This window comes from Onychomys torridus, chromosome 10 (assembly GCF_903995425.1).
Source record: "Onychomys torridus chromosome 10, mOncTor1.1, whole genome shotgun sequence".
Taxonomy (NCBI): Eukaryota; Metazoa; Chordata; class Mammalia; order Rodentia; family Cricetidae; genus Onychomys; species Onychomys torridus.
In genome coordinates, this window is record NC_050452.1 from 6,297,564 (window position 1) to 6,441,742 (window position 144,179).

The window sequence follows — 144,179 nt, forward strand, 5'->3', positions numbered from 1 at the left end:
AAGCATCTAATTTTCCTAAACTTTCTTTTCAGCTTCATGATCGGCCTTTTGTGCACTTTCACGGTAGCTTTACCCCCAGTGACTACAATGATAAGGAAGTGCTGATAATTGTTTTCAACAAACACTGTAGGATTTGCCAGTGAGCAAACCTTGAGTTGGATCAATTAGAGATAGGCCCTGTGAATAAAGCTTTTATGAAGAATTTCTAGAAAGTCAAATAATGAGACTATTCTGAGGGCATCTCTTTTGTGAATGCCTAGCACTATGCTGCCCTCTCCAGTGGATATTAGCTTGCCCATCATCACTGGTAACATGGCCAACAGGCTGCTGATTTCAGATTATCACAGACCTGGGGAGGGATGTAGCTGCAGTACTTGCTAAGCCATCTGAAAACTTGCTGTTCTTACTCAGATTCAGTTGTTTTTTCTCTTGAATGCATTGTCCTGGGTTTTGAAAAACAATGATTTTTTTTTTAACAGTCTTTCCCAGAATCTGCATAGCTTTATGAAGGAATGTACTCTACCATTCAGAAAATGCTTCCTAATATTTTGCACAGCATTAATTTTAATGTACAAACTCAATTGTTTTTACTTTATTATTATTTTGTGTGTTTACATGTACATGTTGTGCATATGCATAGATGTACATGCCATAGCATGTCTATTGAGTCCAGAGAGTTTGTGGTTTTCTCCTTCTATCTTTTACTTTAGCTCTAGGGATTGAGTTCATATTACCAGGCTTGAGCAGCAAGGCCTCTTAAGTCACTTAGCTACTGAGACACCTCAATGGCCAGAGATGCTCAGAGATGCACTAGCAAGCCCTCACACTTCAGCTTGTACTGTTCCTAATGCACTGAAGTGGCTATGCCAAAGGATTCTACATGCTCTGCCTGATTCTGATGTCTCAAGAAGTTCTGGCTATCCTCAAGTAATTTGGAGGCACAAGATCTCTATAAGATGATGCATTCACTAGCATGTAACAAGAAACATTTTTTCCCAGGCCCCTGAGATTCCACCTAATGGTCTTATCTCTCTCAAGGTTTGCAGCTCAGGGAGAGCTGCCATCACCACGATACTCTCTGTGTTCATCCAAACTTACCATGCACCCTTGAGTCCTCTTTATCTCCTTTAGAGCCTGGGACTTAAAAACAAACAAGAAAACAAGCAAAAGAACAAAATTAATAGAAACAAATTTTTATTTATCTGATGCTTATACTTTTGATTAGAGAGCTGAGTCAGAGACTGTATTTGAGAGGGAAAAAAACATGTTCAAATTTCCAATGTATTGCTCTACATGGCAAGAAGATGTACATTGTGGACAAGCTTCCTCCAACTTCTGTTTTACTTAAGTTAAAAGGATATGTCACACTATGTTCAAATTGGTTTGATCTGGTCATGTTAAACAAAGACTTCTGTCCATGCAGATAGTGGCATGTTCCTGACTGTGTGGGAGTGTAATCCCTCCTGAATGAGGTGGTGGCCTCTGTGGCTATTTCCATCTGTGGTAGAATTGTTATGGTTATTGAAGGGATAATGAGGTACATACTAGTGAGCATCCCACCAGGCCAAGAGGATCACTTCCTGTTCCACAGTAGTGTGGAGCTCTTGTTATCTCCCCCAAATGCTTGTGACTAGAAGGCTTTGTCCCCTGCTCATGGTATTGCTGGGAGGAGAACGGACCTTTGGATTTCTATTTACTAAGTGGTAGCCAGATCATTTGGTGATTCTGCTATAGGTAGAGATGTGACAGTAGGAAATCTGTAAGTGTTTTCTTGGCTTTAAACTTCAAAAGCCTTGAGGAAACAGAGGTAGGTATAGACCATCAGTCAAGTAGTAACTTTGGAAGAGAGGAGCCCAAATCCCCCCATCCTGAAACAATCTGCCTTCTGGGGACTGAGTTGAGGGTATGGTGGAAGTATATTTGATAAATACCAAATTACATAGAGTCACATGCTGTATTCCCTAGTTACACCCTGGAATCCCTAGATCAGTGTCACATGAAAGCATAGGAGGGTTTTTTTGTTTTTTTGGTTTTTGTTTTTTTTGCATTCAGTATGGTTGGCAAAAGGAAGACAAAATCACCAGACAGGAATGCCTACATGCTGGAAAGCAAGGAGTAAGTTGTATTTCTAGAGTTCTCCACATCTGGTGAGTATTACAACACTAAAATATCAGGAGCCACTGGAGTAGATGAGACTTATGGACAGAAGCCAAAGGGCACTGTGGCTGCAGGCTGCGAGGCATGACCACAAACACCAAATGAGGAAAAGATGTCCTAGTGTTAGAAATCATGCATGCACTTCATCTGTCACCCTAAACTCCTCCTCCACACAACTGGAGCACAGCACTACCAGGGATCCCTCTAATAGCATGGAGTTTCACCATACCAACCCAACAGATAAAAGCTCAGAAGAGTGGGGTGGTGGTGGTGCACGCCTTTAATCCCAGCACTCCACTCGGGAGGCAGAGCCAGGCAGATCTCTGTGAGTTTGAGGCCAGCCTGGTCTACAGAGAGAGATCCAGGACAGGCACCAAAACTACACAGAAAAATTCTGTCTCGAAAAAACAAAACAAAAAAGCTCAGAAGAAAAAATACATCTATCTTTCAAAGCCATTGTGAAATGACTGCTCACCGTGCATCATCACCATCACAGATCAATTACAAAACAAGAGACTCATTGTGATTTTGCATACATTGTGTATTAATTGTGTCTCTGCATTATTCTACCCTCACTGCCACTCAGATCCCCTTCCCATTCCCAAACAATTCCTTTTTTAACTTAAGGTCAACTTGGGTTTAAGTTTTACTATATGACAGAGGAAATCTGATACTTACCTATCTTTAGAAAAACATGATGCCCTCTAGTCCCATCAATTTGCTGCAAATGATAGGACTTAATCTTCTTATGGATAAATAATAGTCGTGTGTGTGTGTGTGTGTGTGTGTGTGTGTGTGTGTATCTATGTGTGTGTAGATACATAGATATATTTTTTTTTTGCATTTATCAGTTGACAAGTCCCTAGTACAGTTTTATCTCGGGTATTGTTAGTAGTATCTCTATAGCCACAGTGCTGACTTCATTTCTTTTGGATTATAACCCATGGGTGGGATAGCTGGATCCTATGGCACTTCTATTTTGAGGAAGCTTCATAATTTTTCCATAATGGCTGTCCTAATGTACAGTCCTACTTACAGTGCACAAACATTCTTTTTCCTCCAGATTTAGCTTTTTAATTTTTGGGTTTTCCTTTTACAGCATCTGTTAATAATACACACACACACACACACACACATACACACACAGATATATATATATATATATATATATATATATATATATATATATATATAATATACATATATATATATATATGTATATATTCTTTAAATATCCTGAATAATAATTCTATGTTGAATAAGTAGCTGGCTCATATTTTTTTTCTACTCTATAGATTTTCTTTCCCTTTTTTTTTTTAGTTTTAGTTTGTTGTAACAACATTTGTCAAGTCTTGATTTTGTTTTCTATATGTTAACAGTCCTATCTAGGAAATCATTGCCTGTACCAACTATCTTGACGAATTTACCCCTAGAACAAGGCCTTTGACCCATTTGAACTTGTTTTTGTACATAATGAGAATTTGGAGTCAACTTTCAGTCTTCTGTGTCTGGATATCTATATTCGAATGATGGTTGAAGAAGCTATCATTTCTGCAGTATGTTTTGGCTACTTTATTAAGAGCCCACTAGCGATAGATATGTGGGTGTTCTGGTTTCCCTTCTGCTGCCGGGACAAACACTGTGACAAAAAACAACTTCAGAGAATAACAGGTTTATTCCACTTACAATTCCCAAGTTACGGCACATCACTGAGAGGTCAAAACAGGAACTTGAGGCAGAAACAATGGAGCACTACCACTTGCTACCTTGTTCTCTGACTCTTTCGCTTACAGGCTAGAGATCAGCTAGCACTCTGAGATATCTCAGGGCTATATGCCTAGGGATGATGCCACCCACAGTACTCTGGGAATCAGTTAATCAAGATAACCCCACACAGACATGCCCATAGGCCACTCTGGTCTAGGAAATTCCTCAATCTAGAATTTTACCTCATTTGACTCTAGGCTGCTTAGTTGAAAAGTAAAGCTAACTGGGACAACAGGTGTCTTCTGGAATCCTTAATCTGTCCCCTATCTATGTGTCTATTTTTATATTAATGCCATGCTGACTTTTTTATGATGGTTCTGTGCTGTGTCATAAATTCAGATAACATAATTATTCCAGTTTTGATGTGTTTTCTTTTCCTCGAGAATATTTTCAACTTTTGAAGCTTCTATGTAAATTTTAGGAATTTTTTCTACTTCTGGGATGAGTATTATTGATATTTTGGTGGAGATTGCATTGAATCTGCAAATTGATTGTGATAGTATGGGCATTTTATAAATATTAAGTCTATTAAAACATTCACATAGAAACCTTACAAGCTTGGTGTCCCTGATTTCTTTCACCAGTGGCTTCTAATTTTCACTGCAGGAAAGTTAAACTTATTTTTACATATTTGTGTAAACACTAATTATTATCTACATATGAAGAATATACTATCAGCTCAACTTTTCCATAAAGAGCCACACAGGCAGAAAACTACAAAATGAGTTATTTGGAAGCAGCAAAGGTGTTTGGGATTTAGAGAGTTACCACCTTGGAAGGAGAAAGCCCACAGTAGGGGCACTGGCACTGCCCTCTGCTTTGGACTCCAGGCCACAGGAAGCACAGAGACTGTAGTCAGAGCCCCAGTGCCTGGGGTACACAAGGGATAAGACATGACTTGACACAGCGGCGGCTCCATACCGGGAAAACACAGGCACAGACGTCAATCACTGTGTTCTCTCCCTAAAGTCTTTATCAATTAGAAACTTGAAATGGCAAGAGTCAGGGAAGTCGGGTAGTAGATAATTGATTAACAAAGCTACTGACAATTGCATGGTGCTTGCAGGACTAAAACAAAAGGCCAGAGTAACCCAATGGTTAAAATATAGGGCTTCCACTTGAGAGCCCTGAAGAGGTACAGAACAGCCCTTCTAAAGAACAAAAATTCCCCCAAGACAATCTGTGATTTCAAAGAAATCTAGCCACATGCTGACAAATGCAGAGGACAATTACGTAAGGACCCCTGTGATTTTCTTTGCACCCACATTGCTGGGTAAAAACAACTAGGCATACCAAGTGAGATGATCCAATGATTAAAAACTAGAAGAGGTAAAAGTGAAACCTGAATATAGACACAGAAGTGATTCAAATATTACAGTTAAAGGCTTTATTCAGAATAATCCAAGGAAATATTTTTTCAAACACATTAGTAGATGGCTTTCTAAAACAATAAAGTATAAATTATACTGTTTAGACTTGTGATGAAATGAAATGAATAAGTGATTCTCTGTCCAGGGCCACAGCAGCTGAAGACAGGCAAGAACTCAGGATGTTAAGGCATGGGGTTGTAAAAATACTAAAACATTCCTGATATAAGCAATAGAAAACATTCAACACATGTCAAAATTAAGGGGAAAATCGAGCAACAGAAACAAATAAAATATTACTCAAGTGTACGGCAAATTTACAGAAACATACACCTAGCACAACATAGTGAAACTCTTTATAGTAAAGAAAAAGCAGAGTGCAGCTGGAGAGATGGCTCAGAGGTTAAGAGCACTGGCTGCTCTTCCAGAGGTCCTGAGTTCAATTCCCAGCAACCACATGGTGGCTCACAACCATCTATAATGAGATTCGGTGTCCTTTTCTGGCTTGCAGACATATATGTAGGCAGATAGAACACTGGATACATAATAAATAAATAAATATTTTTTAAAAAGAAAGAAAAGAGGTGAGTATTTACGAAACAAAAAAGACAGACACTGTGGTTTATAGACAATTAACATCAAAGGAGCAATAAGCAAATTTACAGCTGTCTTCTGAAGAGACATGATAAAGTCAGAGAGAAATAGACTGCAATCTGCAGGTGCTAAACGGAAACAGGAATATACTGTTCTAAGTCCACCGCATCAGACAGGGTTCTCAAGATCAGGATCAGTTCCCAGAATCCCAGAGAAGTAGGTTCCAATGCCAGGGAAGGAATGGACTTGCCAGTGAGAGTGAGGGCAAGCTGGCAAGAACAAAAGCTGCCTTCTTCCATGTCCTTAGGAGAGGCTGCCACCAGAAGGGGTGTTCCAGATTCGAGATGAGTCTTCCACCTCGAAAGATTGAGAATAAAAGTGGGTCTTTCCACTTCAAATGATTTGGTCAAGAAAAAAATCCCTCACAGGTGTTCCCAGCTGCCTACGTGTTAGTTACTCCTAGAAGTGGTCAGGTAGACCACCAAGAATAGCCATCATATCTATCAAGTATTTCTTTTAAATATCAATAATCTGACATGTTTTCAGATTCTCAGAACCTGGAAGAAACCAGTGCTCATTGAGTATAAGAAAAGGATTACTAACACTTAGAGGTGCTGGGAAGATGGGCTTGGGGAATGTGTGTAGAGACCTGGGCAAGCACACAGAAATCCTAAACAAACAGCACTTTAAGATGCTTTGGTGGGGTTTAGGCTGTGGACAGAATGAAAAGCCACAGTACCATGTATTTTAGGAGAAGAATAGCATTAAGCTAACCCATGCACTGGGAAGAACTGGGACACCACCTTTGATTTCCTGCATACCTCTTGCTTTCCCTTTCCTTCATTCCGGAAAGATGCAATGGTAACATGGATTCTTCCCATACCAGCCTTGCAAGTACTGAGATTATGGGTATGTGCTATAATTTCTGGCTAAAAATATTGATTTCTAATAAATAATTATCAAGAATTCATACTGTGATATCCAGATTAACTCTAGAAATAATAATAAAGGTGGGCCAGAGGGATAGTCAAGATCCCAAGTTCAGCTCCCAGCCCCTACATTAGGTGGCTACTCCAGCCCCAGTCCACAGGCATCCCATAAAATTCTCTCTCTCTCTCTCTCTCTCTCTCTCTCTCTCTCTCTCTCTCTCTCCCTCCCTCTCTCTCCTCTCTCTCTTTCTCTCTCCCTTTTTCTTTCATGCATGTACAAGCAAAACACACAATTATATGCACTATATGCATACACACACAAAAATTTAATCTTTAAAAATGGTAATAACTGGGTGTTTAAATTGGAATGTAATAGAAAAAGTGGGTGAATATTGAAATAATTTCCAAGGAGTTGGAACAAAATGAAGTTGAGAAATATCTAATTAAGATAAAATATGCTTTACCTTTGATTTGGCAAATTTGCCCTCACTAGAAATGTATACATCTGCAAAACTATGCACAGAAGAATTATGCTTAACAATAAACAATAACTTAAAAATGAAATTATTTAAACATTCCTCCATAAAGATTGAGATGAACAAGAATGAACAAATATCAGACATATTCAACCAGTAAACAAATTTACTATCATTATATCATAAAAGAATATTTACCACAGCAAACTTAACATGAACCTTTAACTACATTAGTTCCAACCCAGGTGGAACTGGGAGGAAGTTTATGGGGATAGGGGTCAGGGTATTGATCTGAGGGGTGGCCTCATGGATGTATCTCCTGGATGTATCGCTTAGTCAGAAGATTTTCTGTTGTACACTTAAAATTTACATAGTTTTGCCTAGGTCTAATCCAAGGCTAATACTTCAAAAGAACAGATTACAGGACTTTCATTAAGTATCCCAGAATTAAGCAAGATTTGGTGGATAAAATACAGGACTCGTTACTTAAGTAACTTACCTCAAATCTAGGAATTCAACATATAAAAACCCCAAATAAAGGAGTGCCTGGGGTTATAGTTAGAGAGGCAATGCCCCTGGGTCCCAACGCTGGACACAGGCCATACCAGGAGGAACTGCTCAACTTGGCCCCAGGTTCCGGCCAATCGGTGGGCCCTGCAGGAAGGCTTGACTTTTCCAAGACTGCAGGCAGACACTGCAGTCTCCACACCCTGGCCCCACACCCACTTGCCCAAGACCCCAGCCACTTTCTGAGACTCAGAAACCAACCCCCAGCTCCTATCAGGCCCGGAACTCCCATGTGGACCAGAGGTGAGTACCTGGGGTTATAGTCAGAGAGGCAACTGCCCCTGGGTCCCACTGCTGGACACAGGCCATCCCGGGAGGACCTGACAAACATAGCCCCAGTTTCCAGCCAATCGGCAGGCCCTGAGGGAAGGCTCCCCTTTTCCAAGACTGCAGGCAGACCCTGCAGTCTTCACACCCTGCCCCCACACCCATTTGCCTGAGACCCCAGCCACTTCCTGAGACTCAGAGACCAGCCCCAGCTCCCATCTGGACCAGAGGTGAGTGCCTGGGGTTATAGTCAGAGAGGCGACTGCCTCTGGGTACCACGGCTGGACACAGGCCATCCCAGGAGGAACTGCCCAACTTGGCCCCAGTTTCCAGCCAATACGTGGGCCCTGCAGGAAGGCTCCCCCTTTCCAAGACTGCAGGCAGACACTGCAGTCTCCACACCCTGCCAAAACACCCATCTGCAGGAGACCCCAGCCACTTCCTAGGAATCAGAGACCAGCCCCCAGCTTCCATCCTGCCCTGGAACTCCCATCTGGACCAGAGACCAGAATAACTCCGATCTGGACAAGACACCAGAGGAACTCCCATCTGGAAAAGAGGAGCTACCATCTGGACAAAATAAGGAGAACCCAGGGACTTCCCGAGACTCAGAGTCCAGTCCCCCAGCTCCTATCCCGCCAGCATTCTTATCTGGACCAGCGCTCCCATCTGGCCCAGAGCTTCCATCTGGACCAGAGAGAGGCTCCCTAAATCTGTCAGCTCTCTCTGGACTAAGTACACTGATAAGACCAAGAAAGAACCCAAGAGGAGATGGGCAGACATCAAGGCAGAAGTACATAAAACAAAATAAAGAGTAATACAGCATCACCAGAACCTAGCACTTCTAGAACAGCTAGACCTGAACATCATGGAGTGGAAGAAGAAGAAAACAACCTTATAAATAACATCATGAGGCTAGAGCCTTATATAGAAGAAATCAAAAATAAAGTAGAGGAACAGACATACAAAAAAATAGGAAGAACGCTATGAAAAAAAAAAAAAAAAAACTAGAGGAAAGGACAATTAAAGCAGAAGAAAACAACAAGTCCTTGAAAGAAAATCATGAAAAAGCAAGGGAGACAATCCAAGACCTGAAGAGGGAAATAGAAAAAAATGAAGAAGACACTAGCAGAAGGAATGCTGGAAATAGAAAATCTGAGTAAACAAACAGGAACTTCAGAGGCAAGTATAACAAACAGAATGCAAGAGATGGAAGAGAGGATCTCTGGTGTTGAAGATACATTAGAAGAAATAGATTCATCAGTCAAAGAAAACACTAAAACCAACAAAGTCATGAGCCAAAATGTCCAAGAAATTAGGGACACCATGAAAAGAACAAACCTATGAATAATAAGGATAGAGGAAGGAGAAGAATACCAACTCAAAGGCACAGAAAATATATTTAACAAGATCATAGAAGAAAACTTTCCCAACTTAAAGAAGGAAATACCTATGAAGATACAAGAAGCCTATAGAACACCAAACAGAATAGACCCCCCAAAAAAGTCCCCTCACCACATAATAATTAACAACTAAATGTACAGAATAAAGAAAGAATATTAAAGGCAGCAAAGGAAAAAGGCCAAGTGACTTATAAAGGCAAACCCATCACAATAACACCTGATTTCTCAATGGAGATTTTGAAAGCCAGAAGGACCTGGACAGATATAATGCAGACACTAAGAGACCATGGATGCCAGCCTAGACTAATATAGCCAGCAAAACTTTCAATCATCATAGATGGAGTGAACAAGACCTTCCAAGAAAAAACCAGATTTAAACAATACTTATCCACAAACCAAGCCTTACAGAAAGCACTAGAAGGAAAATTCCAACCTAGGGAAGCAGATACACCCATGAAAACACAGGCAATAGATAACATCACAGCAGTAAAGCCCAAAGAAGAGAAGTACACACACACTACCACCAAAAAAATAAAAATAACAACAGGAACGAACAATCACTGGTCATTAATATCCCTTAATATCAATGGACTTAATTCACCTACAAAAAGACACAGACTAACAGAATGGATACAAAAACAGGACCCATCTTTCTGCTGCATACAAGAAACACACCTCAAATTCAAAGACAGACACCTCCTAAGAATAAAAGGCTGGGAAAAGACTTTCCAATCAGATAGTCTTAAGAAGCAAGCTGGTGTAGCCATCCTAATATCCAACAAAATAGACTTCGAACTAAAATCAATCAAAAGAGATGATGAAGGACATTACACACTCATCGCAGGAAAGATCCACCAAGATGAAGTCTCAATTCTGAACATTTATGCCCTCAACACAAGGGCACCCACATATGTAAAAGAAACATTACTAAAGCTTAAATCACATATAAAACCCCACACATTAATAGTGGGAGACTTCAACACCCCAATTTCACCTCAGGACAGATCAGCCAAATTGAAACTTAACAGAGACATAATGGACTTAACTGATGTTATGGCTCAAATGGACTTAATCGATATCTACAGAACATTCCACCCAAACAAAAAAGAATATACCTTCTTCTCAGCACCCCATGGAACCTTCTCTAAAATCGACCACATACTTGGCCACAAAGCAAATCTCACAAAACAATTGGACTAACCTCCTGTGTTCTATCAGACCACCATAGTTTAAAGTTAGATTTCAACAATGGAAAAAACTACAGAAATCCTACAATCTCATGGAATCTGAATAATGCTCAACTGAATCACCAATGGGTTAAGGAAGAAATAAAGAAAGAAATTAAAGACATCCTAGAGATCAATGAAAATGAATACACCACATACCCAAACTTATGGGATACTATGAAAGCAGTGCAGAGGGAAATTCATAGCACTGAATGCCCACATAAAGAAGCTGGAGAAATCTCACGCTAGTGACTTGACAGCACACCTGAAAGCCCTTGAACAGGAAGAAGCAAAGTCTCCCAGGAGGAACAGACCCCAGGAAATTATCAAATTGAGAGCTGAAATCAATAAAATAGAAATAAAGAGAACAATGCAAAGGATTAATGAAACAAAGACTTGGTTCTTTGAGAAGATCAACAAGATAGACAAGCCCTTATCCAAACTAACCAAAACACAGAGAGAGAGCATCCAAATTAACAAAATCAGAAATGAAAAGGGGGACCTAACAACAGACAATGAGGAAATCCAGAGAATCATCAGGTCATACTTCAAAAACCTCTACTCCACAAAACTGGAAAATCTAAAAGAAATGGATACTTTTCTGGGTAGGTACCACATACCTAAGTTAAATCAAGACCAGATAAACCATTTAAATAGTCCAATAACCCCTAAGGGAATAGAACCAGTCATTAAAAGTCTCCCAACCAAAAAAAGCCCAGGACCAGATGGTTTCAGTGAATAATTCTACCAGATCTTCAAAGAAGACTTAACACCAATACTCTTTAAATTGTTCCACACAATAGAAGCAGAAGGAATATTACCAAACTCCTTCTATGAGGCTACAATTACTCTGATTCCTAAAGCAAACAAAGATGCAACAAATAAAGAGAACTACAGACCGATCTCCCTCATGAATATTGATGCAAAAATACTGGAAGCACATGAATTATGAACCAAAGGCTGTGGAGCCCCTAGCTGGATCAGGCCCTCTGGATAAGTGAAACCATTGAATAGCTTGATCTGTTTGGGAGGCTCCCAGGCTATGGGACCAGGACCTGTCCTTGGTGCATGAGCTGGCTATTTGGAACCTTGGGTTTACACAGGGACACATGCTCAGCCTGGAAGGAGGGCACTGGACCTGCTTGTACTGAATCCACCAGGTTTAAATGAGTCCCCAGGGGTGTCTTGGTCCTGGAGGAGATGGGAATGGAGCAGAGGGACTGGGGGGAAGGTGGGTGTGGGGGCGGGAGGAGGGAGGACAGGGGAACCCATGGCTGATATATAAAATTAAAATACATAATAATAAATAAATAAAATAAATAAATAATTTTTAAAAACCCAAATAAAGAAGAGATTTGGTAAATTTGTGTGAATAAGTAAATTAAGTAGAATGAGCTATAATGATGGAACTTTAAGAAAATATGATAGTATCGAAGAAATGGGGGACTACAGGGAATTAGTGGGGGTTCAGATGGAGAATGTCCCAGGACATATGTCTTTAACTTAACCTGTGTGATTTATATCTGGTCATAGAAATCAAATGGGTGAAATTAGTTTGTCTAATTGTCTGCAGAGGGAAGTTCCTGAATGGCTTCATGTGAATTTCTTCTCAGTACACATGGCAGAGTTGATAGATTCAGGAACTCAAAAAAGACCACCAGTTTATGCTGAATGGTGTGAGTACTGACTGGGAGAACATCGCTTTACATCCTAGTTGTAACATACCTGTCTTCCTTGGGTGCCACAAAATGATGCACTTACTTCATTTTGAGGCAGTAAAGACTGAGAAGACACACTTACCAAGGGCCCATTAGAGCAGATTTGAAGGCTTGCTTCTAGGTATTTGTTTTCAAACTGTGTTGACTGGGGGAGTTAATCTCCCCTAACCCTTTGCACACCAGATGGGCCTGCATCTTCCAAGGACTCCTCTTCTTTAAAAGCACAATTGTTGTTCAGTTCCTCTCAGGTGCAGATTCATTAGCTCTTCACTGGCTTCCCTTGTTTGCTGACTACTTGTGGAAAAAGCCATTTACCCTGGTGAATGTCAAGGTTAGTGCAAGCTGTCCTTGTCATCAGCCTCTCTGGCAGAAGGTCAGGGATAAGCTTTCCTCAAATGGGCAGTGTCAAACAAAGCAGAGCTGGACTTAACTCACCCAAAGGAAGAAAGGAGGCCTGTGCAGGAGTTGATAAACATTCCTGTGGGCTTTGAGCACAGATTAACTCCTTCCTTGCCAGTTTGAGAAAGTGCTTGTTCTGAAAGATGCCTGGCAATGCCTGGACTTAGCAGATCTAAGAAACATGTATGTAAAACAGTGAGCTACATCAGTATCTATGCCTGTTGATACATCAGCATCTTTTTTCATAGTTCTCTTTTGTCATCTTGGCTGTTTAAACAAGTATTATATCTTTCTAAGGGTCCAGTTTGGAAACCAACTCCTTTATCCTATCTCTATCCTAGTCTTTGTGTTTATAACTCCTACCCTCGGTTTATACTGCAGAGAAGTTCCAAACCACATATAAAGACCTACTAGAGTCTGAAATAGTCATACTTTATTTTCATGGAGTGATCAACTTAGCACAGTGGCAGTTTGGGCAACCTCATCCAGTCCAACTTCATCAAGCTAAAGTGCTGTCTACACATGGACAAGCATTAGCCAAACACCAATGCTTATGGAAAGGTGACTTTTGTTTCAAGTTCTACTGTCCACTGTGATAATGAGGGCGGCCCCCCTTTTGAGTCCTTTGGGAGAGCAGTCATAGTTCATGTGCTCTGTGAGGTTAGTCAAAAGAGGTGTCTGTCAAACTAGGTGTTTTCCTTTGGGTTCCTTTGAACGAACAATTGTTTTCAATGTGTTCTTAAAATGTAGGGCACAGAAATATGAAGTACACTTCCTATGTTATTAGACCAAACTCTCATATATTTATAAATGTATACATCATATATATTGTATTTGTTACATAGCACATACTTTCTATTCCAATATTTCGGTATCCACATGGAATTATGGGAGCTTTAGTTGCTATGCCAAAGACTTTGCATAAGTCATAGCCAGGCAGCCAGGCAGATTAGTTTTGTCATGTAAATTTCAATCACATAACTCATATATGAAGCATATATTTCTAAATTGTTGTATTAATTTTAAATTAATTTTTATTAGTGTGTGCATGCATGCATGAGTGTGTGTGTGTGTGTGTGTGTGTGTGTGTGTGTGTGTATGTGTATGTGTATGTGTGTTGTATAAGTTAAGGAGAGCACACATAGCATGCATGTGGGAGTCAGAGGACAACTTTCAGGAGCCTATTCTGTCCTCTTACTGTGGGAGCCAAGAATCCAACTGGTTGCCTGGCAAGTGCTTCTAGCTGCTGAACCACACTAGTTCTGTGTCAACATTTTAGTTCATTTGTTTACTACCCATGATTCACCTGTTGTTTAACACATGAGAGCCCATAGTGTTCTTTGACAAAGTTCCCAAGAGCTTGTTGTGATCTATTTCTTTCAATACACCATTTTCTGAGTTCCCTTTAAGTAGCTACCCTCAGGGTTTTCTGGGAAGTTTTGTTTAGTTCATTCAGAGGTATCTTCAGGGGCTCATGATCAAATCACTGAAATGTCACTCCTGATGTAATTTTAGTGATGTAAATCCTTTTCCAGCATAATAAGTCCTGTTTTCTACCCTTCAATTCAAAAGTCACAGGAAATATTCCCGGCTACACTTATCCTAGAGGGCTCGCTGAGGGCCTTGCTGGGGTACTTCTTGTGTCATCTGCATTTTGTCTTTTTCCTGTAGCTCTTCTGAATCTTTTTCTAGAAGTAATCCTACAGATTTTCCTTCACATACCTCCAGAACTCCTTCATCATCATCATCATCATCATCATCATCATCATCATCATCATCCTTATCTATTTCCCTTCCTCTGGCAAGGAGATAAAGATATGTATAATTACATAATAGTTGAGTTCTTGAAAGGATAAAACTAACCTGGAACAAAACAGAATTTAGAATGATTGCAGCAGTGTCCGCACATCTGAGTATCTACAAGAATAGTTTCAGTTACCCAGTTATTTCAGTTACATGAGAAACTACAGAAATGAAAATGCAGAGATTTAAAATAATTTTAGCACAATATTTTGTTGTAATTATTGTGTTTTATCACTAACCTCTTATTGTCCTTAATTTTTAAATCAAACTATCAAATGAATCTATCTGTAGGAAAATGTATACTATCAATAGAGGTCAGGACTATCCACAGATTTTGGCACCTGTTAGGGCCTTGGTTCATATCCCATGTGGATAAATATGAAGAACTAAACTCTTTTGCATGCCATGTTCTAGAAATGGCCTTTGATATTTTTGTGGAAGACAGACTACCTGTCTTATGTAATAAATAGGGAAGATGTAGTTTGGGCTTTAGTTTTCAGTGTTTGTTTGTTTTGTTTGTAAGTAGGTCCTTTGACCTCATCCTCTGACATGAACTTCATCACTCCGCCTCCCATGGTCTCAGCAGCTGCTCTAGTTACCATAGGTATCAATCTTACTTTCTTAAACACTCTCAAACATCTGAAAATACCTGGCAGCAGCTCTAGACCCTTCTGCCAGGTCTACTCATCTTTTAGAACACTGCATTTTTCTGCCCCTGTCCCCACAACCAGACACTCATGCCAACATCAAGCAACTCAGAAACAGAAATCCGCCCTCAGTCACTACTCTGCCTCAAAAACCCAAATCCCAAACTCTTTTATATTCATGTGCAGACTTTCCTTTTGTACTTCTATCCAGACTCAAACTCTCTGAGTTTTACTGTGCGTAATGACTACAGCTTCCCCCTGTTTTTCATGGCTGTTGAACAGTTCCAACTATCTTAAGACCTCCTTTTATGTTTTAAAAAACATGTGACAATTATCATAAACACAATTCACTTTCTTAAGGAATCTGCTCCTACTACTCCTTTACCAAGAATGCTCTATTTAGAACCGCACAGAACACAGTCACTCTGCCATAGAAATCTCTTTGTTGTGATAATCCTGGAAAACGCACGCTGAACTCAGCTTACCCAGGATACAACAAGGACAAGATCAGTCTTGAATTGAGTACACTATCCCTCTTTTTTTTTTTTTAATTTAGTGTAGACCCACCACAGAAAAGCTTCATGGGAGGTAGCAAAGAGGAGGAAACTCTGATATCTTTGGCTGAGTTCCAGGGCTGTTCCTCCCCAGCCTTCCCCAATATCCATGGTGCCTTCCATGCAGGCCAGGAAGGGAGAGGATAATGCAGGTCCTGCACCTGCAAAAAGAAGGAAATTAATGCTCATCATCCAAAACTACAGAGCTACTGAAAACAAGCTAGCTCAAGCTCCCTGAAGTCCAGAGGGGGCTCCATAAAGAAACACAGACACTTGGAACAAAAATCAGTACTTTCTCCAAGTATTGTCATAGAATAAGGAAAGTAGTGAACAAAGAGGTAGAGAACAAGCACTGCTATGTTGATCCCCAGTTCTACAAAAATATCAGGTTTTGCACCTTGCTATTAGGAGATGATATTCCTGAGAGTAACTATATAATCTTTGATGCCTCAGCTATTCTAAAATTCCAAATTGAGCTTTAAAGGAGTAACCTGGCCACAACTGGGTTTCTGTTAGTCTGCTGTATATTACATGCCAGTATTATTCATTATTTTTACTTTTTCTGTTGGATGCTTCCTTAGTGCTGATATTTCTAGTGAGATTTCATAACTTAACAAAGCTGTAGAATTCTTACTCAAAAAAGATTCTTCAGGGGATGTTGGTAAGGAATAAACATGTATGTCCTGTTACAGGTGTCTGTGGTTGAATATTACCACCAGAAATGTACAAGCAAACAATGCACAGAAGTTTGGTTTTGTAGGGTGACATGATATGTACTAGAAGCAGTAAAGCAAAAATCTTACTTTACCTGTGTTTGCTCACACTCTTCTCCAGTCACCTGAGCCCTCTAAGTCAATCAGTTAAGTGCCCTACTGCCTTCATTCTGTATATAAGTTACAAATTCCTGTGTGCGGTAGGATAATCCTCTTGTATACCGTAAAGATTTATCACTCAAATTGGCTTAATAAAACACTAATTGGCCAGTAACCAAACAGGAAGTATAAATGGGGTGACCAAACCAAGAATGCTTGGAAGAGGAAGGGCAGAGTCAGGAGTCAGCAGCCAGATGCAGAGAAAGCAAGATGAGAATGCCATCCTGAGGAAAGGTACCAAGCCACGTAGCTAAACATACATTAGAATTATGGGTTAATTTAAGTGTCAGTGAAAAGCCTAAGCTACTGGCCAACATTTATAAGACATTTATAATTTATACTACTCCTCTGAGTCAATTATTTGTGAAGCAATTGCTGGGTATTGGGGAGTTGCTGGCAGGATAAAAAACTTCCATTTACATCATGTGTACTGAATATATTAAAGATTATTTACTTTTTCATAAATAATATTTAATATTATTTTATATTTTTCATTTAACTCTCCTGAAGAGTTTCCAAGTACTTGGAAATTTCATTCATGTCTACCTATTTTTTACTTTATGTAGTTGAAATATATTATCTCTTAGCATTGTTGTTTTCAATTATGCCACAGTGAGTATATTCTTACCTGTTTCTGTAACTACTCTGTCAAGATTACTCAATAATAAATGCTGAAAATGAGAATTTCTAGTAAAAAAATAAATGGGAATTTTGATTTTTATAGTAACAAGTCTGTGTTCTCAATAACCATGTCTGTGATTCTTATCTTTCTCACCATGTGTGCTAGCTACTGTTTTAGCATCGGTCTTTGCCCTCTTGCTTGCCTTGTGGATTGTCTTCATCCTCTTTGGGAATCAAATGAAACAAAGGTGTAGAATTCAATTCTTACTTGAAGAAGACTCTTCAGGGGATGCTCGTTGGGAATTCACACCTATGCCCTGTTATGGGTGTCTGTGGTTGGAATATTTCCACCAGAAATGAAGAAGCAGACAGAAGAAGCTAGGTTTTTAGGGTGAAATGATATGCACTAGAAGCACTGAGGCAGAAATTTCACTTCACCTGTGTAAAATGTTGAAAACACAAACTTGAAAATGTTTTCTTTATTTTTTTGTAGGTCCTGGGATACATTTATGATGTATTAATTCCTAGAAGATTAGAAAATGAATTAACTCTTTAAGCATTTTAAATACTGAGATTTTAGAAGCATACAAAATACACAGAACAGTTCAGGTCCAATCCACATTATACTGCAGACATGAGGAGGTCCTTCCTCCACCTGAAAACTACCCTCTCTTTCCTCTATAAGTAAATTAGTAACTTCATTTGGACTTCCTGCCTTTTTTTTTCCTCCGGTTTTTCAAGACAGAGTTTCTCTGTGTAGCTCTGGCTGTCCTGGATCTCACCCTGTAGACTAGGCTGGCCTTGAAATCACAAATATCTGCCTGGCTCTGCCTCCCGAGTGCTAGGATTAAAGGTGTGTGCCACCACTGCCCAGCTGGACTTCCTGCTTTGAAAACATAATGTTAAATCATATAGCCCAAATTTCCTTTCATATCCCATTTATTTTGCTCAACATTATGTGTGTAAATTCATGTTTCAGCAGATAGCAATAATATACATTTCAGTTGAATAATATCCATTGCATAGACTTACTACTTATTAATTTACATAATCTGATTTTGGCTGCAAGGAAGCATGCTTCCTTTGACATTCTTTGATTTTTTTTTTTTTTTTTGGTGGGGGTTGCCTAGATATTCTAATTAATAAAATCACCTTAGTGGACAATTCCAAATGATAGTATTATTTAGAGTGCAATATACTAGCAAGAGTGTAGGACAGTAGTAATCCCTCCCCCCATGCACCTTTTGTCAGCACAGGGTGTTGAACCCAGAACCTCATGCATGCTAGGGAACTGCTCTGCCCACTCCCTACATCCCTGGCCCTCCACCCCTAGTCCCAGCTTTTCCCTGTCAGTCTTTGTCATTTTAACTAAACTGAAGACTTCATTCTATTTTCTCACAGCAATTTTAATTTGCATTTTCCTTTCATTGCCCTTGGTGTGTTCACTAGTCGCTCAGGTATCCTGTTTGTGAAGAACTCATTCAAGACTAAAACCTTTTGTTGTTGCTGTGAGGTAGAGGTCAACAAGCCCCCATGGATATATCCAGGTGACAAAGAAAAGTTTGATAAAAAGATGATTTATTACTGCTCCTGCAGAAAACTGTCACAAACCAGCCTCCATAAATGTGTGTCTGTTTCTGAATATGCTTTATCTACGAATGCATGTTTCAGAACCACACCCATAGCTACTACAGCTTCATCTGTACATGATAAAACAAATTCCTGCAACTAGCCCTTGCTATTTTGGCCCTGTTGTATTCCATATCGCTTAAAAAGTCCTATCCAACATCCAGTACAATCATTTTGGGAAGTTGTTTGGGACTCTGTTGAATGTAAGTATCATGAAATTGTAAGTGTTTACACTCGAGTCTCTCAACACCTGAACATATTTCATTTCTTTATTTAAAAGTTTTATTTTCACTTAATATTATGGTTTTCTGCAAAGATCTCCTATACACTTTTTACTAAATCTACTCCAAGTAATTTTATTCTATTATAAATTTATTCTGCTGCATTTCCTTACCTTCTAAACCACAGAGGCTAATAAAAACGTAATTCAATGTTCTTTGACCTGCTGTACACAAACTATTGTTGTTGTTTTCCTGATGACTTATTTTGGGAAAAAAGTCAACCCAAAGTTGATCAGAGACCTTACTGTAAACCTTGAAACTTTGGTACTACAAAGGAAAACATAGGAGAAAGATTTCATGCCACAGACATACCCAAGGATTTCTGGATATGACTCATCATTTTCAGATTTGAGAAGAAAGTTGAGACATGGCGATGCACCAAATTTAAAAGTTTTTGCATAGTAAAGGAAACAACAAGATGTTTAAATTGGGAGACTGTATAAATTGGAAGAAAATCTTTCTTAGCTATTCATCCAACAGTGGATCAATACCAAAACTATATAAAGGGTTTTTAAAAAATTAAACAACAAACGAACAAATAATCTGGTCAAGAAATGACTAAATGAATTCAGAATGTGGCAGATGATAATGAAGCAGTAATTTTTTAACATCTTTAGCTATCAGATATAACTACATAGAAATTCCATCTAGACATAATCAGATTGGCTATCATCAAAACAATAAACATTGGTGAAGGACTGACTACGGGTGAAGGAGTCCTTCTATACCATTTGTGGGAGTGTAAACTGGTCCAGAGTCTATAGAAATCCATATAGAATTTGTCCACAGCTCTAAAAGTAGCACTACATGAACCAGCTACCATTCCTAGATCTGTTCCTGAAAGAATCTTAGGTAGCATACAGCTGAGACTCTGCCATGCTACCAGCACTACTCACAATGGCCAATCTGTAGTGTCATCCTTGATGCCTGTTAGTGGATGAATGGATGAAGAAAACATGAAGTCATGTAGCTTGCAGAAAAAGGAGACAGGAGATCATTCAGTTTAGAGAAATAAGCCAGAATCACTTATCTTATGTTATCCCTCCTAAGAGAAGTCTAAAACTCAAGGGCACCAAGTTATCACTAGGAAATCAGAAAGGAACTAGCAAGGAAGGGATGGGAATCAAGCATAATGCTATGGGTTAATATGACCACAATACCTTACATATATGTGTAAAAATGTCAGGATGAAACCATCTCTTTTGTACAAGTCCCTAATTCTAAGCAGAAAATCTTTTAGATTTTATGATACGGTCAAATTTCTGTTAATGAGACTTTTTCATTTATTAGTGCATTTATTTCTTTTTAGTATCTTACTTTGCTATTAACAACTCCAGCATGATTGAGGGTAGCATTAGCAGAACACAGCATCCCCAGTGCCAGATACCACTCAGCATCTCACCATTAAGTTTGATGATGGCTTCATGTTTATATATATATATTTACATTTTCTTTTATTCCTAGCTTGCTAAGATGTTTTATTTCAGTGCTTATTGTAATTATAAATAGTAAATATTTCCAAAATTTCTTTTTCTGAATTTACTGAAAACTACATCTCTGTTTTCTTTTCTCTGCTAATTTTGTGTATTGTATTCACTTTCAACATTAAGTAAGTTTTGAATTTTTGGAATGAGACCAAATTTGTCACATAGGTTAGCAGTTTTACTAAGCACTCTGCTCAGTGCGTTCTTATTTTGTTCAGGTTTGCATAGGTGTCTTTGAAGGATGTTGACCCAAATATTTCCTATTTGTGCTTTCCTGTGAGCTTTGGTATAGTGTCTCTACTTTTATTTTGTATTCCATAGAATGTGTAAAACAATTATCATTTTCTCACAGGAGTGGGGTAGACCTCATTTAAGATGCTGGTCAGAGCACCTCTCTCCATAAGAGACTTCTAATGAGAAAGTCCTTTTTGTCTGTCACTTTTATTTTGAATTTTCTATTCTTAATTTCCTTTTAGTGCAGGGATGTTGATCTAAGAATTGTTTCCTCACAAGGTGTATTTTCAAAAGTCTAGTTTGGTTACTTTGAATCCAACACTATTTCTTGTAAGACCTTTAACTGTGTGTTCTCGTTCTTGGCTTTGGCTGTTTAGTTGCATTGGTGAAGCTTTCATTTGTTGATTTTGCTAAACATTCCCAGTAAACATTAACAGTGGGCTCTGTTGCAAATCTGTTTTCTACTCTTGCATTTGTGCTGTATTTATATTTTTTCTTCCTTCTGCTTTCCTTGGTTATTTTACTTCTGATTTCTTTAGATCAATACCCACATCATTTTCATCTTTATCTTATATATTCAACTAACTCTGTAATTATCCCTCAAGACATCTTCAGCTGCAATCTGCATGTCCTGCTATTTTTGCTATCACTCATTTCAAGGAAATTTCTAATTTCCTCTATAATTTTTTGACTCAAAAAAATCTATTTAGAATATATACTTCTTCGTGTCCAAACATATTGGAATTTCCTAGTTATCTTTTGTTTTTGTTTTGTAGCTTTATTTGCTCTGTGGTCAGAGAACATACTCAGCCCTTTGAAATGTGTTTAGACTTTCTATATGAATCAGCAGATGATCTATTTTGGTGACTGTTTCATGTGTGCTTCATACAAATTCATACTCTGCAGATGTTGGACACATATTCTAGATCAATCATGTCTTGTTTGTGAATTGTGTTTTCAAATGGCCCATACTCTGCTGTTTTACTCTCTGCTTTGTTTTGTTAGTTAATGAGGGAAATATGCTAAAGTATACTACTATGTTTATAGATTTCATCTCAATTTTGTTAGTTACTTGAAGTTGTATTTGGATGACTATAGAAAATTAAAATGATGTTTTTCCTGCCTACTGACTAGAACCTTTTGCCATTGTGAAATCTCCTCTTTAATCACGTTGAATGAGTTTTGCCTGTACGTTTTTATCTGTCACACATCCTAGCTTGCTTTGGTTTCATAGTTTCTATTTCTTTGTTTTCTGTCTCACCCTCATATTTAAAGTCTGCTTTCACTGGCATTTAGATGGGCAATATTTATTTATTTTAGCCTCAAAGCTTTGTCTGGGGACATTTATTACAGTTATACATTAATGTGATAACTAATTCAATTTATTTCTAAAACCAAAATCATCACTTTCTATATTTCCTTACTTCTTTTTAAATTTGTCCTTTGGTCTGATATTTTTGATCAACTGAAGTATTTGTTTTTGTTTGTTTGACTATTTTGTTTTTTCCTTTTATTCCCTTGGCTCTTACTTTTTATAATTTTATTTTGCTAGTTACATTAGCTATTAGAATATATATTTTGACTCATAAAAAACTAACAAAAGATGATACTTTCACCTTTTCCCAGCATTTCAAGGACTAGAAAACACTTTAAGTCCACTTATCATTCCCACATCTGGCAAGCTTCTGTTATATTTTAATTGTATGGGTCTTGTCTGCTTATGAGTAAAACCCACAAAATATGTTATTCATTTTATTTATTTTTACAGTCAATATTTATTTAGATTCACCCATATGTTTAACTTTCAAAACTCATTTAGCTTTTTTCTTCAAACAATAGGCCATTTCATTTTTTTCTTAAGGAATACTCTTCAAATTTTCTTTTAATGAGCTACTCTTATAAATGAAGACTCTTTCTTTCTTCTTAAAATGTTTTCATTTCAGAAGGGCATTTCTACAATGCTAAGCATTGAGTTAATCTTTTCTTCCTTTATCTCTTTGAAAAGAAGACCTCTATGCTCTTCTATCACTTCTGTGGGAGTCTACAGTCAGCTGTGTTGTGGCTCCTTTGAAAGCAATTAGTCTTGGTGACTGAAAAGGTACAATATCTTCTTAGTCCTTGGCTCTTGAGAGTCTCAATGTAATAGACATCAGTTTCTCTCGCTTTACTTGAGACTTGTAATTTATGTTTTATTTTAGACCTGTGCCTCAACTCTTCCCCTGTGTGTCTTGTATGACCTATATGGCAGACCTTCTCATTTGGTTAGGTCTTCTAGTACTTCCTTCCATTTGTTCTATGTGCTACACCTAGGACTTTCCTTGGACTTGGTGGCTAATATCTTACTAACTCCAGCTGTGCTTTATAGGATAGGTGAAGGGTTTACCAGTGGCAACTCTCAGAATTCTCCTGTAGTTGAGACTATCCAAATTTCCCTTTTGTCTCGAAATAACATTAACTTCTAAGAATAATATCAATGGAAGTAGCAGAATAAAGAGCCCTGAAAACAACAACAACAACAACAACAACAAAAAAAAAAAAAAAAAAAAAAAAAAAAAAAAAAAAAAACTTAGCTAAGTTGTGATAAGAATTACGGCCTTACATATTTTCCATGCTCCCTTTTCTCTATATATTCTTTTTTTTTAAGACTTATTTATTTATTCTGTATACAGTGTTCTGCCTACACGTATGTCTGCATACCAGAAAAGGGCATTAGATCTCACTATAGATGGTCGTGAGCCACCATGTGGGTGCTGGAAATTGAACTCAGGATCCCTGGAAGAGCAGCCAGTGCTCTTAACCATTGAGCCATCTCTTCACCCTCTTCTCTATATATTACTATAACATTTGAAAACAAAAGGCTCATTATCAAGGAAGACAAAAAAAAAAAAAAAAGTAGCAGGTCCATGGCCAGGGGCAGATATGGGTAGATTCATGTTCCATGGCTAGAGAGTAGTCATTGCAGAAGGGTCTGGAAGGTCCCTGGGATCTCTACTCACATGACACTTGCTCTCTAGCCTAGGCAAAGAATGCATCCTCTAAAAGCAACCTTTCTTTTGTGGCAGTTGCTATAACAGTTTGTGTAACATTGGAGCTGTCAACCTGAGAACCAAGGTTGAGGCAATGCATTCTTGTTCTACTACCCAGCACAGTTCCATTGGAATATGCCTCAGAACCCTTTGACAGAGAGAGGGTCTTCCTGTCCAGACATACCTTTCGAAAGCATACATGTAATGTCCAGATTATACTCCAAACATACACCACCACAGATCCTTCTAATCTATGCTTTCTTCAGTGTCGAAGTTTTTGAGAATGTCCCGAATTCAGGAAGTATTGACTTTCTGGCTGTATTATGTTGTACTCAAGGGAAGAAGCCACTCAGCAAATGCTGAAATAAGGGAAATGAACCACGACATCTTAGATCCTTCCATGTTTAACTTGGCTTCCATGCTCTGGAGTTCCTTGAAGTCAGGAAGTTTTGTCCTGAGGCTAATGCCATAGGTGTGTCCAAAGAAAGAACATAAAATGAGGCTGTATCTGTGGATTTTCAACAGAGAAAATTGCCACATCAAATATTACAGTGAATGTGTTTACAAAGAGAATCTGGGAGGAATGCTTACCTCTAATTCTCTGATGAAGGTAGGCTATCCCAGGGCCTTCTTCCTTCAGTTTTGAGCCTTAATCTATTTCAGTCAGGGTAGTAGTATTCTCACAATGTATTGGTGAAATTATTAAGGCCACTCCACATAGTTAAAAGGGAGGTTTATTTTGTGGGTTAACTTACAAGTGAAGGGATAGTTTACAGGGTCTGGGAAAGATGTAGCACAGTTCAGCAGTGTTCTCTCGAGAACTCTGCTTGGTCTACCTCCAGCGTCCAGAGTACAAGAACCAAGAGAGCTCGCCCATCTGGATCCCGGGTCTTCAGCATCCTCTCTCGACCCCACCTTGTAGGCGTGATAGTTACCAAAGCCTCAGTGGGGGTTGTAACTTCCAGATCAAAGCTGGACCAGCTACCCACTACATCTCCCCCTTTTGTCTAAATAAGAAAGTTCTAACCTAATACAAGACTGTATACAAAGGAATGGTTATCAAATATTGTCCAGGAGTAATGAGGGATAATGACCTAGATAAGATGGAACTACAACCAATGCAAACACTACCAAGCAAGAAGCACATACTGAAATTCAGAGAAGTCTAGAGGGTAGGTAAACAGCATTCGGTTTTCACTCTGTCTTGAAGGAAGTACTTTGAATGTTTGCATGGAAACAAAAACTCTGATAGTTAGTGACAAATGGTCACACCCAACAGGTTGGCAAGAGTTTCCACTTAAAACCTGACAAAAAGATTCTAAAACGGAACTAAAAACAGCTTTCTAGTTGTCTCTCTCAAGTTAGCCACAGCCTGCAGGTTTTCAGCTACTATGGTGGGTTCCTGGCGTGTGCGTTTGACCAGCAGTAGGGCAGGAATGAGAAGACTACAAGCAGCACATTACACTGCTGCATGGTGGATTTTAGCCTTTACTAGTTAAAAAAAAAAAAAAAAAAAAAAAAAGTTTCTGGGCTATGTCCTGCTTTGATAGAACTGCTTCTGATAGTTGATGGTACACATGGCTCCAGACCCAGAGCTGGCAGTAAATGTATCAATGCCATGCATGTTGGGAAGCTGATGGGGGCGGAGCCATCAGCCACAGTGGCATTTCAGTCTTAGAATGCTGCAGTTTAAAGCAATAGGTTCACAATAAGACAGATTCAGATGAAATAGGTTACAATGTGTGTAAAAATGTACGTAGGCTTGAAAAAATATATATACAGTTATATACAGTTAAATAAACAGATAGTTTTAAAAAATAAAGTCTTTAAAGAGACAGTAAAGGTAATATTAAAAAATAAGCCATGCAAAGACAGATAGCAAACAGAGAATCTGCATTGTGTTGTCTTTGGGATTTTTTTTGTTTTGTTTTGTTTTTCGAGACAGGGTTTCTCTGTGTAGCTTTGCACCTTTCCTGGAACTCACTTGGTAGACCAGGCTGGCCTTGAACTCTCAGAGATCCGCCTGGCTCTGCCTCTCGAGTGTTGGGATTACAGGCATGCACCACGACCGCCTGGCAGGTCTTTGGGATTTTTAACTGCAGAAAAATATTTGATCATAAAAGCTGTTGAGTTAATCCAATATGTATATTTTAATGGTACCATGGCTTCAAAATTTGGATATAAGGATATGTTGCTTTGGAAAGGAGGTTCTGCTTTTGTTTTCACAGAAAGCCAAAGGCTATGGATTTGTTCCAGATTAAGATACATCAGATTTAACCAGCCAAGACCCCCTGAAAGGTCTCCAATGACACCATGGCCCAGATGATCCAACACCCAGAATGGTTTCAAGGCAGCTGGCTCAGACGATACACCCTCATGGACTACTCCATAATTCTAAAATTTTCTTTGTGTCCCCATAAGATACAGCGCCCCCCTCCAGCAGGAAGTATTAAGAGAAACTACACCCAACTTCCCAAATATACCAAGCTGGCTTTGGAAATGGAATTGGCTCACTCCTTCTCTGAACCCAAACATACTGCTTAAAAAAAAAAAAAAAAAAAAAGGTCTCAGATTCTTTTGTCCATTTGGTCCCATATCAGAAGAGCCCTCTGGACTGGGACAGAGAAAAACCAACATTTTTATTTAAAACAGGTTGATTATAAATGCAATCTCTTTCTAAAGAAAAAAAGGAGATATGATGTAGACATGATAGGATGAAAGGGTAGATTAATGAACTTATTTTAAAGAGCAACAACTTGAGGTGAGTGCCTGGGTTATAGTCAGAGAGGCAACTGCACCTGGGTCCCACTGCTGGACACAGGCCACCCCGGGAGGGCCTGACCAATTTGCCCCCAGTTTCCTGCCAATCAGTGGGACCTGCAGGAAGGCTCCCATTTTCCAAGACTGCAGGCAGACACTGCAGTCTCCACACCCTGCCCCCACACCCATCTGCTGGAGACCTCAGCCACTTCCTGAGAATCAGAGACCAGCCCCAAGCTTCCATCCTGCCCTGGAACTCCCATCTGGACAAGAGACCAGAGGAACTCACATCTGGACAAGAGGAGCTCCCATCTGGATAAAATAAGGAGACCCCAGGGACTTCCCAAGGCTCAGAGTCCAGTCCCCCAGCACCTATCTGGCCAGCATTCTCATTTGGACCAGTGCTCCCATCGAGCCCAGAGCTTCTATCTGGACCAGAGAGAGGCTCCCTAAATCTGTCAACTCTCTCTGGACTAAGTACACTGATAAGACCAAGAAAGAACCCAAGAGGAGATGGGCAGACATCAAGGCAGAAGTACACACAACAAAATAAAGAGCAATACAGCATCACCAGAACCTAGCCCTTCTCCAACAGCTAAACCTGAACATCATGGAATGGAAGAAGAAGAAGAAGAAGAAAACAACCTTAAAAATAACATCATGAAGAGGCTAGAGCCTTATATAGAAGAAATAAAAAATAAAGTAGAAGAACAGACAAACAAAAAATGGGAAGAACGCTATAAAAAAAAAAAAAAAACTAGAGGAAAGGACAATTAAAGCAGAAGAAAACAATAAGTCCCTGAAAGACAATCATGAAAAAGCAAGGGAGACAATCCAAGACCTGAAGAGGGAAATAGAAAAAATGAAGAAGACACTAGCAGAAGGAATGCTGGAAATAGAAAATCTGAGTAAACAAACAGGAACTTCAGAGGCAAGTATAACAAACAGAATGCAAGAGGTGGAAGAGAGGATCTCTGGTGTTGAAGATACATTAGAAGAAATAGATTCATCAGTCAAAGAAAACACTAAAACCAACAAAGTCATGAGCCAAAATGTCCAAGAAATTAGGGACACCATGAAAAGAACAAACCTATGAATAATAGGGATAGAGGAAGGAGAAGAATACCAACTCAAAGGCACAGAAAATATATTTAACAAGATCATAGAAGAAAACTTTCCCAACTTAAAGAAGGAAATACCTATGAAGATACAAGAAGCCTATAGAACACCAAACAGAATAGACCCCCCAAAAAAAGTCCCCTTGCCACATAATAATTAACAACTAAATGTACAGAATAAAGAAAGAATATTAAGGGCAGCAAAGGAAAAAGGTCAAGTGACTTATAAAGGCAAACCCATCACAATAACACCTGATTTCTCAATGGAGATTTTGAAAGCCAGAAGGACCTGGACAGATATAATGCAGACACTAAGAGACCATGGATGCCAGCCTAGACTAATATAGCCAGCAAAACTTTCAATCATCATAGATGGAGTGAACAAGACCTTCCAAGAAAAAACCAGATTTAAACAATACTTATCCACAAACCAAGCCTTACAGAAAGTACTAGAAGGAAAATTCCAACCTAGGGAAGCAGATACACCCATGAAAACACAGGCAATAGATAACATCACAGCAGTAAAGCCCAAAGAAGAGAAGTACACACACACTACCACCAAAAAAAAATAAAAATAACAACAGGAACGAACAATCACTGGTCATTAATATCCCTTAATATCAATGGACTTAATTCACCTACAAAAAGACACAGACTAACAGAATGGATACAAAAACAAGACCCATCTTTCTGCTGCATACAAGAAACACACCTCAAATTCAAAGACAGACACCTCCTAAGAATAAAAGGCTGGGAAAAGACTTTCCAATCAGATAGTCTTAAGAAGCAAGCTGGTGTAGCCATCCTAATATCCAACAAAATAGATTTCAAACTAAAATCAATCAAAAGAGATTATGAAGGACATTACATACTCATCACAGGAAAGATCCACCAAGACGAAGTCTCACTTCTGAACATTTATGCCCCAACACAAGGGCACCCACATATGTAAAAGAAACATTACTAAAGCTTAAATCACATATAAAACCCCACACATTAATAGTGGGAGACTTCAACACCCCAATTTCACCTCAGGACAGATCAGCCAAATTGAAACTTAACAGAGACATAATGGACTTAACTGATGTTATGGCTCAAATGGACTTAATCGATATCTACAGAACATTCCACCCAAACAAAAAAGAATATACCTTCTTCTCAGCACCCCATGGAACCTTCTCTAAAATCGACCACATACTTGGCCACAAAGCAAATCTCACAAAACAATTGGACTAACCTCCTGTGTTCTATCAGACCACCATAGTTTAAAGTTAGATTTCAACAATGGAAAAAACTACAGAAATCCTACAATCTCATGGAATCTGAATAATGCTCAACTGAATCACCAATGGGTTAAGGAAGAAATAAAGAAAGAAATTAAAGACATCCTAGAGATCAATGAAAATGAATACACCACATACCCAAACTTATGGGATACTATGAAAGCAGTGCAGAGGGAAATTCATAGCACTGAATGCCCACATAAAGAAGCTGGAGAAATCTCACGCTAGTGACTTGACAGCACACCTGAAAGCCCTTGAACAGGAAGAAGCAAAGTCTCCCAGGAGGAACAGACCCCAGGAAATTATCAAATTGAGAGCTGAAATCAATAAAATAGAAATAAAGAGAACAATGCAAAGGATTAATGAAACAAAGACTTGGTTCTTTGAGAAGATCAACAAGATAGACAAGCCCTTATCCAAACTAACCAAAACACAGAGAGAGAGCATCCAAATTAACAAAATCAGAAATGAAAAGGGGGACCTAACAACAGGCAATGAGGAAATCCAGAGAATCATCAGGTCATACTTCAAAAACCTCTACTCCACAAAACTGGAAAATCTAAAAGAAATGGATACTTTTCTGGGTAGGTACCACATACCTAAGTTAAATCAAGACCAGATAAACCATTTAAATAGTCCAATAACCCCTAAGGAAACAGAATCAGTCATTAAAAGTCTCCCAACCATAAAAAGTCCAGGAACAGATGGTTTCACTCCAGAATTCTAACAGATCTTCAAAGAAGACTTAATACCAATACTATTTAAATTGTTCCACACAATAGAAGCAGAAGGTATATTACCAAACTCCTTCAATGAGGCTACGATTACCCTGATTCCTAAAGCAAACAAAGATGCAACAAATAAAGAGAACTACAGACCGATCTCCCTCATGAACATTGATGCAAAAATAATCAATAAAATACTGGCAAACACACTCCAAGAACACATCAAAACAATTACCCACCATGATCAAGTAGGCTTCATCCCTGGGATGCAAGGGTGGTTCAACATATAAAAGTCCATCATGTAATACACCATATAAACAAACTCAAAGAAAAAAAAAAACACATGATCATCTCACTAGAAGCAGAAAAGGCATTTGACAAAATCCAACACCCATTCATGATAAAGGTCTTGGAGCGATCAGAAATCAGGGAACAGTCCTAAACATAATAAAGGCAATCTACAGCAAGCCAACAGCCAACATCAAATTAAATGGAGAGAAACTCAAAGCAATACCACTAAAATCAGGAACAAGGCAAGGCTGTCCCCTCTCCCCATACTTATTCAATATAGTACTTGAAGTTCTAGCCAGAGCTATAAGACAACATAAAGAGATTAAGGGGATACAAATTGGAAAGGAAGAAGTCAAGCTCTCCCTATTTGCAGATGACATGATAGTATACATGAGTGACCCCAAAAATTCAACCAAGGAACTGATAAAGCTAATAAAAACCTTCAGCAACATAGCAGGATACAAGATCAACTCAAAATAATCAGTAGCCCTCCTATATACAGTAGACAAACAGCTGAGAAGGAAATCAGAGATACATCACCCTTTACAATAGCCACAAATGATATAAAATACCATGGGGTTAATCTAACTAAGCATGTGAAGGACCTATATGACAAGAACTTTAAGTCCCTGAAAAAAGAAATTGAAGAAGATGTCAGAAAATGGAAAGATCTCCCATGCTCATGCATAGGCAGGATTAACATAGTAAAAATGGCGATCTTACCAAAAGCAATCTACAGATTCAATGCAATCCCCATCAAATTACCAACACAATTCTTCACAGATCTGGAAAGAATAATAATCAACTTCATATGGAAAAACAAAAAACCCAGGATTGCCAAAAGAATCCTGTACAATAAAACAACCTCTGGAGGCATCACAATCCCCGACCTCAAGCTCTACTATAGAGCTACCGTAATGAAAACAGCTTGGTACTGGCATAAAAACAGATATGTGGACCAATTGAATTGAATTGAAGACCCTGATATTAACCTGCACACCTTTGGACATATAATTTTTGACAAAGAAGCCAAAAATGTACAATGGAAAAAAGAAAGCATCTTCAACAAATGGTGCTGGCATAACTGGATGTCAACGTGTAGAAGGCTGCAAATAGATCCATATCTGTCACTATGCACAAAACTTAAGTCCAAATGGATCAAAGACCTCAACATAAATCCAGTTACTCTGAACCTGATAGAAGAGAACATAGGAAGTAGTCTTGAATGCATTGGCACCAGAGATCACTTTCTAAATATAATACCAGTAGCACAGACACTGAGAGAAACAATCAATCAATGGGACCTGTTGAAACTGAGAAGCTATTGTAGATCAAAGGACACTGTCAACAAGACAAAGCGACAGCCCACAGAATGGGAAAAGGTCTTCACCAACCCCACATCTGACAGAGGGCTGATATCCAGAATATATAAAGAACTCAAGAAATTAGACATCAAAATGCCCAACAGTCCAATTAAGAAATGGGCTATAGAACTAAACAGAGAATTCTCAACAGAGGAAGCTCAAATGGCTGAAAGACATTTAAGGAATTGCTCAACATCCCTAATTATCTGGGAAATGCAAATCAAAATGACTCTGAGATACCACCTTACACCTGTCAGAATGGCTGAGATCAAAAGCACAGAAGACAGCTTATGCTGGAGAGGATGTGGAACAAGGGGAACTCTCCTCCACTGCTGTTGGGAATGCAAGCTTATACAGTCACTTTGGAAATCAATATGGTGCTTTCTTAGAAAATTGGGAATCCATCTCCCCCAAGACCCAGCTATAGCACTCTTTGGCATATACCCAAGGAATGCTCAATCATACCACAAGTGCATTTGCTCAACTATGTTCGTATCAGCTTTGTTTGTAATAGCCAGAACCTGGAAACAACCTAGATGCCCTTCAACTGAAGAATCAATAAAGAAAATATGGTACAGAGAAAAACAATGATATCATGAGGTTTGTAGGCAAATGGATGGATCTAGACAAAATCATCCTGAGTGAGGTAACCCAGACTCAGAAGGACAAACATTATATACTCACCCATAGGAGGACACTAGATGTAAAACAATGATGACTAGACTGCTACACAACTCCAGGGAGACTACCTAGAAAACGGGACCCTAGGAAAGACCCAGGGATCACCCAATGACAGAGAAATGGATGAGATCTACATGAACAACCTAGACGACAGTGGGAGTAATGAAGGGCAAGATTTGAGGGAAAGAAAGCTTAGGGGAGCAGGAGATCCCAGCTGGATCAAGAACAGAATGGGAGAACAAGGAATAACAGACCATGATAAATGATGACCACATGAGAACAGGAATAGGCAGAGTGCTTTAGAGGTCCCCAGAAATCCACAATGATACATCCTCTATAGACTGCTGGCAATGGTCGAGAGACGGCCTGATCTTACCTAGTCTGGTGATCAGATGACTAAACACCCTAGCAGTCGTCTTAGAACTCTCATCCAATAACTGATGGAAGTGGATGCAGAGATCCTCAGCCAGACCCCAGGTGGAGCTCCAGGTGTCCAACTGTCAAGAAAGAGGAGGACCTACAAGACTGTGAATTGTTGAATCCAAGATTGCAAAAAGCACAGGGACAAATAGCCAAACAAGTGGAAGCACATGAATTATGAACCAAAGGCTGTGGAGCCACCAGCTGGATCAGGCCCTCTGGATAAGTCAGACAATTGAATAGCTTGATCTGCTTGGGAGGCACCCAGTCTGTGGGACCAGGATCTGTCCTTAGTGCATGAGCTGGCTGTTTGAAACCTTGGGCTTACACAGGGACACTTTGCTCAGTCTGGAAGGAGGTGACAGGACCTGCCTGTACTGAATCCACCAGGTTTAAATGAATTCCCAGGGGCGCCTTGATCCTGGAGGACATGGGAATGGAGGGGTGTGGGGGCGGGAGGGGGGAGGACAGGGGAACCTATGGCTGATGTATAAAATTTAAAAACACATAATAATAATAATAAAGAAAAAAATAAAGAGCAACAACTTGTTTGAAATGTTTTACATTGGTATAGATTTTAGTTTTTTGATACAAATTTAAAGTTAAGTTTGTTATACTGTGTATATATTTCTACTCTTGTTTAAGGTATTACAATTTTACAGTTCATTTAAAATTGTAATGGATAATTAAGAAATAGATTAATAATTAGTCATCTATGATAATTATACTTGTAGCTATGTTAGTTAAGTCTTCTAGGTATACATAGACATATTTCAGATAGATAAGTAATCTTCAAATACTTCAAAGACCTGCAGAATATGGTATTTCAAAGGTTTTAAAAATGTAGGCTTTCTGGATGGTGAGACATGTCTGCTCCTGGCAGCACTGGATTTATTTCAGAGAGGAAGATAGGCATTGAAGACTCTCTATATAGAGTTTATCTTTACCTTGGCAAAAATAACCATTTGGGCAAGAAACTGTTTTTGCCTGGACTGCTAGATTTACTGGACATGCAGGACCCATGGGAAGGTGACCACTAAACTTTGCTTGGCAAAATGGTCCTTCAGGTTCCTGCTTCAGAGAGGAAACTGCCAGACAGTCTTCAGGACACAGATAAAAGTGACTGAGAGACTCTAGTTCTATGGGCTGAAGACAGATGCCCCAACTTTACAAAAGAACTTTAGATGACTGTTCAGGCTGCCAGCTGTCTCTGTCTACTCTTGCAAGACTCCTGAAAGTTGCTTGCATCCCTCTCCCATTTCTCAGGTAATAGTATATCCTTCTGAGGTCTTTGATGTAGTTGAAGACTAGATAGTTATAATTTTCTTTAGTTATGATAAGAGATAAGTTAGATATGAAACCTTAGACTTATGTATATAGGATAGAATATTTTCTTTAATTTTGCCAAGTAGACTAGATATTGTAACTGTAATTCTTTCTTGATGATTATTTTGTTATATGTAAGTTTACTATGTAAAAGTTAAAATCTTCATTTAAAAAAAAAAGAAAAGGGGAAGTGCTGTGGATATCATTCTGTATAAATAAAATGCTGATTGACCAGTAGCCAGGAAGGAAGTAAAGGCTGGACAAGAGAGAAGAGAATTCTGGGAAGTGGAAGGCTAAGGCAGAGAGATGCTGCCAGCCACCGCCATGACAAGTAACATGTAAAGATACCAGTAAGCCACAAGACACATGGCAACTTATAGATTAATAGAAATGGGTTGATTTAAGATATACGAACAGTTAGCAAGAAGCCTGCCACGGCCATACAGTTTGTAAGCCATATAAGTCTCTGTGTGTTTACTCGGTTGGGTTTGAGCAGCTGCAGGACTGGCAGGTGAGAGAGATTTGTCCTGACCAGAAAACTCTAGCTTCAGGAATTTACTTCCACAGCCCCACTTCACCATTTCTCCTTCAATTTCCCTAATTTTCACATTCATTTTTCCAAGAATACCTTAAAACTAATTACTATGAAGTGAAACTTTTTTAAAATTTTTACACACATACACAAAAATATGATTTTAAGGTGATTCAGAAGCTATGAGGTTGAAAAGCCCTTCCAGTTGGTGTCTCAACAGGCTCAAGGCAAAGACAAAAATCCTGTGTTCTCTCTTCTACTCTAAGATAGGGCTTCACTGTAGGGGAGCAAAGGTGCTATTAGCTCATGTTTGTTATTGTTTTCCAAGACGGGGGGGGGGGGGGGAGGGGGGAGAGTAGGGGTGTGGGGAGGGGGGTCCTCTGTAGCCATCCTTGCTGTCCTGGAACTCACTCTGTAGACCAGGCTGGCCTCCAACTCAGAGATCTGCCTGCTTCTGTCTCCCCAGTGCTGGCATTATAGGTGTGCACCACCACCACCCAGCATTATTGGCTCATCTTAAATACTGTCCTGGATTATTGTTAACCTCTGTGTAACATACTCCAAATCTTTATGTCAGCTCCTAAGAAATGCCATCTATCATCACTTACATTTCAACTTCAATTTTAATTGATTTATAGTTATAATAACATATACAAACAGACAGAAAGAGACATGTATTTGTTGTGTGTGTGGTAGGTACAGAGCAGGATATAAAGCCTTGTGATTGTAGCTTTCTTGGCCCTAATTCATCATCTTGCTAATTGAAAATGGAGACAGGGGGAAAACAGAATACAGAATACAGAACCTCCAAGAGGCCTGCAAAGACACATGCACCCTGCCTCTCACAGACCAGGGGCAATTGGAACTCACCTGAAGATTGGTGACCACTTGGGTTCTCTCTTCAATCTTAGCGAAGTGGCATTCATTTTAATAACAAGTTAAACTCATTATGTGAATTGTGCAATTCTATTAGGATATTGTTAGCCCATGTAAATGCTATTAGTTCCACAAATGAACTACTCTATGTGAAACTGCTTAGAAAACTATAAAGCCATTCTCAAATGGAAGAAAAATTATAATGTACAAGAGAGAATAGCATTGCACTAAGCTGAAACCATAAAATGCTAAAACACCCACGGATGCAGCTACAGTCTGCACTGCATCTTTTCTCTGTGCGAAAATGCAAAGGAAAACAAAATGTTTTTTCATTTCTATGATTGATATTCTTCTACAACTAGAAGTGTAATTTTCTGTTTCTGCTGTGTGTTCTCATCTAACTGGACATATTTTATAGCCCTTCTGTCTCCTTAGAAGTGACACTTTGTGGAGGGAGGAGGTAGGGTTTTGCAAGAAGTTTTAAAATATGCTGTTAATGAATGAATGAACAATTAATTACTTGCTAAATACATTAACACAAATCTGGGTCTGAATTTTACTCAGAATTAATTTGGGACATATGTGCACATCCTTGCTGATATTTGCAGTGGGCAGGGTGTGTGGAACTGCTTTTTTATATGAGAAAGTCTTATTCCTGGGCATAGGGACGAAAACTCATCCAACTTACCTTGCTTTTCAAACTGTATTACTCCAAAAGGCTATCTTAGCAAGAATATGGCTCCTTACACGTCGATGACATTCTTTGCTACATGTCCTCACTATTGCTCTTGCACCCTGCTTCCACACAAATGTAGTCTGTGTGTATCCTTAGGACAGACAATAAACAACACACCAAATGAACTACAACAGCAGCAAAACAATCAGCTGTCATTCAATAGTTCACAACAGAGATTATTCCCTAGACTTCACTGAGACTCAAAATATGCTTTTATTTTTTAATTAATTACTTTTGTTTATTTACTGATACTCATTTTATCCCTGATTCCTTTTCTTCCTACTAGATAATAAAGCCTACTATAATACTATTCTGCTGATATAAAAGCAGGATTTCCATTTTAATTCATAGGAGAGTACTGGTATAAACTGCCTTTTCAGGGTTTTTTTTTTTTTCCCCAGGCTCTACCTACAGATGTTTTGAATATGTATCTATCTTCTCCAATGGTAAATAGCCAGCTCTTTCTCATTAGAATTCACAGTTGTGGATAAGAATAACATTTTTCTAGACATTTTTTTCAAACTTAGGTCTTTAATGATGGCATAGCTGAAACAATATGGCTGACTTCTATACCCAAGGGGTGAGAGATAGGCTATCCTTTTACGTGGTACACAACTGTGCTCTGTCAAAGACTAAGGCGCTCTCTTAGAATACTTAATCAGACTTATAGGCAAAAAGTAAAAGTACCAGGGCATTTTCTCTACACAACAACTCACAATTCTTCAGCTCAAACTTGGAAACACCGACAGGCATTCCCTTGGTGCCCTTCTTCATCCTTTTCAACCCAGGTGATTTATTGACATTGTGCCACAGTTCATTTCTTTCTTATTGTCCCTTTATTCTTCCAATTTCCAGTTCCACACAGCTACAAAGGGCTCCATATGGCCATCCTACTGGTCTCAGATGGCATACAACCACAAAATCTTTCTCTTCATCCTTTGTCTTTATGTTTTATGAAACCAAATATGTTAAAATTTTATACTTTTATATCATGCATATCCTCTCCCAATTACAACAGGTCATTTTTGCATCCTGTTCCCTTGGGGGCCTGCTCAGTGACCAGCAAACTCTGAGATGTCACCAGCTGATAATGACTTAATATTTCACCTGCCAAAGAACATTTACATTTTTATGGAGGCCCTAAGCTAAAGAATATGACTGCATTGGTATTACTGGTAGCAGGAGAAGGGTAAAGGATATTCAGAGTCTGGGGTGTTTTACACACTGTGTACACATATATATAATGGATCCCACCTTTGGGGTAATTCTGTGTCTACCACCAAAGCGCTGGCTTTTCTGTGGCAACTATGCACTTCTTTCTTTCTTTCTGTCCTACCATTGCTCATTTTCCTTTGCTCCATTGTTGCCTTTACTAGTACTTATAATTTTATTAACTCAGTAATTTTAGATTCTCCTAAAGAATACATCAAAAATTCAAGCCATGCCACATAGCCCTAGGAATAGTTCTTGAAACAGAAAAGATAGATCCAAAGTTATTTCAGAGAAGGTCTAACAAATGTCACCTTATTGCTATTGGTCATTTTATGAGCTTTAATGAATGAATCACCTAAAATTTATGGTCTTGCTGGACCCAAGACAAGATGGGATATGAAATGACAAGAATGGGCTCATGAATAATGTAGTCCAGGTAATTGTGTTTGCACATAATGCTGCAATTAAAGCAGAACCTGGAAAACTAACAAGGTGCCTTAAGGAGATGCTGAAAGGTTTAACAGACTTTGAAAACATTAAAGGAAATCCAGCACAGGCAGAGATGGAGAGTCGGAAGCTGTTCTTGAGTTGGGAAAACACATCAGCCAGGACCAGGAGGAGTTACTCAGGATTGCTTCCCAGGGCAATATACAATCAATGGATCCAAATTACAGGTGGGGAAAATGTATTTCATTTGAAGGGAGACTTTTTAACAAATGGTGCTACACAGTAATGGAATGAGCAGCCTTCCAAAGTCATTACTGGTTATGCTTGAAAGATGGCCATTCACTAGGGCCTTCTGGGGCCCGGGGGGTGGGGTGGTGGTTACAGGCTAGATAGCCACTGTCTCCTCAAACACTTCAACTCTGGCATTGTGGAATCATTGGTGCTAGATTAGCTAACTGTTCTATGCAGGCAATGTCAGGGTTTCTTGCAAGGTCTGGGAGCATAAACCAGAGGCAAGTAACAGCAGGAAAGAGCCCAGGAAACTGATCACCTTCAGCCTGTTGGCTACTCACCTGCCCATCCATTCTCTAAATGAAGTGCCCAGCAATTGAGTTCAAGTCAACAAGCACAGACGCTGTGCCACCATCAATCATAGGCCCCTTCCTCCCTGAGCCCTTCAGTGGGAGGAGTAATTGGTTAATTGCCAGGTTGTTAACAAGAATTGAGAATTCGAGGGAATTGGCTAGCAATGCTGATCAGCTGCAATATGGCTAGAACAAATGTGCTATGAAAGGGATAGAAATTTGGAAATAGACACAACTTAGTCAAAACGAATGGGTCTCGAGTCCTTCATTAACAATACTTGAGACATTGTGGGTCAATGCTCACCCTTTCAGGAGCCTAGAAAACACAGAGAGAGAGAGAGGAGAGAGAGAGAGAGAGAGAGAGAGAGAGAGAGAGAGAGAGAGAGAGAGGAGAGAGAGAGAGAGAGAGAGAGAGAGAGAGAAATGGAGGAAGGAGGGAGAGAAGAAGGAAGGATGTTAGGAAGGATGGGAGGAAGGAAGTAGGGAAGGGAGGAAGGGAGAGAGGTTAGGAAGAAAGAAGGAGGAAGCAAGAGAGGAAGGAAGGAAGGGATAAGCCTTCTTTAACTCCTTTCACTGAATTTTCAGGTAGCAGGGTCCAAGGCACTGCCCACATTCCACCTCTTATGGAAGAGTCCTCTCCATGTATAACCTATTCTCTGAACATCTGATTTTTTTCTTTTTGCTTTTTATAAGACAGCCATTTCTCTCCTTGTCTTGATGTGTTCTGTCAAATGGTGAATCAAACTTCTCATAAAGGGTGAGGTAAATTCCAACACACCACTGTCCATAAAAGCTTCACCCACAGATATGTTCCTCCTGGGAGTATGAGATTTTCTCTACAAATGCAGATATTGTACCCAACCCAAGCTGCATTAAGTCCTGATCATTTCTAAGCATCCTGTAGTTAATACAGATATTTTACCTAACAGTTAACCAAATACAGGCACCTGTGTATATACACAGTTTACGCTTTTCAGAATGTTTCTTCATTCTGATATCATTATGAAATGTGTAGAATGGATGTTCTGATGATTTATAATTGCAAGATGAGAAAGTTGCAACAGATTGGTTGGTTCTCTGCTCTAAGAATATGAAGTTTTAAATGCTCCGTAATCATGAAATTCTTCAAAATTGTTCTTATAACTTACAAATGAATAATTAGATTGAATTTGTGTATTCAAAGAGGTGTGTGTGCACAAGTATATGTATGTATTCATGTATGTGTGTGTATTTTAGAGGAATTTGGGAGCATGAGGCTTGGAGTAATTCAGGGCCACTCTGGTGTAAATCTGTAGAGTAGAATAGAAACAAGTCTAGAGGAAATCAAGCTCAAAAGTCTTATTAGACTTCCTAGGATTGGCAGGTTTTGTTCCTTAAAGTGGTCAGAGGTTGGAGGCATATAGTTAAGTCATGACTCAATTCAAATCTGACTAATCAATGAAGATCTATCAGGTATCATTGAATAGAATTTTAAAAGTAGTTGAAACATCTATGGACTGGAACACAGATAAAAGTCTCCCCAGGGAAAAGTGGAGTACTTGGACCCAGGAATAGAAAACAGTGTAGGGGAATAATCATTACATTACTTGTTTAACTCTCAGAATCACACAAACTGCCTTAGATTCCCATGTGTTCCATAACACGGGAGCTGAAATCCTGATGACTAGAGTGGATCAGTCAGAAAGCATACAGTGGTCACCAAGGGCAGTGTTCTTTAGCTACAGCAGATTATTTCTGTTATATGCATTCAAACCAAGGCAGTCATATATTCAGATCTCCAAGATTGCCTTGTTATTATGTGATTTTTAGGGGAAATCATGTAATATAAAGCCAATTGTGAAGCATCCTTTATCCATGTGTCTTTGTCTACTGTAGCTGATAACAAAATACCACAGCATGTGGTGCCTGGAATAGCTAAAGTCATCAAGACATGGTGGCACATACCTGTAATCCTAGTGCTTGGGGGGGCTAAAACAGGATAAGTGCTGCCAGTTTGAGCCCAGCTCAGCTTCATGGTGGGACTCTGTCTCAAACAACTAAATTAAATGTGTACTTTTCTTAATTTTGGAGGCTGGATTATTCAAAATTAGGTTGCCAACATAGCTGGGTTCCTGTGAGGGCTCCTTCCTACTTTGTAGATAGCCAATCTGTAGTGTGCTAGAAGGAAGGAGAGGGGAAGTAGGCCCCAAGGCTCTCATAGAGACATTGAATTCACTATGAAGGCTTGCTCCATCTGCATGACCTAGTAACCTGCAAAGACCTCACTTCCAAATTCCTTCATATTGAGGCTTCAGCACAGAATTTGGAAGAACATAGCTATTCAGCCTATAGTACTAGGTACATCTCAAATGACCACTTTTCAATTTACAAAGAAAAATCTTTTTTAAAAGGATTTTTTATTTAAAAAAAAAAAATGAAGGTCAGGCCATGTTCTACTTTGGCTAATAGGGGATCTGTTCAGGAAAAAAAACATAATCTGGAGTTGAGGAGAGCAGAAAATGGTTTGTCTCTGTTCTCACAAAGACTTAGAAGGAACAGAAGACACTGGAGAGTGGACTTTGTGTGCCACACACGTGTCCCATGTACTGTAGAGGTCGTGTCTGATCCAGATGATGTCCAAGGAAGGAAGGCCCGGGAGAGCTGATGGAGCAGCTGTTTGCTGTGTATAACTTGATCCTGTGGACACAGACAACAATGCCTGAAGTCTCTCCAACCTTGGGAAGGCAAATAACACCAACAGAGGGAAAGGCTGGCTTCATCACTTTCCTATGGGTTAGCTGGGCAACTTGAGGCTTAGCTGGCCTCCAGGGCCTCACCTGCTTCCTGAAAAGAACAAAAGTAAACACAGCAGATGCCTAAGAGGCAACAAGAGATGCAGGCAAAGGTGTCTTCCCTCACAAAAGAAATGTCATGATGGGTCTGGGTGAGGAGTGTCTAATGGAAGACAGAGCCCCTGGACTGGAACCAGAGCAACAGTAATGTTAGGCAGAGCCTCCTGAGAAAGAGGCGCACGCGCACTAGCCCTTGCAGGCTCAGTGAAAGTCTTCACTTTGCTGATATGTTGAACTTCATGTAGGTTTGTCCAGAAAGATCTTGGGGAAATGGACTCATGACTTGAAAATTATTTCTGGCCTTGAATTGATTGGGGCTGTTAGAAATGAACAAAATCCTCAGAGATCCATTGGGAAGGAACCAGAGGCATGAGTATAGCAACTCCGAATGTGAGGATCATCACAGGAGGAAATGTTAACTTCAGGATGATGTTTATCTTTACAGTGGTTTCGGTAAACCTGTGGCTGAGGGCATTGCAGGCATGCATGCATAGAGGCCAGAACTCTACCTGAGGTGCCAGGCGCTGGAGGCATCCGTTTGTTTATTTTTGTTTTTTTGTTTTTGTTTTGTTTTGTTTTGTTTGTTTTTTGTTTTGTTTTGTTGTTGTTGTTGTTGTTGATGAGACAGGGGCTCTGCTAAGTAGGATAGGCTGGCCATCTAGTGAGAGCCAGGAATCCATTTGTCTCTGCATCCGAAGTGTTGGTATCACAAGTGTGTGCTACTGAAACAGGCTTCCCTCTTCACAGCTGAAGGAGTTCAAACTCGGCAAACACGTTACCAGCTGAGCCATCTCCACCCCAAATGCGACTAGCTGGAGTGGCTGTGCTCAAGAAAGGCCTGTGGGGAAGGTGCTGCCAACCATGCTGTAGCCGGGCACTTTGCTATGACCAGGACGAGGATGTTTTCCTGGCTTGTACAGTTGAAAGTTGTAGAAGCATGGTGAAGCTCTGATAAGCCAGCCCCACTGTGTGAACTGCTAAAGAACTGCCCCTCAGTCTCAGTGGGCTAGGAGCAAGACCCAAAGCAGGGAGACAGACTCTTGAGGGGTTGGCTTCACAGAGTTTCAGTCACACTTTGATGAGTTTCCGTTCTCAGTTCTTGCCCTGTAAGTAAAGAATGGAGTTTGTTCCCAGTGCTCAGAGGCTTGGCCTCCCACATGGAAACGGAATCACAAAGACATGTGTGTATGCATGCATATAGTCGTGTGCTTTTATCCCAAACTCAAGAGAAAGAAAAAAACTTCCCCAGATTTTTCAATTCCTATAAGGATTGTAGTTTACTATTTCTGGATTTGGATCATTGCATTCCCTGGATTATTAAACATAGCAAAAAGCCATCTGCAATGAATCGGGCTTGCTCCTCTAATTGAGTCATGCTGTGCAGCCCCTTTCCTGCTTCCCTCACTCCACTGCTGCATGTTTTCTCAAGAACGATAGAAAATACATTTTTACTACTAATGCCACCTGCAGGTTGAAGGGAAACAGTTGCAAAATTCGTGAAATCTTGAATTCTTACAGCACAATGTTAGAACCCTCTCCAAAATATCCCTAAGCCTTGCCAATCAGCAGAAAAGGAGTCTCATTGCCTCTGCACTGTTCTTTATAAAACTCTGCCTTTCCTACTTCCTCTGCAGCCAGCCTGCTCCCCACTCTGCTCAGGCCAATAGATACTTGCACTTAAGAACATGTAAGAAGTTGATTCTTAGGAAGTAATTGCTTTAGGCAACTCCATACAACAGAATCCAACTCAAGTTGTCACAGGTAAAAGTGGGCTGAGCGTTATCCTCAATCAATTACTTTCCACATGAATTATTTCCCAGGTCAATCAATCATTCCCTGCAAGTGCTGCTACTTGGGTTCCCTGCGCTAAATGCATTAGTACACGTTGTGCCAACTCCATGTCTTTATTTTCTCTGCTAGGTAAGGTTTCTTAAAGAGACATATTGTTTTCCATTCTAATTAGCTTCTTATTATGACTGACATCATCGTTACTACATTATGATTATTAGTCATAGTAGATAAACTTTGCTATCAGTTCATTATAAATTATGCTCCAGCTTCTAGTCACATGGATGTTATATTCCCAATTACCTGAGCAGCACAAATCTAAGAGGAAGTGAAGGACATGCCCATCAACACTTTTATAAGTGTTCTGACTGGTTGATAATACCAAACAGGACAGCAGCCTCCACCCTTCCACCACCACATGAAACCAGCTCCCAGCATGTGCAGCATTTCTGACACAATGCCACATGGGACACAGTGATACAGTGTGGTAACAAGGGGCAGCGAGGGAATCTCAAACAATCCTAGCAACTTCATCACCTACTCTGCTTCTTAATGAAGGAATAGAACCAATTACCTCATTCCCCTGGCAGGCTACCATAGATAGATGATCTGATCCTCAACATGGGGCCACACTTTTCCCTAGAACAACCAGGAAAGGACATAGAAGAAAGGAAAAATGATGAAGAACATCCATCCCTCTTTGGAGGGCTTGAATAATATTTAGAAGACCCTCCTTCTCAGCACCGAGGATGCAAGACACATGTGTGGTGATGTCTGCTTTTCCTTTTCCTAGGCTGAATTTACAAAAGAACCCTTGTCTTTAACCTCAGGATGCCAAGAAAATAAAAAAGACTTTCCTGAAAGTTAAAGCATTGTATCCGGCTGCAAAATGTTTTTAAAGGCATAGTATTTCATATTTTGCTTAATTTTCCTAAAACTTAAGCAAAATGCCACAGGAGTCTCATTCAGTCCCTGAATCCTACCAGCAACACAAAGTGTGCTGACGTCCCCAGGTACAGGTAGAGACTGACCAGAGTCCAAGGTTCACCTGTGTTTTCATGTTGTATGTCCTCAGTGAACAGTTACCCTTATAGATAGCTGGTAACGGTGCTGACGTTTGGAACTGGACAGTTCTTTGCTATGGGCACAAGGACATTGTCCCTTTGTCAGATGGTGACAGCATCCTTTGTAAAATGCCAGTAGAGTTCTCAGTGAGACCAGCCAAATGGTATCCTAAAGATCTTTCGTGGGTAGGGGTAGTGTAAAAATGTTTCCAAGTAGAGAATCTTTGGGCAAAATGGCTCGTCTTTATAGTGCAATCTAGCATAAGAAAGGCAAGGGAGAAATGGTCACTGAAGTTTGGCTGCAATTATACACTACTGAAAACGTGAACAACACTATGTTGAAAGTTTTTTTTTTTTTCCTACATCTAAAAAGAGCAGGTGATGTGATTCAGCCATTCTAACCATTTGTTATAGAAAGACCAATATAAAAGGATTAGTCCTGTTTATATCTAAATTAAGAAAGCACTGTGCTGTGTACTCAGAAAAAGTCAGCTCACTGTAGATGGAGCCATGGGTGCTGGATAGAAGGGGGTAAAAAAGCTCACAGACAACTTAAATCACTTAAAAAGAAAAAATCTTCACCAAATAATGAAATTATTAATTGCAATTCCTGTCTGTTCTTGCAACAGCCATGTGAGTAGATCGGCAGGCTGTTCGGCAGGATTTATGGAAAGAATGCACATTTTTAAAGTGAGAAGCTGCTACAGATATAGCATGTGGGGGGATCTGCAGATGCAGGCACCCCTGGAACTTCTTGGGGGTGGGTGGTAGCAGCAGTACTGATGGGCCAGATGTACTTGCAGATCAAAGGGCGTCACATTCACCCAGGTCATTGTCCTCTGAGGGACCCAACTCTCATTATGTGCCTAGTGCAATCTCTTCTCCTGAAAGCAGTTTGCAGATTTCTCTTTCAAAACATAGGCAGCTACTTCCTTCTCTCCACAAAAGCTCTTATCAGTTTTGAATGACAGAGATCTATTTTGAGATGAACACATTGAACAAAACCTTCATCCTGTGTGCGTGTGTCTGTGTGTGTATTTTTTATTTCCCAACATGGCGGTTGGAGCTTCTGCCCGCTATCTGCATAAGTCTTTTGTGTATTGCTAATGGAGTGCTGGAATTGTAGCAGCCCTGAGCAGGGAATACATGTGAGCAACAATATGCTGAGAGACCCCTCGGTGGAATCTAATCTGTTCCAGCTCATGCACTCCTCAGAAACTATTTAACTTTCATTAAACTGTGTTTGATATCAGCTAAATAGGATGCATACGGCTCCAATATAGCTCATATGGTCGCATTCATTCGATCACAGCAGTGCTTTTTCCCTTATATTTCTCCCCACTTGTGTCAGTACCCAGTATAGCTGGGTAAATAGGAGACCTTTGAAGATGTAGTTAGTACTCAGATTTCTTTATTCTTTTGTGCTGGTTCCTTAGTGGTGAAACAGTGATTCATGTATGTCTCAGACAGCCTCCATTAATTTCATGTAATGTAGCTTTTATCTCGTAGCTGGGACAACTATCTCCAGCGTCCTGTCGCTCTGCCATCCCCTGCTCTGTCTTCGGTCCCCTCTGCACTTCCCCCACACTCTCCACTGTTCTTCATGCTCAGTTACTGCCTTTCTTTCTTTCATTTTTCCTTTTGTAATTTTATAGCAAGAAGTAAATAAACAGGTTCAAACAAGTCGGGAGGTGGGGGACAAAACAGTGGTGAAAGACTCTCAGTCTGGTTAAGCCTTTATGTTAGAAATGGGGGAGACAAGCTACAGGGATAAGAACACTTCTACAGACAGGAGAACAGTTTGGTTTCCACCCCCCACCTGACTTACACACACACACACACACACACACACACAGTCTATCCAAAAGATGTTAATTTGATTATAAATACAGCACAGTAGGAGAATGCAGTTTCTCAGTTTCTGGGGAGGAAAGGGGCAGTGGATTTGGGCTGTTGAAAAGTTAATCACACACACACACACACACACACACACACACACACACAGTGAGAAAGATTGGGCTTTTTACCAAGATGTTATCAACCAAGTAAACAATATTGTTTACTGCAAAAACTTCTGTTCTTCTTACTATTAAGAAAGTGCAAACAATTTTGCCTTTAGAAATATTAATGGGGATATGAATGAGATTGCACTGTGTCATTCTCACTGATATGTTTTTCAATTATGCTTTATTAAATCCCAAGGAATAATCGCCATTTTTTAGAACACTTAAGAGGAACGACATGGGGTCCTTTGGAGCAGGGAACCCAATTATTTAGCATATTATTTTGTGAACCTTTTTCATTTTATTAGTATACCAGAGGGTTTTCACATCTCAAGGAGAATCCAGCTATTATTGCTTTTTCAGAAGAAATGTCTCACTGGGGCAATTAATTCTATACATTAACACCAGTCGCCATTGTGTTGTATATTATTAAAATTATAAAGGGGAAAAGCCACATTTTATCATTCAGTTCAGAAAGAGGTCATTTATATACGTGTGGATTAGAGAATAAGCCGTGCCATGAATAGCCCTCACAAGGTGGAACTTTGCAAAACCCTGAGCCAAGATAGCTGTGGTCCCTCCATAAATGCTAATGTTGACAGACAAGGAAAAGCTTGCTAAGAAAGGTGAGCCGACAGACAGGCCAGGTGGTTGCCTCTCTGTCTCTGCCACTCTTGAGGGATGTGAGCCATTTCACTTTGTTGATGAGCACATGTAATTAAGACTGTGTGCCTTCACGTTTGATGCTGCAACCTGAAAGGGTGATTTTTAAAAAAATTATTTAGATAAGCATATTGACATTTTAGTATATATTATTAATCTTATTAATAGTATTAACAAAGGCTAATTGAAAATGCATCATCTATAATTATATTAGTCTTCATTTTAGTACATTTTTGTCAAAGTAAACTAGAAAGGAGTAATTAATGTGCCACTGTTATTTACCCCTGTTTGTATTAAAGCTGCTGTTACACAATGTTAGAGATGAATATAGCCTGATTTCTCTGAATGCCATGGAGCAAGCATTCAGGAGCAGTAAAATAAGCAGCTGTGTTTTCTTGTACCAGGAACCTAAAAATAAAACCCCACTTCAGGACTGCACACTAGGTGTGTGAGCAATGCCTCGGGAGGCTTCCAGCTCCTGTCCCTTCTGCCTGCTGCACTGCTGACTGTTAGCTTCTCTCTTGGTGATGGCTCCTGGAGTCCTTGTACCTCAACTGTTTAACAGGTGAACACAGAAAGGTACAGTCCTGCCCACTGGATTTAGGGGTGAGTGTTACTGGTTCCATTGGAATGGGACAGGAAATTTATATTGATGGGGGATAAATTCCATGCTGGATATGAAGTTTCACAATTCGTGGCTCTGTATGTTCTGTGAAAGAGAAAACTGTAACAATGGCCCGAGGAACATTGTCCTCAGGAAACCACAATTCCAAAGCTAGACTTGACATTTTAAGTCCTTTCCCCTGACCACCCTTGTGTCCCTAACACACACACACACACACACACACACACACACACACACACACACACACACGGGACGGGGAGAAAAGGGAGAAATCCAAACCACACACGAAAATATGTTACAAGAAGGGAAATCCAGAAAGCAGGCAGGCAAAGGAGACTTAAGTTAATGTGGAATTAATCACTTTAAAGTTTCTCCCCTGGCTTTTATGACTCTGTCTTTCTGAGGTCAGCCATTTCCTGAGGCAGGCAGGGAGAGCACAGCACAGGGGTGTGAAATGGAGGCACACAGGAATGGCAATGAATGGCACATCTTTTCATCAGGTGGAGCCAAGACAGTGATGGCTGGGATTCCAAAGCCAGGCTCTGGGTGTTCTCCTGAGCTCTAATAAAAAGCGTGGCATATTGGTTGCATTGGCTGCCAAGAGCTATGTCCGTGCCCTCTCTGCAGTGGGCAGCCACAAACATGCTAGCTAGGAGCTCTCAGGGGGCCCCGTGTGTACTGTTCCTACATGGATAACATATGTATCGACACCTGAAAGCTACAGCCTGCCACGTCTCCAGGACCCTGCTCGCCTACCTTTGCTCCTTGGTCACCAAGGGTTAATTTTCTAATGGCTGCCTTGCTGCTGAAGCTGGCCAAGTTTTTCATCGCCTGCAGAGCACCACAAGCTGTGATTTGGAGCCAGAAAACACCATTAATTTTCTAAATAGGAAGGATCACATATGTAAACTGTCTGGTTCTGTAACGAGTCGGGCAGGTAGAAGATGGAGGAGGAGGAAGGGAGTTTTTCCAGACACATAGGCCAAATAGCCCAGGCCAATGGGCAGCAAACTGCACAAGACTTTTTTGGGGGGAGGAGGGAGAGAATGAGGGAAGAAATTCCCTCTCCCATCTTTAATTCTGTTTCAATATTTCTACAAAAGGTCAGGTTGGTAATTTATTGGATAGTGTTGGGAGTTTTCACATTAGACTTCACAAGAAACTTATTTGTAAATGGAAGAATGGATTAAGTAAAGTGCCCCAGCTCAGAAGTCACATAGGCACTCTTGAGTACAAAATAGCTGTGGTTAGAAGCCTAGGCTTTCCAGGGGACAGAGAATCAAAAATTCCCTTGATGGAAATGACTTATGCAGATGCCAACTTAAATGTCACAGACACCCACAAAAGGCATACCTGAAGAGTTTGCAAATAAAATGTTTAAAATATACAAAATACAAATCTACCTCCAAACAGATGAAACTCCATTTAGGTTGTACTTAGTATGAGTGTCTATAATCATGTGTGTGCATTTGCTTCTTGTCAAAGAGAAGAAGGGATAGAAGGGGGCATTATGGAGGGGGGTAAGATGCCTGCCTGGGATCTGCAGAACATTTTATCTTGTATAAATACCTCTTTCTAGAGCAACTAATTCTGTCATCTGAGATCCTAGAAAACTATCTTCGTCCCCTCAATATGCATGGAAGAGCCAGTTTCCCAGCCTGATTTCATCCTGGGAACTTCTTCAATGGTCTTCATTCTGCTTCTATTTCATAATGAGAAGGCTTCTCAGTTTAGACCCTAGAAAACCACCACTGAGATAGTGGGATTTCCATACACCAGCCTGTCTCCTAAGAAAAATTAAAGTAAAGCAAACAAATAGTGAAGTAGGATTCTGGAGTCCAGAATTGTGCATGAAGGTCCCTGATGGAAGCGTGGCTTCTGGGAAATTTTATATGTCCGAAAAAAATGACGTAAAGGACTATATGTCAGTACGTAAGTGTATCCAAACGCTAGGTCAGATTGTCTATGACTTTCAAAGCAAAACAACCCACAGAAAGAGACATCCAGTTTCAGCATGCATTAGTTCCTAGTCCTGCTGTGGCACAAGAGAGGCAGAAGCAGCAAGGACTGAGCAGCGGCCCTGCAACTCCTGATGCAAAAGGTGTACGATGAGGGGGCACCAGCTGCTCCTGTGTGGGAGTCGGAGAGAGGAAGCTGCTCTGGCCTTCCTCCTTTGCTTGTCCATGGGTACCTTCTCCTGCCCTTTAGTACTGATTTCCTTGTCTACCTCCACCTCTGTGCCCACATTTGCTTTTTCTTTTTTAAATTTCTAAGTCCTATTGGATGAAAGCCCCTAATGACTTCACACTAACTACTCACATCTGGAAGACCTCTCTCTTTCCAAATAAGGACTCATTCTGAGATTCTGAGGCCAGAGGGAAGGAGGGTGTCACAATGTCACTGGTAACAAAGTGAGGGAAAGAACTTGCTCCAAATTTGTGTATGTGCATACAGTTCCTAGAGCATAGCTGAAGGACCAGGGTGTACACGGTAACTACTGTACAAACTGCTGAGTAGGTTTGCTTTCAGTAATAGTTCCAGATAATTCGATCATAATACCCTCAGACCTGTAATGTACTCACTATTATAATGGGAAAATTGAAAGCCTATGAATTTGAATAATTGCTAAATGTCACATTGTTGGAGACAGGAAAGGTAAATTCAAGGCTTCCATTTCTTGCCCAGTGTTTGACCCACTAGTATACAAACCCACTTTGAACTAATCAACAACATTTTATGACCAGTCCTGTTGCCTGGGTCCCACTATTAAATCACCCAAAAATGTCATCACCATAATTTTATAAGAGCCCTTTATTTCACCCAGAAGTTTGAGGTCAGGCTTATTTCAGGGCCTAACTTGTTTTTTGTTTCAATGTGTCTTAATAGTGGTCTGTCCTGAATGAAGTACAAAAGTCATTCTAAATCTAACCCAGTTCATCTCGTCTCTCTGCATACATAGACTAGACCTGCATCCCACTATGAGAGCCAGCAGCCACCAGGACCCAGCGAATGATTCCAGAATTGGCCCAGCATCAACCCAAGCTGGGCGATATAATGTTGACAGCAGCCACACTGAGTGTGGGGCAGCCATCATTTTTCAGCTCATTTTCTCCTTTTGCCTAGTCCCTTGCTCCAGGTAGAACACTGTTCATTAAGGCGCTGCAGAGCTCAGTAGAACTTACTCTCGCTGAGATCACCTCTCTGGTCTTCTGAAGCCTTTAAAAGGGAATGAGCCTTGGCCTCCTTTTTATGGGCTACATTATGACCTGGCTTCAAAGTGTGAAAAGAGGTTCCAAGATTCCCTTTGTGCGGTGGAGTCTCTTAATTGCACTTTTAAACACAGTGTAATTTTTGTAATTAACATTATAGTTTCAGAGGGCAGAGAAGCCCGCACCGTGCTAATTACAAACCGGCGTCTTCAGAGTGGTGGAATTTCCAAGGCCCCTCTGATATTGGGGTGGAATACAGTTTTATGAAGGATTTCAAAGATCCTCTGTGGGCTGTGTTCTGAGTCATCATTAGCGTTTGATAACATAAAGAAATTTTACAACATGTGACAGATTTTCTATGTGAAAGTTTTACCCGATAACTGGAAAATTTGCATAAAGAGCTTCATTAGGTCCCTCACATTATGGAAAGAGTAAGAAGTATAGGGTACTCTTGCCTAAGATTGTTCTTAGGAGCCCAGGAATTGGTGCTTTATAATAAAATTTACGGTATATTATGAAGTGAAGTTGTAATAATCTTCAATGATGTTGAAAATCAGAGTCTACGTACCTTTTAAAGAAAGGCGAAGACATGTATCAGAATTACCATGTAACTGCAAACCTTGCAGTAAAGGTATATTGTACTGTTCTTTGCTGTGCTAGGCTGCCGAGCCAAGGAGAAAACTCCATATATATGTAACACCAAGTGACAATAATATGTAATTTTTTCACTCTGTGAAGAGACAGCGCCTGAGAAAAATTATCTTTCCCTTGCTCCAGAGGCAAGTTTATCTTCCTTCATTTTTCACCCCCAAGCCATCAACTGAGTAGTGGTGGTAGGTGGTGGTAGTGGTGGTGATGGTGGTGGTGGTGGTGGTGGTGGTGTGTGTGGGGGGAGGGGGATTCTCATACACAATCATACAAAGGTACACAGACTTGCAGAGAGATGCAATATACCTTCTATGTGGGCAGATCTCAGCTTCTGCAGAGTTGCTGGCCTTTCTTAGGCCAATACTGTCAGAGCTGTTCTGTGTGTGGATTGGACCCAAAAGCCATCCATTTGCCAAAATCCTTTCACTGCTCATAGATCAATTAAGCCAGAAATAGTGATAATTTGGGAAAGCATTCTGTGATGATGGGAACAGGAATGCATCATTATTCCATGCTCTTACTATTTCAACACCATGCATATGCCTTTGGATGTATAGCAGCAGCTTACTGCATTATCTCAGTGGGATGCATTTCCCTTCAGGAGAGTCTTTTCCTTGGCGATTATGTAGATAATACATAGCTTTGTAATGACATCATAAACAGAAACCAAAGTCCTAAGAAACAATTAGGGAAGTATATCAATACTCCCTTGTAATCATAACATCATCTGACTTACAGTGGGATGCCAGGCCAGCTCCTCTAGTTCCATAATCATGCATAAGCACTAATGCCTGCTTCACAATCCATCTTTGGAGTCTCAAGAATCCTGGCACTGGAAACAAATTAATATGCATTTTAGCTCTTTGTCAATAAGAGAAATCACACTGGGATTTTGATCACAGAAGCAGACAAATTAACCCAAGTTGATACAAACTGGAGCCTCTCTCTATTGACCTCAGGCAAAACTGAGAATGGACTAAAATAAAAAAGGCAATATCCCAGAAGCGAAGCACCAAAGACTTTCAGTCAAATTGTTATACTTTCTTCTACAAAAGTATTTCTATCAGTAGATGCTGTAAATTTCATTTTTTCCCTGAATTATTTTTTCCATCCAATATTTCATTTTGACCTAGTTTGATTCACCTGGAAAATAAATGTGTGTATGTGTATGTGTGCATGCGTGTGCACACATGTGCATGCATGCTTTTACAGGGGGAAAGGGCCACTTTCTCTAACTGGTCTGAGGCATGTCAGTCACACACTGGATTTCACAAGTTCTCTCTTCTGCTGAGGAGAGCAGAGTAAGAAGGTGAAAGAAAGGTTCATTTCTACCCCAAGTCCTTTTCCAGTTCTAGGAGAGGGACAAAGCTCTTCTCTCCTGTAATATCCAACACAGAGAAAAAGAACTTTTAGATAAATGATCAAACTTACATAGTATATAGCTTTTATTTTTACAAAATATTTGCTTCCAGCAGAGTGTATCTTAATTCACAAATGCAAAGATCTGTCATTAAGATCTGACCCAGCTGCATGGCATTGTCAAATGCAATAACGTATCTTTTAATAGTTTTATATCAAGTAAGGATATAACATATCATTAGTTTAAATGTATTTGCAAGCAATTACCCCCACCAGGATATTTGAGAATGTTCATGCAAAATTGATGAAATTCTGACATGCTTAAACATTGTTCATTTAGCTCAATTCCTTATGTATAGGAAAAATAGAATAAATAATCCCACTGCCACTTTCAAAGCACTGTTAGGCATTTTTATTCCACTCAGGGCTTCAGTTCTCCCTTTAAACTACAGCCTTTGGTGATAATTTGGACAAAACAGTTTCATATATGTTTAATTTTAAATAATGGACTAGATTTTTCATTCTCGTTATTGTTCAATGCGGTAATTTAAATATGGAGTAGATTTACTGTGTGTCAGTTGCCTTTCTTCTACAAAATGGGATAAATTATTAAATGAGTGGAGGTTGTTTGACAACCAGTCTTGCAGTACTACACAAAAGAAAGACCTCTGACACTCTGCTGCCTTTTGAAAAGAATAAAGTATAAATCAATTAAGCCACTATGTTGTGGCTTAGAGATGCAGTGTTATGGCATGATTGCGCTTTGCCCCTCAGGTGGGTTGGAGATAGTCTTACTGCTGCTCTCACACAGGGAATGGAGGAAAGCCATGGCTGGGTCCTCCAGTGTCTAGGCTGAGTTTTCCAGCCTTCTTCAGCTGAAGAGTGGCCTCTCGTGACATGAGACACACTGTAGTCAACAGGTGTCTTCTGCTTTTCCTTGATTGCCCTACTGACCATTCTGTACTAAGGATTGATCGAGACATTTTCTTGCTTTGAATTTTGCCTGCTGTTTTCTGATATGTTCACTGATATGTGCACTAAAGGAGAGGAATGTTGAAGTGAACATCTCATCACCACTTAATGCAAGCCAGGTGAGAAATTGCATTCCCATGCCTTTCCATGCTGTTCCCCAATACCATATTAGCATTTGTGTAATTAATAACACTTTAAGCTCTGTCAAAAAGAAATCACTTTCATTCTTTCTCCAAAGAGAATCATTTATTAACTATGTATGATCTCCAAATACATTTTTCTTTACTAATGTCACCAATAACTATACCTTCTGAAATATTAATTTATCTAACCAAATCCATAAAGACTAATCGAATTATTTTTAAAAAATCTCATCTTACTGAAATGCTGTCAGCCTGGTTATTCTGAGGCTCATGGGATTGGAAGTTTGTGAGCGCTGTTTCTGGGTGTCTCATTGCTGTGGGACAGACTGATACAGACAGAAAGAAAGTTAAACAAAAGAGCAAAGGAGACAGCTGTCCTCCCAGAACAAGAAGAGTACCAACTGGTTCACACGGAACAGTTAGCAAGGTACACAAGCTGTGTACCTGGGCCAAGAGACGGATGGAATTGTAGGGGCAGTTAGATTAAAAGAGACCCCACTAAAGAGTGGCAATCTACTAGAAAGCTTCGTGGAGGATTGTGCACACTCAAAATTTGGATAGATGGAAAGAGAGGAGCAGATGCTAGATGGGTAGAAAAATGCTTTGAATGTGTAAAAACTGTTTAAATTATTATTGAAAAATAAAATGATGACTGGAAAATGGAAGACAACTAGACTAAGTAGTTCTGATGGCAGCTGCGTGGCAAAACTCCAAATGACAGTCAGAAGTGAGAAGCATTTAGTGGATGACACCAGGTAACACTGACCACTGACCCTAGTGATGGATTGCCTTTAAAAAAAAGACAAGCCTAGGCCAACAGGAGTGTGGCAGCAGAAGCTAGATGGTCACTTACTGAGCTGTTAGGAGCAATCCAAGGAGTTGACAAATTCCTAGGATGTGACAGACATGTGGTGATGCTCCTCAGGACTGCTTGCTAGCCAACAGAATACAGGATTCAAAGGAAAGAGGGGCCGTAAAGTATCCTGGGGTGTATGAAACAAAGTAAATGAGAAATTAGTTAATGATGTTCCCTGCAGGTGAATCAATAAAAAAGACTATACTACCTAATGGGGAAAGAAAGAATAATTTTCACAGTTGTTAATGATTTTAGCTTTTGGATCTCCTACTCAGGCACCCTATAACTTGGCGATAGTACTGCCACATGTGTTCCTAGTCACAGCCAATACTGTAAAACACTCACGTCCACCTTATTTTCCACTTACTGACATACAGCCCAGAAGCCATTTTACTCCTGAATTCTGAGAAGCTAATTATCAAAGTTAGTATATGGACTCTCATACACGTATACACAGAATGATGGACAATCCCTAGTTTAATGAGCACATCTAAAGCAATACTGCATAGTATGTCATGGGGTAATATTTTAAGACTTGAGTATAAAATTCTGGAGAAAACACTGTTCTCACAAGCATATCTACACATGCACACACAGAGAGAAAGAACTTTCCTTGTAAAATCTCTCTAGACCCAAAATACTTAAGGATGGAGAAGGTCTGAAGTAATTACATCCAATTGATGACATCTTGGGATAAAGATGAAGCCCTACAAAATAAGTACATGCTAAGAGAGAACAACATCCCAACCATTATTTTGCAGTAATAATCCACCGCCCCCCCCCAAAAAAAAAACCCACTGTGCATTTAGATTTCCAAGTGACTTCAAAAAGCAAGCATCTGGAGTAGAACCCAAAGACAAAGAGAAAAAAGGTAAATGGGGGAGTGAGCAGGAGAAAGCCACATTATTGTTCTGGAGAGGGAGGACTAAGAGAGAATTAATAATAGTTTTCAAGTGTCTCGAGAGTTATTCTACAGGGGATGCTGACCAGCTGTTCTCCATCTTTATTCGGGACAGAACAAAAGGAGATGCACTGAACTACAGGATGAAGGACTCCATTGAGACGTAGGAGGAAGGGCTCGATAACAAGCATCGTCTGACACTGGGGGCACTGATGGGGACAGTCTCACTCTTCTGAGGGCTTGTCCTTAGGCCCAGCAGTTGTGGGTGACAGTGAGTGCCTGCTCTCCTCCAACCCAGGTTTGAGATTATAGCTGGTCTGCCCAGGTCTACCAGGCCCATTCGAACCATTTCCAGGAACAAAGAGAAAGCAGGCTGTACCCCAGCATGCAAACTTTCAACCATGTTTAACAAGGTGCCAGGAAAAGCAAGCAGCCTCACCATGGATTCCCAAGCCCCTGGTCTTGTTAAATGCAGTTTATGGTTTGCACAAAAGAGGTCTGTCTTAATTTGCTTCTTTCCTATAAATAAAATAGGGTACATTTAGTATTCCTAGGAGGCTGGTACATTGGCCAAGTTCATGCTGCCTATGCACTTAACAAAAATGGGTTCATTTTTTGCCAAACAAGGGCACTCAACCTGACACTCTAAAGACATGGGGAATGAGAAGCCTCGACAGGGAGAATGAGAAGCTACGCACCCTGTTAAATGATATATGCTGTAAACTATTGATATATAATCCAATTTTTGCTTTCTTCCCCTTCATATTTTTCTTTTTTCTCCTTTTAATAAAATGAGAACTGCAAAAAATTGTCTTTATTAATTAAACATGAAATTTACAAATTCACATTACGTTTACTATCTTTTTGGTGAAGTATAAGCTGCTGACATTTCATAATATTTAAAAGTAAGAACCTATACTATTCGATCCCTCCATAATCTCACACTTGCCCTTACTGTTCCTTAACACATGCTTGATAGTTGGGTGGCCAGGAGTTCAGTTTGTTCTCACCCACACAACTCATCTGGAAATTCTGCTAGTGGACATATACTTCGGCAACCACTCTGCTCTCCTTGTGAAATGATTTGGTGATCCTGCAACAGCTGAGCTCCTTCCCTCTCCCCAGGGAAGAATCATTCTTGGTGGCAGCCAGTAGAGAGGACCTCATTTGTACATAGGGGAGAGTGGACATGTCCTTCACTCTCCTTGAGTGCCAATGCACTTTGTGGAAAGTAACTGGGTTCATTTCTCATATTCCCAGAGTTAGTTTGCATAATGCTTTGTGAATAAGGGACTCTTCAAGTATTTTCAAGGCAAAAATAAAGTATACAGAGTATAAAAAGTAAGACATAGTGGTTAAAGGCAAGAACCTCAATTCAAATCCCATCCATGATACACATAGATTATGAACCCCAGGCAAACTAGGTGCAATCTCTCTGTGCTTCAATTTCCTCATCAATTAAATAGAGTTACTAAAATACTGATATCAGGGAATAAATGTGTGTATTAACTATAAATGGCACCTGATTGGATTAAGGCTCAAACCATATATATAAATAAGATACCAGGGCTTAAGTGCATTGTCCCTTACCCTAATCATCATCATCTACAAGGTAGCCAAAGGTATTTTTTTTTTCAAGTTCTTCATGATGATACCCATTAATCTATCCTCATACCATCAGAAAAACAAAGCACATGGTAACACTAACTGCCTCCACACAATCACAATTGGTAGAAATTCTTGTGAAGCTCATATAGGAAATATGGACAGAAGAAAACAGTAGCTTGTTGAGTAGAATGGAAAAGGTGAACCAGACTAATTGGCCTTGGCACTGCTGAACACATACAGAGTATTTGAAATAAGAGTCAGCACCTTCACCAACAAGAGAGGCAGTTGTCCCTGTAGATGGACACTGATTTCAGTGGATCACATGACAAGCTAGAAATCTCATGGCCAGCATCCAGGGTAGCAGCTTTCAGACCTGCTTTTGAAATATTCACAGTGGAGATGGCATGTGTACATCAACATATATCCCATTGCAGCATGGTGCACCTTCTCATTGAGACTAACACGTCTCTTGTCAGTTCAGTCATTTGAGGAGGCCCTTCACCTCAACTGAGAAACAGGGGAAATAAAATGATGGCCCCAGGTTTCACAGGTCTATGAATCAACATGGCAGACATGATCAGATACCTAGTCTAAACAGGCCTGGTTGAGCTATAGTGACTTCTGAAACCTCCTAGACCAGGAGTCTGATCCTTGCTAATTACTTTAGTGCTTAAGTATTAAGGAATATTTCTCTTCAGACAGAAATACTGATTTTTTTCAAGGTGCTATGGTCAAAATGAACTCCTTCGATCTGTGCAGGCCTCTTGCATACATCAAGCTTGGAGGTAAGTTTGAATGGAATTCAGGAGTATAATGTACATTTCCAGACTTCAGGCAAGCAAGTAAGGAATGAAGTATGTGTACAAACAAAAGTCTAAAATAGTTTATGATAATAAAACATTAAGTTTTATAGTGTGGTTTAGATGCAAATCCTTTTAAAGAATGGAGTTTCATATTGAGACAGAATGTCTTCCAGGTATGTAGTGACCCTTGTGAGGTAATAGATGAGCAAATAAGGAAAGAGGACAGAGTAATGCTCAGAAATGGAAGAGATGACACTGTGCAGAAGGAACTGATGGATTCATAGGCCTTCCAATTCTAAAATCCTACAGATCCAAAAACCTCCAAGATTCTGGGTCCTTCAGAGAACCAAAGGGTAAGTTTTATCTTCAACATATCACCAAACACTGACTGACCACAAGCATCAATGCTAAAGAATTTTCTGAAAAAGAAGCAGACAGCCTTGATTGTATAAACCCCCACACTCTGTTTTAAAAGATTGCTTCAAGAGAAAAGGTTAAATGAGGTTTGAGTGCAGCGTAATAAACCTTCACTGTTCATAAAGCACAGAGTGATAAATGTATGTATGGTTACTGTATAAAAATATTGGGGTCAAATGCCAAAGATCTCCAAGGTTAAGGGTTTTTAGTTTGTTTGTTTGTTTGTTGTATTGGTGGGGAGTAGACAGGTGAAGGACCCAAATAATCAAACCTCAAGAAAATGGCAGCCTGTCAGTCAAAGGTACAGCCAGTTCCAGCTTGCAGGAGAAACCCATTCCTAAACTCTTCTCAGCCTGGTGTTATAAACCCTCTAACTGTGATATACAGCACACAGTGGCGTGTAATTTGTTTGGTTTCAAGAGACTAAGACAAGGGTTTGGAAGGTTCACTGCATTGTAGAAGAGATATCCCTGGATGCAGGTTTTCACATTTGTAAATAAAAAAGAGCCTATTCCTCAATATAGGGCATCTCTTCTGGATCTGATCTGGTATCTAAGCAATAGCTAACAAAGATTCCAGCAGTCAGAGTGCATGAGAACAGGCAGCTGACACAGGTCTAGGAAAGTGGGGTTCTACCTGGGAGTGACCCTGGCCTTTGGATAATTTGTGACATGGGCTTTGAAGAGTAAAACTTGACCTCCTACTGTACTAAGGTGATGATATTGTGGGAAACATCACTTCTGTAAAATGGAAATTACATTTTTACCTCAAGTCTAATCTAGAAGTTGCATTTCTTGTAAAGCAAGCAAATCTTGAGTCTCATACACTGTCCTTCCTATGCTCTTTGGGGCTAGGCAGAGAAGAGAAGGTAGGAGATACATGTGAGAAAGGGAAGGAAGTTCTCTAAAGTAATTAACTGCATGAATTTGTAGTGTGCTTTCATAAAAGCAAGTTTTTTATAGAAAACATAGTAGTATGGACTTATCTGAAACATGACATTTGAGCCCTTGTTCTTTCAGAGATTGAGAATTCTTTGCAGTTAGCAATAATGGCTTTAAGACAAAACATGAAGGAAAAAAACCTTCTATTCTTTTCTTCTTTAAAAATGATTTATTTTATTTAATTTTTTGAGAATTTCCTATGTGAATACTGTTTAAATACTTTCCATCTGCTCTCTGCCCCTTCAGCTCCTTCAGTGTTCTCCTTACCTTCTTCTCAAGTCATGACCTCTTTCTTCTTTGTTTATAGACATGTATACACACACACACACACACACACACACACACACACACACACACACACACACACACATACACCAACAGTGGTTTGAATAAGAACACCCCCATTGCTGGATGGTGGTGCATGCCTTTAATCCCAGCACTCAGGAGGCAGAGACAGGTGGATCTCTGTAAGTTTGAGGCCAGCCTGGGCTACAGAGTGAGTTCCAGGAGAGGCTCCAAAGCTATACAGGGAAACCCTGTCTCAAAAAACCAAAAAAAAAAAAAAAAGAACCCCCTCATAGACTAAGTGATTTGATCACTTAGTCTTCAATTAATGGCCCTGTCTGGGGAAATTACAGGGAAGTACAGCCTTGCTGGAGGAAGTATATCACTAGGGGCAAGTTTTAAGAGTGTATAGCCTCACCCCACTTTTGTTTATACTTAAAGATGTGGTCTCTCAGCTTCCTGCTCTGGCTGAATGATGTCAGGTCTTCCCTAACATTGTGGTCTCCCAATTGGAACAGTAAACCCAAATCAATCCTTCCTTCTATACGTTGCCTTTGTTATGGTATTTTATTACAGCAACAGAAAAGTAATTAATACAAACACTTACTTATGTACACAGGTTTAGTGCTGACCACTTGGGATTGGATAGCCTATAAGGGTGCTCATCTCTTGAAAATATGATTTCCCCTCTCTCAGAAACCACTGCTTGCTTGTAACTCTTCATCTGCGTGCAGGGCCTTATGAAAATTCCCCATCTATACCATAAGTAAGCTGGTGTTGCCATTATCTTATTTTAGGGAGCCATATTGTTGAGGTTTCATGCACGCAAGGCTTCTATGTCATGACTAGAAGACACTGTCTATCAGCAAGTGTTCTGGTCTCCTGGCTTTTAGAATCCTTCTGATTCCCATTCCACAATTTCCCCTGACCCTTTGGTGTAGGGGTATGTTATGGATGTATTAGTTGGGACTGGGTAACCCCATGGTCATTCATTCTCTGCAGTTTCATCATTATGGAACTCTGTAATAGTTCTAATCTATTACAAAAATAACCTTGTTTGATGAGTAATGAGAACTATATTTATCTGTGGGTATAAGGATAAGTATTTGGAATACATTTAGAAAATTAATTGGTTTAAGAAAATGGCAGTGGAAGATTCTCCTCTAGAGTCTATGATCTCTTCACCCATGGGCAACTGGCTTGGTTTACAGTACCAGACATTAACTCTTTCCTGTTTAGTGGGCCTTAAGTCCAATTAGACAACTACTAGTTGCTGCATTAGTTACTTTTCTATCTCTGTCATAAAATATCATGACCAATGCAACTTATAGAAAGACAGGATTATTTTGGCTTACAGTTCCAGAAGAATAAGAGTCCATCACCATGGCATGGCAGCTTGTAGGCATGACATCTGGAGCATCAAGGTGAATGCTCACATCTTAAACTGCAACCATAAGGCAAAAAGAATGAACTTAAAATGGTATGAGTCTTTTTAAACTCTCAAAGCACACTTTCAGCACCATACTTCCTTAAGCAAGTCCACACTTCTGAAATCTACCCAAATAACATCAAAAACTAGGGACCAACTATTCAAATGGCTGAGACTATGTGGAGCATCTCATTCAAACCACCAAAGCTACCACCATGATTAAAACAAAACAAAACAACAATGAAACTCACCACTACATTACTGGGGATATCTTGTTATGCTAGTCAATGTTATGGGTCTTAGACATATAGCTGGGTAGGACTTTTGATTGCTCCTCTCCTTTGGCAGCATGCATGGCTCATTCGGATACTGTGAGAGCTGGTACTCAGGAAGGAAGTTTCCAGGCCAGTTTCAACTCCATTCCTCCAAATCCAGTGTCTGAAATATATGGAATCATTAGCAACAGGGTCTTATCTTCAAGTTCTAGAAATCAATCAAGGGCAACGTCAATGGTCTACATGGCTTGAGGAGTCTCTTGGACTTCCATGACAAATAGCTCAAAGGACAGTTTTCCATGTCTGGTATTGGTGTTTTGTTATAGTCTATGACTAGCTCCTAGTGAAAGCATTATCATCCCATGTATGTGGAGTAACTCCATTTAATATATGCACCTATATATGTTTCTGTATGTATCTCTCAAGAGCCCCTGCAAATTAGTCATCACAATAGCCATGAGAACTTACTTTATCCCTGAACTGGGGAACACAAGGTTATCAAAATTTAATATCTCCTAAATTTAGAGAGTTTGTAAGCATATGTGTTTGGACTCCAGGTTTCTGACCCAGAAGCCTGTATCCCTCCTCAAACCCCACTTCAACACAATGATTCTGTTGGTTGCTGCCAGTTCTCCCCTCCAACTTGACATAGATTATGAAGTATATGGAGAGGCTAAAGTGACACAAGAAAAGAAATCTGAGCCATAAATATGGGACATTCTTTGGCTTTCAAATGGAAATAGTTTTCGTTAGCTCCTTAGAGGGAAATTTGGAAATAAACATCATAACCTTGTATGGCATTAATAGCTTTTTGTATGATTTAATTCTCACCCTTACTACCATAATAAACCAACTGTAGTTCATAGTTTCTCTGTGCACTTTCAGTCTTTCCCTTTATTGACTGTAAACCCCTCCAACATCTTAGTCTATTCTAGATGTCCCTCTGTAGAGTACATAGAGAAGACTGTAACCCCTCCAACATCTTAGTCTATTCTAGATGTCCTTCTGTAGAGTACATAGAGAAGACTGTAACCCCTCCAACATCTTAGTCTATTCTAGATGTCCTTCTGTAGAGTACATAGAGAAGACTGTAACCCCTCCAACATCTTAGTCTATTCTAGATGTCCCTCTGTAGAGTACATAGAGAAGACTGTAACCCCTCCAACATCTTAGTCTATTCTAGATGTCCCTCTGTAGAGTACATAGAGAAGACTGTAAACCCTACAACATCTTAGTTTATTCTAGATGTCCCTCTGTAGAGTACATAGAGAAGACTGTAACCCCTACAACATCTTAGTCTATTCTAGATGTCCCTCTGTAGAGTACATAGAGAAGACTGTAACCCCTACAACATCTTAGTCTATTCTAGATGTCCCTCTGTAGAGTACATAGAGAAGACTGTAAACCCTACAACATCTTAGTTTATTCTAGATGTCCCTCTGTAGAGTACATAGAGAAGACTGTAACCCCTACAACATCTTAGTCTATTCTAGATGTCCCTCTGTAGAGTACATAGAGAAGACTGTAAACCCTACAACATCTTAGTCTATTCTAGATGTCCCTCTGTAGAGTACATAGAGAAGACTGTAAACCCTACAACATCTAAGTCTATTCTACATGTCCTTCTGTAGAGTACATAGAGAAGACTCTATTTAAAAAATTAACCCACAGGAGCTTAAATAATGAAATAGTCAGGTAAACAGGTAAAAAACACCTAATGTGCTTCACACTAAAAGCATGTTTCTGACTGGCAAGGGGAATTTTAAATAAAATGTATTTATTATCTTGGTGACTCCAAAGCCATGAAGGAGTTCTGTGAAGTTATATTTTCTGTTTTACTTTTTAAATTTGCACCCATGTTACACCTGGAATTAATTATTTTATATTATATGTTGTAAGAATCCAGATTACAATTTACCTGGTTGATAACCAAGTAACTTAGCACCACTTATTCAAAAGGCAGTTGCACTGAAGAGGTGCTTTTGTTCCATAAAAATTGTAGCAACAACTACAGCAGCTTTGATCTCTGACTGTGTAAACATTCCACCTTTATCTTGATTTGTTTGACTGCTCTTTCCATGTCTATTTCATAGAAATTTTAGAATCATGTTGCCAGTTCCCCTTGAAAATGATCTGTTAGGATTCTTATTGGAATGGCACTGAATCCAGGGATTAATTTTAAAAAAATGATATAGTCACATTGAATTTGCCAATTTTAAAATACTATGTATCAAAAAAATCCCAATAATATTTTAGAATACTCTTCATAGAAGACATAAATTTTTCAGCAGGTTTATTTTGAAGTAATTGATCATGTGATGCTATATAAAGTGGTACCACTTTTTACATTTTAATTTTTTAATAGTTTGTTGCTGTATTCCTGGGATCTGACAGTTTAGGGTCCATCATCAGTATATGCAAGAAAACCTTTACCTCATGGGTCTTTGACATCTGACCCAAGTATTTTTTACAGTAACTGCACATACATTTATTACTCAAGATTTTATGAACTGTGAAGGTTTATTACATTTCATGTAAAACTCAATTGGTTTTTATTACCCTCACTTATTAATTTTAATAAGTTGTCTTCGGTTCTTTTGGGTTTCCTACATACAAAACCATGTTACCTGTGAAGAACAGCAGTTTTACCTCTTCCTTTGAATTCTTTTATTACTTCTTCCCTTGTACTCCCTAGGTCCTTGGGTATGATGTTGAGGGGACTGAAGAGGTAATGTCTTGTTTCCCCAACCTGAGAAAAACCCTTCTTGATGTTATATGAAGTCATACTTGTGAAAGATGTTTTATAAGTACTTCTTAACAGATTAGCACAATGGTTTATTAGCATGGAAGACTTCTGTTCCTCTGATACTTTCCAGAATGAAAGAGATCATCTGTGTTCTTTAATGCAGAGACATGCTTCACTTTCTAAGTTAGGAAGCCAATGTCCTTCCTTGAGATGAAGGTTTCCTAATTTGCTACTATTATATTTTAAAATTGAGGCATTATTTTGTTACAAATTTATCATAAACCAAGTTGTAAAACGTCCCACTAGTTTTTTCTATTTCAAAATATTGATGTAATTGATTTTCCTCCTTCTTTAATCACTGGAAAGTCTCTACCCAGAATCCATTAAACTGGATTTCTGGGTAAGAATATCTTCATAATGGTTATCTGTAGACTTTTAAGTTTCATCTCATGTCAGTTTTTGTAATTTGGAAATTATGTTGAAATTGTTTGTTGTACCTAAATTTTACATCTTTGCACAAACAATCTTCTTTGAGGCATGGGGAGTTTAGGGCACTCTTCATAATTTCCTGGACATACAGGATCCAGGTCATGAGGCACCACACAAATCTACAGTCTGGGGCAAAGAACTTCCAGGAATTGTAAGCCAAAGGCAAGCTCTAGGGTGATACTGCCATAATCAGAAGCCACTGGGATAATCTGCAGAGTAATGGACAAAATGAACATTTAACATGTTCCGGTGCTAGCTTTTTGCCTAACAAATGATGCATAGCCTCCTATCCATTTAGCCTTCCTCTCTGTTAATCATCATTTAAAGTTGATTGTTGAGTCTGTAAGCTTACAGATTGTATTTGTTAGGTCTTAGATGTTTTTATTTGAATTACATATCCATTTTTATGTACATGGGATTCCACATATATGTGTGCAACCTACTGAGCCCATTTACTGTTGCTTTTATGGACATTTGTTTGGGTCCATCCACTTGGGATTGGATGACCTATCAGGAAATCAATTTAAACTAAGGTCACAAAAATTTTCATACCTTTTCTAGGTTCCATAATTTTAGAGTGCAAATTTTTCTCTTTGAAGCAGTATTCGTGTTGTGTACAGATGCAGGTTCTGGTTTTCCAGCACAGATACAAGAGCACTATTTGATGACCTTTGCCCACTGGCTTGTCTGCACACCTCTGTCAAAAACGTGTTGAGGTATATGTAGGTATATCACTAGACTTTTCTATTTTTTAATATTTTTGTCCATCTATTCAGCAGTATCTTGTAAATGATGATCAGTAGGTCATGTCTAATCTCTGCCTTTTATGTATAGCCCATGAGCCAAGAATGCTTTTCACATTTTAAAATTTTAAATCAAAAGAATACTTTTGGATTACACATAAAACTTATATAAATTCAAGTTTCCATGTGTTTAAACAAAGTCTTATTGAGATGGAGACACAGCCACACTCATCCCTATGGATTGGGCACGGCTGTTAGCGTATGGCTGTTTTCATAGCAGAGTTGAGTAGTTGTGACAGAGACAGTATGGCCCACACAGCCTAAAATATTTACTATCTGATTCTTTATATAAAAACTTTTGTGTATCCCTGTTTTACATCAATAGCATACTGCTTTAATTACTGTACTTTGTATTGTCTTGAAATCAGATATCTCTGGTTCTCTAACTCTGCTCTTCTTTTTCAAAGTTGTTTTGGCTATTCTAGAACCTTTTAATCCCCATGTCAAATTTATAGTCAACATCTTAATGTCAATAAACCCATGGTGATTTCAGTTGTGATTGAATTAGATACAGGGAGAGCAGACCTGGACACAGCCCTGGGACTTCTGACTCATGAACAAGGCAGGGCTTCCTCCAATGGGCTGGCTCCCTGCCTTTGCTCAGCAGTGGCACACTTAATGTACAGGTGATTTCTAGGGCTTTCACAAACATCCCCAAATTTCTCTCTTTCCTGGGGTTCATGAGAACCAGCAGCAGATTTTTCAAGATCTATTTCCTTACAGGTCTCCATTTCTCTAGGAGATTTAAAAAAATGAAGAAAGGAAAAATAGACTAATCCACATGAGCTTTTTATTAAAGTTTTAGTTTTTGTCTTTGAATCTAAAAACAAAACCCAAACTACACAGCTATAAATTTTCTAATTCTAGATATAAAACCTCAAGAAATACAAACTGTTCAAAATTCAGTCCTTCTTCCCTAACACAGCAAATTATTTTGGGGAATGGCAAATTATGGCCCCTACTCAATGTGCTTCCTAGTATTTTATGGAGAACACCCATCTCGTGGTTAATGAAGACATTTCTGCCAGCCAGCTAGCCACTGTTTAGAATAAAATTGTTAAATCATATATAAATAAATCATGATTATAACAGCAATCATGTCCTTAGAATAGGGTGTTGTCGTGATAACGGGCTGTCTTCTGTGGGTGCTCATCAGCTGCATTTGGCTTCACTTTACTATCCCATAGCAACAGAAGGATGCAGGGTGCCTTGAGGCTTCTTGGTATCCTGTAAAAACCTCTGGGTTTATTCTGAATTCAGTTCTGCACAGATAGCCTTGGGAAGGAAGGACTTTTTGCTATGTGACTCCCAGTCTGGCCATCGGAGCATAGGTTCTACTGCAGACTGACTACAATGACCTATTAGTTTGAGAAAGACAGGCTTGCTCTTTCACAACCAAGTGACCCTAAGGGAAGGAAATTTCCTTCCATACTAGGCTCAGATTTTCCCTTCTTTGAGTTTACTCTGTTATTCACAACCTGATCTCCTGAAGCAATCACCCTTCCGTTTGGAGCATTTTCAACTTTAAACCTCCTTAAACTTTCTCTATTTCTCTTGGCTATCACTGGATTGGTTATTCATATTTGTTTTCTGGTTAGCAATAAAAAAATTGATAGGTATTTTACAGCCATTGGAGAAATTCCTTTTAAAAGCATTCCCTGGTGGCTTAGATTTTTCAACATTCATATCAGATTTTTGTGGATTCTGGGCTCATAGTTCTTAGAAGATAAGTGCCAATTGAAACATAGAGCCTGCTGAATTGACCTGGGTGCCTGCTGCAGTCTAACAAACAGAGAAAGCTTGGGAAGAAAGGGAAATGAATAATATGTTGCCAATCTGGCTTGTTTAGATACAGTGGCTAAAATGCACCTATCATCTACGAACAAGGTTATGAAAATCATACTGAAATTAAGTGTGGAATGCTGCATACTCATTCTGGGCCTCAGTATCTTGGGTGATATTCAATGACCAGGTTCAAATAATCTGCTCTATTTTATCTTTATAGACATCATGAATATAGATAAACTGAATAGAAATAAAGTTTTAAAAGGACTTTACATACCATACTATGTAAACATCTTAGACAAACACAGTGGTGTATACCTATAATCGCAGCACTAGGGAGGCTGAGGCAGGAAGATTTCAAGTTGAAGGCATCTGGGCTACCTAGTTAAACACTGTTTAAAACACACACACACACACACACACACACACACACACACACACACATGGGGCGGGGGGGGGGGAGGCTGGGAGGGCAGGCAGCGGCAAAGGTCCAGAAGCAAAAATGAAGTTGGCTTTCCAAGGAACAGAAAAGTGACTGGAGTACAAGGCAGAAAGGTAGAGCAGGAGCAGGGTGACACCAGGTCAGAGAAAGGGCTGCAAACTGCTGCATAAACTAAGAGGACTGTTGATGCCTTTATTATGAAGAGACTCATTGTTTAGGAGTAGTTTCATCCTTTGTGTTCTAGAGTTAGTAGCCACTGAACATCTGAAAAAATCCCAAGATGTAAGACCTAATTCTGAAGTTCATGTTTTCTTCCTGTCTTGCTGGTACGTTCAGCTTTCCAAAGGATGTATTCTTTTCTCAGCTTTTTCTCATGAAGTCTCTCTGGATGCTGGAGTTGTCCACTTCTATAACATTACTTGGAGAGATTTGGAAATGATGCCCTTTCCATGCTCCTGTAGTGGTATTTGCTCTGCCTATGACCTTAGACTATAGGACACAAAGGAGGCGGTGCTTCCTGCCATTGTACATCACATGCCCCTGATCCTGCATGCAGGTGGATTCACTCTTGGTCAGATCAGAGGACAACTTCAGCTTGTCCACTCCATTCTGTATTTGTGAGTGTATTTCCTCAATTTATGACATAATAAATTCTTTTGAAAAGACTGGAAGCAAACTCTGAATGAGCCCAGGGCATTGCCAGGGAAACATGGATTGGGAAGTGGTATTAGAGGGCAGGAAGTAGGGCCAGGATTGACAGAGTCATGGTCACATATCCTTGTACCTCTCCTCTTCCCATGTTCACAAGAAGGAGTCACAAGAGAAATTCTTCAGATTAACTCTGTTTCACCACAATTTCCAAAGCAATCCTTTCCCTGGCTTTATATTTTTATATTTTCTGTGATTCTAATTTTTTTTTGTAAAAATGACTTGAGTGCTTGTACTATACCAAGAAACTACAGTTACAGCATGATCAGCACAGCACAGCTAGTTCCTTTCTTTATGAAGCTTACAGCTTCTGATCAAAGGTAAGTAAGAATGTGGTTTAATTTCAATTAAAATAATGCACGCACACACATTAATAACAAGGAAATGATGTTATATACAGAGACTCTGGAAAATGTCTTGGTAGCAGAGTCTGCAGAAGGCCAAAACTGTTTGTTTCTTGCAAGACTGGGCTTCGGGTTGTAATGCCATCTCTGACTAGATCCTTGGCAGCCCCAACGAATTATTTAGTAAAAGTACTACAGCCATTTTGGGAATCATGCGCTTTCACGTTAGTTGGCTTATACAAGGGACTCATGTGGAGTTCCACGAGTGAGTCAGTCTCCTTGCCTCATTAGGTGTTCTTTCAGACAAGAGCGTGTAAATCCCACATGACAATGTATATTTCCCCACATAATGCATTGTGTGCATTGGCAGTGCCTAATTCCCACCTGTGGTCCTATTGGAGTTTTCCATTGCTATGACTGGACATCAAAGACTGGATAGTTTGATTCAACTCATGGATTTAAGGGCAGGGAAGTCTTAGGTTAAGGTTCCAACTCTGGTGAATTCCTTCTAGTAGTTGTGGATCCTGGGAGTTCTGAGGCAGCTTAAGAGATCATGTGACAAGAAAGACATACACAAGAGAACAACTGGGCCTTGACACACTCTGGAGGTAATAATTTAATCCCTTAACTCATGAGGGCATTAATGACCCCAGGTTCTCAGACCCAATTACTTCTGAAAGATCCCACTTAGACCCACTCCTTACATTTCAAAACAAGTATTAGATTTTGATATGGTCTTTGGAGGGGCATTCAAACCACAGTAAGACCTTTAGCTGATACTAACAGCACAGGTGGACTAAGGATCAGGGTCTTCTCTGGTTACTATAAAAAGGACAGAGTGGGAAAGCAGGTGACTGCCAAAGTATAGAACAGAATCACACCAACTTGGAAAAGAAGAAGCCTTTGAAAGGCCACCCTGTTTGGAGTGACAGTCTATTCAGCGCACTCCAAATGCAACATGGGGAGGATGTTCAACTAGTACTAAGAGTTTTGAGTAGTGGGGATTACATAGCTAAGAGATGTTTGATTGACTCCCCAGGAGGAGCATAAGGATGTTCCACTTTTGCCTCTGCATCTTCTATCTATTTCTTCTTCCAAGGACCTTTCTTTAGCCCTCTCCCTGCTCCATTTCATTTTATCTACTTCTTCTTCTTCTGTTAAGGTCTCTCTATCTCTTATAGCCTGAGTTTGTCTCATTTCATCTCAACAGTTCAAAAGCTACATCCATGCATCATTTCATGTATGCACTTAAAAATACAAAATGATATTACATAAGAGAATGTTACAGAAAATCAGCTTAAACAAAACTGTTAACCAGACCAAATTGAAAAACTAAATTGTTTTTATAGAACAATAAATTTTGGTGGAAATTTTAATACTTTGTAAAAATCTGAAAAAGCAAATGGAGAAAATGGATGTAAGCAGAATTCAGGCTTGTAAAAAATCCACAGTATTTGCCAATTCAATATGTTAAAATTCCTATGAGTAAACAATTGATTAATAAATCAAATCTTCACCATAAAATTCAGCTAGAAAAAAATTGACTTAGATGAAATAATTTCAATACCACATGCATCAAGATGTAAAGAATCCAAAGTGATTCATCAGGGTCTTATATAAATCAATACATCAAATACATTAGATGGGATGTGTCTTCTAGAACTGTTTAACAACAAAGTTTAATAAATGCTGACAACATACTTACATAAAATGGTGGGGTTTCCATGTCCAAACAATATCCTGTTAGAGTCAACATGCCACTGTGTAAAAGTCCCCCTACTATTTCCAAGGGTTCACCTGGATGTGAGGTGACCAGTTTATCCCCTATTAGCAATACTTGAAAGGAACCTAAAGAGACTCAATGTAGCAATGAGGTGGTTTTATCATGAGAATTCAAATCCTGGGCCCTAGAGAGAACTTGCATGTTCTTGAGCTGGAAATGAAAGTCTGGATAGAGAGCCAGCTGGATGATTCTGATGACCATCCTTGTCATGTGGGCTAACTCCTGTGTTCCATCCTCATGCAGGCAATCCATCTAATTCACAATCAGCAATTCCATAGCACTGTGTCTGGGTCATAGCTGCTGTATGCTAAATACTGAATTAATTAACTACCAAACTTCTGCTCAACAGTTTTTTTTGTTGTTGTTGTTCTGTTTTGTTTTTGTTTTTGTTTTTGTTTTTTGTTTTTTTGTTTTTTGTTTTCTTTGAGACAGGGTTTCTCTGTGTAATTTTGAGCCTTTCCTGAACTCACTTGGTAGCCCAGGCTGGCCTCGAACTCACAGAGATCTGCCTGCCTCTGCCTCCCGAGTGCTGGGATTGAAGGTGTGCGCCACCACTGCCCAGCCTCAGAGTTTTAAAGATATAAGCCAACTGCCTCTTAAAACTGTGCAACAGCAAATTCATTGGTTTCAGTTCCTGATTCTCTGCTTAGATATGTGATTCAGATTTCCATACTTCCATTTCTTTCACTGAGTCAACAACGGTACAACCGTGCAAGTTTACCAGGTAGAACTAAGTGAAAAAAATTATGTAAAAATGGGCAAAGAGCCTGTCATCGAGAGTACACCAAATATTTTCTAATGCCATCATTACCACCAAAATCTTTGAGTAAAACTGAAGTCACATTATCATACTTTTTAAGCACTCAATTTATGAGAGAGAGATAATAACAGCTAAGGGAAGAAGTCTCATTTAGCATAACAAATAATTATTTACTCAGTGGCAAGTGGCAACATCCTAAGAATATTAAGGGGTCAGTACAGATTCTGCCCAGTGTCTTTATGACTATCATGTTCACTGATTTTAATAACAAGTGCTATTATGATAATAATCACGAAGAACTACAAAATTGTGAAGTGCCTGTGAACACAGTAGAGACATACAGTCAATAGACTCTAAAGTGCCCTAATTATTTGAGAAGTTGTCAACATTTCCATGATGAAAGACACAGTGAGGATCTCTTCCTAGAGCCAGAAGATCATAGTCCAAGTCCACGCTTCCCTGCTTACGAACTGGTACCTTGACACACCGTGTGATCTCACTGAATACATAAGCTAATCTATAAAGTAGGGAAGCAATTCTTTCTGCAAGAAACTGTGGAGATTTCATGAAACTTGGTGGAGCTGAGGCCAGCTGATAAAAACAGAGCAGACCTCATACAGAAATGAAGAAAAAAAATGAGATCCAGCTAAGTGATCTAACTTACCAAATGTTGTACTGCTGGTTTCTTTCTTTCTTTTTTTTCTTTAAGAGGGGAATTTTTGTTTGTTTTGCTTTTTTCTCCCTGTTTTTCTTTTATTGAAAACGGTTTTTTTCATACAATATATTATAATTACAACTTCCCCTTTCCCAATTCCTCCAAGATCCTCCCCTCCCAACTGAATTCACAGTCTTTCTGTCTCTACTACTAATGATGATGATGATGATGATGATGATAAATAAAACAAAAAACAAGGCAGACTAGGATGAAACAAACAAACTCACAGAAGCAAAAATGTCAAAGAAAAAGCATAAGGAACATAGATGCAGAGACATACGTGTTGTTACACATCAAAATCCCAGAAAAGCACAAAACCAGAGGCTATAATGTATACACAAAGAATCTGTAAAGTTAAAAAAAAAAAAACCTGACAAAATATAATGAATCAAATGAGCCAAAGACCCTGCAAAGATACCATAGAGCTTGTTCAGTGTTGGCCATCTACTGCCAGGCATCGGACCTGCCCTTAAGAGTGGTTTGAATCTGCTGGATTACTTTGCCCAGCTTTGACCCAAGGGGAGGAACTCCATCCTGCTTCAACTTGATGTACCATGCTTTGCCCAAGCCCTTGGAAGGCCTGCTCCTTTGGAGAAGGGAAGGGGAGGGAGGTAGATGGGGAGCAGGAAGGAGGGAAGGTGGGCCTTAGAGGAGAGGAGGGAGGGGAACTGCAGTCAGTATGTAAAATGAAAACACAGGTATTTAATGTTATTTAAATAAAATAAAAACAAATGAATAAAAATAAAAGGTCAGCCGGGTGTTGGTGGTGCATGTCTTTAATCCCAGCACTCAGGAGGCAGAGCCAGGCGGGTCTCTGTGAGTTTGAGGCCAGCCTGGTCTACAGAGAGAGATCCAGGACAGGTTCCAAAGCTACACAGAGAAACCCTGTCTCGAAAAACCAAAAGAAAAAACAAGTCAGATTTTTTAGAGTGGTTTGTATCCCCAGACAGAGTTTGTTGGAGAGAACTAAGTTTTCATTTGTGAATGGTTGCTAGTTTTTGACAAACTGGATTTTGTGAAAGTGCTTCCTAAAGAATCTATATGTGAAGTGACTGTTTTTGAATGACTTATTCAAGTACTAAATAAATCAAAGCATTTTTCTTCTCTTTTTGGAAAAAAAAAGGAATTTTAGTCTTCCTTTATAGCTATATAGTATGGCAACTTCTCAGAAAATTAGAAATCAGTCTACCTCAAGACCCAAGACTCTTGGGCATATACCCAAGGAATGCTCAATCATACCACAAGGACACTTGCTCATCTATGTTCATAGCAGCATGATTTGTAATAGCCAGAACCTGGAAACAACCTATATGCCCATTGACTGAAGAATGAATAAAGAAAATGTGGTACATCTACACAATGAATTATTACTCAGCTGTAAAGATCAATGACATCATGAGGTTTGCAGGCAAAGATACAGAACTAGAAAATACCATCATGAGTGAGGTAACCCAGACTCAGAAAAATAAACATGGTGTATACTCACTCATAAGTGGATACTACATGTAAAGCAAAGGATGATCAAACTACAACCCACAGCTCCAGAGAAGCTAGGTAACAAGGAGGACCCTAAGGTGAACGTACAGATCACCTTAGGAAGGGGAAACAGAGGTGACCTCCATGAGCAAACTGGGGTTGAAGGGGGGCAATAGAAGGGAGGGATGGGGGATGAGAACATGAGGGAACAGGATGGTCGAGCTGAGGAAGGGACAGAGTGGGAGAGCAATGAAAGAGATACTTTGATAGAGGAAGATATTCTGGGATAAGGGAGAAACCTGGTGCTAGGGAAGTTCCCAGGAATCCACAAGGACAACTCCAACTTAGACTACTAGCAATAGTAGAGAGGGTGCCTGAACTGGCTTACCCCAGTAATCAGATCAGTGAATACCCTAACTGTCATCATACAGCCTTCATCTAGTAGCTGATGGAAGCAGATACAGAGATCCACAACCAAGCACCAGGCCGAGCTCCGGGAGTCCATCTGAAGAGAGGGAAGAAGGATTATATGAGCAAGGAGCATCAAGATCATGATGGGGAAAGCTACAGAGACAACTGAACCAAGCTCATAGAAATTCATGAACTTTAGACCAACAACTGTGGAACCTGCATGGGACCAGCCTAGACCCTCTGCAAACAGGAGACAGTTGTGTAGCTGGGTCTGTTTGATGGGACCCTGACAGTGGGATCAGGATCAATACCTGGTGCATGAGCTGGCTATCTGGATCCCATTACCTATGGTTAGACACCTTGCTCACGCTTCAGGCAGGGGTAGGATTGGGGGGGGGGCGGAATTTAGGCAGGAGTGGGGAAAGTGGGAGGAGGGATAAAAGGAGGAGCTGTGGTTGGTATGTAAAATGAATTAAAAAATTTAAATAAAAAATTGAAATAGTAGTATTTAAGACTATGTGCCCAAAAGAAGAAATAAATACTCCTAATGAAGGTGGGGCTTAAAGGGGGACAGTTAGTGCCTGATTACTAAGCTGGGCATTTAAATACATATTCTCTTGTTTGAGTCTCCCAGGTCTTTGAGGTATCTGCGTTGTATTGATGAGGTACTAAGCTTTAAGACATGTTTAAAAATGGATCAAAATGATGCAGTTGGAAATTACAACTGCTTTAAGCTTCTGCTTTGTTTTCTGGTGTCGGAGTGACTTCTTTTACCCAAGATTTCCACATGATACTCACACAACCCCAATCATCTGAAGCCCAGCTTGTACTGTTTGTTCCTCCTAAGTCTCCATTTTCCCCATCAAATGCAAGCCAGGCAAGTCTACAAGCTCGGTTGTTCTCCCTTTCCGGTCCTCTCTCTCTCTCTCTCTGTTTCCTTGTTTACTTTACATTTTTCAGTTCTACAAGTTGTTACTCTCACAGCACACGAATTCTGAGGGGAACACTGTGCTGGACCAGACCTGAGTGCAACAATCTAGAGAAAGAAGATTTTCATACTGCTTCAGCACCTCAACTTCTCTACAGTGCTCACAGGGACAGTCACCCTTGAGGCAACTTGCATATCAAAGCAAAACAGAATGGAAGCCACACACTGCTCTGCCCAAGTCATGTTCAGCTCTGTGGTCCAACAGCTCCACACATGTGGAATGACACCAAATTTTTACCCGTTATACAAGGTGTCAGCATTTGGGGACCAATAGATTCCACTGGGCAAAGGCTGTTTCAAGTACTAAGGGATGGCAACATTCATGCTTTGATGGCTGTGATGCCCCAACAACATAGGCTTGTGTGCCTTTGTCAGCAGGTTGCCCACTGAAAGGCTACCATTCAAGGCTTCTCTTCTGTGACCCCAAGTGACCCTGGTGATTTGCTCACCATCTGTTCTACAGTCTTGTCAGTAGAGCAGCAGCAAAAGCCCTTTATCACACATGCACACTGCACAGAGGCAGGCCCAGCACCCATTAGCAAAGCAAATCCTGAGAACAAAAACAGGGGGATAGAGAGGAAGAACATCCACAAGGGCCCCCTTTTTAATGGTCAAGATGGCTGAACTGGAGAAGGTGGCAAAGGTTATCATGAAAGCATTGTTCACTAGAATTTGTTGCTGGTTCTCTGGTAGGGGTAGAAAGTCAAACCCAAAGGCAGAGCTTTGTTTTCAGACTTTTCCAACAGAGACAGCCTTTCTAAGGAAAGAACGTGTTGACTAAAGAAAATAAAGAGACATACTACTTCCTTCTTTACCAACATAAAATGGGTAGCGTTGTTCTAATTGAAGCAATATGCTTCTGAAGGCGGAGCACAGTGGCAGTAATAACACAATCTCTTTTGGGTCTTGGCTTTACTTTTGGGCCTTCTCACATAAACCAAGTGGAAGGTTGTAGCACAGCAATGAACAATGGCCTTTCTGTCAGGCACCCCTTTTGTACTCCAACTTTAACCCACATAACAACACTGTGTCTTTGGGCCACAGTATCATGGCTGTTCAAGAACATAAAGGTTGGTAAACAGAAAAAAGCTCTGGCTTGTGAAAGTGAACTTTGATGCCAAAAGCATAGAGGCATTATAAGATGTATTCTAGAAATTGAACAAATGAGAAAAATTATATTCTATTAAACTAAAGTCTGGGTGAGACAATTGGGGAGAGCCCAGGGTCGTAAAGTAAAATAATTAACCAGTGGCTCTGTGTAGGAGACTGGAAGTAAACTCATGGAATCCCCTTCCCTGATGGCTTGTCAGGATCTCTGGGCTGCTGTGAGGACTATAGATGCTAAGTGGACATTCCACCAGAGAAGCCAAACTTATAACTGTAGTGCTTACTTCTAGGCAATTACTATTTGCTTGACTTGTTCTCAGTGGTATCAGGATTCTTAGAGACAGGATACCCTGTCCATAGCAACCCAGGTGGGGATGAAGATAGAAGCACATAACTTGGTGTTACATAAAGGCATTGTAAACTGCTGTGGGAGGACCCTTCTGTATGTGTGAATATGTATTACTCTCATTGGTTAATAAAAAGCTGGACAGGAAGTTAGGTGGGGAAGCCAAACTGAGAATGCTGAGAAGGAGGGAGTCAGGAGATGCCAGTCAGATGCAGAGGAAGCAAGATGAGATTGTCATACTGAGAAAAGATAGCAAGCCATGAGACTAAACATAGATAAGAATTACAGGTAAATTTAAGTATAAGAGCTACTGAGTAATTGAGTAATAAGCATGAGCTACCGGCCAAGCATTTATAATTTATATTAAGCCTCTGAGTCAATTATTTGGGAAGTAACTGCTAGGTATTTGGGAGTTGCTTTCAAGAGAGAAACCACTGTGTACAGTAAACTGTCTTCCATCTTAAAGTTTTGTGTACTTCAACCTGTGGTTGAGCAGAAACACACACATCAATGAAACTTGGTCTCTTCTGGATTCTATAATCCCTCCAGGTCCTCCCCAGTGCTAAAGTCTTAGTCTAAAGCACAATTCATATGCAAATCTTTTTTTCCTCCTGGGTCTTCTTTATTCCCAGGAGCAATTGCTGTCTAGTGTGAGAACCAAGAACAACTGCACTTCTGAACAATTAGCTGGTGTTGATATTACGGACACTTTGAACAGTATAACTAGTCCCCCCCTTTCCTGTGACAGTTAGAAATAAGTGTCAGCTCACCAGAAGCCAGGGAAGAAAAGGTAATTCTGATTTGAGTTTTCTAAATATTGTACCAGAACCCCATTACTTCCTCTATTTTTAAGATTTTACTTCTTTTTCCTTTCTACCCTTCTCTCTACTTTAAGACTCATATTATCATATTTTGTGTCCAAAAAGCTGCTTCAATTTCTAACACAGAGTTGGATGTGAATAAATAAATAAGTAAACAAGCAGTTGTTTTCTCCCAAGCTCTATTTTAAGAGATGCTGTTGCAAAGGAATTGTCTTTGGGGGTAGATGCTGAAACAACCAAGTGACAAGGACAATAAGCAGATCAGGCCCTCACTCAGCAGCTGTCCATGAAGACACTGAGCAGCAGATGCCAGGGAACCAACAAGTAGCTGCCAAGCCATCTCATGAACAGAGGAGCTGGGATTCATTTGGAGGAAGCATTTTGATGTTTCCCAGATTTTTACAATAAAAATGAATGAGTAATCTCCAAATCCAAACTCTGAATTTTCCATGTGTCCCTTTCTATCTACTCAGGCCAGCACTGGTTTTGTTGTTGGCTTCTTATGTCCTCCGTGGCTATGAAATTATCAGGACAGAGAGCGCCAGTCAGCTGCAAACACATAAAAAGAGTCAAATATTGTACCTACTGATTAAACCAAGGTTGGGAGCTAGCCATTCTTTCCAAATGTCTTCTTTAGTAGATTGTAGAGACCCAAATAAGCAATAATGAAAAATAATTAAAATAAAAATTTTAAATGACATTAGAACAGAAATGTGAGCAATATAAACTTCTCAAAAATATCTCCTCATTTACCAAATGTTTACTGAGTTCCTACAAGCACTGGGAATGAAGTGTAAAGCACATTTTATTTTGCTTTTATTTTCAGATAATCTAACATTTTTGGAAAAGATAAAGACAAAATGAGAATTTGTATTAATAAAGTATAATTTCACAGTATGATTTGATTTCTGTTATGTTCATTATTTTATGACTCAGCAATTTCAACAAGGCACACTAGGGACTGCTCACCTCTTCTTTGCACTAGCAGGCCTCAGTAGGTGACTTAGACAGGTATAGTAAGAAGGAACACAGAAATGAGTACAAAAGATGTATATATGTGTTCACTCTCAGATCACAACTGGCCCGTATCAGCAGACTCATGAGTGATGCAGATGTCTGCTTCATGTCTACATTGTTCTTGTGACTTGTGTGGGACTTGAAGCAACCAGGTCTATGCAGCCATTTCATGGGACTCAAAGAAACTTCCCCATAGGTTGGGAACATCTGGGAAATCAAAACCTCTCAAATGCATGTGGCTTATCTGGATATAAAAACCTCAAAGGAAGGATAAGTAAATTGTCAAAATTTTTATTCCCCCAGCCCATTGATATTTTACCATTTCTACCATATTCTCTTAGATGAAGAGTCACAATAGCTATTCAGATACAAGAGAAAGGAATTAGATTCCAAGTTCTTATTGGTAAGAACATCTAAGACTCCCCCAAATTAAACAAAATAAGAGAAAACAGAAATAATAGAACAAAAGCTACAAAGTTCTGAAAGAATAAAATTGTTAACCATAATTATATACCCAGTTAAACTATCATTCTACAGAAGGCCAAAATCAATTAGTTTTTAGTAAATATTGAGAACATGAAGATAGAACTACAGAATATTATAAAAGAAATTCAACACTAAACTAAGGTATAAGCTTAAAATGTTGAGGAAAAATACAAGAAACTAAGTAAGTATTAGTTATATATAAATCAATATTAATAAAAGAATTAATTAGAATGCTACAAACCAGGAACCAGATTCAGCTCCCAGCACCCACACAGTGGTTCACAACTGTCTGTATATTCAATCCCAGAGGATCAAATGCCCTCTTCTGGTTTCTGCAGTTACTTCATATGTGTAGTGTACAGACATACACATAGGCAAAAAACCCATACACATGAATATTTTTATTTGTTTGTTTGTTTGTTTTTCAAGACAGGGTTTCCCTGCATAGCTTTGCACCTTTCCTGGAACTCACTTGGTAGCCTAGGCTGGACTCAAAGTCACAGAGATCTGCCTGGCTCTGCCTCCCGAGTGCTGGGATTAAAGGCATGCACCACCACTGCCCAGCAAATATAATTTTTAAAAAAATGAAAAGTAAAAATAGTGCATAGTTAGATAATTAATACATAAAGATATCACTACATGATAATCTTATATGTACAGGAGTCTGAAAAATATTAATTTTCAAGTATATGTAAAAATAACCTATTAATATATGAAAGTCATCACCAAGTAGTGGAAATACAGTATATGATTCCTAAAGTTCTATAGAAGTAATGTGAGAAAGTGAGAAAAGTAGTGTAACTGGATTTTTAGAAGCCAACTATACATTCTTTCCTAAACATGGTTCTAAAAACACTAAAATTTAAAAATAAGTGAAATAAATAGTCACATACTAGGAAAATACAAAAGATGTATGCTATCAATATGTTTGCATAAGATGAGATAAATTTTTAGATAAAACCAGAGTATAGTAGAAAGAATCACTATAAAAGAAAAATACATATTTTGATTTTATATAAGCCAAGAATCATGGCCCTCAAAGTAGAAAAGTAAAAATAATTAAAAATATGAATAGAAATTAACAATAATTTGAAACTATAACATACATCCCTCAATAATAGATGTCAAATAAAACACACACACACACACACACACACACACACTCTCTTGCACATACAGTCCCCTTTGCTGAGTAACAGATTATCAAAATCAAAGGCACTTCAAATGGCTGCCATTTATTCTTTCACCAGTTTTTAAAATGGGACTTCCATATTCTCTGCTCAGGATCTCACACAACTACAATCAAGATGATATGTCCACCCTAAATTCCATGGCAGACCAAGTTCCTTGCTCCCATAGAACTGAGAAGCTTTTTTTCTTACTCTCTGTTATAAAATGTTCCTTTTCATCTCCTAATGGTCACCTTCAGGTGCTAGTCACCTTCCTTTTGATTAATTCATTGTGATTATATTATAAACCTAATTAAGAGAGAGAATTCTCATCATGTTCTTAAGCCCTATATACCGTCATCCATGGGGAATTTGTAATAAACAGGGTCCTGGAGTACACTGGGATCTTAGAATTCTATTTGCCACTTCTAAAATGCTTTAAAGTTAAATGAAATCTTGATATCTGAGAGTTAAATGGAAGGCATTTTAAAGTATTATACTTCCCATACTCAGAAAGACAAATGCCACACATTGTCTCTTATTTGTGGATTCTACCTCCAACTCTGTAGATGTGAATCTATCACTTGGAGTAAGCAGGAAAGTAAAATGGGACCATGGGCTGGTGAAGTAGCCCTAGGGAGAAAAAAATGGTAGGATATGGGTACTAAGAAGGCAGAAATTGGAAGCATGGGGGTGTAGTTAACTTGGAAGAGAGGAGGGCAAACTGGGAGAATGGGAAGGAGGAAGGACAAATAACATTAAGAATTTGTTGAAAAACCATAGGGAAATATTTTATGTTTACTTAAAAATACTTATATAAAATATTTAAATGATACAGTTTGAAAAAAGTTATACCACTTAGGGTTATAATATGTTCCCCCAAGAGCCCTAAGCCATAGACTAACAAAAATTCAAGTGCCCATCATGGGAAAATGCCATGTTACTCTAGAACATCTAAGAGACTCCACAAACAGTTTGCTGTTGCTATTGCCTCGGCCATCCCCCCCCCAGAACTTGGAAGTAAGGCCCATCGCCAATGACATCACACACTTCAGACCAGAACTTAAAGGAATGGAGCTTGAAATGATCTGAGAACCTTCTCCCTTAAGACTAGCCCTCATGCTATCTGAAGGTGCGGATGCAATAAATGATCCTACTCATCTGCAGAGAAGCACAAGAATGGCCAGCATGGCAGATGGAGACCCTTACAAATCTGGTCACTTAAACAAGACCTACACAAAGACAGTTGTGCATGGCAACATGAATGGGAGAGATCTCCCAAGGCCCTAACCCAAGATAAAGAGCTACAGGCTGTAGCAGGAATTGTTAGAAGATCTTATCAATAAAAACAAACCTGGGGGCCAGGTATTGGAGTGAATGCTAGAAGATCAGAGAAGCAGAACAAGCCACAGCTTCTTCACCTCGACAGTTCCTCAGCTGATCCTATTTCCTCAGACTGGAAGCCTCTGAGTCTTCATCCAGAATGAATTTCAGCTGAACTGCTGCTCAAAAGCCTAAAAGCTTAACCAGGCCAAAAGCTTCTAGTTTCTGGTCTTCAAGCCTTATATACCTTTCTGCTTTCTGGCATCACTTCCTGGGATTAAAGGCTCACTTTCTGGGATTAAAGGCATGAGTCACCATGCCTGGCTGTTTCCAATGTGGCCTTGAACTCACAGAGATCCAGACGGATTTCTACCTCTGGAATGCTAGGATTAAAAGCATGAGTGCCACCATTTTCTAGCCTCTGTATCTAGTGGCTGTTCTGTTCTCTGACCACAGATAAGTTTATTAGGGTGCACAATATTTTGAGGAACACAATACCACCACAACAGGCAATTGATGGCAACTGAGAAAGGGAGACTCAGTCTTCTCTGGGCATGAGCCCATTGATAGGTTATCCAGTCCTAAGTACTCAGCCATAAACACATACACCTGTGAGCAATGGTAAGGGAACTTTATTCATGCACGTGTATTTGTACGTGTGTGTGTGTGTGTGTGTGTGTGTGTGTGTGTGTGTGTATTATGTAACAATGATTAAAGGAAAAGGAGTCATGAATTTGACAGAGGGGCACATAAGAGTTGCATGGAGAGAGAGAGGAAAAAATGATATAAATATAGTACTCATGTATGGAATTCTCAAGAAAAAATTAAAATTAAAAAAAAATTACTGCCATGTAGATAAAAACTAAACAAACAGAAATTTGGTGGGTGGATATTAACAGAACATAGTGTCCAATCATTGCAGATGTGTCAAAATTTTCCAAGTACAAAAGCATGAAGGAAACCCAACAATTACTAAGCACAGTATTTTAAATAGGCAAGAGGTGAATATCAAAAAGACAACATATTCTAAATAGTTTAAACACTTCAGACATGGTCCAAAGGCAAAATTGTGATTGAAATTTTAAATAGATATAAAACTTAATTTAGATTATAATATTAATAAAGGATGCCAGATGTAGCTAAAACATGCCTTAAAGGCAAATGTATAAAGCTTTTGTGTTTACATTAGGGAAGAGGAAGGCAAGGTTTTAAGTTATTAATGAAAGAAAAGGAGCAAGATGATCCCAAAGAAGATGGTAAAGTAAAATACTAGTGCTAACAAATCAGTGAACAAAGAAAAAGAGAAACTTCTAAGGTCACCAAAATCGATTGGCTAAAATGAAAGTATAATCATAGACACATAAAAGATAAATGCCATAAGAAAAATTTAAACAAATTTGTTTTCCAAGCTTTCAAAACCTAGATGCACAAATTATTTTTTAGAAAACTATAACTAAAACTAATAGACAAAATTAAAACTTCAATAGATTCATAACTGTTTTAAAAGTCCTATCATTGGAGAGAACACAGCTCAGTGGACAAAGCGCTCATCTTACACGTAAAAGGACCTAAGTTTGATCCCCAGAAACTGCGTTTAAAGCAGCAAGACGTGGTGATACACATTTGTAATCTTGGCATTGGGGAGGTAGAGACTGCTTGATTCATGGTACTCACCATCCACTGTAGCCTACTTGACAAGCTCCAGGTCAGTGAGAGACCCTGCCTCAAAAGATAAAGAAGGTGTCAGGAAGTGCCTGAGAAACAACACTCCTCCAAAGCTTCCCCCAACCTGCCAGACACACAAATAAAGTGTTCCAGTACCAACAGAAAATGTCTACCAATGAGACTCTCAGCCTAGGCAGTTTACATGGCCATCATACCTGTTTGAAATATACTCCCAAATTCCCAACTGTCCAAGTTTTTCAAGTGTACGGACAAAGAAGCATTGCTCTTCAACTGGTGTGACGACACAATTTTTTGTGGTAATCTTGATTTTAAGATTAAAGACAAAGCAACATGAGTAAATGAATTAGAAGCTTTATATAATTTATAATATGTAATTACGTATTTATCATACATGGTTATATAAGATCAATGTATAAAATTATGTACTATTAACATATAAAAATTAATTATGTTCTTACATAAAAGAGTAGAGACTTACATTTTCAATGGATGCCATCAAACCTATCAAAACAGATGCAAGGCCATTTTGGAGGCTGTTGCTTACTGATACTGAAAGTAGAGAACATGGTAAGTATCTGCCACCCGTATGGATGGTGCTACAGCTTGAATCCATCTATAGAGCTGCAAAATCCCATGCAAGAAAGGTTTCCTTACTAGTCTGTGATACACTCAGTGGATGGCAGAACTTTCAAGAAACAACCTAGTAAAAGGATGTGTGTGGCGGGGTATGCCCCTGAAGTAAATGTTAGAACACCAGCCATGTCTTGTCTCTTTGTTAGCTGCCTATCACCAGGAAGTGATAAGGCACCTGCTGGCGCATGCTCCCACCGTGAAATATTACCAAGCCACAAATCCTCAAGTTACTGACCACAGAGATCGAAAACAATGATATACTGACAAAAATCAATCCTTGTACATAGTATGCTAATTATTTTAGATGTTTTATCACAGTAAGAAGACCCTGAAATGGATACACTCAGATTCACAAAAGTAGCAGTACAGTTTAACTAAAGTCCCAATAAATTATTTTTGGAACAAAATATAAAATTATTTAAGTCAATTACAGAAGAAAGAGAATAGCATCAAAATTTATTTTTTATATAAGGGCAATATATCAATTTCAGCACCTTATATCTCATATATTATACAATAATATTTTATAAATATTTGCTAATTTAACCCACACAGCAATCATTAGATCATGCAGTAAACTGATTATATTGCACCAAATTCATAGACTGAAACATAATGCTTCAAGACTGTAGCTAACAATAGAAAAATTAAGAGAATTCAAAGCACAGGGATAGAAGTGGGCTTTAGGACATGCAATGTTGAGAGGATGAGACTCTTAAGAAATCTAGTGCTCCCATCAAAACACTGCTTGATTATAAGGTCTTAATGCAGAATGACAGGTGTAAAATAGTATCATTTGAATAATAACATACATAACTTGATCTTATTCTAGAATTGTATGTGTTGTATGTGTGTTTGATTTATATGCACTATCAATGTCAATATAGAAAATTCAAGATTACCTTCAGCAAGCAAGAGAATAATTAAGAGAATTCAAAGAACAGTTACAAACATGACCAGTGAATAAAAATTATGTTCTGAAATGCCAGAAATCAAATAAGTACTATATATATATATATATATATATATATATATATATATATATATATATATATATATATTATATTACTTATATTATATTATATATGTGTGTGTGTTTATACACACACATATATATATTTGTGTGTGTATGTGTGTATATATATAGTTCTATATAATAGTATATATATAATTAAAAAGCAAATGGACAATATAAGAACAAACCAAAGTAACTATGACATCTTGGAGGAGGATGAAGTGTGATAATGAAAGTTATAAAAGCCAGGCAGTGGTGGCGCATGCCTTTAATCCCAGCACTTAGGAGGCAGAGGCAGGCAGATCTCTGTGAGTTCGAGGTCAGCCTGGGCTACCAAGTGAGTTCCAGGAAAAAGGCGCAAAGCTACACAGAGAAACTCTGTCTCGAAAAACAAAAGACAAAAAACAAAACAAAAGAAAGTTATAAAAAAATAGTTTTAGATATGTTGGAATATGAAGAAAATTAAGAAAATGTTAAGATTTGACAATGCTGATTGGTGAGTACATGGATGCTTATACTATTCTATATACTTTTTCTTTGTGGAAGTTATTTAATAATTTAGAAAATAATTCTCTCACTGGCCTGCATAGAATTAAGTCATTTGAATGAAAAGTCCCAGGCAGGGTTAATTTCTTCTTTGCACTTCATGAAATGAGTAAGTTGATTACACCTGGCTTTAAAAGACAATGGCACTTAGCCTTAGTCTAAGTTTTCCTACCACAGTCTCCTGAAATACAAGTATGTGGATTAACTACAAACACACTGGAGATTAACTGCACAACAAAAAAATCTTCACTAGTAAGATTTACTCTATGTGCTATTATAACAAACTAGTGATGTTTCAGCTAAAATGATAAATTGTTTATTCTTCTTAAAAACTATGGATTAGACTTTTTTTTGTCTGTTCCCATGGTTCCTCATCTACCCTGCCTTCCTATCCTAGACTCTTTATTATTATTATTATTATCATCATCATCATTATTATCATCATCATCATTATTATCATCATCATCATTATTCTCTCTTATGTTACTTCTGGACCACAGTGTCTGCTCCCAAGTCTCTCCTTCTACCTCCCCTCTCCCCTAGATCCACTCCTCTTCATTTTCCTTCAGAAAAGGGCAGGACTTCCAGGGATAACAACCAACCAAGGTATAGCAAGTTACAGAAAAACTAGGCACATCGCCTCTATTAAGGCTGAGAAAGGTAACCCCGTAGGAGGAGAAGAGTTTCAAAAGCAAGCCCAAGAGTCCAAGACACACCTAGCTCCACTGCTAGGAGTCCTACAGGAGCACCAGGCTACACAGCTATAGCGTGTGCAGAGGACCCAGATCAGACCCGCACAGGCTCCCTAATTGTCAGTTCAGTCTCTGTGAGCCCCATGAGCCCTGCTTAGTTGATTCTTGGGCTGTGTTCTCCTGGTGTTCTTGAAATCCTTCCTTACCCTCTTCTGTAGGATTCTCCAAGCTCTGCCTAATGTTTGGCAGTGGGTCTCTTTATCTGTCAGTGGCTAGATGAAGCCTCTCTAATGACAATTATGCAAGGTTCTGGTCTACAAGTATAGCAGAATATCATTAAGAATCATTTCATTTCATTGACTTTTCCTCCCAGTCGTGTTAGATTCTATACTAGGTCTCTAGAATAGCTAGCCTCTGGTTCCTGGCCATTCAGCCAGTGTCAGGTGAGGCATGGGCCTCAAGCTGGACCAATCATCAGTTGGTCACTCCCACGAGTTCTGGGCTACCATTACACCAGCACACCTTGCAGGCAGGACAAATTGTAGGTGGCTGGGCTAGTGTTCCAGTCCCACCACTGGAAGCTTTGCCTGGTTACATTAGACGGCTTCAGGCTCCATATCCCCCATTACTAGAAGTCTTCACTAGGGTCACCCTTGTAGATTCCAGGGAGTTTCCATTGCACTAGGTTTCCAATGAAGGAAATCCTTCAGAGTAAAGCTGTAGGGAAGCTGTGTCCTCCCTCCTTTCTTGGGAGCAGATTGGCTGGCTAACCATTGCCTGTTTTTGTTTTTGTTTTTGTTTTTGTTTTTTTCATCCAAGAAATACCTTATTGCAAACTTACTATATCTTAGTGCCAAAACAATTCCTGCTTCCTCAAAGCCTTCTGTCTAATGGGGGAATGGTGGCAATTATTATCTAGATAGATAAATAAACATCAGTTAATGATATATTCTATGAAATAAACTAAGTGAAACCAGGTAATGTAGCTCTTGGGGTAATTTAGATAGGGTGCTCAGGGCAGACCTCCCTTGGGGGTTGAGGACCAGAAATGCTCAGAGCACAGTATCCCAGGGTCTGGCCACAGAGACTCAAGACATTCTCCTTGAACTGGAGTACACTCTTAGCCAGGCACCAGCTCCCAATTGGACATTCCTTTCCCCTTTGACATCAAGTTTCATAAACAAATGAAGATTTTATAATTCCACACAGTATTTACCTACACAAGGAGAATTACAGAACAGCGCAGCTGACTTGAGATTTCAGGTGGGGCTTAAAGGCTGCTATGACTTAAGCCAGGCTCTTAAAGTCCCTGAGATTCAGATTTCTGTACTTGAGAGAGAGCTTACAAACCAAGTGATCATCAAGCTAGCCCCAAATCCCTGGACACTCTCTGATCCCTTTACCTTATTATCACTCTCGCTAGCATTTATGACAAAACACACTACTGTTTATAAACTATCTTTCCTAGAATATACATATTGCCAGAGAAAGGGTTTTGAAGTCACTGTCTGTTTTGTTTGGTGTCAATAGAGCCCTTGTAGGAAACTCTGAGCTCACTGGCTCTGGGAAGAAAAGCCCAAACTTCAATGTCTTAGTTTCTTCTCCTGCTGCTGTAATAAAACAGCCGGACAGAAGCAACTCAAGGGAGGGATGGTTTATTTCAGCTCACAGGTGAAGGATACAGTCATCAGAGAAGTCAAGGCCCAGGAGCTGGAAGCAGCTGGTCACATGACATCCACATTCAGGGGCAGATTCTTCCCAGCCCCCTTCCTCCACCTGTGAACTCCAGCATCCCATCCAGGGAATGGAGCCACCTTAGTGGTCCAGTCTTCCTGTCTCAACTAGCACAAAACAAACAAGATACACCCTCACAGGTGGGTTCCAGGGCTTATCTCTCAGTTGAATTTAGACCCAGTTAAGTTGACAACCAAGAATAACTGTCACAATTGAACAACAAAAGTTGAACATTACTGATCTTGGTTGTGTCCCAATCTTAAATTATATAATTTCTTTTTTCTCTCTTTAAACACATTACACACACTTCAGGACATAGGCTGTGCTTCTCATCACTTCTGTATGACCCCTATCATGCCTAAATCAAAACTGGGTTATTCAAATGTTCAAAAACTAAGAATCCAGTTGGTTCTTACATCTCTTGGGTACCAGCAGAACAGCTCTGCTGGGAGTTGGTAATACTTTTTATGTTAAAAGCAGTCAGCACCCTACAGTGCTTATGGATAAAGGAAAAACTCACTGAAGTCCTGCTCATCAGCGTAAGTAAAGGAGGGCTGAGAGAGGCTAGGGCAACTCCGCAGCAAACTGCACTAGCATTACCCAGTGGTCCTCATTTCCATGATGTTAATAATAATAAGTGAAACTACAAGTGTTCAGTTGCACTTTCTACTTCAGTAAAACAGAGTGATAATTGTGCAGAGAATAATTTTATGGGTAAAGTGTGCCCTGTATTGTAAAAGAGTAGAATAAAGTACTCCAATACACAATGTCTTAGCAGGTGCAAGCACTTACCTGAGCAATTAAATCTTCTTGATATACAAATCACAGCCAACGAGACTACTGGCAGAACAGATCTTTCAGGACACAGTATGTTTGTCTAAACAGGGTTGTTTTTCCATCCTGGCTTTATTTATTTATTTTTTGCTAGCAATCATTTGTAGATCTTTTATTTGAAAAAGAAAATTGACCAAACATGGATAATTTGCTCCAAATATACCCAAGCACATTCATTCTCTTACAAATCCATTCAGACCACAAAAAGCTATTACATACCGACTGTGTATGAGGCACTGTCCTGGGTGCTGGGTAAGCTATTTGGGACCAGTGGTAATCAAGTTCCCCACGAACAGAGAGAAGCACTTCTACATGAGGGCTCAGAACTGTCAGAACTGGTCTTCTGCATTCTCTCCAGATACTTGGCATTCTAGCCAAGTGGTTAGACTGCTGGCCTTGGGAATGTGTGTCCAAGCCACTAGTTCCCTGTAAGAAAAGGGCCAATCCTCTGCAGCTAACAACTGCAGAGTCATCAAACGGGAACCGACTCAATGCAGGCCCCACTTTCTTTCCTCCCTAAATGCTATAACACCCTCCAAACCAGCTTCACTTTATCATTCATACAAACTCTTCTACTGAAGTCACAGTTTACCGTGCCTGGCTCAGTCCAGCAGCTAATCAGTGGTGTTTGACAGCTGGCTACACCTGTTGCTTCCTCATCCCAATGTCATTTCCTCAACATTCAGGACTTCCATGTCTTTGGTTGGCTCTTTCTCAGTCAACATCCTGATTCCTCTTTTCCTTCTTGACCTTTGTCTATACCCCAGAGTTAGCCCTCATTCCTCGCCTCTTCTCAATCAGTAAGCAGACCTAGTCGTGTGGTTTATGGTTTGAATTGTATGAGAATGATTTCTGAGGTTTTGTCTTCAGTCTAACTGGGTGCTAAAGTCTACGTTACTTGCCTACAAGTTTACTTGGCATCTTCACCTACAGGTTCAAAGCTACCTCAGATATGAAATGTCACAAACCGATGGTCATAAAAGTAGCACCATGGACTCCTCTATCTCTTACTGCAATGTCATCATCCTTCTGGCTTGGAGAAAAATGATATCATATTTTTTTTAGCCTTGATCCTTCTCTTTCTCTTATACTTTTCAGTTAGTCTATTAAGAAATTCTCTTGGCTCTACTTCCAAAGCACATGGAGCCAAATTTCTTCTGACCACTCCCACTGGTACAAAGATGTCTAAACTCTTACCATCTCTCAATTGGACAACTGCCATGGCCTCTGGCAACAATCCTGCATATCAAGGGAGTACTGTGACTGTATCATCTCCAATTCTTCTTGACAGTGTAGAAATCAGTCCAGGCCTCCCCAAAAGGTTTTAGAGAACATGTTAACAATGTTACAGCTTTGATAGGCAGAGAAAATAAAATAAGAGTAGTTTGGCCTCTTAAGGCACTAGGAGATTTAGAAAAAGTATTAAGACTTGCTTAAATGACATTTTATCAATGCTGCAATAAGTCATTCTTTATATTGTAGACATGCTTTGGGACTCATTTGTTAATATTTTAAAGATAGGGGTGAGAGTAGAGGTTATGTAGATTTGCATAAATCAAACCTGTCTGCCTGTTTAGGGCTAGGTTTCTTTTGCCCTAAGACATTATTGGCAGTTAAGATGACCACAAGTGGGCTGTCTCTCCTGGAGCAATTCTGGCTTCTGCACAGTGACACAATGTCTGCTAGCATGCACACAAAAGGTTCTGAATGTGAAAGGGAGGGGGTGTGGTCCTGTAAGAGCACTGCTGGAGCAAGAGTAGTGGCTGGCAAGGTGCTTGAATGCTCCTCAGATCATCTGCTAAGGCATCTGTGAATAGCATGACCATCATGTGACTCTAGCTTTCAAGGCACCAAAACAAACTCACACAAATGTTTGCAAATCACTATGCAGGAAATTTGACCCAAGATTTAATCCGCTAAAAACTCAATCCCATCCCTAAACCTGAGCTCTAGTTCAGTAGTGTAGGCTTGGGACTCTGCAGTGCAGAGCTTGTTTGCTTTCGGCCACCAGTTTCCAGCAGAATCCACCTGCCAAGCCGCTGTGCCACTTGGAGCCTCGTTGTCACATGTATAAATGGGGGAATGGGATTCTAGCATGCATTATTTTCCTTTTAAGCATTTATGGTGAGATAACATGGAAATACTTTAAAACCCAAACCATCCAAATATAAGTGAATATTATTGTTCCTTTTACACACACTGTCTTGTTTTCATTGTCTCCAATTAGAGTTGTAGAGAGAATTTTATTTATAGGCCTGTTTTATACCCGTGGCCTTATTGATGCTATTTTAGAGGGTTTTATTTAAAGCATTTTTATAGATATAGATACCATTTCAGAGCTTAGGAACAAGTTTTATTTCATGGATGCCCCCCCCCCAAAAGCTATGAGGAAATCAACGATTTACCCACTTTATCAATGGTGGTTAGCCTTGCTGTCACATACAAAGTATAATAATTAAAACCAAAAAAGAACAAAAGTGACACACAGAAATTCCACCATGGAGCTGTGGGAAAGTTTGATGAGGATGGCACTGCTTGTGTGCAGCAAGCCTCAGCTAAGGAACCAAGAGGTGATAACATGGTTTCTTCCTGGTTAAGTTATCAGGGAAAGAAGCTGATGGGGATATTTCTCCTGCTTTGGCAGATGTTGCCAGAGGCAGGGTAGGTCTCATGCTCCTTCTAGGTCATATCACCCACCTCGTGTGTTCCTGTGGCTGCCTGCACTGGGCTGGGGGAAGGAGCCTCAGTTCTCCCTCTGACTGAAGGTTTTCTGGATTGAGGAAGTCTAATCAGTTCTCACAGAAAGCACTTCAAAATTCAAATAATGGATAATGGGAGTGGACAAATGAATAACTAAGTTTCCCCATAACTGAGTGAGATAATTCTAAAGTGCATCAAAGGTAAGAGAAGCCTCCAGAAGGATGGAGTCCCAATCCCCCATGGTGCTAGTTTTGCTCATTAGCATCTTTCTAGCCTTGTTGGCCTTCCTCATAATCCAAGGTGCACTACTTGGAATCACCTCCCAAGCTAGAAGTACCTCTAGGCATTTGAGGCTTTTGAGGAAACCAAAACAGCAGCAGGCTTTAGGGTCAAATACACTATAAACATCGCTAAATCATGCAGTCCTTACTGTTCTTGAGCAAACACCTTACGTTTTCCCAGTTAATTTCTTTTTCTGTAAATATAAGAAATAGAAACTGCCCCCTTTAAGGAACTACTGCTAAGATTTAAAGGATGTAAAACAAACACAGACTGTTGTTACTGTGGTTGCCAAGGGATGAAATGCTATCCTGCCAGACTGTAAGAAAACAACAACACTAAGTGTTGGTGAGATTCTGCACAGAAAGGGGATGGTCATGTTTTTCTCTCAGAAAGAAGTGTTGGTGTAAGTTCAACAACTTGACAACATGTGCTAGGACTCAGCAATTTCTACTCTGAGAATAAGCCATAGAGACTCATTCATTTGGTCCTCCAGGTTATATATACAAGATTATTCATGGTGGCACTGGTAATTATGGTAAAAATGGAAATCATCCAAATTCCTCCATTAGGAGACTATACAAATGAATAGTTGTGTACAACAGAGTTCTATGCAGCAGCTAAAATGGACAGGTTATCATAATACTAAACCAAACAAATGTCAAAATCCAAATAGGGCACAACAAAACACACCTCACAACATCATAACAAAAAGAAACTCCCCTATGAACCTTTTAAAGTATAGTTCATCTTGTATGTTCTCTGTGGTCTGCCACTGGCAAGTATCAGGTAAAATTGTGGGTGCATTAAATCCGCTAGTTTCTTTAGAATGATCACGGGGTGGGGGAGGGGATGGCAAGGAGGAGGACCAAGGAAATGGTTCTATCACTTTAACCAGTTTGCTGAGCCCCCTTGTTTAGTGAACCTTGAGAGTTCCTGGCTAGGATTACTGCTACAGATGTCTGTAAGCTAGAACTTGAGATGGGGTGTTAGTAGGTGTAATCCCTCCCGAGGTCTCTCAGCTGGCAGGTATTGTCTTTTCCCTATCTCTCCATGTGGTCCTCTGTCTGCACCTCTCTGAGTCCTGATTTCCAGTTAAAAGGGATTAAGACCCAGTTCTGATTTGTTGTTAAATGACCCCATTTTGATTTAATTACCTCTTTAAAGACCCTACTTCCAAACATGGTCACATTCTAAGATTATAAAGTTTAGGATTTTAGCATAAAAATATTGTAGGGAGGCAGTAATATTATTCAACCCATATTTCCCAAATAGAATAATGCCAATCGTATTAGCAGTTAGGAAGATCCACGAGAAAACATCACAATGAAAACAGAATTCTGTGATTACTGAAGTAACTGAGGCTGCCCCCGCTGTGATACTGTGTTGTTCCAACTCAGCCTTCCAATGGACAACATTTCTGGCCGTACTTTGCCATAACAACCAATGATGAGTGAACACCATCATGGTCTGTGATGGAGTCATGGGGCAATGGAGGTCAACCCTTTCTCCTAAGGTACTTCTACAAGTCACCTGTACTTGAAGATCACTATCACGAATCGAACTGTGGGGTAGCTCTACTTTATTTATGTTTGGGTATAGACTCTTTGACAGCGGATTTGAGTTTGTTCTTAGAACACATGGTGGCAATTTGTGGTTGTGTCCTGCCACCCAAGTTGTGTGGGGGCAGTCATATGGAATTAGAGCTGTCACATCTTTCCCTGCTGCCTGAGTTGTCTCTCTGACTGTGCTGATGTGGGCCTGACAATCTGCCAGCAGCACACAAGCACTCTATAAAGCAGTTTGGCTCACTGGTGAAGGCTGTTGAAATTAAAATAGAAGTCTATATCAGTTGATTTATCACATCTTCATCCTTCAAAAGAGCTCACAGCTCTCGTGACACCAATGGTACAAGAGATGGAGAAAATCTGGCCCCCTGATGCTACACAAAGCCATACTGGCATAGGTACCAAGGAGTTCTTCACCCTTTGCATGTCGATATTTCGCCTAACCATGCCTTCCCAAGGAATCCAGGAGCAACTCAAAGAAATACTTGCCTTTCTTATGGCTCCTCACATCTCCCTCTCCTTGATGCCAGAAACCCATGGGGCTGTATTCCTTCTTATTAATTGAAACAAGGAGCATAATCCCCACCTAGACAAACTTAAAAGAACTTAAACTCTGTAGAATCCAGATGTGCCAGTGAAGTCTCCCCAGACCTGTGCACAGTTCTGAACACTAACTGAAGACATGCTGCATGTCTTCCTAACTCACCACAGTGAGCGTTCTACCCCTAAGCACATCCCTTCTGAGCGCCACTGAGATGTCTACACTTTCCTTGGAGTTCTCTGCCTGGCTTCTACAGCACCTTCTCCCACCACCCACTCTGCTCTATGACCCAGGCAGCACTCATGATGCATTGTCCCATCACCCTCACCATTTACAGCACAAAAGCTATTTAGCCAGTGCCTGCAACCCTTCAGCCTGCAAAGCCTTGACAGCAGAGGTTATAGGAAAAAAGAGAGAGAGAGAGGGAGACTGAGAGAGAGAGAAGGAAAGAACAATGTGCAATCGGTACTGCATTAGAGATGGAAAAAGTACTTAAAGCCTGCAACATTCATCAAGACTGAATACATAAATGCCACATTTTGAATAAGCGAAGCAAAAGACAATGACAAAGGAAAGGCGCACTGCTCCAGGAAGCTCTATCATTTTCATTTGCTGCTGTCAGGAGCCTGTTTTTTGCCTCTCACTCTATCAGCCATTATAGCATTAATGAAGTAACCTCACATAGTTATTGACTGGCTTGTCAGAGGCCCTGCCTGATCCCTTAATAGAAACCATTGGTCTTCAGTTAAAAATGGGGTGAGCTGGGAGGTGCTGTGGGCATGTGCTGAATTTCAAGTGCACTCCTGAGGTTATCAAAAGCCATGAAATGCAAATTATTATATTTTTTAAACACACAGATTTCATGCGACTGAGCATATAAAATTGACTAATATTGTACTTTATGCATGCCTTCTAATGTTTTCAAATATGCTTCGCATATGTTCTTCTCTCAGAAAGTTGTGGGTGGTATTTGAATAAGCAGAGGTAGGGCGAGTTCTGTTTTGGTGCTTGACTTTCTGTTTGCTGAGGTGGCTCATTGTCCAGCCATGTTGGTGCACTAGCTCTTCACAAGACAGCACCCATCATTGTCTGAATCTCACTTGTCTCTCATGATTTTCTCTCCCCACCTCAAAGGATCCAGCTTTTCCAGCCAGGTCACACCATTTACTGGCAGTCCAGATTGGCAGGAAGTCTAAGGAATAAATTCTTGTCCAAGAAGGCAATAAAATGGAGAATTATCTAATCCCCGCCCAATGACATCACAAAGGAAATGTGTCGCAACAAAAGCACCCCAAAACAGAAAAAGGTAACAATGACAAGTTCAGGACAGGCACCTTGAAAAGCTGGTTGTATTTCTGAATCAGAAAGAGCAAAGACGATGACGTGGGGTCGAGCTTGAGAGGCCTTAAGAGAGGCGCTGAGGAGAGGCACTGCCGGCTGTGTTGTGGGCACTGTGTGTTGGCTGCATATTGGTGTTTAATTGGATCATCTTCCCAGTTTAAGCTGTGACCTTTCTCGGCTTCTCTGGGGAGGAAACCTGGTGTCTATGTCTATTGATTTGCATGATGGCTCTCCAAACTGGCTCCCTCTCACAGCAGATTATGTGCATTTCTCACCTTTGGGATCATCCAAAAACTAAGAAAGAAGTTCAAAAATTCCTTGTCTGAATATTTTATACTCAAATACCTTGTGACCTCACTTCACCACCAGCAGCATCTCAGCTGCTTTTACACATGAACGGGCTATAAATCCACCAAAATGTATTATGATTTTACACTTATGTATGAAAGACCCATGTTTTAGAATAATTGCTATTTAATTTCCAGAGGTCTAAAACAGTGTAGAGGAGGGCTGATCATATTTAAAGCAACCTGAAGAAAATTTGAAAATTTGTCTCCTTCTGAGACCTTTGCTCTCTTTTAGACTGAATTCTCCTAAATAGAAATGTATTTCTTATAGCTTCTTTCCATTCGTCCACAGCATTGTAAGAGTAAACCCTTCTTGATCTTGAGCATAAACGGTGGACAGACACTGTGTCCATTAGGAAGATGTCCAGCAGAAGTGTGAGCTGGGTGTGGGCAAGAATTATAGACATTTTCAAATACAGAAAAGTATCACTAGTTTGAAAGCACCAACGTATTTCCTATATACTGTATATATATAACTATATATAGTCATGTATAAATTAAAACTAGAATTTATCTTAATTCCATTTGAATTCTGTGTTCTCATGTTAATCATAAAGACAACAGAGAGCCAAATATATAAGCAACTTTCCAAGGTCACACAGCAAAGTCATTCACTTTGTTTTATATTCAACATACATTTATTTGAGCATAGCCTCATACCACTAGGAAAACCTTGAATATCCGCAAACCATAGATTCTATGTTCTTAATCATGTATCGCTCATGATCCAGTGTGGAATGTTCAGTGTCTATGAGAATAGCCATTGGCCTGAGATGGGAAAGTCAAAGCTAGCTTCCAGACCAAAAGCTGAGACTTCAAAGAATGGATTTAAGCAATGCAGATAACAGAAAGGGAAAGAAGAGTTCAATATTAGGTGTTCAAAGTCACTATGTGTGAAAGCTTAATGACAAGAGGTAAGATCATGTGTTCAAGAAACAAAATCAAGCCACAAGATGAGACTGTAGACTGTGAAGTGGGAAGTCATAGCAGAGGCCATGATGGAATGGGCACCAACCTTGAACTTCGTCCTTGGGGCACTGTGAAGTTATTGAGACCATCATACCACAAGGTATGCTCATCACATTGAATCCATAACTTGTGGGGTGAGCCTGGCTTGTGGTGAAAAGGGAAGAACCAAGCCTGGAGGGGGTCAGACACAACCACAACTGGTGAGAGACAAGAGGGCCACAGGTGAGGGACTTCACATTGAGGTGCCACTCTGCTGATGCAAACTGACTTCGGGAAAGAATCGAAGGAAGCAGGCCTAGCAGGGAGAGGGCCTCCCCTACTTCTTGTTAGGGACACTGGAAACTTGCTAGTTTCTCACAACAGGAAAGATGAGAGTCATGTTTGCGTGAAAGAAAATAAGGAGATCTACTTATTCAGGTTAAATAACAGTCACTTCAGGCATCAAGTAGACAGATATGGCCAAATCTCAAAGGCAGAAATAAGCAGGGCCTGCAGCCCACCCCCCCCCCCCCCCATCAGGCATTCTTTCTCTGTGACTAATGGCTCCTTCTTGCCCAAAGTGCTGAATGATCAGGCAGCTGAAAACTACTAAAGAGTTTGCAACACAATAGAAGACATCTTTGGAATATGCACCTAGAATTTTCCTGTTCTGAACTCCACTTTACCTTAAACTCATGGCACAACTTTTACCCAGTGCACTAATAGTTATAAAAGAGAAAAGAGAGAAATGGCTTAGTCTTCCTGCATCCACTTTACAGCTCACAAAGCACTTTCCCAAATGTAAATTACCACATTGAACCTCCCAAAGGAAATGCCTTTTGTTCTGTTTCCAGGCTCTGCCATGACAGAGATTGCCAGCCTTGCTCTGAAGGGCCCTTGTCAACCTCCAGTGCAGCTTACATACTCAGCCCCATAGTCTGCTGCCTGCTAGGAACAGGCTCCACACACAGTCATCAGTAAATAAAGAAACTGAATTTGAATGTCTGAAAGGTCCTGTCTGGCTTTAGTTACTATAAACCTAATAGAGAATTTGGGGATATTGAACTTTTATTGCCTTATTTGTAAACAAGAGACACAGACTACAGGGGGAAAGCAGTGTGCTCTATGTTAGAAAGTTCCAAGAGGAAGAGGAGGAATTTACGTGGATCAGAAACCCAGGGATGGGGAGGCCTGGGAGCCGGGAGAGTAAAAAAAGGCAACATGGAAGGGAGCTGGGCATTGGTTTTCTGTGCTGCAGACTTACACTGACCCAGCCATGCTCCGTGTCCCTCAAGCTATTAGGCAAAGGAGAAGCTCCTGGTCCACTGTGTGCTCTGACCCATGACCCTTCCAACAAAAATCATGAAGAAGGCAATTATATTTTCATCTAATCAACATGAAGGGATGTGATCACTTCTTTTTCTTGCTTTTTGTGCCTTCAAATTGGGTAACTAAGAGCAGAGAGTTAAAGACTGACTAGGACAGGCAGAGGAAGGGGAAAGATATTTGCTTATTTTAATAAGGAGTGGATGGTAATAAAGTCTGGATAGTGATAGATAATCTTTAAAATAGGAATACACACAATACCCATACACCCATATGAAACAAATAATGATTTATATATGTGTAGGTCCCTTACAGGAACGCATATGTATTCACATTCTACCTTTACATGTACATACACACACACACACACACACACACACACACACACACACACAGAGAGAGAGAGAGAGAGAGAGAGAGAGAGAGAGAGAGAGAGACATGTACACACAATCACTCGACCATTTATAGACACAATCTACTTGCTTGGGCCTTACAGATGGCTGTGCTCACAAAGGACAGGCAAGATGCCTGATTTCATCTTGTAAGCAGTGACGAGGAGGCTCCTTGAGCTGTGATCTCTCCAGCTACGTCTCCCTTGCTTGTTTTTCTTAATGTTTTGTTCACAGGATGTCACCAAGTCTTTTCTGTTTGTAAAGGCAATGTTGCCCAAAGCTCTTTCCTTCTTAGGAGTAGGGAAATGAGTAGTAGCCCACACAGAGTTCTCCTTGAGACCATACTCTTCAATTCTTAAATGCACTTAATGAGAGGACTCATGATTTGAAGAAAGGAGGGAAGAAAGTCAGCAGCACATTTAGATTTCCATACTAATTAGATGCTTATTTCCAAAAAAGCATTTGGATTTTCAACTCAATCTCTGGAGTTCATTGGTCTGGTCCTCTTTTGCTTTGTTATGTAGATCTGTCCTTTTCCTTCACAAAGGTGTTGGCACTAAGAAGAAGCCCTGGAAACTTTCTTTTCTAGAGAGTTGTTTCAGGGCACTGCCACTGCAGGCTCCAGGTCGCACTCATACAAGGCTTCTCTGGTCGCCCTAGTGTTAATGTTCATGAGCACGCTTCAGATGAGCTTCACCGACATTTCTAACCAAATTCTCAGACCAAAGAGGAGCTCAAGCAAAAGAGAAAATAAAGCAAATGCCCGAAGGTATCCAGAGACCTGAGTGTCAGACGCTTTCAGCTTCGATCCCACACAATCCTCAGCGTATTTCAGTACGCAGAGGACCATCTTTTCTTCTCTGTCTTTTTTTATTTATTTTATTTTTTAAGGATTCAGGAGAGACAAAATAATTAGCATTCATTCAGCTCAGTAGGGCATCCATTTACACTCCTAAAAGGAGGTCAAAGTGCACAAAGCCCAATCAGCCAGAAACTATATATAGGTATATGTATACGCACTGTGCGTGCGTGCGTGCGTGTGCAGGTGTTTGTGCAAGTGAGTACAGAGGAATACAGCCTGGAATATCCAAATACATCAAGACTTTGGATACTTATGCTGGGTTATTTGAAACTCTAGTAGACACACCACTATGGGGAAATTACTTAATCGGCTTCAAGATTTATCACCATTGTGCTCCGAGAACCAGGTTAAAATCACATACCTCAGAAAGGCCTCTGGGGGTCAGAAGACCAATTCATACTGCAGGTATTTCACAGCTTAGTACAGTTTGGGATTGAGCCTTTAATCCATGAAATTATGAAGTCCTAGCCTTGTGCTGATATGCATATAAAAGCATTCTGCCAAATGAATCAATCTGCTTCCCATAGCCATCCAAATACTGTCACCACACAGAAAATGGTAGGAATCAGGAACATTCTATGGCTCACAGGGGTACAGTTTATCAGAAGGTGAAAGAGAGTTTGTGTAAAGCAAGAAAAGGAACTATTGTGTTGGATTGATTTAAGACTAAACGTATGCTGTCAAAAAAAAAAAAAAATAGATTTTTCACCTGTCAGGCAGTCAGTCTTACAAATGTATGATATGGGTACTGATTAGTGAAATGCTCTTTTCTGGTGAATTATAATATAACCCTGTGCTTCCTTGCTGTTCATCTTCGAGGTCCCCCTTTTGTGTGACTCACTCGTATATTGCTAGAGTTTCTAGGGAAGAGGTTAAGAGACACATTCACAGGAAAGTAGAATTGATCTTTCGAAACCATCGAGTGGGCTTTCAGTGAAAAGAGACAGACAATGCCCCGCAAAAACAAAGAAACTTCTGCATGCTGTGGAGGCTGTCAGGACAGAAGGCACCAAATTCTGTCTTCACAGAAGAAACAGGGGAGTACAGGCCCTCGACACCAGCACTGACATTTCTCAGAAACACTTGCGATTTGCCATCAACCTACATATTTTCCAAATTGTCTGGTGTTTTTTGCTAAAAAGAAAATAAATAAAAATAAAAAAGATGCCATTGTCCTAGATGGAAATACAATTTTATGGTAAAAATGTCAGCATGAAACACAAGGAAGATGGGAAAAAACTAAACTCAAAAGCAACAAAAAACCTGTGTGAAAGCCATTTTTAAGGGTCTAAGTATTAGTGACTAAAAGTGATTTCAAAACATACAACAAATCTTCTGCGCGCCTCCTGTGAGGACGCTCTGCAAGCTACACAGTGGGGCTTAAAGGCATTTTGTTTTATGACACTTTTTTTAACTGGAGAAATTAGTGACAACAGCAACAAAATCAAGGGCTATTGACATTGTGTAGCTGAGAAGCATGGCTGGCATCATCTCACAACCTTGTTTTCCCTGGTTACAGGCAGAGTAAAAATGTATCTGGCAGTGGAGAAGTGGCAGCGTCATCTCTGGAAATTGTATTCTAAAGTATTCAGCAAATGAATTGTTTCTTTTTATTAAGCTGTGGAACAGTGGAGCACAGAAAAAGCATTGCACATGTTAAGGGAACGCACCAGGGAACCCCACCTCCAAACCTGTCACTCGCACCAAGACATCGCCGGGCTGTAATTTTAGTGGCATTGCTATGTCTGTTTGGACAGACTTGATGGCTCATGTCAAAAAGCTGCCCTTCTACTCTTTACAAAGTCAGAATTGAGAAGTGATCAGATGAAGAGAGGAGCACATTTATCTTTTTGTAAAGTACAACTGAACATTCAAAAGAAAATGATAAAATCAGATCACAGAATCTCTGTCATTTGCTTAATGAAATTCTGCGGGCAGTGATTATGTGACAACCTTACTGGATTCTGTTCGGGCCAGAGCATGGCACCATACAGCTGCACTCCACAAGAGACGTTTGCTGAGGCAGACTGAGGGAATGGGACCAGGACAGGTCTGAGCTGCTGAGAAATCTGGGCTTCAGACTCCCTATCCACACAAGCATCAGAGAACCCTGGACCAGTGACTGTGCCCAAGCTTCTTCAGCTTCCCCAAAAGACTGGCTGTGTCTCTATCCCCATCCAGCTGGAACAGTTTCATCTATATGAGTCATAACAGCTATAAAAGACTTAATTAAACTTGCCAGTCAATTTTTATTTTGGTTTTCTTCATAACTAATTTTTGCACACAGATCAGACTATGTAAATGTTGGCTGGAGGTTTCCGGGTGACCAAGAAGACAGGTGTGTGCTACTTTTTGCAATCACAACCCAGATGTCTGCTCCCCTCTCATGCACACCAAGGAGCAGAAATATAGTTGCCTTCAATGACAAGTTCTTGGATGTTCATTGTTTGGCCAGTAGTACTTATGAAGTGAAGACAACCAGGAGCTGAGGAAGAAAGAGGAGGCCACAATCAGCATGGTGAAGAGTAAAATTAGCCCAGAAGTTTAAAGAAATAAAAAGAGAAAGAAAAGACAATACCAAGAAAGAATTTGGAGGCATCAGTGAGTGGGCTCTGTAGGAAAAAGGAATGAATATAAATTCAGCATTCAGAATAAAGCCTGTACATGGGGGTTAGGTTAGGAAGACCATAAAACACATGGTTAAGGGCAAGAGAGCAAAAGCAATGATTGCTGAGTAGGAGAGCACACATGTCCTCTTAGGTCCCTATCTTGTACAGAGTAGAGCCCTGCCCCCTACAGAAAAGGGGGACAAGAGACTCTGTTCAAGTAGAGGATTATTAAACAGGCATTTGAATGCAGGGGCCTAAAAAGCCATTCTAAGTCATATTTTTGCTTTTTTTTTAATTAAAAAAAAAAGCTTTAACTCTCTGCTTATCACTTGCAGGCTGAATTGGTTTGATCCAGAGAGGCAGTTATGCATAAGAGCAACCACTCTCTATTGAATTAGGGGATCTCTCATGCAACACATCTCACCAATTACAAGGTAGGGATGCAATTCTATGATTTATCATACATTATACTGTTAAGTAATATTGCATTATAGATACAATTTGTCCCTATCTCTCTGCAGATTAGAGAGGTGGCACATGAAGAGGGATCATTAAACACAGAGCAAGGGCAAGGGCCAAGCTCTTCTCTTTAACAAGCTGCTCCAAGTACCTCCTCTCTAATCCATGGAGAGAAAGGAATAAATTGCTCCAGTAGCTCATTCCATATCATGCACTTTGAGGTTGGGAGTTTTAGTTAAACCAAAAGATACAGGAAAACATCATTTCTCTGTGGTCCAAAGCTATCCTACTTCAGAGCCTGATAAAAGGGTATGAAAAATGTAACTTTGGATTTATTGGAACAATTCCTCTCTTTGCAAAGAGGATGTGATTCCTCATACATGCATAAAGATGTGTAATGGGCATGGGATGGTGGGGGAATGGATGAGCATCACAGCTGAAGAAACAAACAAATCCACATCCTACACAAACAGAATGCATGTCAGCATTTGGACTTAAATGAAGTCAAACTACTGGAATTTGATTCCTGTGTGCCATCATTTCCATATTATGTTGGACTACTGTCTTCTATTAAAAAGAAGATGCAAGCCACTTAGGCAATTTGACATAGTAGCTATACTTTAAAAGGTTTTTTAAAAAGGTGAAAATACTTTGATATCTTATTTAAACAATTATATCCTAGAGACTGTCATTTAAAAATATAACTTATTTAAAAGTCATCCACAACCCGAACACACATATTTCATTTCATACTGGCCCCACTTGCAGAGTACACTGGCCACTTACAGCCAGCGGCTCCCTGTTAGGGAGTACAGTGTAGCTGTGTGTTCAGTTGTGGCTCCCTGTTAGAGAGTACATTGTAGCTGTGTGTGCAGTTGTGACTTTCCAGTTCCCACTTCCCCTTTGCTGCTTTCTCTAGAACATATTTCTGAGCTACTTTGGTCAAATTAACAGGAGCACTTACAAGTAGAAAAATGGATGAAATGACGTTCACCTGCACTGAGGATAACTCCAGTTCACCAATATTTAGTCTCCTGGTGCTGAAAAGAGAAGACCTTTGACCTCATCTGCTCTGTCTGCATCTCCCTTCTAAAGTGGATAAATGTGAATGTAAATATCAACCTTAATAGACAACCCAGGCTCATCATTAAAACATCATTTTTGATATATACTTTCCCTATAAGACTTCTGTATTAGCACTTCTGACTTGATTAAGCTCAGACTCATTTTGTCCTGACTATCCCTTTCCATAACAGGAAAAGTGTAATCCACTTGAATGGCAGAACAATGAAGTAGGTAAAATCTAAGGACTCTGTTTGTCTGCCTCATAAACCCTAGCTTGTCATGGGACATGTCATTGATTTCTATTGGCAACCTCATTGTCATGTCAGGCTGTAACTTGAATTCATTATTCCTCCTCTCTGAAGTAAACAATGGCCTAGAGTAGAAATGGATGAGAATGAAAACACATTAATTATTCTCAGAAATAATTGGGTAACTTGACTTGTCTGAGATCAGAGAAAGCATAGGTTAACCAGGCCCCACAAAACACCTAAACTAATTGCCCCAAATTAGTACCTGTCTTTGGACTTTGGAAAAGTAATTCAACTATGATGTTAAGGGAGAGATGAAAGGCAGGTTATTTGGGGAAGGGGAGAGAGGTTTGACTTGGTCTGCTAATTAAGACATGGCATTCGAATGTACATTATGATGGTGTGTTGGAAAGACAGTGATCTTTAAATACAAATCTGTTTTGAGATTAGACTCTATCATTTACCTGCCATGTGTAAGTTCTCACATTCTATGGACCTTTATCTCCTCAAGTGCAAACATCTCAGTGGGATGTTGGCCCAGGTGCAGGAACCTGAAAACACACAATGATGTACATAATCACAGCACACTCAATCATACCTGAGATAGAGGAAAGTGAGCTCAGCCTTTGCTTAGAAGCAGGCCTATGTCTACAGGGAGGGTAAAGAGGGTTTCATTTGGGTTTAGATTTTTATTCATTCGATATTATCCTCCATATTACAGGGTCATACCACAATTGTTTTGTCAGCAAGATCCCATTTTAGGGAGCTTCTCTAATGTTTTTGACTAAATGGAACAAAACTTGTCTGTCAGTATATATCCAGTACCATGGCTAAGGGCTTTGAGAATAGGTACAGTGAAGACAGTGACAGGGTGCATGAACACTCTGCTAGAGAATTACAATGTTTTCCTCCTCTGTGTTCCCAAAATCCTTCCTTATATTACCTGATTGTTCTACAGCTATCACATGCTCGAGTGTGTGTGTGTGAGAGTGTATGTGTGTGTGTGTGTATGTGTATGTGTATATGTGTGTGTATGTGTGTGTGTATGTGTGTGTATATGTGTGTGTATGTGTGTGTGTATATGTGTGTGTATATGTGTGTGTATGTGTGTGTATGTGTGTATATGTGTGTATGTGTGTGTATGTGTGTGTATGTGTGTGTATGTGTGTGTGTGTGTGTGTGTGTGTGTGTGTGTGTATGTGAATTATGGTAGTCCCGTCAGCAAATATTAATGAAACATTTAACATAAACATGTATATTAGCATATGTAATTGAATAGAACCTTAGAATATTTAAAGCATTTCCCATGTCAGTTTATTTTAAGTTCATAGACATCTTATAAAAATCATTTTTAAAAGTCATACAAAAGCCTGTAATCCCAGCACTCGGGAGGCAGAGACAGGCAGATCTCTGTGAGTTCGAGGCCAGCCTGGGCTACCAAGTGAGTTCCAGGACAGACTCCAAAGCTACACAGAGAAACCTTGTCTTGAAAAACCAAAAAGAAAAAAAAAAAACAGTCATATAAAATTTGTACCCATTTTAGGCTACTGATGGATTAGGGTTGTCCAGTTTAAACCAAAGCCCTATCCATGAACCTAGTGACTTTTAGTCATGTACTCATGCATCCCTCCTGACCTGCTGCTGCAGTTTATGTGGTCCATGAAGACACCACACTTGTTCTTTTGCTCATGCTTCTTTTTTACTAGAAATCTCCTTTGGTCTATTTTTATACTTTACCATCCCGGTACACATAAAGTTATGTTGATAAAGGAAAGGAATGTGTGTGTTGTGTGTTATGTGTGTGTGTGTGTGTGTGTCCATGTGCATGATGTTGAATGTGCAAATGTTCATTCATGCATAGGGAGGCCGGAGGAACTTTGGGTATCTTCCTCAGCTGCTCTCCACCTTACCTTTTGAGAAAAGTTCTCTTAGTAACCTGAGTCTCTGCTTAAATGAGGCTGGCTAGCAAGTGGCCTCTAGAGAGGTGCCAGCTTCTGCCTCCCCAGGTCTGAGATGGAAATCATGAAGTTCTTTGAAATAAAAATGTTGACAAACTTTTATCTCCTTTAAAAGGGGTGGGGAGTGTTAGCAGCTATTGAAAGCAAAAAAAATTTAGAAACTAAAATGGTATGTAAAAGGGCGTTACATGGTTCTTCTGCCATGAATTCTACTCTCCTGTGGATAGTAAACCATTTAAGCTGACGAGAACTGAAGGCGAAGACCATAAATACATGGGAGATGAAAATAGCACACAGGACTCCGGACCTAACATGGTTTATGTAACACAGCAAAGTGCTGAGTTCCTTGTAAACTTAGTTTACTTCTGTGTGAGATGGGGGCGCTGTGGAATGGCATGGTCCCATTGAGAAGCCTCTCCTAGCACCCTCCACAACAATTGTTACTACACTAGTAATAACAACAACTCTATCTTTGTATTGAGTAAATATTGCCCCAATATTTCTTTCAAATCTTGTATCAGTGCCATAAAAACAAACTTGTCTTCTTGTTTTACTAATGATATGGCTGAAATTAGGTTAATCTGACTTGCCCCAGGCCAAATGTGGGATTTAAATGCAATCCTGCCCCTCTCTCTATCCCTTCAATTCCTAGCTACTAGTCTCCTGTGTCACAGAACCCTCGTCTGAAACTCAGTTCTGTAAAGAAAGGAGTGTCTACTATAATGCTTCCAATTCTTGATGACCCCCCACAGGAATAACCACTCAACCAGAGCTGCCAACAAAGCCCTCATGACCCAGAGGACACCTTGGCCTTCATCTTCAGGATGCAGTGAAGTTGTCTTACTCTATGAGATGTTTGCTTCTGCAACAGATTTGCATATAAAGCTTGATAGTCATTGCATGCTATTTACACTCGGGTCATATTTCAAATTCCCACAATAATACATTCATTAATCCCTGAAATAATATGTCCATTTGTAATTAAGCAAAGCAGGAATTCTGCTCACGCCTGTCTACTCTTTCTCTTCCAAAGGTCCTTAAGAAGCAAAGAGGTTGTTGTGGCTAATCGTGTTGGGCTTCTGCATTTCTTCTCTTTCCCTCATCATCTCAAATGCCCAATCCCCAGCAGCCACACAAGTGGCAGGGAACTGTGGACTATCACAAACGCTGTGACAGCTGTGATGCTGTTCCACTGCCAAAGCAGGACAGACGAACACACATAGAGCACTCAATGTCACAGGTCCATCTCTACAAAGTCTGCAAAGACAGGGAGCAGTCGGGTGAAGGACCCGACAAGCTGGAACTCATACATCCCTCACTCCCCCTGCTTCCACTTTTGAGTGACCTCACTAACACTGGAGCTTGATTTGGGCCCACAGTTCCCATGGCCAGCATGGTGCCTCCCTTTCCTGGCCCTGTCAGTTGTATTTATTAGGGTGGGATCCAGAGCACAGAACAGGGTTCACTGGGGTTCTCCTCTCACAAAATTGAAGCAAAGCCACACAGCTGAGGGCTTGCCAAGATACCTAGGGTGACTGAGAACCAAGGGGCTAGGGATGGGGATGAGGGAATATGAGGAAAGGGTGAGACAGGGTGGAGGGAGGAGGAGCTGAGTTGCAGAGGCCAAGATTTGATGAAAGTACTTCTCAGTTTTCTCTTAGCTAATGGCCCTGGTCAGCTTACAGAGCTCACCCTCCCAGTCCTGGCAGAAAGCAGTCTGCCACAGGAGCTCTTGTCCTGAGCCAGAATGGTCCTTAGAACACTCTCCCAGTTCTGTCCAATTGTCAGGATCATATTCGTTCAATTGTGAAGGTTTGACATAAGGACGAGCAGAAGGGTTGTTACCGGCTAGTGAGAGGAGAGAAATTTCCAGCCCAAAGGAGGGAAAAAACCTCTACTAGTGACTAATATTGAGTGGGGAGGGTCTCCAGCAAAGTGACTTTTCCCAACCCGAAGCACAAGACAGGAAAACAGCAACATGCTTGCTTGAAACTGTTACGTTTTCTTGTTTGTGTCATTTTTCCCAGTCTGTGCAGGGATGTGTTAGCCCCATTTGCTATGTCAAGGACACTCAGGCAAACTCAGTATCAGATACATGGATGTTTTGTGGCATTGAGAGATCTCATTATTATGCCTTTCCCTGGAATCCCTTGCCCTCACCCCACCTCAGCCACTAATCAAACCTCCACATCACTTTACGTTTTAGTAAAATTGAGGACCACTAATTAACCCAGGAGCAGAATGAGGGGTAAAGCTGTGAGAATCAAGCCCAACAAGGACCAGAAAGAAACAGTGCAGGTACCCCTAGATCCTGAGAGAGGCATAGCTCAACCTGTGCCCTTGGTGGTACAAGTTACCAAGGAGCAACAGAAAAGCATGTCACTTAGAATGAAGTCTTCATTTTCCCAGAAAACAAATTAAACAAATGCAGTGACTTTTCCATTTGATATCATTGCATGAATGGTAATAAAAACAATAAAGGCAACATGGGCTCACAACCTGGAATTTGTGATATTTAGCTTCATGCTTCATGTCTATGTAATAATTAAAGCATATGTTTCATTAATAGCAATTCAAATTGGATTTCTTCTTCTACCTCTAATCGGCCCCACCCAATACTCAAGATTAACTCTTTATCTGCCTCATCTTCCCAGGTACTGCCTTATTCAGAGTTGAATCAAAACTCAGGGCTTTTCTTCCTGGAGGGCCCTTGAATCCCACTTAACCTGACTGGTGTGATGTGCTCTGCAGGAGGGAGGCAGTGAAGCAGACAGGGGATGATCACAAATTGAGAACTGTTCTTCCAAATAATAGAAAGGGAGAAATTAGGCAAAGTGCCTTTTCCATCATCTCCCCCATCCCTGTTCAATTCTGCATAAAGCGTCCTTGGGAATTGCAAGAGGTATTCTCTTTGCATTTGTAGAATGACCCCTAAAAAGGTCACTGTCACTCCTAAGGCTTACACACTCCTGACTGGGGATAACCATCCACACTAACCACAGGCAGAAAGCAGGCTGCTATGGAGGGTAAGGAAGGTCACAGGCCTGGCCTGGGGGATTTGCCCAGTGGCTGAGTGTTTTGGAATCAGCCTGGACATATTAACACAAAGGCCTGCCAATAAACCATAGTGTTTGCATATCTTATATATACCAAAGGGACAGACAAATATCTGGTGGGGGAAAAGGAAGAAAGAAAAATGAACTGAGTTATTAAGCAGCTATGAAGTGTTTTGCCCCCTCCCCTATTTCAAAAGCTTTCATCGAATAAATAGTGGTCAGAAGTTCAGTGAACTGTCTTGTAGTGCAGGGCTTCATTCAAACGGGGCTATTTTCTGAGAGTCTCCTGACACCATATCTAATTTCCAAAATGAATATGCTTTAATTTTCCTTCTTCATGCATTGTGCTTTTTCCTCATTTAAAACAGCAACAGCCTCTGGCAGTAAAGGACATCACATTTCTGTGTGAGATGAAGCTTTTTCCCCTGTATGCAGAGGAATGGCATGGGTCAGGGGAGAAAAAATATATGCAAAAACAGCACACCCCACTGACCCCAGTATATTTTACATTACAATTTTGCCATTTCCAATATAGGTTCATTTTGCAATGGACCATATCAACCATATTTCAGGGTTTAAAAAAAGTGTATGGGGGGTGGTGGTATGAGAGGCATTGTCTGCCTACAGTGTGTCCTAGTACAATGCACCAATTATCTGATCAGGGTGGAGTATTGCCTACAGGAGAGCATGTACACACACACACACACACACACACACACACACACACACACACACACACACAGCTCCAGCCTTCAGTGCTGAGCACATTTGCAAATATATACCATGTGTGGATCCTGCCAATTAAAGGAAGCATTAGGGGACTTCTTTGTGAATGTAGCCAAGAACTGTTAACTATTTTTAATGACATGAATGCCATATTCAATGTCTCTAAGCTCAATTGAAAGCACCAATGTCCCACTGCCTTATTGAGAGAAGACTACAAACAGAAACTGAGTACTTCCCTGGTCTGGCTATATCTATTTATCTATATCTTTATCTATATTGACAGAGGAGAAAGGTCTTTTTGAATATATGTAAAGGGATAAAGAGCTAGTAATGTCTAGATGTATTTGTACATAGATATCTAAACAAATATCTATTTCAGAAATATAAATATAGACATTAGCCTCAAAATTTTGGATATAATTACAGATAGATATATGTCTCAAATGGACTTACATCATCTTTTTCTACTAACACAGACATTTTCTAAAACTAAACAGTTAAATATGATGGAGATTTTATACAATGGTAATCTTAAAGTGTGATATGTGTGCTCATTGTTCACTACAGAGACCTGTAAAGGCAGCATGCAATATTTCATCCTGAGGCATCCTCTACCATGAATAATTACTGCTACATTAAAGAATTTTCTAGTAGTCATGCCTTTGTTTATCAATCAATCAACAAGTATTTTTTTGAGCAAGATGTTGGGGGTCATAAAGGAGATAGAAGGCTCAGCTACTACCTTCACTGTGGCTGGATGAAGAAACCAAATGTGGGAGCTTGAAGTTCAACCTCAGAATCTGGAGCATCAGGCCCATATTTACCATTCAACTGGAACTGGATTGCCTCCACCATACGTTCTATCAAGTTGGTAAACTGGTGCTGTCTGGAGTTGTCAAGGAGCTGATACAAAGTGGTGGCACTGAGCCTTGCGTGATTAGAAGGGTAAGGGCAGCAGTCTTCAGCATGAAGAAGAGCAGATCAAAGATGCACAGGTGAGCACTGTGGGGGTGATTTTCTACACTAGTGCATTGCGTATATAGATATTTCAAACCTGTGCATAATATTCAGAATAATGTTCTTCACACTTAAAAACTGGATCAGTCATGATGTCCTCGAAATGGTCTCAAGGCACTTAAAAAAAATAAAGGATGTTGATGGAGATCCATTTCTTTGGGCACTGCCTACATTCACAGTACAGTAGTGTCACCTCACAAAATGCTGTTACTCTCCCAAAAGCTGTCAGCTATTGCTCTATTTCAGAGGTGAGTAAACACCATGTAAGAGAGGTGTTAACTATATATAAGTCACAAGTAAGTGCTGGTACTGAGCACAGATGACCTGAAATCCAAAGCCCCAAAACACATTCAACAAGTTGCCCCCCTTCAGGATAAATAGGTACATGCATCTCATGAAAAGCCAAAAGTAGAGACTAATACATGGGAAAACAAGTGATAAAGTTGGCAAGTCTTCCTGTATTCAAAATAAAAATCCAAACTCACCAAGAAGGTACATTAGCAGTGGCTACTCATCATTTTGGAGTCCAAATCAAGGGGTCACTTTAGGCATTCATGCTGAGTTCCCAGTATACTATGGAAACCATTGTGAGTGGCCAAATGCCAAAATCAGTTCCACACCATTTTACATCAATTCTGGTCACCCCCATCAGTAGGGTTATAATGTGAGCCACATGCACAATTATTGAATTTTCAAGCAGCCACATTTTAAAGATGTGAAAAGAAATGCAGTATATCACTTTTTCTGTTACTGTGATGCTTATAAAAGCAATTTAAAGAAAGATTCCCTTGCAGTTAATAGTTCCAGGGTATAGACCACCATGGCCAGGAAGTCATGATGGCTAGAGTGTCTGGTCTCATGGAGTCTGCAGTCGGGGAGCAGAGAGGGATGAATATGCAGTTTGCGTTCTCCTTCTTAGTCAGCCTGTTACCCCAACATGTGGCATGATGGCCCCCACATTCAAGGTGGGTCTTCCTCCCTCCATTACCCTAGTCTAGATATTCCCTCACAAGCACACTCTACTCACATTCTAGTCATCCTGGATCTTGTCAAGTTGATAGTATTAACCATCACACATAGGAAGCTGATTTAATAATGTATGCTATTTAATCTAACACATCCAAATAATGCCACTTTGGGATGATATCTCTATAAAGTCCATGAAGAACATGTTTTTGTATTAAAGCTCCCACCCTGGCATGTGTTTTGTATTTACAGTGATACTCCACTGAGATTAGCTACACTCAAGGACACATGACTAATGGAACTGATGGGTGCTATAGATTTAATACTACATTTCTGTTTCATTGTGCTTGATTCTCAATGGAATAAAACATGGTGATCCATACTGATACACCTTAGTACCAAGAAACGTCTTATAGTGCAGGATTTGCTTACATTTAATTTCTTCTTAACTGTGATTTATACTTACCTACTTAAATGAGGTAAATATTGTGTGTGTGTGTGTGTGTGAGAGAGAGAGAGAGAGAGAGAGAGAGAGAGAGAGAGAGAGAGAGAGAGGGAGGGAGAGAGAGAGAGAGAGAGAGAGAGTGTATGTGTGTATAAAATTTACCAGCAGCATATATACAGGCTTTCTTTTTCTTTTCTGGAATGACTGGCTGGCTGGCATATAATATGATTGAAGGTTGCCACCCATAATCTAGAATAAAAGACATTTCTCCCTTTATTGCTTTTTAAAAACAATTTTAAAATTATTATTTTTTAAAATGTGTATAGATGTTTTGCCTGCATATTTTCCAGGTTTCCTATGGAAGCCAGAAGAGGGCATCTGATTCCCTGGAACTAGAGTTGCAGATAGTTGTGAGTCTGGGAATGTGGTGCTGGAAATCAAATCCAAATCTTCTGGAAGAGCAGCAATGTTCTTGACCGACAAGCCATCTCTCCAGCCCCAGCTTCAGTGTTTTTAAACAACCACTGAAGTGTTTTGAGAACAACTGGGCTAGGTGGAGTAGGAAAGAGGAAGATGGATGAGCCAGTTACACCAGAAGAGCACACGTTCAAAATTTAATAGCACACAGTTTTTAAAGTGCAAGTATTCAGACTTCCTCTGTGGAGAAACATTCACACTGGATTGGAAGGGGACTCGCTCCAGAGTGCCAATGAGGTAAAGGAGACAGGCTCCCAGTAAAACAGCTCTATCTCTTGCTTAGGAGGACAGTCTCAGTTCACTGGCTGTGAGAAAATGGGGCTAAAAGACATATCTTAAGTTGTCAGCTCTGAAAAATGCTGTTTTAACATTTCGCCTGGCTCTCTCCTTTCCTCTCACAGGCCCTTGGTCCTCAGCATGCCTGCTTGGAAAGACTTAGCTTCCTGTTTCCATGTCCAAGGACGGTGAGAGTAGAGGATATTCTTCCCTAAGGTTGGGGCACCTTACAAATCCCAAATTATAGCTTCATCGTGGGGATACCTCAGGGTTTTCATCACTCTGGGACTCCTACTGTATTCTAGCAGGCCATGCAGCCCAGAAGTGTTCAGTCCTGCTGACGTTCAACTTGAAAGCCCCAAAGATGTACAGAATAAATCAAACAAGCTTAATAACCTTCATCATGGATTGTTTCTGGAGACAAATTTTTGCTACATTCACCACACATCTCCTCAAAACCCACAAGAGAACCAGAGTCCAAGGCCCAGGTTAGCTGCAGAGGTAAGCACAGGAAGAGGATTGCATTTGTCTTTTTAAACTGGAAAGTAGCAATGTTTTCCCAAAGTCTCCCACCCGGAGATGACTTAAAGCCTCCAGGAAGTATGCACTTGCAAAAGTTCAACCATCAACCAAAGGAACAATGTGTGGAAATTTTAATCAGATAATTTAGACTGAAATTGTAAGACATTACACCAAAGACAGACAGTAGAATTCTCAAACATGGCATCCAGACACAGTACTGAACCAAACCAGGCAGTAGCCCTAAAACATGCATCTCTTCAGTACTTCAGGATGGCATTCTTTTCTTCCCCCATGATGCCCTCTTGATTTGCAATTTAAATTGTGATATCTGTACTGCATTTATCACACCTATTGCTTATCCATATATAAATCTGTTTTAGAGCTAAGCATTAAGTTAGAAAGATTTGTTATAAATGTCTTATTTTAATATTTTATGCATGTACCATAATTTGATTCAGAGTGCTGTTTGTCTAAAATACATAACGATGTGTGCTGTTACAGGGCTTCCGTTCTTCAGGAAATATGTTTAAAGCAAAACAATGAACTCATCTGTGTCTAACTCACATAGCCTGCTCATGGTTTGACTCATTTTGATAAACATTCATCTTTCCTTCCCTCTTTGGTAGAATCCTCCTGTGAACTGGGGTCAGACATCTCACCTTCTCCACATCTGAATAGAAACTCTTCCTTAATTTTTCCGCTCAAGCATCTTTCCATGGTAAAGCATACCTGTTTTGAAATTGTAAACCTGGCAGAATTACAATAAACGGACCCATGATAAGCAACTAAGAAGATCCATGAAGGTGAGGAAAGAAACAAAGATTTACTGAGCCTCTTACTAAATCAAGACACTGTCTGAGCTTTCAACTACACTATCTACCTTACTGGCCACTTTAAAAATGCTACAAAATGGTAGAATTGTAATTCCCATATTGCAGATGGAGTCACTGAGGTTCAGGGAAGATCTACTAATTATGAAAAGCCTTCTGTGAGTGACTGGTAGGGTTAGCTGAATCCTTGTTTTTAGCACACATCACTCCACCTCCAGTGCATTCTATTTTAATATAATGCAGTTCAAAATAGGACCATGCAACATAAAAGCCAAGTGTACTGATCCATCCTTCAGCCCTGCTTTCCAGCTCATTGACAACATCCTCCAGGGTCCAGTGAGTGACTGGAGATATTCCATTCAGGATGCAGTTCTTAGCATTTCCTCGAGATGCTGAGCAAACATGTCTCCATTAAAATAGTTCTGGTGGTGTGAAATACATACATATATACATATATACATACGTATATACATTACAGGAGGGAGAAAGAAAAAGTGGGACAATAAATCCAGTCAGATTAAATCATGTATACACATTGACCTGGAGGGCAAAGACAAGATGGAGGGCAAATGCACACTTGCCATACAAGCTCTCTAAAAAGCATTCTATGGGCAAAACCAGGCTCTGTAAAGGAAGCTTCCCTGAGCAGTTGGATGCCTCTGCTACAATCTCTCACAATATTAAGCACTTGGTCTTTGTCACAGATACAATGGTATATTGGTGGGGTAATTTGATTAAAATTCACTTCTCTATAGATTTTATCTTTATTCTGCTTCTATTTTCTGTGATATTCCTAGTCCCTAGCATATGTTACATTACATATTTAGCGATCATCTATTGACTATACAAATAGATGAATAGCTCAGTGAATTAGCAATTTCCACTGTCCATTTCTCAGGAATTTACCTCATAGATAGATTAAGGTACATAAAGCTTGGGCGAGGTACGATAATCACACTTTCTTTCCATGTCAGTTGCCTTCCTGGCCATTGTAGATGAAATTATAAACAGTCTTAGTAAATTGGAAACACAGAGCCAAATACAGAGTTAAAAGCGTGAGAGATCAGAGCATTAGCGAAGAGTCAAACTACTTTTATCTTACCACTTGCTGTCATCCTTCCCCTGAGATAGACCTTCTTCCTGTTTGTCTTGTGTTTTATTGCTTTCCTGTTCTGCCTTCTCATTGGCTCTAAGCACAGCCACATCACTTCCTCGTCACTGCCTGTCTATACAGACCTCCTGGTCTCTACGGTTGTTAGTGGGATTAAAGACTCAAGGGTCACCACACTTGGCTGTGTCCTTGACCACACAGAGACTCTGCCTGCTATGTGATTGGATTAAGGGTGTGGGCTACCACCACTCGACTTCTATTCCTGGCTGGCTAATGACGTCTGATCTCCAGGAAAACTTTATTAACATACAAATAAAATCACATTTCAGCACAATTAAAATATCACCACAGGCCATTACCCCAAAATCTGCTCAGAGATACAATTTGAGGCCACCTCTAGTCCCACCACCAAAGCAAGAGGTCTGAAGCAATCATCTGATTCACTTTACATGTGAAAAAACTACCATGTGCTTTAATGTATATGTGTAAATACATGTCTATGAACAAGCCATAGGAAAACCCAGAGCAGATAACATCGCAACTGTCTTCCCTTTACTGCTTATGAGTTAAGGTGCAGTTCTCAGAAGGAATAATTGTTACTTAAATTGTCTTCCTACACTCACCTCTAGATACAGACTTTACACATAGTATAATCAAACAAAGGAATCATTTGAATAAACTTCTCAAGTGAGTGCAACAGACAAGAAACTTGAAACCATTCAGGAGAAGGCAGGATAGACTTTTCATAAACTTCAAGCTAGCCTCTGCAGCTCTTGGTTTAGTTCTTGAGTCCTGGCAAGAGATGTCCGAGTGTCAAGTACTCCGCTACATCTGCACTCCGCTCACACCCTTTCCTCACACCCACCAGGCCTTGTTGGCAAGATCGCAAGACACCAGATTCATTGGTCTAAAAAGCCTTATGTCCATCAGTAAGAAAATGAGTCTTCTCAGCCAAAATCCATGGGAATCCTGACTTTTAAAATCTTAATTGTTAGTTAATTTTCTCCAAACATGCACTAGCTAATATCTTTGGCAAGAACTAGCAGATTTTTATAGTTAAATTTCATTTGGTGAGTCCCTACTATGTGCACGACAGGGTGTTAGCTGTTATGGAAGACAAAAGACCTGGGTTAGTATTTGCTTCGAGGAGTCAAGAGTTTTCTAGAGAATACAGATATGTATGCAAATGCTCACAATGCAGCTCCTTGTCCTCTCTAGCTTCTAGATTATATAAAGTAGAATTTGTATTATTTGCCAAGCAAATCATGGATAGTGGGTTCACTGATAGCTCTAAAACATTATATATATAAAATGTTTTGGGTCATATACATGTTTACACACACACACACACACACACACACACACACGTGTGTGTATATATATATATATAGGCAGAGCTGAGGGAGGAAGCTGAAGACCCAGAATGGAGAGGAGAGGTCTCTCTTGGTTCTGGGACCCTGGACGCTGGAGGTAGACCAAGCAGAGTTCTCCAGAGAACACCGCCGGACTGCGCCATACCTTTGCCAGACCCTACAACCTATCCCTTCATTTGTAAGTTATCCCACAAAATAAACCTCCCTTTTAACTATGTGGAGTGGCCTAAATAATTTCACCAATAGTGGAGTGGCCTAAATAATTTCACCAATACCTGGGTAGTCTTATTTGGTGCCCCATCCCTTCCTGACTTCTGCTGCCGAGGAGGCTCCCAATCAGCATTTGTTGGGTAAATGTATGGCAAATGTCAGAGACTGCAGTCCCATCAAACATGAAGCCTGAAACAGTTTAGCAGCAGAGTGCTTTGCTTAGCATGTGTAAAGTGCTGAGTTCAATACTCAGTATTGCAAAAGGAAAAAAATAAAGAAAAATGGAAAGAACAGAAAGAAAAATGCATACAGGTCTCATGCTTTTTCCAAACCTATTTATAAAGAGAAGTACATGTATGCTTTCTCATTGGCATAAATCAGAATGTGAGGAGGCACAGTTCACCTACAATTGTTTCATAGTATGTAATTTGTGATGTACAGAGGAGGCAGTGGTGATTGCACTTTATCACCACATTTACTCAGGAAAAAGAAACTAAAAGTACCATGATCAAATGATGCCAAGATCAGGGTCCCTAGAGAAATACCCTAACAGGTCAGCACTTGAATTTTAAAATACTGGTCCATGCAACTTCTGGCCCTGTCCATCTATAGTCTTACTTGTCAGTGTGCCTAGAGCTACCTAACTTTTCTATTTCCCAAGTAGCATCCTTGAAGAAGAGAAAACTCCTGCTGGGCCACTTGTCTGGCATCTCAGGAAGGACTCTGGAGGACTGTTCATCTATTTAGTGACAGAAATTTCCATGCTCAATAAATTCTGCTGCTTGGTAACTGCAGTCCTGTGTGTGGTGCATTGCCTCTCTAATGCTCTAGATCCCTCTTTGCTTTCACATTTATGAGCCTGGTACCCTGTAGGGGCTTTATTCTGGGTATTCAATGATCTTGATGGCATCCAACAGCAATCTTCTGTCTTCCTATCCTGAGCACTCAATGGGATGCCTACCTCTAGAAATTAGATATGTAATTTTAACAAGAAGGTATAATGAGAACAAAAAAGAGAAATCACTTATTTCTCCAACTTCTGTGTGTATGTGTGTGTGTGTGTGTGTGTGTGTGTGTGTGTGTGTGTGTGTGTATTCTCATCAAAACAGTTGAAAAGTTTGAAATGGAATACCACATCATTTCTAAAAAAGAAAAAAGCAAATGGGTAATGGTATTAATTTCTCTTTTACAATAATTATTTCCATATGAGCTACTCATTAAAAGTTCATATTTAGGCTGAAATGTGATGTTAGAAGAAGCAGGCAGTAGATTAGAGCATCCTTTGGTCCAGAAGAACCACTCTTACCCAGATCCACAGAGAAGGTTGAGGCTCAGGGAGTCACTTCCTACAGAAATGCTGCTGATTACCGGATGAGTGGTGGGTGGCTTTGTGCTTCAAATGAGAGAATTTAATCTTGTAAGTTGCCTAATGGAAAGTAGGTTCCTGTCACTGTTGTTTCATGTGCTACTATCCAAATCCATTCCACATAGAAAAAGAAAATGACATTCAAAACCTGCTAATTTTTTAGGTCTCTTCTTTGAAGATAAAAGATGAGAGTATACACTGATTCCCACCTCTGCCCATGCTTAGGTTGCTCTGAGGACACCTCCCTCCATCTGAGATCCATCATAGGCCAGCATCACACAAACAAAGGGAATTAATCAAGGTCATATGAGAGTTTTTACTCAGTAAATGTCAGCAAGTAATCAGCAAAAACATTTGATGCTAAAGAAACCCTTCACCAAGCCTCTAACAGATCTACCATGCTTTATCCTATATGTTCCCTCATAGATGTCCTCGGATTGTATAACTCAATATTTCCACATCTGTTTACATTCTTTGTTGACCATCAATCCCAAGAGGAAGTAATCACCATATATGCAAAGACCTTGTCACATGTTCATGAGTAACTAACAAAACAATGTTCCTTGCCTTTCCTTTTTTCTACAATCTCTCATTCCCAAGACTCTGTTTACAGTTAATAAGCTCTTTACTCCTCAAACCAATTTTCTGTTTTATTTTTAATTCTATCACATGCAGTGGTTAGAAATTGCCACTCTGACATGGTGCCTTGGGCTCACAAGTTTCCTAATTGAATGCAAGTGATAAACCCATTCTTATGAGTGCAAAGTCAAGAAGAATTCTTCATAGAGAGACAAAGCCTCTGAGGATCTGAAGAAACCGCAGAGTTCCCATGAGAATTAATAGAAAACTTGGAAGCTGTGGCAAGCCCTCCTCTCCCATGGCATTGCTGTTTTTGCTCTGTTCCTTTGGCTTGGGTAGTTTGAATTTGTGCATAACTGTGAAGACTAGGGTTACCTCTCTTCCTCCTCATAGTCTTCAAATTTGTGCATCAAGCCATTTGTCAATACTCAAGTGAAGAACCATAGATGATGTTTATTGGAGTGGCTTAACTAATTTTTCTCTGGTGTGCAGCAAGAAGCATCATTGACCATATTCTTCTGTCAGAGGTCCATCATCATGGCAAGGCAAGTGGATTGGAAAATGAACAGGAGCCATACATATAGAAAGCAGGGGTTGCACAGGGACAGTGGGTGAGCAGTTCATAAAATTCAGCAGGGTACTGACCTGCTCTAAAGTCATCATGCAGTCTGTGTCTCTGAATTGTATTCCATGTTACTTAAATAAAGTGATTCACTTTTCTTCCCCATAGACACAAAACATAGTAATGAAGAACATGAACATACTTTAAGCAAGTTATGAATCCTAGCTGTTAATATATTTCCCCTTCCATTTTTGTGGTGAGTACAATACATTACTATGTTGTTTGTTAATTATAATCATAATAATATAGATAATTGATGTTTATTATATACAAACACATATTCTGTATACAGTATGACAGGGAGCTTAGCTACAGTAAAATTAATAAATGATCAGAACAGAATTTTAACATGGCTAACTTTAAATATTTTTTTAATTGATAACTGAAAGCAAAGTGTTATTTCACTCTAAACCCCTTTCATATAAGAAGACTAACTGCTGTTGTGGCTATATACAAGCCTGTTATTTTAGCCCTTGGGTGTCAAGAAGTAAGATCAAGAGTTCAAATCTAACCTCGGATATATAGGAATACTCTGTCAGAAAAAAAAAGGAAGGGAGGAGGGGGAGGGACAGAGAGAAAAAGGGAGAGAAAAGAGCGTGTTTCACTAAGGCCACCGTGGTTTGATGACAACCAATAATGTGTCAGCTTTGTCTTTTCTAAGATAGGATACAGCACAGTCTTATTTTCACCTTGTATTTGCCAACAATATTGCCAATTGTTATTGAGAATTCTCAAGGGCACACAGCCACTAAGATTCCCAAAGGAGAATCTTCTCCATCCTTAGGCCTCAGTGGCTTAGTACTAGCCCTCGCTTTCCATGAAGAGTGAAGGGAAGCCCAATTGGCCTGGCCTGGGACATGTCCAGAGCCTTCCCCACTCACCTCCATCTTCAGAGATTTTTTTCCCCCCATTTCATCCTCTTAATGAACAAAAATAGACTTCTAGGGGAAAAATAGCATAGGAACTTCATTTCCTCTCAGAAAGACACTGCAGAGGAACTCAGCTTTTACCCAAACATGGAGCGAACCTGAAAGACAGAGCCCCTTCTACAGAGGACCATGGACTGCCCCATTTTGTATCTCTTTAACTGACACTTTGAACCAATGTACACTTCCTTAATCTGGTCCCATCATCAGCCTAATAACACCTCCGATATTCATAAATGCCTAGCAAGACTTTCAGCTATTTTATACAAAGAAGAAACATCCAGCTAAATTGAGAAGATTACCACATCGCCACACACATCAGTGACAGGCTCTGTGCTATTACAGTTGATTGTTGTTGACAGTTGGCTGTAGGCAGTTGTGTTTCAAATGCCTTTTTTCACTGAAAATTAAACAAAATCCCATGCAAAATGCAGCCCTCCAGTTCAAAAACTGTAAATCCCAAATTAGCATTTCCTGCTCTGAAAGGTAACACAGCACAATTTTCCATTGAAAGTTCTGTTCCGTTGACACAAATGGCTGCTTCAGACATGACATTAATGTTCCTGGTGCCTTTGAAGAAAGCCACCTTTTCACATCTTATTTTTCTCTCTCAGGAATCTGCATATGTTGTAGTGGTTGCCTATGAAAGGAAAAAAAGGAGGTAGGGGATACAACTTATTGCTGCAAGTAAATTATATTTCCCCAAAATTCCAAACAAGAAATTAAAAGAGAGATGAGTCCATTCAACTTCGACAGACAGAATAATGGAAACACAGCTATGGAAAGATTAAAAGTTTTACACTGATACTGTATGTGGAATGAATACCATTAACTGCTCACTCCTTACATGTTTTTCTTCCTCAGCTTTTCTCTCATTTTGTTATCATTTTTAAGATGTCACATATGAATTGGGGAACTTTAGCACCAAAATCAAGTCTCTCATAGTCCATCTAGTTTCCCTGTCCTCCCCACGTAAAAAAAAAAAAGAAAAGAGAAAAAAAATTAAATCACCAAGTCCCACTTATGTCAACCCTCTGTCCAGCTAGTTCGACCTTCCTCCCTGAAGACCCACACAACCCGGGCAAGCGATTTCCTGTAGAAGTAGCTTTAATGGATTTTGCTCTAGAATACCTTAGGTCTACCTTAGAGCCCTCACGCCATGCTTTTTTCCCTGGGTTTATACTTCACCTAACTTTCAGAAATTGGAGAGCAAAAATTTTGCTTGTCATTACACATCAATATAAAAAAGCTTATTTAACTTATCAAAACATATTTATTGCCAAGCTATGCTTTTTTTTGTTATTTTGTTCATATTTATTGGGATGACAAATCCATAGAACATATTCTTTTATGTTAAATTATGATCTTCATATTAATCTTAAAATTTTGTGACATGTCTTTCCTTTTTTCCACAGTTTTAGTATATTATTCTTCAACAACATTTTGTAACTTTACACTTTTTTGGTTATTTTATTTTTAAAAAGTGAAAAATTAATTTAAAAAATGCAAAAAATTGTTAGATTATTTATTTTAGAAATTCTTCCCTTTATGTTGGACTGCAAATTGAGTTTCTTCTCTTTAGGGCTTTCACAGGTAGGACTGAGTATGTATGTACCAGTTCTGTGACAGTACAGAAGGAAACCACCTTTTATGTCTAGCTTCTAAAAGGGAGAGAGAGAGAGAGAGAGAGGGAAACCCTTTGACTTCATGTGCCCATCTCAAGACATTCCACTTGCAGATTCAGGGTTCTGGATTCCAGGTTGGAGTTTTCCAATGCTAACATAAACAACTGGCACACACACATAAAGATGAATGTAATTATTATCCTCTTTCTGGTCACTACCGTCGCTTTCTAATTCTCTTTCTTTGTGTGAATTTATTTAAACGAAAAAAAAAAACTTTTTGTAGCGACTATTTGCAGTTTAAAAAAATCAATAAACCCCTTTTTTCAAGAAAAAAAAGAAAGATTAAAAGTTAATTTTCCCACTAAATATCGCAAAGAAAAATATAAGCTGGAAAAACATGTGTTCTGGACACAGATCTAGAAGTAGAGTATTCCAACTTTACTTAAAAAAAAAACAAAGAGGTGAAAACTCCTTTAACACAGTTTCAGTGTGTAAGATGAGGGTCACAGAACCCACGTTGACTAGGACCTTGACCTTGAATCCTACCAATCTATTCCCTTTTACTCCTAGGGTAAGTGTTCACAGCACCATTTCTTCATCTAGGAACACTTGCAATTTAATTGGAAAATCAAAACAAAAGATGTCAGTTGGCCATCAGGAGCACAAACATATTTAGAGTAAGAAGGGAACATCTGGTTCTGAGCTGTGGTACGCGTGTGAAATGCTGCTCAGGTGATTCCACTCTACTTCCTTCTACAGATTGGCTACAGCACTTGACTGCTCACCATTGGAAGTCAAATGTCTGGTAGCCAGAGAACTTGGAATAAAGCCTAACAATGATGCTTCATCTTGGCCCGGCCTCCTGAGCATGCCCACCACACAAAGTAGACTGAAAGTCTGAGGTAAAAATCTCCTAAAAATAAGAGTTGATGTCCTATATGTTTCCATAGTCAGAGGAAGATAACCAACTCCATTCTGAATGGTAAGCATGTGAAATATACACACACACAGACAGAGAGAGAAAGGCTTTAGTTGTATATATTGGTGTGTCTCTCTCTATATGTATATGTGTATATATATATATATATATATATATATATATATATATATCATATTATATACTATCTTTTACATAAAGTATATTATATACAGTTACATAAAACTAAAGCTTCTTTTATTTTAGTAAAGGTTAAACGTAAGGGTCCAAGGTCAAGTATAGGATTAAAATTTGGAGATTAGGCTTGGTGACACCTGCAATCTCTTCACTTGGGAGGTGGACGCAGAAGGACTTCAAGTGAAGACTGTCGATCAGCCTGGAACCCACAGTAAGTCCCTAGTTCAAAGAACGGGGAAATTTTAGTTCATTAAAGTTACTTCAAACCCCAAATCCTACCCAGGGTATTTCTGGATTCCAAGGCAAATCTCATTATTGGCTAACTTTATTCTGAAAGTGACCCATGAGCCTCTAACCATGCTTCCACAAAATCTGGTAATTATCAGACCTAAAGAAATTTATCAAGTCCAATGATTTACCTGTGCATTCTCCTTCTTCCCAGTCAAAATTTGGTCTCTTAAGCGATGAAGCCAACACCAGGAAATTAGGCTTAAGATAAGACAGTCTTGCTGCTACTCCGCAGTGACCTGGCCTAGCCCTTCTACAGCTGCCTGGACCTGGAGTGAGGACTGACTGCAAAGGTAAGGAGCAGCTGGGGACCCACCAGGCTGTGTCACGTTTTGGCGTGGTGGTGATTACACAACTGTACCTGTGGGCAATTTTGGGCTGCTCCGTCCACCTTAATCAAGGTGTTGTTAAGAAATGGCACTAGAGAAGATGTCCTTCTCACACAGAAGCACCCAAGCACCTAAGAACCTGCCCCATTCTCACAACCTGCTGAGGAAAATCTAAGCACTGTGTAATTTGTATTCTTTTTGCTTTTTGATACTATTTTTAATTAATTCTTAGGCTATACTGCTATAAACAGCAATGTTTTCTTTGTTTCACTAGTTTTTCAAAATTAAAATATTTCTCATTTTTTTTATAAAACTTCAACAAAACCAAATATAGTAATCTAGCAACTGGAAAATTGGTGCCAGCCATTTTTTCTTCTTTCTCTTCTTCTTTTAATTTTTCTTCTTCAATTTCATGTTTCCTATATAAAAAACTTGCAAATATGATTGCCTTTGGAATCTTTTTAATATATTCTGAAATCAAAGCCTTCTTTTTTTTCAGTTTTTGAGACAGAATTTCTCTGTGTAGTTTTGGTGCCTGTCCTGGATCTCACTCTGTAGATCCGCCTGTCCTGTCTCTGCCTCACAGAGTGCTGGGATTAAAGGCATATGTCACAACCACCCAGGGAAATCAAAGTCTCATACAGTTAAATTTATAGCTAGCAAATAGTTGGTTATTAATGGAACACATGATATCAAACATTTTATATATTTATTATTAAATGTATAATACTATTTATGTTATGTATATTATATTTTGTGAATAAGGTGATTTGCCAGCATCACAAGGCACAAATTCTAGCATTAGGAATAAATTTCAGAATTAGGAACAGCAATGTGAAGTGATTTCAGTTATAATAAACACATCAATTTAGCACTGATTGGAATGTAGACCAAGTCTGGACTATGCTTGCTCAGGCGAGGTTGAGTTGTGATAAACTGGGCATATGTGACATCACAATTATGAAAGACTTGATACTACCTAAAACCAGAAAACAAAACAGAAAATAACAGTAACAACAAAATACCCAGCCCAGTTTTCAAAAGGAAAAGAAAAATCCTAGATGTCTAGGAAATTATTGAGATATCTGTTTTTTCCCTTCATTTAATATATTTTCTTCCCAAGTCACCTTAACATTTCTTTCCTGATTTATCAAAGCAGCAAATATCTGTGCACAGTTCTGAAAGTTATTGTTTGAAGATAGTGATAGTGTTCTTGAGCCCATATTCTTGCAGACAATGGCGGTCGTTTAGTGAGGAGAGTCCTTCCCTCTACCATTCAACAAGGGCTGATCAGAGATGATACAGACAGGCATGGGCATAGAGAATGCTGCTTTAAGACATTGGTATTGAAAAAAAAAAAGGTTAAATTACAAAGAAATAAGAATAGTAATCCTTTGAAAGAATTCTATGCTTTCTAAACATGGCTTAAACGTGAATTGATTTCTGTTAAAGGCTGTTTAATTTTAAATTGTTTAGAGAACACTTTTCCTGAATAGTTTGAAAACAGGGATATAAATTTCATCATGAGAAAGCCTAAAAGTATCTCACTAATTATACGTTTTTATTGTTAAATGCATGGTATGGCTATATTAATAAAATAAACATGTCATATAATTGCTATATTTCTGCCTGAAGGGACTGGAGGAAGTTTTAAGTCACACCTGAGTGAATGGGTACTATTGACATGGGCACAGCCATGCCAGAGACCTCAGCCTCGGCTCCACCGGAATGGCAAAGCCTCTCTGCACGCACTCCTGGATGTGGGCAAAACCATGCCAGAGACAACCTCAGCTCCCGGCGAATGGCAAAGCCTTGCCTCACCTGCTCCTGGGTGAGGCTTAACAGGCAAATGGCAAAGCCTTCCTCGGGGTCCTGGTATGAGTGGTGTGGTGTGTGCAGGAAGCGTCCACCCCAGCGTCCCCTCCTAGTCCGAAGACTGCTCTCACTGACTCTGGCCTGTCTCCTTAATCCAGCTGTACACCATAAACCCCACCTCCTTATTCATGGATGGCCCCCCTGTTCAACCCTGTATAATAAAGATGCTGCCTTTCACTTCTATAGTGCTGTGGTTTCTCCATTAGAGTTGTTTGTCTGTGAGGCTGCCATTTCCTGGTTACTACTAGCCTGCTCAAGTCCCAGGAGCCATACAAGGACACAGAATGACATTCCTACACCCTATGACATTCCTACTCAGTCAGACAATAGGGAATGTTGGTGAGACTTTTAGTTAGGAAACTGAGCTGCCAAGAGTTGAAGTACTTAAGTGTTTTTTTTGTTTGTTTGTTTGTTTGTTTGTTTGTGTGTTTTTTAGAATTACACACCTGATTAGGCATGGCCTAATAAATGACTTCCTGTTTCCAAGTCTAGTCTCACTTCTACAATAAACACAAACATTTTTATTATGAAGTTACAATTGAATAAAATATTATATTACACATTATTAATTCTTTTCAAAGCACTTTTTATGCATTATAATTAAGAGTATATAACTCCTTTCTCCAAGGGGTAAATGACCTATAATTATCATATCTCCAATAGAGAGGACACAGAGCCCTAAGAGCCAGTGAGGAGCTGTAAGCCAGACTCTGCCAGTGGAAAGAGAGTTAAAGGAGAATTCCCACAATCAACAGCTAAGATGAACCATGAAGCCGTATGTGCATGTCATAAATTCCAAGATGGGATTGTTTTCTTCCTTTTCATTTTTCAGTCACCCAATGAATTCAGGCTTCCCTTGACATCGAGGCTATTTTCAGTTTGATGTTTCTTCATTTTAGCCATCCTCTCTTCATCTGCCTGGGATTCTGTTTGCTTACTTTTTCTGTGGTTATAGCCTTCCCTCGTGGACCTGAGATCACTGTTTTCCTTTTTCTTTATGCTCTGTGAGCATCAAGTATCATGGGGACATGTATGTAATTGTCATTCAGTGTGAAAAAGCCAGCTGGAGGTATCAAAATCATGTCAGTACACCAGTCTGCAAGAAAACTCCAGGCTGAGTGTTTCCTACTTAGACGCGATATCATTTGGACAGATAATCACTGCTTCTGAGAGAAGATATCATCTTTTTCTAACTTTTGTATAATCAGTGAATAATAATCATGTGTAATATTAAACATATCATATATAGTGCATAATAATATGCCAATAACATATTATAAACACATACATGTATATAGTATAATTGAACCATATCGTGATGATATGAAGAATTATAAATTACTTAATTACTATGACAGACAGTCTTATGGCTCTGAGAAGCTAGCTAGAACAGAGTAGAACAATCTCTTCATTAGCTATAGTTCATTCAAATAGTAGCAAAAATGCTGCCATTTGCTTCACAAAGAAAATGTTCCAACATGACAGTTTCTCATCAGGTTTAAACAGCATGTATGAAGTCCCATGTCCTCCCTGGGCACCAAAGTCTTGTTCCTTACTTAAGTTCCTCTTTCTTGCTTTACAAACAGTAAAAAAACATAGAAAAGCATTTCACTGCTGCCATTCAATATTCTTCTGTATTCAGAGCTGGTAGTCACGAATATGGGACTTAGAGCAAAGCAAGATGAGGAAAAGTATTTTACTGGTCTCATCATAGGGGAGAGGGAGCTATGTGTGATGATAAAAACGTAATTCTCTAATTACTGGGGTGATACTAAAAAGGGAAGTGAGTCTCTCAAGAGACATCCTACAGCAAGGATAGCTGGCTGACCAGACTTCCTCTAACGCTTTCCGCCCACATCAGGTGTTGAGAGATTTTAGGGGTCATTTTGCCAGCATTGCATTGCTTACTATGACAGAAAAGCAATGAGAATTCTCACAGAAATCTCCTTCCCTTGACTTTCCCTACATGTTACATGAATATTAAGTAAAACCAAAGATCTCAGGGCCCAGACAGATGTGTCCATGTATCTCAATCCAGCTGCTGAGCTGAGCTGCTCAAGACTGCCTGGCTTTGTGTGAGGGACCCACATCTTTACTCAGCTCTACTAAGCACTTGATATGCAGCAACACCTGCCCAAAATTTAAAGCTGCAAAATCTTGAGTCAAATGAAAGCCTGCCATTTAATAAACATTTAAAAACAAAAGCTTAAGTGTTTCTAAATGAAGCTGGGAAAGATGGGTGGTGTAGATTCTAAAACATTTGGGGGTCATCAAGAAAATTCCATGGAGTCCCTAATTTTCTGGAGAGGATTGCAAACTACAAGATTGTCTAACGCTTTCAAAGGTCTCTAGCTGTGCTAGAGTTTGGGGATTCTTGTAAATCTCTCCAAGATGATCAGTGGGGATGATAACAGAAAATCAGCTCTCACTGCCCCCACAGGAAGATGTTCAGAAAATACTACCAGAACCAAATTTGTTACAACTTGGAATAACAATCAAAGGTTTATAGCAAACAAATGAATGCCAAATCAAAACAAAGGCAATTTCAAGTCCATGTGAAGGCTCTGAGGCACAGCAGTGTAGGCATATTCCCTCTGTGTGAACCTAATGTCTTTTTCTTGAAAAAGAAGATTAGTGTGTTAGCAAATGATTTTGTATGTTTATTCTAACCAGGCTCAGGGACTACCTACAGGACTGCCATTTCTCTTTTGTCTAATGAAAAACCTGCTCCAAAAACACATTGGTAATTGGTGAGGGTCACTGAGAGCCACACTACCCACTTTCAAGAGAGTGAGATCAAAGATGACAGCTTAACCATACAATAAACTTCCTAAGGTCTGGTGGAGGAATGAGAAGGGGCTTCTTTATTATTAGAGAAAATTAAGAATTCATTAAAGGGGCTCAACAGTAGAGTTTGGTCTTCAGCATAATGAATCAGTGAACTCATACTAGAATAATTTAAGTTATCCAGGCTGAGGAACAGAAAGAATGGGATCAAAAAATGATACTGAGTTATTGAGTATCATCAGGGAGATTAACTTAGACTTAGGCATCATGGGAATCCTAGAAGGAGATGGAAGGGACAAGGGGAAAGAAAGAAGATTTCAAAGGATGCAGGCTGAAAATAGCATGTTCCCAATGAAAGACATGAATCCATAAATCCAAGAAGATCAACCGGTAGTCCTCAGGGTGAGCTCCAAATGAAATTCACAGAGAAAAGGAATCGAACTGTCTGAAGATAAGAAGAATCTTGAAAGCAGAAGGAGAACGGTTTGTTACATTTCAGGAGCCTTGATCAAGATTATGGTTGACTTTCTTCTGAAACAATACTACCAAAGTACTGAAACCGCACACACACACACACACACACACATACATACACACACACACACACACGGGGGGGGGGGGGCGCCTCAGTGAGAAGAGAGAGATAGAGACAGAAAGAAAAAAAGGGAGTGAGGAAGAGGGAGGGAGAGGGGAGAGACAGAGAAAGACAGAGAGAGGGAGAGAAAGACAGAGAGAGGGAGAGAGAAAGAAAGAGAGAGAGAGAGAGTAGCAAAGGCTCAATTAAGCCATTGCTGTTAGGTCCATCCTATAGGACGTGCTAAGGCCAAACCCATGGGTGAAACAAAAGCACAGAAGAGCTGACCTAAAGCATCTAAAAAGTGAGGATGTCGTTAGTCACATTTGGTTCAGTGGCATCTCTTTTATGTTAGTAGCTTATCAGCAGTAACTATTGAATCAACAGGCTAATCCACAGCTCTACCTGTGAAGTCCATCCCCCACAGGTTTACTTGATTCTATAAAACAGAATTTAAATAGTTGTAAATCATCACATACATTGTAACCTTAAATATTAGCTGCCACACAATTTTGTTCTTGTCCTATGTTGGGTTTCTATTTTAGTTTGTTTTCTACTTTAAAAATTTATTTTTTGATTCTTTGACAGTTTCATACATGTATATAATGGATTTTACTCTTTCTCACCTCCTATTATCTTGTCTAAACACCCTCACTCTCCTGCTAAAACCCTTCTTCCAAAGAAGTCCCTTTCCCGCTTCCATGACTTTCGTACATGTAAATCTCTGAATTTAAACAGGATTGCCTGCGTGGCCATAGGTTGGAGGCTATTGACTGAATGATGGCAATATATCAGTGGTCACATTACGGATGGAAATGATACCCTCTCCCTCCGGCTACTACTGGTTCTCAACACTTTCTTAAGAAGAAGTATGGCCCCATGGCCCCTTCATGTGCTCTCTCCTGTTACAACAAAGCCACTATTGTTACAGGAGAGAACACATCTCCTGTATTCTCTCATAAGGTTTTGCCTTTCTACCTGGATTCTCTACAGCTTATGAAAACACATGTGGAAAGTTGCCAGAAGGGACATCATGTGAGCATTCATCAACATAAAATGTAATTCTCCTCAACATAGTGTCAGGTTTGGTGGCTATTGCCTGTATTCACAACACTAGAATAAGCTAAGTCAAGAAGATTGCCATGAGTTCAAGGTCAATCCAAGATGTGTGGTGAGATCCTACTTGAAAAAAACAGAACAAAACAAAATGATACCAGGTGGGCTTCTACATCACCTCCCCACTCAGTGGTTAGCTGTACACTGCATTCCACCAGACTGTAAGTCTGCTCTGCTGACATCAGACTATCAGTGAAGAGCTCCTGTAGGTTCTTATTTTAGTTCACAGAAATACAAATTAAAAGAACTGTATTTAGGAATATGGATTTTTCTGAAAGTATGCATACATTATATATAAACCATAAGAAGATAAAAATGAGCACCTCTGGTAAAGGTAAATGCATGGGTGCAAATAAAATCGAACATTGTATTTCTGATGTGTAGGTACACTTGTTATTTCCTGTAAGAATTAAAAGGCAAAAGCATAGAAAGTAATTATAATTAATATTATTGGGCTGACAATGTACAAAGAAGTAATTTATGATAGTGTGAGGTGGGCTATGGAACAAAGCGATATAGACAGAGATTGTGTGGTGTTAAGTTAGTAGATAGATTAAACTTTAACTATATTTGTGTTAATTTCAGATACTAAATACAATTTCAACAATAACCACAAATAAAATATTGAAAACTGCATACTTAATAGCAAATTAGTATGCAATCAAAATAATTCAATACAAAAACCAACCAAACATAAAACAAAAAGTAATTAAGAAAGTGAGGAACAGAAATGATAGAAACACACAGCAAAGTCACTTAAGTTCTTCCTTATCAGGAATGAATTTTAATAAAAATAGGTTAAATTCTCTGATCAAAAGGCAGAGGCTGGCAACATGAATTTTAAAACATTACTTGGTTCTGATTTGCTTTAGATGCATTAAATCCTAAGTTAATTGAAAAGGAAAGGTAGAAAAGGTTATTGTGCATACACTTACCAAAGAAGAACTGAGTTAGCCATATTAATATCAGACAAAACAAGGGTCATGTTACAAGCTGTCGCAAGAGACAAAAGGACACTGTAGATTGAAAGGAGTCAATTATGAAGACGTCTACCAATGCAAACAGGTGGGGTAGAGCTCTAGAGCAGGAGACAGTGGTGTAAAGAGTGGCGTCAAAGAAACAGAAGAAGCAGTGCTTTTCTGTAGAATTTCCATGAAGAATGTACAACCGAGCAAGTCATGCATGTTCTCTGCAATATATCTTATTTCACAAAACCATCTCTGATAAACAGAAGTCCTGGAATCATACAAAAGTGCCTCTTCTGATCATAATATTATGAAGTCAGGGTTTACTAGGAAACCCAGGAAATTTGCCAATAGGTGGAAATTAAACAGCACATTCTTAAGCCATGAATAACTGAAAAAAATCATAAAAGAAATAAAATAATTAGTATTGATTAAAACTCAAAAACTGTACCTTGCTGATGGAAATGTAAAAGCCATGCAGGCATTATAAAAATAGTTTAGTTATCCCTCAGCAAGTTAAACACAAAATTACTATACAACTCAGCAATTTCATTCCTGTGTATGTACACAAAAGAGTTCAAAACAGCATCTGAGATGGATAGATGGATAGTGGCATGCCAATGTTCATTGCAGCATTATTCACAATAGACAAACTATGGAAACAAGCCACAGCTGTGTTAGTAGATGAATGGACAAATAATGTGTAGTACACACATGCAGTGGAGGATGGTACAATTTCAGCAAGAAATATTCTGACATAAACTGTGATATAAGTAAACCCAGAGAACATGTAAAGCCAGGCGGACAGTGTGGCACAGGAACTGTGTATTTGCACTTACATTAAATGAGTAGAATGGGTAAATTAATAGATACAGGAAATAAAGTACATGTTATCAGAAGTTGAAGGGTAGGAAAGAATATGTTTAATATTGTTTAGTGGTTGCAAGTGTGTGTTGGATTGGTGAAAAATATTGAAATACTGGTAATGATCATGCATTATTGTGAATGAAATTAATGTTACAAAACACATACCTGTTGTCTTGGAACTCTCATCCAATAACTGATGGAAGTGGATGCAGAGATCCTCAGCCAGGCCCCAGGTGGAGCTCCAGGTGTCCAACTGTCGAGAAAGAGGAGGGACTGCAAGAGCGTGAATTGTTGAATCCAAAATTGCAAAAAGCACAGGGACAAATAGCCAATCAAATGGAAGCACATGAATTATGAACCAACAGCTGAGGATCCCCCAGCTAGATCAGCTTGATCTGTTTGGGAGGCACCCAGTCTGTGGGACCAGGACCTGTCCTTAGTGCATGAGCTGGCTGTTTGGAGCCTTGGGCTTACACAGGGACACATGCTCAGTCTAGAAGGAGGTGACAGGACCTGCCTGTACTGAATCCACCAGGTTTAAATGAATCTCCAGGGGTGTCTTGGTCCTGGAGGACATAGGAATGGAGGGGAGGGGCTGGGGGGAAGGTGGGGGTGGGTGCGGGAGCGGGGAGGACAGGGGAACCATGGCTGATGTATAAAATTAAAACACATAATAATAATAAAATGAAATCACATACCTGAACATTGATAATAGGCTCATTTTCTGTTATATGTCATTCACTATAATAAGCAATTCAAAATTATTTGTGATATGATTCAAGAAGCTGTGTAGAATTTCTAAGCACTTTGTCTTTATGCCCTTAGGGAGCTGGTGGCGCCTCTTGGACATTTCTGGAGGTTCTATAGCTAGCACATGAAACTTAGGGAACAAAAAGAGCCCAAGACACATCATAGTGCCCTGGGCTTTTGCCATAAGAAACAAAAACATTGACACCCACATCGATACAGAAGCAGATAAAATCCCTTACAAATGAGAACTCTACCTGTCAGCAGGTGGAAGGGCCTGGGATGTTTCCAGGTGTGAAGTCTCTGCTGCGGTGGTTCTCACAAGGTTTTCCACTTCCTCACCAGCAGTTGTTTTAAAGGCTTTCACATTATTTCTCCTCCTCCCCTTGGATCCTTTCTGCAATAGAGTTAGAATGCTTCCCAAGCTGTCGATGCCACTTTGGTGATGAGGTGCTATGCTTCTGTGAGTTTGTTGAAGACTTCCTTTCTTGTCTTCTTTGACTCCTGCTAGGTCTGCCAAGGTCTTCTGCTTCCATGACTCTCTGCTGCTGGAGTGCTCCTTGTGTTCAGCCTCTGATTTCTGACCACTACATTAATTCTCATTAGCCCTTCTTTTTTATAAGCAAATGGCTTAGCATAGAGCAATCTGATGAAACTACACTACTTACTTTGATGGGTGTGGGGCTATTTACCTATAATACCATCACAGTTTGTGTATGTGTGTGATACATATATATATATGTACATATGTATGTATATGTATATATCATATGTATGTATATCACTGCTGTAAAGTTATTAATTTAAAACTAGATAAGCTTAACATAATGAAATGTCATTAAAAATACATAATTGCTTCACAGTTCAAGTATTCATAGTAGACCATAGGAGGGAGGAGGAGAGGACGGAGGAGGGAGGAGGAGAGGAGGGAGGAGGAGAGAGAAGGGGAGAGAGAGGAGGAGAGGAGGGAGGAGGAGAGAGAAGGGGAGAGAGAGGAGGAGAGGAGGGAGGAGGAGAGAGAAGGGGAGGGGGAGGAGGGAGGAGGAGAGGAGGGAGGAGGAGGGAGGAGGGAGGAGGAGAGAGAAGGGGAGGGGGAGGAGAGAGGAGGGAGGAGGGGAGGAGGGGGGAGGGGAGGAGGGAGGAGGAGGGAGGAGGGGAGGATGGAGGAGGAGGGAGGAGGAGGGAGGAGGGGAGGATGGAGGAGGAGAGGAGAGGGAGAGGAAAGGAGGGGCAAAAAATACAGAGCAAAAGCAGAGAGAGACCAGGGTGTCCAAAGGCTCTGTCTCCAAGAAATCACAAGGAACTCCTAGTCTTTCCTTTTTTGCTTCTCTTTTATTAATTTATTTATTTATTTTTAATTTTACATACCGACCCCTGTTCCTCCTCCCTCCTCCACAAAGAACTATTAAATACCAAGGTGAGTGGGAACTAAAGGCAAGGTGGTCAGTGCATGAAGACCTTGGAATCTGCTGGGTCTCACAGCTTCTTCTGTACAGAACCTCCTCACAGAAAGAATGGCCTCCAAGAGAGTGGTTCCCAAGTCTGCTTAAAGAACACTGAGTACTATCTAAGAAGGCCTACTCTGCAAGGATCCTATGGGAGCAGGCTCAGTAGTGGCCACACACAGGGCAGGCACAATGACCCCACAGGAAGTACAGAGCTCTGCCATCCAATCCCAGTGGTTGTCTCAGCCTCACTTTATGTTCCCACACAAAGCAGCAGCCTTTGATATAGGACGGGTCGCTGCTTTGAAAGTATAGAAAGCTCTTTTCTTCTCAAACTCAGCAATCCTGCCAGGGCCTACACCACAATGGAAGCTGACCACAGCCAACATGTTTACTCATAAGCATGCAGAATTGGCAGCATAAGGAGGGCACTGAAAGTCTGACCCCTTCTGTGGCATTAACAGGTTAGCCCTAGTTGGCTGTGGCTGCATTTTGAAACTTTTCAGATGACACAGTTAGTCTGATGGTATTGGTGAGGGGATCTGACCAGAAGCAGGTATGTTTATTGAAGCTAAAAAAAAAAAAAAAAAAAAAAAAAAAAAAAAGATGAAAATCCAAAATAACCAATCAGGAAATCCAAAATAACCAATCAGGAAAAATTCTTAGAGTACTGACACCAGTAAAGATGGAATTATAAAGAAATCAGAAGGTAGCCCTAGGCAAGTCCTTACTAAGTTAGTTGGATTCCTGTTGGGTTAGGGTTGGGTTATGACATGGTTCTCTTTGATGAGTTTGGCACTGCTGGTACCACTCAAGGGGCTAGAAACACTCTAAGGCTATGCATCTCTGGTTAATGCAACAGTGCAGGTCCTGGTGTAGAGAAGTCAACTTTTGGCTGATGCACAATTTTCCTGACCTTGCAAATGAAGAAATGTGGCACATGGGAGTTGTCAGGAGGCTGTTTCCCTGGGTCAGCCACAGTAGCAACTCAGTCAGTTTACAGCATTCTGCCCATCAGCTGTCAAGGTTAGTGTTAGTAAAATGGGATCTCATACTGTCTCCATCAGGGAGCTAGCTCTCAACCCGTGTGTTGCCCAGATTTTTCTGTTTCCTTATGCAGAGTAATTCCTAATTCTCACAAGGAAATGAGAGGCAAGGGGAGTTGCAGCCTGGGTTATCCATAGAAACCAACCCTTAAAACTCTTCTCTTCTGGGAGGGATGTGCTTCCTGTCCCCCAGTATTGTGGATAACAAGGCATAAACACTTGCTGCATTCATTCCCCCAAGCTTTTCTCCAACTGCTTCTGCCCCTCTGAACCTAATATTTTCCTTTCCACCTCTGTGTCTTTACAGTGGATGTTGCTTCCCAGCCATGCTGTGATGAGTGAGGCTTGCCTTCCCTTTGTTCTCTGCCTGATCTACAGGAATCAGTGCAGAGCATGGAATCCAGCCCTTCAGTGCATCCACTTACCCTCATCAAAAGTTACTGGTGTCAGCACTGGCCTGGTAATTGTCCTGCCTCCTGACTTATGTAATTTCACTTCTGCCATCTCTACCGTACAGTAAACTCTAACGAGCACTCACATTCCTCCACCAAGCTCAGTCTACCACTAGGCTAAAGCAGAGAGGACAGTAGCCTCCTGAAGTTCTGGGCAAGCATGAAGGTCTACACAGCTTAGCCAAAGTACAGACTCACACAGTGCTTACAGAATTGAGAACCCCTTGAGATGAGGAAGAAAGAGTAAATTTATATACAAAACATTATCATCTCAACCCACCAAAAGAGAAGGGAAAGAATCCAGCTAAAAATAGCTTTCCAATACTGTGTGACATACAAGGACATTTTAGTCTTTTCAATCTGACTGGGATTGTTATATGTGTTTACACATGTGTTTGTGTATATATAATATGTGTATGTGTATATAAAATATTATCTCTAATATACAAGGAAATGAAGCATCCTTTTTTATTTCCTACTATGTGCTATTTCAGGTCATTTTTTTTTTTGCATTATCAGGCATGACAGAATATGCTTAAGATAAGACTATTCTCCACTTATCTCCCACACACAATATTTGAAGAGTTCCAACAAACACATTGTGTGTCCATGAAGACATAAGGAAGTATGCACATTCATCAGTTTTCTTTCTTATCTCCTTTCCTGTGTTCACAGTCATTTGATCTTAGTTGAGAACACCACTATGAAGTGGAGAGAGGTGATTTCTGTTTGAACTCATGTTGTAACTGTCTTGTGTGGGATCCTGTGTGTTTTTCATGGAGCAGAAGACATGAAGACTGACCACCTACCCTCCTTGGAACTCTCTGGGGATATGCTCTTCCTTTTGGGCTCTGTGAGTCCAAGGATTTCTCAAGCACTCACTAATCCCCTCATCTAGGAGCCACTGTGAATAAAAAAGAGAAGTTCCACAAGACAAAGAGAAGGTCCTCAAGGGTTAGGGAAAGAGGGCAGGCTGTGTAGGGCTGCCTTTCAGAAGAAAAACTGACAGATGAGAGGGTGCCCAGGGACTCAGAAAGGGAGCCAGGAAAGTTAAATTTGAAGTTGAGAAAGAATAATTACTGAGAAGTCTTTTATCAAATATCACTTTGTAAACACCATACTTTAATTCTTCCTTATGGGTCCTTTTGTGGTAATAGGGAAGAAAAAAAAAAAGAACACTTGGGACATTTATTTTTCAGCTTTCAAAGGGATGACTGAAGACAAAAACACAACCCAGTATGTGCATTCTATCTTTCTCTTTTCTCTAGTCAAGGAAGAGAAGAATAATGGCAAATAGAGATGTGATGGCAGGGAAGAGGAAGAGGAGAGGTAAACAGGGACAGCAGTTTCATGGACCATTTCAGGTGCAAAACTAGCTCAAGATGCAAAGATTAGTTGTCCACAGTGACCATCTGGAAGATCCAGAGTTAGAACATGCTGCTGTTCCAGCCACAATGCTGGTCAGACACTATACACTCTGCCCTTGAAAGCTGGACTCCTGGTCTGAATATAGGCCCAATTGCCATAGTTTACTAATTACCACAGAAAAATCATTTACCTCTGCAAAGTACCCATTTGAAATTCCAGTGGCTTCTTCAGGAACTGCCATTTACAATCAAGATTCTCAGACGCATGCATGCAGCCTTGTCCTGACTGCCCATCTGATGGGGGATACTCAAACATGTGTGCTGGCTCTTCCAACCTGTCCTGCAGCTCTCAGAACAAGCCCTTTCTCTCCATCTTTACAAGAGAATGAGAGCCTCACTGCTCTCTGAAAGACAGGAAGCCCAATTCCTTGTAAATACCCTCCAGTTGCTGATACCTCTACCACCAGTCTCCCTGGAACTCTCCAGAGTATATCCACACATCTGAGCTGTTCCTGTTGCCTCGCTGTGTCTGGCTATTCTGCAGAGCACAGTAGTTCACTCTGGGTGGCCCTGCACCAGTGAAGAAAAAATGGGATATTACACTATGTAACATTCTGTCAGAAGATCTTCTCAGGACCAGGTATGAATCATGAGGTTGGATTAGAAGCAGATTCCAAAAACATTCACCCTCAGAATGAGGTCACCCTGCAGTGGCAGTGGTGAGGCCCTTGTTATTGGCTCATCCTTTCTCTTAGATTGATGCCCCTCACCCACGTGGATGCTGCCACCCATATGGCACTGGATGTTATTCATTCTCTCCCACTGGCTAGCCAAGCTGGCCCAGCTACTTCTACATCTCAGCTTTAAAAAGTGGAAAGCCACATGACACCACCAGCAACTACCAAAGTAGCAACTTGGATTTATATAAAACAAATGTAAGTCAAACAAAGCCGCCAGTCGCCATTCTTCCTGGAATCAAATTACCCTAGCATACCTCAGGACTTGTTATGACAGGTCAGGTCAGCATGTCACAACACTACAGGTAAAATTGGCGGCTCTACAGAAGGAAAGCAACGCTTTCAGGAGGGGGTTAAGGCTCTCCAACATTAACTGCATTTCTGTTGTTTTTGCTTAGTAACTGGGCGTCTGTCCTGTGGTCAGAGCTGCTCAGCAATCCTGGTGCTTACCTTAGCCTTGTTCCACAGAAACCATCACTCTCCAAGGCAATCAAGCTCTAAGAATGCTTTCACAGGAAGTCTCTCTACCTTCTCTGATGAGCTCATCCTACATTCCCCATATTGTCAACAAAGCCTGTAAGCTCCTGGGCCAAGAGAAGCTTCAAGGAAATGCATGCAATGCTTGTTATTTGATTAATATAAATGCTAGAAATGAAGAAATTAGATTGCTCTGCTGGGCCTTTCTGACACTTGGAATCTTAAGGTGAATGTAATAATTTTTATCATCCTTATTAAACTTTTCTTCCATAATAAACAGCTTAAAATAAATTTTCTCTTGATAATTTTTGGAATTTTTGTTGTTATGGTTGAGAACATTTGACTATTTTATTTAATCACGTGATTGGCACAAGCTTAGTGCTTTGTTGTCAACCGAATAAATACAAGTTGTTGGTGAAATACTATTTATACTCACCAAGTGACAGTTTATAGGTAATCTCAGAGTATGAAAAGGCCTCTCTCCCCATGCTGCTCCCTCTCTTTGTATCTCTCTGCCCAGTTCTCTAGAAAGAAATCTGCTAAAGTCAGGCCTTGAAGTACTGCCCACCCATGCTCTGTAGTAAGAAGAAACTGATTGTTCTATAAGGAGACCAGATTGACTGAAAGCAAAGTGTATTCTGCATAATTCACATTTTCATAGAGATGTATAATGCTGTGTGAATTATAGTGAGGTACGGGCTACCACCTCTTCTTTCCATTACACACTGGAGATAATTTTGAGCCTTTCTTTAGGGAGAGGTAAATTTGCCGGTGAGTACCCACTTTATAGTAAGAAGTTATTAGGGCATTTTTCTAAGGACAAAAATCAGAAAACTATAAGTGGGGGAGGGGACAGGGCTGATAGAAACAAGAAACTGTGTGCCTCAGGGAGGTTCTCAGGGGCTTTCTTAAGTGACTTGCAACCTTGGGAAGCCAAAACCTAGAAGTAGAATGAAAGTGGATGTTTTTCTGTATGCATTGGATTAAAAGAACCAAGGCTATCAAATAAACTCTGATTGGATTCCTGGAACCCCACAGTCATCCATACCCATTTTTTAAGACCTGATGTCATCCTGGATCTTGATTATGCTTCCTGGAATGAGTTCCATCTAGACACAAAAACTATTTCCCAAAATGAATGCCCATCCCCAGGACAACTTGGCCTCTGAGTTAGGGTCATTCTTGGAAATAGATTCAGTCAGAGGTATCCAGAGGGACTCTCCAATTACCCAGAAGTACTTAGGTCTTACTATGAAGGAAAAAGAACGGGCACTTGTAGAAGTCTGTAACATTAGCTAGATAGACTATATGTTAGTCAAAGGAATCCACAAAGTATGGACAAGTGGAAGGTTGACTGTAGCATGAATCTTAAAAGTTCTTATTAATAAAATCAAACCCAGGGCCAGGTATTAGGGTGAATGCTGGAAGATCAGAAAAGCAGAACAAGCCACAGCTTCTTTACCTCACCAATTCCTCAGACTGGAAGCCGCTGAGTCCTCATCCAAATGGATCTCAGCTGAACTGCTGCTCAAAAGCCTAAAAGCTTAACCAGGCTAGTTCCTGGTTTTCATGTCTTTTATACCTTTCTGCTTCCTGCCATCATTTCCTTGGATTTAAGGCTCTTGTTACCACGCCTGGCTGTTTCCAGTGTGGCCTTAAACTCACAGAGATATGGATGGATCTCTGCCTCCCAAGTGATAAGATTAAAGGTGAGTGTTAACCACTGCCTATCCTCTATATTTAATATTTAGGCTGTTCTGTTCTCTGACCCCAGATAAGTTTATCAGGGTGCACAGTATTTCGGGGAACACAGTACCACCACAGTTGACTTAGAAGAAGAGAGGTAAGGAGAGGGAGGAAGAAGGAGAGGAATGAGAAAGGGAGTATGGATTTGACTATTAATCCTGAGAAGCAGAGGCCACACCCACCAGAAAAGCCTTCAGTAGGCCAGTGATCTGGCAAGCTCAGCCCTAACAACTTCGGCAAGAATGGAAGGCACTCCATTTGGGGGATTGTATGGGTTATCCCAAAGAGGGCAGAGAGGGGCACTGAAATCAAGTCAGGTCAGAAAGACCTAACATGACCAGACTTTCAGAAGCAGAATGACCAGTCTCTTAGTGTGCTACCACTCTCTGTGAATCTGCAAGATGGAGGATAGGAAACAGGACTTTCCAAATTTACTTCACTGGTTTGGTTTTTTGTTGTTCTGTTTTGTTTGTTTGTCTGTTTTGGTTTAGGTTGAAGTTTTCATTTATAGCTTGAAACATTTCAGAACACTTTTCAAGCAGTTGAAGCTGATGTTGGAGGAAAACCACTATTGCATGCCACTGTGTGATTGATAGCAGGATTGAGAAGTCAGAAAATCTATTTCCCTTAGGTGTTCTCCTGTGATACAAGGGGATCGATTCTGACTTTCCTGACTTGCCTCTTGGTGTCAATTTGGCTTTCTATGTAAAGCAGCTAGAGCATTTGCCCCTTTAATCAAGAAGGGCTGCACTGTCCATGCGATGGAGAGGATGGGTCTGACCTGCAAAGCAGTTAGGGCCTCCATGAAGCACAGCTTACTCATACCTATTGGGTCAAGCAGGAATCTGAGGCTTTTACACTTGAAGGCCACTGGGGAATACCTGTTCCCTGAGCCCTCATAGTGATAAGAGAATCCCTTAGAGATGAGTCCTTGTCATTGATTGTGCTGTCCCATAGTTCCTAAACTATTACTTCTAAATTGAATGACTGGAGGCTATTTCCATTTTATTATGCATTTTACCTTTTTTACCCACAGGATAGAGCATCCCTCCATACTCCATCACCATGGATGGTACCATTTTTTGACTTTGATTTTTGAGTCAGCTTTGAAAGGCTTCGTGTTCATGTGAATGGACTCAAGGCCTTCGGAACTAGGTCAGGCATTTGCTGCAGGTCATTACAAGGCTACAAAATAGAGCATGCTTAATTCTGTTATTTCTGAAGATTTTCTTCTCTCATGTGCATAGAAGACAATCAGTACTTAATTAAATTTTGGAACTGTTCCTGAACATTTCAGACTGTCAAAGATGCATGTGACCTCCTTTCACCCGGGCTACCCAAGAGAGTTTAAACAAAGGCACGGCAAAAGAACAAAGTGGGCTTGCCGACCAAGACTCTGTCAGTTGTCACACTTGTACTTTAAGTTTCTATGCCTAAAACAGTCCAGCAGGAAAATTCTCCATAGAATCCAGAGATAGAAATGACCTAGTCATGAGTTCAATCTTTTTCTTTCAGGTATGTGCTGAATGATTTAACTGATATACATGATGATATAGTAGCAGCCAATAAATATTCATATTCTAACCCAAAAGAGGAAGCGTGGACTGTCACTTAGACAGTAGACTCCAGAACCAAGGTTTCAATTTGCCAGCTGTTGGGTGTATGATGAGCAACATGGGGACAATTCCTGAGAGGGCCTGATGGCAGTCAACTACCACCTCGTTAGGATCAGTCCCATTTCCCAGGGCAGTCAATATCTAATGCCATAGCAGACTACAAAGAACCTACACATTGGTACAGATCAGAGGAACTTCTGAAAGGGCCCTCCAGCTTCGATGCAGCTAATCCTACCCACCACATCACCTGCTCTTCTCCCCAAGATAATTCCTCAATTATTATTATTGTGCCAACCTCCAGTTTATAGTGTGCTTCCCAGAAAACTTCCTCAGCAACAGAATTCAAAGGCCAGTTTCTTGTCCCAAGCCCAGAGTTGTAGACTTCCTGTAACACACACTTAGATAAACTTTAATGTGTTAGTTTCTTGCTTATGGAGCTTACGAAGGAGGATGGAATAGACTACGAATACTTAGAGATCAAAGCAATTTCCTTGCCAAGGCTGTCAGTTCAATGGAATTTTCTCTTCTTCAATGGCAGTTGCAAAAAATGTATATATAATTATTAAAAGGAATAAAAAATAGCATCTCATGATAATAAATTTCTTTTCAGTAAGAAGGTATTTCTCAAGTTGACTGGATCAACAATGGGCCCTGGATGGCAGCCATTTTATTAATGAAGGGGCAGAAACAGTTTTTAATCTGCCCTAGGTCTCTTATCAGTTGATGTCATGTGATTTACCGTGAGTTTTATTCAACAAGCATTATGAGCTGTTCTTGTGCCTGCAGAGACCCAGAGTGTTTATTGTTTGTTATTGTCCCTGACTTTGCCTACTCCATCTTGGTACTGAAACATGTTCTGCACAGATGCTGGCCAATACTGCTTCATTTTATCTTGACACTATTACCTTGTCTTTATAGACTCACACCAGCTATGTCAATATGTCGTGAAAGATGTGTATTTGTCAAATGGAAGTAATGGAGGAGGAATGAGCACCTCAGATAAAGCATTATGAAAAGCTTCTGCATGTGTTTTGCAGACCTAGACATTGGGAAGCCCTGGAAGACAGAGTCAAGTGTGGAGCTGTCTAAGGACACTGGCATTGGTTTGCAGAGCATTATTATTCCAACCAACTTGCAGCTACTTTTGTCACTTTAAACCAGGGGTGAAACTGGGATAAGAATCAACCAAACAAAAAATTCTTTCCTGGGCTCAGGGAGGAGCCTCCACTGCCCACCACAAGGATGCCTTTGAACACAGGAGCATATGGCAGTCACTTGATCAGTAGAGACTTTCCTCCCATTTGCAGAAGAGCTGGTGGTTGCCTTCATCCATAGAGACACACAGATCTCTGCCTGGTGTGCAGAATCAATGAGGGAGTTTGCAGAAAAGCTCCTATGCCTCTGATGTTTTCTTAAGGTTATTTATATACACACAACATGTGAGTAGAATAACTAGATATATTTTAAAAAGAAAACCTGTAGTTATGGTTGTTAGGCAAAGCATAAATACTCGACTCCCTCCATTTCCTATACCAAGGTGACCACAATTAAACATTAGGCATCTCTCATCAACTAGTTTCATATTTCTTTCACACCTTCCCTCTATAAATATATACATAGGTTTATATTTCACTTTATTTTAACACAAATCAAATCAGAATCATGCTATGTAAATAGTTCCTCACTTGCTAACAAAGCGAATAGTTTGTTGATCTTTTCTAGTCTTCCAAAGACAGCGCTGCACACAAGTTGTGTGGGGTTGCTTGTTGCCTGTAACTAGCAATACTGAGAGGACATCTTTTTCTATATGTCCTACATACAAGTAAGCTCTCTTTTTTCCTATAGTATTAAAATGGTATTTCTGAGGAAAAGGTAACCACACATCATATTTTCATAGGTAATGCCAAATGAACATGCCAAAATTGTATTAGTCGAACTGAATCTATTTTTATTCAGTTTTTCTCCCCCAAATTATTATATCGTGTTCTTTCAAATTTCACTGCTGTTTCTCCATCTATCTGTCACTTAATTGCTCATCAAGTAAAGGAGAAAATGCATTTATTTCAGTTTTCAATTTGGAGGGGAAAGAACTCTCTAGCTAACCCTTTCTTGCTTAATTTCTAATTTACTTTTCAAAGATTTGGGGTTTTTTTTTTTTAATTTTGTGCTCATGTTTGTGAATATGTGCACATGTGAGTGCAGGTGCCCACAGAGTCCAGAAGAGGATGTGAGATCTCCAGGAGCTGTAGTAGCAGGTAGTTGTGAAATACCTGATGTGGGTGCTCTGAACCACTACACTATCTTCAATCCTAGCACCTACCCAAAACTTTTTTTTAATTAAATGTATATGCGGATGTGGACAGTACATGCATGAGTGCATTATGGAGTCCTGAGAGGGTGTAAGGTTTCTAGGAGCTAGAGCTATTATTGGTGGTTTTGAGCCATCTGGCATGGGTACTAGGAACCAAACTTGGATCTTCTGTAAGAGCAGTACATGCTCTTAACCACTGAGCCATCTCTCCAACCTCTTAATTTCTAATTTTAGATTTCTACTGCCAGAGAATTGGACTAGTGATTTCTGTGATGCTTTTTAGAAACACTGACAGGTTAGTAAATTGTTCAGTTTTTAAAATGTGTCAATAGAACCTGAAAATGAAGGTCCATATGTTTAGTGAGTGTCATCAATCATCTAATAAGTGTATATAATTCTACTGCCATTGCAAAAATAATGTAGTCTCTTTAATTGCTACTAACGTCCTGGTAGTCTCACTTAATTTTTGTTGACTTAATTTGTTTTCAGAGCAATCTGTTAAAGCTTTCACTTCTGATCAGAGATTTTTTCACTTGCTGCTTCCATTTCTATAAGTTTTGCTCAATGTATATTTTAGAATTCAATGTGTTATTCATTGCACATGTATTTTAAACATGTATTTTTAGACACACAGTTTCATGACTAATGGATCTTGTTGGTGAAGTGTATCATTAATGTATATTCTTCATTATATCTAATGTACATTCATTACATCTAATGCATTTCTTTTTTATTATTGTCTCATCAATATTCAAATATTTTCTTTCATATATATTCTTGATCTTTTAATACTTGGTCCTGTGTTATTTGATTGGTGGTGAGTTTACTTACAATAACATTTAGTTTAGTTATCATCATTTTTATCAATTAACTTGGAGAACTTACATTTAAAAGGTAAGTTTATCCATTCACATATAATGCATTAGTATTTTGAAATGGCATCCTTTGTATCACAACAGACTGTTTCCTTTTCTCCTCTGTTTAACTTTTCTTCCCTTTCTTGTTTAATTAGTTTACTTTTTGTCTCTTTTTTGAAATGATGTTTTTTTGCTCTTTGCTCTGTTAGCTTTAAAGTCAGCAGTTCTAATTCCTAGCATTTGTCATCAAACATTTAAATCACATTTTTAAGCTTTTATTTTTCTCCTAATATCTACAGTTAATTCACTCATGTCACCACTCACCTCCCATCAAGATAAAACATTAGAGGAGTTCTATTTCCTTATATGGCTTTCAGAAACCATCACCTCCCTACTTCCCTCATGGCCTAATGTGTTGTGATCTTGACATTGGTCAGTAGAGCAGCCAATAACTGAGACTCAACTGTATGCTCTACTAACATTTCCCCTGACTACTCTTTCCAGTGTCTGCCATTGCCTTCCATGAGCCTCAACACATGGCTTTGTTTTGTTGACTGCATACTTGAGTCGTTCCTTCACAGTAGTCAGTGGCCTATTTGAAAAGCCTGTCCTTGGCTGCCCCACTTGAATGTTGCTTT